Source organism: Miniopterus natalensis, chromosome 1 (genome assembly GCF_054644295.1).
Source record: "Miniopterus natalensis isolate mMinNat1 chromosome 1, mMinNat1.hap1, whole genome shotgun sequence".
Taxonomy (NCBI): domain Eukaryota; kingdom Metazoa; phylum Chordata; class Mammalia; order Chiroptera; family Miniopteridae; genus Miniopterus; species Miniopterus natalensis.
Genome location: NC_142081.1, coordinates 82,061,617 through 82,205,795, shown reverse-complemented (window position 1 = coordinate 82,205,795; position 144,179 = coordinate 82,061,617). Strand labels below are relative to the sequence as shown.

The window sequence follows — 144,179 nt, the reverse complement described above, 5'->3', positions numbered from 1 at the left end:
TTCAGTCTCAGCTGTAATTTTAAGGTGGAGGATAGGGATCCATTTCACTTCTCTGAGGCTCAAACAGGCAGTGAGAAGAGAGGGAAGATTCTGCTTGGGTTGTGCATGGGGTCCCGTGTTCCACTCTCCTGCTTCTGATACTTTTAAATGTTCTGGGCCCACTCATTCCAGTCAGTGTATTTAATTCACTTGGATTCTGGAAACTTCCTGCAACCCAGATCAATGTCCTGAAAGATGGCAAATCTCAAAAACCCTTTCTGCATTTTCTGAGGTCCCATTGAATGCTAATGGTAAAAGGAAAGAAGGAAGCAAAAGGTTACCATATTAAGGCATATGTCTTAGTCTCTTCAAGATGCTATAACAAACTACCATAGGCGTGGTGGCTTATCAACAACAGACATTTATTTCTCACAGTTCTGGAGGCTGGAAAATCCAAGATCAAGGCACCAGCAATTTCAGTGTCTGGTGAGGGCTTTCTTCATAGACAGCTGCCTTCTTGCTGTGTCCTCACAAGGCAGAAGGAGCAAGAGAGCTCTCTAGGGTCCCTTTTATAATGGCACCAAGCCTGTTGCTCCACCGTCTCATCTGCATGGTCAATAAGAGATCATGCAGCCAATTAGAAGAGGAGGCAAAGTGATGAGCAAGCAGCTCCCATGTCAGCGCCCAGCCAGAATTGCAGACATCACTTGCACTGATCCCAATGGACAGAACTTAGGCACGTGCTCCCACCTAGTTGCAAGGAAGGCTAGGAATTGTAGTCTTTAGATGAGGAGCTAAAATTTGAGGAGTTCTAGTAGTTAAAGGAAGAAGGAGAGAAGGATCTCTTGGGAATCAACTAACAGTCCTTTCCACAGGTCTTCAGCCAGGCCACCTGATGACAATATTCAAAGATCACTAAGGAAGTGACGACCTCCTGCCTCTATCTCTGATTTCACTTCCCCGTGTAAGTTTTCCTCTTCTCATCCTGTATCTGCTCTTACCTCCTTCTCAGGTTCTGCTACCCCTTTGGGCTAGCAGGCTTTGCGAAGTAGCTTAGTTCCCTTCTTTCAGACCCCAAAGCTCTGTACACACCAATGAAAACCTAAGGATCTTCTTGAGGTAGGTTTCACTCATTGTGTCTTGTAACCTTTTTCCTTTGGTTGCGTGGTGAGCAATCAGGACTTTTGTTTTCATTTTCCTGGTATTGGAATTTGGCTTAGGAATTTGAAGCTGCTTGGAGGAAGTTAAGAGAGGCAAGACAATGGGGCCAGCCCACCTCTGTGAGAAGGTGTAGAACATTGGTTGGTTCTCCACCAACATTACAATTACCCAGAGAGCCTCAAGATACCACCAAGGCAGAGAACTACTGGTGTAGATCATAAACACAACATATCCCACATTTTGCAAACTCGACTGCGCAAGCTATAGATAGGGGTGACAAGGTCACTGTGACCCGTCATAGTGACCCATCACTGTGTCTCAACTCTGGCAGCTCAGACATAAATTGCCTTGTCCTAGAAAGCCTTGTATGAATGTGTGCGCACTCTAAAGGACCAGTTAGGATACGAGATAGAAAGCACACTCCTGTGAGATAATCCAGCCACCTGAGAATGAAAAGCACGACAGTGAGTCTGGTTCCTATTTCAGCTGCCACATCTGTCACAGCTTCCACTCTGCTCCCCCTTCTGAACAGCCTCTCTTGTCCTCAAGGACATATTCAATACCCTAATATTGTTGCCAACAGGAAGGGACAAGAGGACAGATGGAGAATTAGGGGCTGGTTTACTGAAGGACTTGGGAGTGCCCTGGAGTGGTCCCCAGTTCTAAATCATCTCTCCTGGGTGCCTGCCTGGTTGCTTCAGGTGTCCCTCATTTTACAAAATCAACAGGCTAAAGGGCAGAAAGTGTTTTGAAGTCAGCTGGAACCAGAGCTGGTTGCTAGGATCCAGCAGCTGAGTCCCCATCAGGAGGAGGACAGGCTGATCGTGGGGCACACAGGGAGTTCAGAGGACGTCACCAGGCGTCCTGTCACCATCCCCTTCAGGCGACCTTCCACATATGCACAGTGTCCTCTTGGATGGACTCCTGGACACCATTTCCCCCTTGGTGTTTCATTCTCCTTTCTTCAACCCTTCTCTCCCCCTGCCCTGATCCCTGAGGCAGCCTTTCTCTGTTCCTCTGTCGGGGCCACCCCTGCCTGCCTCCGTCTTAGAAGGGCTGTGGCTAGACCTCTGTCAAGAGCACCCTCAAGACCCAGGCTTCCCCCCTACCCTGGTGGATTCCTTCACCGCTGGTGGTGTGCTGGAAGACCCCCAACCCCAGCGGGCAGGGATGACATCCACAGAGGAGGGACACACAGGACAGAGAGTACGTATAGGAGGCAGAGGCCCCATCCTGCCCCGCCTTCTTCCAGAGGAGGGGGCCTGGGTGCCCAGCGGGGGGTGCTTGAGCCACAGAGCTGACACCATCTGCAAGAGTGTTCCTGAGCCACCCTGGGCACCCGAAGTAAAGCAGAAGGTGAGAGTGATTCACGGGACATAGTCTTCCTTGGGAACTCTTAGAGAAATAGGTGCAAATTCATGGATTTTCACAGAATTTTCCAATTCTGAGAGTTTCGTGAGGGGAACATATGTCATTTTATTTCCATTAAATAACGTCTCTAGATGACTTAGAGGAATTCAAATTATACATGTGTTCCTAAATAGGATAAAACCACATTATAAAAATTGTACAGCGGTAGAACAAATCTTTAAGGGAATTATTTCATAAGGTAGTTAATCATGTGTGAGGGCATCTTTGGGGAGTGATAGCCGTGTGTAGATGAAGGGGCCTCCGTAGACCCAGCCTCCACCCAACACCCATTCTCCCAACAAGTAGCTTTTTCCCCTAGGCATTTTCAGTGTTTCCATTTGTTCCTTCCATGCCAACTCTATATCTTATTTGGCTGGTGTGACGACTAAAAATATTCTCCATGCTGGGCTTCTGTGCCTTTGTTCTTACCTCTCCTCCTTCCATTCTGAAAACAACGCCTGCCTCTTCACAGTAGCTCCCACCCCGGGGGCCCCGGGCTCAGCTTACCTCTTAGGCTCTTCTTCTAGCTATAACCTCCAAAGAGATTTTTGGCTCTCCTTTGCATAATAAGGACCCTCAAATTTACATGCATAGCTTTCAGTGCTACTTAAAGAGTGGTCTGTGATAAGAGAAAAATACAGAAAGTAATCACAAGCATCTAGAAAGGTCTTAGCCAGTTGTTGACATTGCTACAACATCCAAGTGTGGGATTTTGAACTTCACAATCACTTCCCAGTCGCCAGCCCTCCTCCAGGTGCTAATGTGGGCCCTGGAGTTGCTGAAGCAGCGTGGGGCAGAAGATGACCCACCAACATACGGATTATTACTTCACTATAGTTGCAACGCGTAAGCTGTAGGGTGACCTGTGTCTTGGCTGGCCCTGGACAGTTCTAGTTGACAACTATTGTCCCAGCATAAGTATGTCAGAGTGAGTGCCCCATCACCCTCACAAGTGTCTCCCAGTTTAGACAGTAAATTATATGGTCACCCTGCCTGATCCCCAAGCACATTGCATGGCCTTCTCTGCCTTCACCCTCCACTCATCACCCCAAATCTTGTAATAAGTAGCCGCAGCCATTTCAGAGGAGGCCGGAGACACTTTCCATCTAATTTAAGTAACTTTTTACCTCAGGGATCTAATCTATTGATTTTGTTTTCTTTCATAAGCTCTGGGTGCCCAGTAAGCTATGTGCTAGTTATCACTGAGGATCCCCCAGCAGGAGTAGAGAGCAACTTTTGCTTTGTGTAGTGGGACTTCACAGGAATAAGGAGCCACCTGCAAGGAGACAGAAAAGAGCTATGCGTTCTTTTCATTCTGAGTTGACTGCTGCTCTTTGTAAGTGACAAATGGGTTTGTCCCGACCTGTAGTTACTGCCTATGTGGTCTCACTGGGAAGGCATTTAAAGTCCAATTTTTCTACAGATATATCTGTCCCTTAGCCTCTTACTATGTCAAAAATTCTTACCTTCAGGGACATTCTTTCTGTTAAACTTGGGAGCAGACCTCTGTTAAAGTGCAGATGCCTTACCTTAGAGAGCTAAACCCCCAGAACATCTAGCGCCGGGTCTCAGAGCACTGAGTGGGACACAATATTTTAGGACAGATGCAAGTCAAAGCACAGGGCAATTGAAGGCTCTGAGGCAGAAGGACCTGGGTGCACCCTGACACAAGCAGTGGTGCAGTGGGAGGCTGCTAGACACCAAGAGAGAAAGTGAGAAGGCATCGCCCCTACTCCATAATTTAGCTTATCATTGGCCTGAGGTCACTGTGTGCAAAGATGGGGGTACCAACAAGATGGGGAGACTAGCATTTCAATTTTCCGTTTGGAATTCAGTTTGGGCAACTGCCGGTGTAGCTCATCTTTCCATGGCCCTAGTCACCTATGCAGAGAGTGGCAGAGCCCACTGTGATGCCTAACCACGGCTGGCTTGCTTTAGCATGAAGGGTACCTAGCATCACTTTTTGTTTTCCCCCCCTGATTTGTCCTTTAAGTGAAAAGTCTCCGTCAACATTTCCTGACACTGATCCTTTCCCCCCTTAAATTGCCACTGGTTCCAGTAACTGAACTGGGAATCAAGGCTTTCTGCTTGAGCAGCATGAGGGAAGCAGGGTCTGAAATGAATGGGGAGGTCATCCTGAGGGCTGGCACAAATAATGCCCTGGCTCTGGACACGGCAGCCAGGTGCAAGGTGGGCACAGGGCTTACAGCAGGGAAGACAGCTGAGTCAGCAAGCCCAGGTGCGTGCAGGAATGGCTGAGTGCCTGGTGCTTGGGAGAGTAGAGATATTTCATGGCCAGCGAGGACTGGGAACATGGAGAGGAACCCTAAGAACTTAATGTCTGTGGAACTTGGCCAGTGCTCAGTGCTGCTGGCAGGCCCAGATGGAAATCTGTTCACCAGAGGAGCGAGGCATGAGATAGATAAGCTTTGTGGTGGAAGAAAGCTATGATTCTCAGTCAAAATTTTGCAATTAGAGGGAGCTAGAAAGCTGACCCAATGGAATTTGAGGCTGGTGAAACTGGCAAATCAGAGGCAGAAATTTGGGTCTGAACCCTTGTTTAGTTTATACAGAAGTGATCCCGGGGAAAGCGATCTGTGGGCAGCATTTTAGAGAAATCAGGATTGACTCAGATTTAGGCCACAGACCTAAGAATTTGGTATTCTTTCCTTTTTTTCCCCCCCTGATTTTTTTCTTTTGGATTTTATTTAAATAAACTGTGTTTAGTAGAAGGAAACTTGCAAATAGGCAAATTCTTACTCTTTTAAACTTACTCTTTTAAACTATATTTAAACTCTTTTAAACATAGGTTTCACTAGATGAGGATGACTCAGAAGTGAGCATTGTTATGTTTATGAACCTGTTACTCACGGTTCTCCAGAGGAACAGAACCAGTAGGATGGCTGGCTGGTTGGCTGGCTGGCCAGAGAGCTATAGCTACATAAAGAGATTTATTATAAGGTATTGGCTCACTTGATTATGGAGGCAGGGAAGTCCCACAATCTGCCATCTGAAGGCTGGAGACCCAGGAGAGCTGGTGGTGTAGTTTGAAGGCCAGAGAGCAAGCTAATGGTGCAGATTCCAATCCAAGTCTGAAGGCCTGAGAAGCGGGAGTGCCTCGGGCAGGAGAATTTCAGTGTCCCAGCTCAATAGTTAGGCAGACAGCAGACCTTCCTCCACATTTTTTATCTATTCAGACCCTCAGTGGGTTGGATCATGTCCACTTGCATCGTGAGGGCCATCTGCTTTACTGAGTCCACAGTTCAAATGCTAATCTCCCGAAACACCCCGCAGACACACCTAGAATTGTTGTTTACCCAGCTATCTGGTCACTTACGTCTCAGTCAAGGTAACATGTAGCGGTAACCATCACACTGAATAATGTACCGGGAGATACTGTGTTCTGGTAAACCAGCTCTCTGTGGGGGAAAAACTAAGCCCTCATTTGTGTCATGTGCTGATTTCTGTGGTGTAACTATTCCTACTGTGACCAGTTTTAAACAACCAGCATGAAGTCACGGGGCTGAGAAAATGCACACAGTTGGCCCTCGCAGGCCAGTGCGATCTCGTTCCATCGCACTGGGAGCAAACATTGGCCACCAGACAGAAGGCTTCCAGGCTGATTATAGTCACTCCTCGCCTGGGAGTGGGGGGAAGACACTACTTCTGGGGCCTGTATTGTTGTGGTAGGTGTTTTGGAATGTTTTATAAAACTATACCACCCGCCTTGGTTCTAATACTAGTGTCTATGGATTTGGGAAATCCAATCCCACCTCTCACGTCAAAATTTACATCAAATCAAACACTCCACAAACTGGAGAAGATCCAACCCATTCATTTCGAGTTTAGGAAACTAAGACTCAAAATGATGAAGTAACTTGTCCGTGATCCCAGGGTGTGTTCTGTAGTTCTCCTGACTTTACAGCCAATCGTGTGTGTGTGTGTGTGTGTGTGTGTGTGTGTGTGTAAGGATACACAAGAAACTGATCATTTTGGTTGGTTCTGGAGAGGAAACCAGAATGGGTAGGGGATTCCAGTAGGACTTTTCATATACATGCTTTGCTACATTTTGGGATCATGTGAATGTATTACTAATTCAAAAATTAGAACAAAACTTCTCAGTTTTTGTTTACCATAGTTTGAGTTGGGTTGTCTATAATTTGCAACCAAGGAATCCTGACTGAGAATCTTTACTGCTATATACATGGGTGGGCAAAAGTAGGTTTACAGTTGTGAGTACCTGAAACAGTTTATTCTTGTGTTGTTATTTATTGTATTGTTTATTATTATTATTAACCTACTTTCCCCCACCCCTGCATATTTGGTTTGTCTCTGTTAATGAGGCAAGTATCTGTTTCTTACATATGAAATTCTAAATGTTATTTCTTTTCACTTCATTGGTAAGTTCTGTATGAATTTTTCTGTGTTTCCACCTGCTCCCTGGTGCCCTTTATTAAAGGGTTTGGGTAATTAAATGGAATTTCATTGTGGGGTTGGGTGGACCTTAGTTATATACTAAATATGACTTTCCTCACCTTCCAAGAGGAAGGTAATTAAGAAGTGAAGCCTTCCCAGGGGTTGCTCTCAATGGCATAGACCAGTTCCTGGCCATTTCCCAGTGTTTCATCCCAACAGTCTTCCAACAAGTGGGAATCTCCAGCTACCTTGCAGTACCTTAGCACCTGGTGAGGGCTCCCAAAATACAAGCACCCATTAGTGTTCCTCCTCTGCAATTAGCTTGATGGCTAAGAGAATCCCAGGGAGTCAGATAGCTCAAAGTCACAAGCCTAGTTCCATCACTTGCTGGCCCTGTTTCCTTCATCTGAAAAGTGGGGCTCCATATACTATTTGTAAAATCCTTGCTCCAGGATGGTTGTGGGGACTCCGTGAGATAACATAGGAAAAACACTTAATCCAGAGCCTGGTGCAGAGTGAATGACAGCCCAGCACCTCACATGGTTAGGCATCTCCAGGGGTCACGGGTCATCAGGCATAGTTCTGTATTCACGCAACAGTAGTCTGCCAAAGTACAGCTCTGCAGTGGTTCTGTGCTAGTCTAGCCTTCGCTTTCTCCATCTCACAGTGTCCTTTAAAGCAAAGAACTACTTGGCCAGCTGTTGTAAATTTAGATGTTCAACATTTAATTTAGTTTTACATTAAAAAGGACTAACTGTCTCCCAAGAGCTCTCTGATATCTGGAGCAGTATAGTTCTTTGGAAAGGGCACCAATTTGTTCTCTGAACACCCTGAGGTTGCCTATTCATGAAGAATTTCAGTTTTTGATTCAATAATTGAAATCTAGGTTCTATTTCAATGGTGGGGGGAAAAAAAAGGCTTTCTATATCTTCTCTATTTTTTGAGATACAATTAACACTGTATTAGTTTTAGGTGTACAACTTAATTATTTGATATATGTATATATTGTGAAATGTTAACTAAGCCATAATAAGTTTCAAACCACACAGAGGTACAATTTTTTTTTATATTGTGATAAGAATTTTTAAGCAGCTTTCAGATATGTATACAATACAGTATTGTTAAGTATAGTCACCATGCTGCACATTACATCCCAGGACCTGTTTATCCTATAACTGGAAGTCTGCACCTTTTAACCACCTTCACCCGTTTTGCCCACCCTCCGTCACCTGCCTTTGGTTACCGCCGATCTGTCCTAGGTACCTATAAGTTCAGGATGGTTTTTAGATTCCACATATGAGATCTTATAGTACAGTTGTGCATCACCTAATGACAGGGATATCTGAGAAATGTGTCATTAGACAATTTTTGTCATTGTGCAAACATCATAGAGCGCACCTACACAAACCTGGATGGTACAGCCTGCTCCACACCCAGGCTACATGGTACAGCCTATTGCTTCTCGGCTACAAATCTGCACAGCATATTACTATACATAGTTGTACTGTATCGCACTACTGTGTTAAACAGCTTCAACATCTCTAGGCCATAGGAACTTTTTAGCTCCATTATAATCTTATGAGACCACCATTATATGTGATGTCTGTGGTTGACTGAAACGTTATGTGGTGCATGACTGCATTTCTCTTTCTCTGACTTTTTTTACTTAGTATAATGCCCTCAAGTTCCACACATATTGATGCAAAATGGCAGAATTTTCTTCTTATTTATGGTTGAATAATATTCCTGTGTTTGTGTGTGCATCACATTTTATTTATCCATTTGTCAGTCAATGGACACTTAGGTTATTTCCATATCTTGACTGTTGTAAATAATGTTGCAATGAACATGGGGGTGCATATATTTTTTCAAGATAGTGATTTTATTTGCGTTTGGATAAATACTCAGAAGTGGACTTGCTGGATCATATGGTAGTTCTACTTTTAATTTTTTGAGGAACCTCCATACTGTTTTCCATAGTGTACCAATTTACATTCCCACCAACAATGCAGTTTCCCTTTTCTCCACATTCTCACCAACGCTTATCTCCTGCCTTTTTTATAATAGCTGTTTTAATAGGTGTGAGGTGATATCTCGTTGTAGTTTTTATTTGCATTTATTTGCATTGATTAGTTATGTTCAGCACCTCTTCATGTACCCATTGGCCATTTGTATGTCTTTTTCAGAAAAATGTCTATTCAGTTTCTCTGCTCATTTTAAAATCAGATTATTTTTAATCTATTGAGTTGTGTAGGTTCTTTATATAGTTTGGGTATTAAACCATTATCAGATATATAATTTGCAAACATTTTTCCCATTCAGTAGACTGCTTTTTTATTTTGTTGATAGTTTCCTTTCCTTAAGCATTTTAATTTGATGTAATCCCAGTTTTATATTTGCTTTTGGTATCAAAACCAAAAAAAAACATTGCTAAGACTGATAGCAAGGAGCTTATTCCCTCTGTTTTTATCTAGGAGTTTTGTGATTTCAGGTTTTATTTTCAAGTCTTTGATTTTATTTTAAGTTGATTTTTATGTACAATGCAAGATAGTGGTCCAGTTTCATTTTTTGTATTTGGCTGTTCAGTTTTCTCAGCACCATTTATTGAAGAGACTATCCTTTGACCATTGTATGTACTTGGCTCTTTTGTTGTAAATTAATTGACTGTGTATGTGTGGGTTTGTGTCTGAGATCTCTATTCTGTTCTGTTAATCTATGTGTCTGTTTTTATGCCAATACCAAACTGTTTTGATTACTATAGCTCTGTAATATAGTTTGAAATCAGGAAGTGTGATGCCTCCAACTTTGTTCTTTTCTTTTTTCTCCCTAGATTTCCAGGGCCAAGGTATTGTTTGAGCACTAGGAAGTGAAAACTGATTGAGGCATGGGAAACATCCAAGCCCTAACTTTTGGCTCTGTGCTTCCTCCAGAGGTGAAATTCCCCAAATCAAAAGCCCTAAGGGTTGTTTCTTTTTCTATGTTTGCTTTGTCTGCTGGTGCCTGTATAGCACCATCTATTCAATTCAACTTATTTTCTTTTTAATATATTTTTACTGATTTCAGAGAGAGGGAGAGGGAAAGGGAAAGAGAGATAGAAACATCAATGATAAGAGAGTCGTCATTGATTGGCTCCCTCCTGCATGCCCCCCAGTGGGGATCGAGCCCACAACCCGGGCGTGTACCCTGACCGGGAAATGAACCTGCAATCTCCTGGATCATAGGTGGATGCTTAACTGCTGAGCCACTCCAGCTGGGCTTATTTTATTTTTAAATTTCAATTAACTTTTATTTTTTCATACATTAACTTTTTTCTCTCTTTTTAAAAGTTTTTATTCCTATCCTCCACCCCTCCCATTTGGCAACAATTAGCTTTTGTCTATATCTATGTGTCTGTTTGCGTTTTGTTTTGTTTTAGATTCCACCTATAAGTGAAATCACATGGTATTTGTGGTATTCGTTTTGCTCTGACTTATTTCAGTTAGCATAATACTCTCTAGGTCCTTTTATATTATCACAAATGGCAAGATTTCTTCCTTTTTTATTGCTGAGTAATATTCCATTATGTGTGTGTATATCAATAGATAGATGATAGATAGATGATAGATAGATAGATAGATAGATAGATAGATAGATAGATAGATAGATAGATGATAGATAGATAGATAGATAGATAGATAGATAGATAGATAGATAGATAGATAGATGATAGAGGCATTAGGTTGCTTCCATATCTTGGTTATTACTAGTAGTGCTGCAGTGAATGTAAGGCTACATATATCTTTTCAAATTATTGTTTTTGTTTTCTTTGGATAAAAACCGAGAATTGGGATTGCTGGAGCATATGGTAGCTCTATTTTCAATTATTTTGAGAAGTCTCCATATTGTTTTCCATAGTGTCTACACTAATTTACAATCCCTCCAACAGTGCACGAGGGTTCCCTTTTCTCCACATCCCCACCAGCACTTGTTATTTTTGATTTATTGATGACAGCTATTCTGACAGGTGGTTTTTATTTTCATTTCTCTGATGATTAGTGATGTTGAGCATCTTTTCATGTCTGTTGAGCATCTGTATGTGCTTTTTGGAGAAATGCCTATTCAGGTTCTCTGCCCATTTTTTAATTGGATTGTTTGTTTGTTTTTTAGTGTTAAGTTGTATGAGTTCCTCATATATTTTGAATATTAACCCCTTATCGGATGTATCATTGGTAAATATCTTCTCCCATTCAGTAGGTTGTCTTTTCATTACCTTGATGTTTTCCTTCACTGCAAAAACTTTTTAGTTTGATGTAGTTTCATTTGTTTATATTTTTCTTTTGCTTTCCTTGTCTGAGGATGCATATCCAAAAATATATAGCTAAGAGTGATGTCAAAGAATTTACTACCTATGTTTCCTTCTAGGAGTTTTATGGTTTTAGATCTTGCATTTAAATCTTTAATCCATTTTTAGTTTATTTTTGTATACAGTATAAGAAAGTGGCCTAATTACATTTTTTACATATATTTGTCCAGTTTTGCCAACAGCACCTATTTGAAGAGACTATCTTTATCTCATTGTATATCCTTTGCCTCCTTTGTTGTAGGTTAATTGGCCATATAAGTGAGAATTTATTTCTGGGGTCTCCTTTCTATTCCACTGATCTATATATCTGTTTTTATACAAGTACCATACTGTTTTGATTATTGTAGCCTATAGTATAGTTTTACATCAGGGAGTATGTTACCTCCCACTTTGTTCTTCTCAAAATTTCTTTTGCACTTCAGGGTCTTTGTGGTTCCATTTAAATTTTAAAATTAGTTCTAATTCTGACAAGAATGGCATTGGTATTTTAATAGAGATTGCATTGAATCTGTATATTGCTTTAGATAGTAAGGATATTTTAACAATATTAATCCTTCCAATCCATGAGCAACGTATATCCTTCCATTATTTGTATCTTGTTCAGTTTCTTTCTGAACTTTGAACTTTGATGAAATTTATTTCTAGATATTTTATGTTTTTTAGTGTAATTGTAAATGGGACTGTTTTCTTAATTTCTCCTTCTGATTGTCTGTTATTGGTATATAGAAATGCAACAGGTTTCTGTATATTGATTCTGTATCCTGCAATTTTACTGAATTCATTTACTAATTCTAATAGTTTTGTAATGTCTTTGTCTGCTTTTGGTACAGTGTAATACTGGCTTCATAGATTGAGTTTGGAAGCATTCCTTTCTCTTCAATTTTTTGAAATAGTTTAAGAAGGATAGGTATTAATACTTCTTTAAATGTTTGGTAGAATTCACCTGTGAAGCCATCTGATTGCAGACTTTTATTTGTTGGGAGTTTTTTAAAATTACTGCTTCAATTTCATAGCTAGTAATTAGTCTATTTACATTTTGTATTTCTTCCTAACTCAGTCTTAAAAGATTACATATGTCTAGAAATGTATCCATTTCTTCTAGATTGTCAAATTTGTTGGCATATGATTGTTTATAGTATTCTTTAATGAATACTAAAATACCTTTGTGGTTTCAGTTGTAACTTCTCTTTCATTTATGATTTTATTTATTTTGGCTCTCTTTTTTTTCTTGATGAATTTGGCTAAAGGTTTGTCACATTTGTTTATTTTTTTCAAAGAATAAGCTCTTGGTTTCATTGATCTTTTCCATGTTTTTAAATTTCTATTTGGTTTATTTTTGCTCTGATCTTAACTATTTCCTTCCTTCTGTTTACTTTGGGTTTGTTTGTTCTTCTTTTTCTAGTTCTTCTAGATATCATGTTAGAGTGTTTATTTGGGATTTTTGTTTGTTGAGATAGACTTGTATAGCTAAGAACTTCCCTCTTAGAACTGTTTTAGCTGCATCCATAAATTTTGAAAAGTTGTGTTTTCATTTTCATTGGTTTCAAAATAGTTTTTGATTTTCTGTTTGATTTCCTGTTTAATTCATTGCTTGTTTAGTAGCATGTTGTTTAGTCTTCACATATTTGTGTGTTTTTCAATTTTCTTCCTATACTTGATTTCTAGTTTCATGCTATTGTGGTCATAAAAAATGCTTAATATGGTTTCAGTGTTCTTGAATTTATTGAGGCTTGTTTTCTGGCCTAATATGTGATCTATCCTAGAGAATGCTCCATGTGCACTTGGAAAAAAAGTATATTCTGCAGTTTCTGAATGAAATGTTCTAAAAATGTCTTATGTCAATCTGGTCTCATATGACATTTAAAGCCATTATTTCCTTATTAATTTTCTGTCTGGATTATCTATGCATTGATATGAGTGGGGTCTTAAAATTCCCTACTGTTATTGCATTACTGTGAAATTCTCCCTTTATGTCAATGAACTGTTTTTTATATATTTAGGTGCTCCTGTGTTTGGTGTATAGATATTTACAATTTTTATATCCTCTTCTTGGATTGACCCCTTTATAATTATGTAATGTCCTTCTTTGTCTTTTAAAATTTTTTTTGTTTTAAAGTCTATTTGTCTGATATAAGTATTTCTACCTCAGCTTTCTTTTTGTTTCTATTTGCATGGAATATATTTTTTCATCTCTTTACTTTCAGTCTGTATGTGTCTATTAGTTTGAAGTGAGTCTCTTGTAAGTAGCATATAGATGGTTTATGTTTTTTAATCAGCTCAGCCACTGTGTGTCTTTTTATTGGAGCATTTAATCATTTGCATTTAAAGTAGTTATTGAGAAGAATGTACTTATTGCCATTCGTTAATTGTTTTTTGGTTGTTTTTATAGTTCTCCTCTGTTTCTTCTTCTCTTGATCTCTTCCCTTGTAGTTTGCTGATTTTCTTTAGTGTTTTGTTTAGGTTCCTTTCTCTTTATTTTTTGTATATCTTTTGTAGGTTTTTTGTTTGTAGTTACCATGAGATTTATGTATATCATTTTATACTCATAGCAGTCTATTTTAAGTTGAAAAGATTTTTTAAAAATATATCTTTATTGATTTCAGAGAAAGGAAGGGAGAGGGAGAGAGAGAGTTGAAACATCAATGATGAGAGAGTTGTCATTGATCTGCTGCCTCCTGCACGTCCCTGACTGGGGACAAGCCCAGAACCCAGGCATGTGTCCTGACCAGGAATTGAACCGCGTTCTCTTGGATCCTAGGCCAATGCTCAACTGCTGAGCCACACCCAGCTGGGCTAAGTTGAAATTTTTAAGGTCAAATATAGTCTATACAGGATACAGTTTTACTCCCTGCTCCATGCTTTCTGTTATTGATGTCATGTTTTAGATATTTTTATGTTGTGTATATCCTAACTACTTATTGTACTTTGAGTTGAGTTTGATACTTTTTTATTTTTACCTTGTAGTATGTTTTTTAAGTGTCTGATTTGTTGTGTTCATTAAATACTTGACTTTACCTGTGACATTTTTTTTCCTTTCTCATATTTTCTTATTTTTGGTTATGGCCTTACCTTTTCTGCTTAAAGAAGATCCTTTAACATTTCTTGCAAAACTGGTTTAATGGTGATAAATTCCTTTAGTTTTTGCTTGTCTAGGAAACCATCTGTTCTTCAATTCTGAATGATACCCTTGCTGGGTAAATTAGTCTCTGTTGTAGGTTCCTTTATTTCAGCACTTTAAGTACCTTATGGCCTGTAAAGTTGCTGCTGAGATATCATGTTCTTTCTTAAAATTGCCTTTGTGTTTCAGGGTTTTTTTGTAATTCCATACAAATTTTGTGATTATTTTTTATTACTATGAAAAGTACCATTGAAATTTTGATAGGGATTGTATTGAGTCTATAGATCTCTGGGGTAGTAAGGCTATTGTTACAATACTAATTCTTCCAAGTCATAAGCATGAGATACCTCTCCGTCTGAGTTTTCTTCAGTTTCTTTAATCAGTGTCTTACAGTGTTCAGTGTACCTCCTTGGTTAAATTTATTCCTAAGTATTTTATGGTTTTTTTTTATGCTATGTTAAATGGGATTGTTTTTTAAAATTTCTTCTTCAGATAGTCTGTGTTCGTGTATAGAAATACAACTTTTATTTAATTTTTATTTAATTTTTATTTTTTATCTTGCAACTTTATTGAATTCATTAAGAGTTCTAACAGTTTTTGTGGAGTCTTTAGGATTTTCTATAGATGAGATTATGTCATCTGCAAACAGACTATTTTATTTCATCATTTCCAATTTGGGTGCCTTTTATATTTTCTACTTAATGCCTAGGACTTGCCATAATGCCTTTATTCCATGTTGAATATAGGTGGTAAGGATCAGCAGCTTTTTCTCATTTCTGAAATTAAAGGGAAAACGTTCAGCTTCTCACCATTGAGAGTAATGTTAGCTCTGGACTTGTCAAAAATGGCCCTTTTTATGTTGAGGTACATTCCCTCTATACCCACATTGTTGGGAGTTTTTATTGTGAATAAATGTTAAATTTAGTGAAGTGCTTTTTCCACATCTATTGAGATGATCGCATGATTTTTACCCTTCATTTTGTTCACGTGGTGTGTCACGTTGGTGAATTTGCAGAAGTTTCACCATCCTTGCATATCTGAAATAAATGCCACTTGATTGTGCTGTATGATTTTTTAAATGTATTATTGAATTAAAACCATGGGCTGAGCACCTACTAAAAAGCAGGCATATGGGAGATTCTTTACCCACATGACCCCATGAGCTCTTGATGCAGCGCTATGGGCAGCTATCATTATTTCTATTTTATATATTTCATTCCAGGGTGTATCTGACCCCAAAGTTTTGCCCGCTCCACTACTCTAGTAGCCTCCCCTCTGGAACTGAGATGTGACAGCTACCATGCAGGGATAGTAGGAAAGTCAGCACTTCTGCAAGGAAAGATCAGACATCTTCCCATTATCCCTAGTAACATTATTCCAATGGCTTTAGTGAAAAGAGAGGAAGGCTAGCATAATGGAATAAGAAAGCTCCGAGGGACCCACGGGCCAGTTCCCGGCTCTGAAATTGTCTAGTTGTATAGCTTCATGATAATAATAGCTGCTCTGGACTGAATTTTGTCCCCATGCCCAGATTCATATGTTGTAGCTCTAATCCCCAATGTCATGGTATTTGGAGATGGGGCCTTTGGGATGTAATTACAATGAAATGACACCAGTTCAATTCCCTAATCAGGGCCCTAATCTTGATGGGACTGGTGTCCTTATAAGAGGAGAAGGAGAGCTTGCTTCTTCCTTCTCTCTCTCCCCTCGCCCCTCTCCATGCAGAAGAATGGCCATGTGAGGACACAACATGAAGGTGCCTGTCTACCAGCCAGGGGGAGAGCTCTCACTGAAAAACAAATCTTCTGGCACCTTGATCTTGGACTTGTAATGTCCAGAACTGTGAGAAAATGAAATCTGCTATTAAGCCACCCAGTCTGTGATACTTTGTCATGATAGCCTAAGCAGACTAAAATGGATTTTGTTACTGAAAAGTGATGTGCTGCTGTAACAAATACCTAAAAATGTGGAAATGGCTTTTGAACTGGATAACTGGTCGAGACTGGATTGCTTTGAAGAGACCACTGATAGAAAAATGAACAATGAAGGTGATTCTGCTGAGCATGGCAATTAAAAACTGGAGGAGCCCTAGCCAGTGTGGTTCAGTTGGTTGAGTGTTGTCCTGTGCATAGAAAGGTTGCCAGGTCAATTCCTGGTTAGGGTACATGCCCAGGTTGCAGGTTCAATCCCCTGTCAGGGTGCATATAGGCAGCAACCAATCAACCAATCAGTGTTTCTCTCTCAATTGATTTCTCTCTCCCTCCCTCCCTCCCTCCCTCCCTCCCTCCCTCCCTCCCTCCCTCTCTCTCTCTCTCTCTCTCTCTCTCTCTCTCTCTCTCTCTCTCCTTTCCTCTCTTTTTAAAATCAATGAAACATATTTTTAAATACAAACTGGAGGAAAGGTGATTCTTGTGATAAGGTGGGAAAGAATTTGACTGAATTGTGTTCTAGTGTTTTGTGGAAGGTAGAACTTGAGAGTGATGAAATTGGATATTTAGCTTAGGGGTTTTCTTTTTAATTTCAGCTTTACTGAAGTATAACCAAAATAGGTGAAAAGATTCTTAAGCAAAGTGTTGAAGGAGTGGCTCAGTCTCTCCTTATCTGTTATCAGAAAATGTGAGAGAAGAGAGATAACTTGAAGGAATTGTTAGGTAATGAGGAACCAGAACTTGAAGATTTGGAAAACCCTCAGCCTATTCATGTTGCGAAAACAAGTAAGAAAGTGTGCTATGAAGACCACACCGAAGATGTGGGTGGAAAGCCATTTGATAAAGTGACTATGGATGTGAACCAGGGATTTATCAGCCATCTCAGCAGAAGCCAGGCATAGAGATGGGCTATACCAGCAGAGACACTGCCATTTTGGACCAAAGGGAACAGAATAGGACCAAAGAGCTATTCAGCTTATGAACACCTTTTATCTTTCAAGGAAAGGGAAGAACGACCCCAAAGATAATCCAGAGATCATCAAGGCCGCCGTTCCCACCACAGGCCCGGCGTGCAGGGCTGTTTCCTCCTTAGTGTCATAGGTTTCAGAGGGCAGGCCCCCTCAGTTTCAGCACGCCAGCTACCCTGCCCAACCCCTCCCAGGCAAGGCGACCACGCAGAGCTACGGGGGCGGGGCTGATGCCTAGGGCCACAGGCTGACCCCCCCCCCCCCCCCCCCCGTGAGCCTGGAGAGCAGAGCTCCCAGTAGTAGAGGATTATTCTAGAGCGGTAAGATTGACTGGAATTTGTCTTGCTAGATTCTGGACTTGCTTGGGACCTGTCACCCCTTCCTTCTTTCCAGTTTCTCCATTTTGGCATATAAATCACTATCCCATGCCTATCCGACCATTGCATTTGGGAAGCCCATGACTTGTCTGGCTTCACACGTTCATAACTGGAGAGGAATTTTGCCTCAGGATGAAACTTACCTCATATTTCTTCCATACCTGATTCAGATATTTAGATGAGACTTTGGACTTGGAATTGATGCTGGAATGAGTTAGACTTCGGGGCTTTTAGGATGGAATGAGTATATTTTGTGTGTGAGAAGGACATGAATTTTGGGGGCCCAAGGGAGGGAATGTTATAAACTGAATTGTGTTTCCCCCAAATCCATGTACTGCCGCCTGACCCCCAATGAGATTATATTTCCAGAAAGGGCCTTTGGGAGGCAATTAGGGTAAAATGAGTTGTAAGGATGGGGGCTTAATCCAATGGGATTGTGTCCTTACATGAGGAGAAGAGACATGAGAGAGCTCCCTCTCCCTCTCCCTGCGTGCACAGAGGAAAGCCCATGGGAGGACAAGCGAGAAGGCAGCCATCTACACCAGAAAAGGAGAAGCCCAAAGCTGGGGGAGGTCATATACCTTATTAGTGAAAAGTAGTTCAGGCACCTAAAAAATACTGGCGGAAGTGGAAAGAAGATCAGTATTTGCTTAAAGCCAGGATAATGGGAATTGATTGAAAAGGAGACTAGGGGAAACTTTAAGAGCCATGATAGAAATAAGTCTATATCTTGTTTTATATCATGGTTCCATGAGCATATATATTTGTCAAAACTTACTGAACTATATACTTAAAATGGGTACGTTTTATTATACATAATTTATAATTCAATAAAGATGATTAAAATTTTTAAAGAAAAATAAAACATTCTTAATGTTAAAAAGAAAAAACTGTAACTCAGGCCACTGGGTCTGAATCCCAGCTTTGTTACAGATTGTGTGATTTTGATCAAGTTACTTAATCTCTTAGGTCTCTCAACCTCCACTTCCTCATCTGTAAAGTGGGGATAAGAATGTTTTCATAATATTTACTTTAAGACTGTCATAAAAGTATTTTATACTAGATCTTGTTTTTATGCATTCATCCAATAAATACATAATGAACACCTACTGTGTGTCAAGCACCATCCTAGGTAGGAAGGATGGAGCCAGCATTCTGGGCAGTGTAGCAGTAAACAAGACAGACGGTTCTTGGAACTAATTTTCTAATGGGGGTGGGCGATACCACAGACTGGGAAAAAAAAAAGATAATTGCAGATAAAAATTATATGCTATGAATGAGATTAAGTGAAGTAATGCAGTTACCTAGAGAATATATTAGGCAACATGCTCAGAGAAAGACCTCCTGAGGGGATAACTGGACCCAATTTTAAAGGAGGAGAAGGAGACCATGCAAAGATGAAGGTGCTGGGCAGAAGTAATAATATGTGCAAAGGCCCTGGGGCTAGAATGAGTTTGAACAGTCAAGGAATAAAAAACTCAGTATGTCTAGAGAGTAGTGAGTACAATTGAGAGACAAGAGCAAGGAGAGTGGTCTGAGATAGGCTTAGGATGGGGTGTGCATGAATCAGTGGGTTTAGGGGGATTGTGAAGGCAAGGAAAGCCCATGGAAGATTTACAAAGGGGTTGAGAAGATTTTATTATACATTACAACAATCATTCTGGTGATGCTGTGGAAAATTAGTTGTAGAGGAGACAAGCCAGGAAGCTTGTAGGAGGCATTACAGACACTGGGGGCTTGGATCATGGTGGTGGCCTTGCAGAAGGAGAGAGGTAAGTGGATTCTGGATATATTTTGGCCATAAGAGTCAGCAGATCTTTCTGATGTCCTGCATGAATGGATGAGAAAAGGAAGAGAATGAGAGTCTGGAGCTCAGGGGCAAGATCAAGGCTAAAGATATAAGGAGATGCCCATAGCAATGTAAAGTGCGTTGTTATTAGGGTTCCCTGAGATTGCAGAGGCCCCACTTTTCCTGTCTTCCTCTAAGCCTTAGAGTCTAAGGTATAGTTCAGTCTCCTGAGATGCCTACAGGGAGCAGAAGTGTGGGGGAAGGAAGAGGAAACAAGGCCAAAGGTGGTTCTCAGTAGACGCTGAGAGCCAATCACCACGTTTCAAAAAATATTTCCCTTCCCTAAGGGATCCTGTATATTTGCAGACTTCGTCTAACTCCTCATTTTTCATGTCCCGTGTTAAATGTCACCTTCTCTAACCATCCTTTCTAAGCTAGGTCCCTCTTGATTTCCACCCCCACTGCAGCATTTCTTCATTCAACACACTGATGATTTCATGTGTTTTTGTTTCTTCTGTTGGAGAGAGAATTAGACTCCATGGTTGGAACCTGCCTGTCTTGGTCAGCCAGCATTAGTATAGCGCCTGGCACATAGTAGGTGCACAGTAAATATTTGTTGAAGTGAATGAGCTGCTCCTTCCGGAGATATCATTGGCGCTCTAAGCATTGGCTGGAATAGCCTTATTCCAGATCACCAAGCTCTCAGCTGAAGACAAGGAATGGGTTTGGTTTTGTTTGTTGAGGTGAAAACATTTAATGTGAGACCTGCCCTCTTAACAAAATAGTGAAAGTCACAGAAGCAGAGTAGAATGGTAGTTGCCAGGGATTGGGGTGAGGGGGAAATGGGGAGCTGCTATTCAAGGAGTATAAACTTTTAGTTATGCAAGATGAATAAGATCTAAGGAACTGGTTTTTAAAGACTGCACAGGGGATAATTATCGGGGAATATAAAGACGAACAGCGCAGCAGATTTCCACGCGCTGCGTGTGAGCCAGGCGCCATCTGCACCATTCGCTGAGCACCTCGGCGAAGGCACCCTTATGGGTGGGATCCCTGCCCGGAGATGGGTCCACTCCGCCTCCCTGCTCAGCTCCTGAGGCGAGTGATTTTTTGTAAGCTTTTTGATTCATTCTCATGAGATATTGGGGCCAGCAAACTGGAAAACCCTCTGGCTATTTGCCAACTGCCTGGTTGAAAATCTAGCCCCTTCCATGGAAAAAGAAATTGAGAAAGTATTTTAAGATTTATAATCAGGGTATGTCCCCTGCAGGGGAGAAGGCTATTTTTATGTTCCATCTCAACACACTGGAGAGTTCTGGGAATACAGCACATATCCAACTTCTCAGACTAGGATGAGAAGCCAAGTGCTAGCTCTGCTCCTGAGGCATAAGCTGGAACTATCCCCGGGGTCCGTGTTTCTCAGCAAGGACTGCCCTCCAGCTCTATTTAGAGATAGAAAGGGACACAGTAGGCCCAGTTAAAAAAGTAAACAATGAAGTAGCAGGAAAGTTATAAAGGGGGGTTGAAATGGCAAAGACTTGTTCATCTGAACTATGGATCTCATACTGTTCTGAAGAGTATTAATGTGTGCCTGTGAATCAGCCAGGAGGGAGGCATACGGGCCAAGGAAAACCTGGCAAATTTTCCATCATTCTAGAGGAGGGAGGTCAGAGTTCATGGGTTGAGATAAAGGGTGACATTTCCAGGGAAATGTTAGAACTTTTCTTTTGAAATATTGTTTATGCCTATCTCTTCCTCACTAAATAGTGTGGAAAAGTTCTGGAAACATCTGTATGTCAATCACAGTATTTCGGAAGGGAAAAGGGAGGGCTTAACTCTTTTTTTTTCTTTTTTTAACCCTCACCCGAGGATATTTTTTCCATTGCTTTTCAGAGAGAATAGAAGGGAGCGAGAGAGAGGAAAAAAACCCCAAAAACATTGGTGTGAGAGAGACGCAGCGATTGGTTGCCTTCGGCACACACCCCAACCAGGGCTGGGGATTGAGCCAGCAACTGAGGTACATGCCCTTGCCACAATCGAACCCAGGACCCTTCAGTCTACGGGCCGATGCTCTAACCATAGAGCCAACCAGCTAGAGCAGGAGGCTTAAATATCTACAGCCTGAGTTGCCAGGAAAGAGGTGCTGGTGAGCCTCTCAGCTAAAACCTTGCTAATGTTTCACTGAGAGCCAGAAAATGGGAAACATCCGATATATACAACCTATTGGCTTGTTGGCGCTTGGGGTCTGACACCAAAATGGTCAACATGAGTTGAGAATAGAGCCTTTTCCTCAGAGATGTAAGAATAGTTCTTTGTGAAATGCTGTGTAGTTGCTTTTTGTGTGTTCTGCTTTGTGGAATATAATGTTCATTTTTACCTCCTCCATCCTTCAAAACTTAAAGGACAAGAATCCAGTCGTTGAGAATCCCAGTGCAAAAGTAAAACGAACAAGTGACCAATGGCATGGATTGAAAATGTGTAACCGTGACCAACATCTGCTTTTTAAAGCAGAAATCGTTTCTGTGGGGTGGGAGTTAGACCATGGAACAATCCTCCCGTTCTTTCCTGCTCTTCCTGAGCTGAAAGCCAGCGGTAGCTCCCCCATCCTCAGTGCCTCCCACCCCCCATAGTGACCCTGCTGCGTGTGCTGTCCGTCACGGTGTGCAGATGAGGGAGGACAGCCTCATACTGCCTGCTGGAGTGAATGACGGATGGGATGAAAATTCTGTAACAAAGGCAGGGCAGATACTCTGCTCATCATCACTGATGCTCATGATCAAAACAAGAAAAAGTTATGGAAATTAAAAAAAAAATCTCTCTTCTCTAACTGATGTATTTCTTTCATCTCTGAAGTCCCCAGGGTGTGTAGTTCTTGGCAAGCAGACAAACTGGGTGGATCTGAAAAGCTTGTGCCTCTGGGACACTGACAGGGGTTACCTGGAGGAGAGTTGTGGAAGGGCTAGGCTGACCCCTCCTTCCAGTGGATGCTTAGAAAAACTTTCCACTTGGCCTTGGATTGGTTACCCCAGAGATCTGCAACAGCCTCCCTCTTCCAAGCTAAACACTTGGGTCTGAGTTATTAACTCTAAGTAAAGAGACTGCCTTGAGGAATCCAAAGCAAAATCTAACTGAACAAAAAAAGTGAGTTTTCAACACTGCCTGCAAATAACAAGTGGGGTGGAGGTGAAACTGCTCTTTGCCAAAGATCCAGCACTTGAACAACTGTAAAAAAAAAAAAAAAAAAATCAGTACTTTTGACTTTTAGGAAGATAGGAAAATCAATTCTGTTTTCAGGGCTATGTTGGAAAACAAATATATATATAAAGATGGTTGATAAATGGATTGGTTGACTTTAAATTTACTGCTGGAAACTAGTACAAAGAAGCTAAATCATCTCCACATCATAGAAAAAACATTTCTAAGGAACAAAAATAAAACTCAGCCATGTGTTTGCCTCTTGCAATGATGGCCTTCTGCTCAGAAACCATTCTCTTCATGATTGAAAGTCTCCCTATGGGTCCTGAGCCCCTACGAGTGCTGTAGATGAACGTTTGTGTCCCCGCAAAATTCATCGGTTAAAACTCTAATCCCAGTGTGATGGTATTTGGAGGTGGGGCATTTGGGAGGTGATTAGGCCATGAGGGTAGAGCCCTCATGAATGGGGTTAGTGCCCTTAGAAGAGACACAGAGCTGCTTCTGCTCTCTGCTCTCTGCTCTCCTTCCTGAGAGGATGCAGTAAGAAAATGGCCATATGTAAACCAGGAAAGGGCCCTCACAGGCACCAAATCTGCTGAGTCCATGTTCTTGGTCTTCCCAGCTTCCAGATCTGTGAAAAATAAATGTTTGTTTAAGCCACCCAGTCTATGACATTCTGCTGTAGCGACCAGAACTAAGAGGGCTGAAGAAGGGATTTGAGCATGGATCAAAGCTGGCCTACAGAATCCTTAGAGTCCCTTCACCCTGGATTTCTATATGCTTTTAATGGACTCTTCTAGATTCTTTGTTGGATGTTGAACTTCATCAAGGAGACAATAGGTAACGTATCAGTGCTGCTTTGATTTTCAGCTACCTCCAGGGTTGCCAGGTGTCTGTCCTTCATAAAAATACCCAACCATGGAAATGATAAAGACAGTGATAAAGATATGTCTATTTATTTTCTCACAGTTTCACTATTATTAGTAATTACACAGTTATTACTAATTTTGTGATAATTGGTTACATGGTAATAGATAGCTAATATTTTAGCCTAGTGTTTGCATTTGGATCAGTTTACTGATGTTCAGAACTACCTCAATTACCTTGACTTATAGTTTTTTATCAAGGGGGCTCCCCAAAATAATTTCTCCCAGAATAAATGTTTATTCTGAAGATAAATGACCTGTTTACCCTAAGAGCAGTGATTTCTCAGTCCTGGCTACTGATCAGCATCATATGAAAGGGGTTTTGTTTTGTTTTTAATGCTGCTGCAGGAACCCCGTTCAGGTAGAGGGAGAGACTGGCAGGCATCTTATTTACAGGCCCCCACTTGTTCCTGGGCAGCCAGGGTTGAGACCCACTGCTTTAGGGTCCCTTTCTGTAATTTTCCAGCACTTTTAGAATGGCAGTTTTGTCCTTGTTTCTGCCATTCAGAGGTTCAGACATGTTGAATTTCACTCTCAGAGAACTCAGCTACACAATTAAGAACAGTTTTTAATAAAAGAAAAGGACATTTCAGTGTCTGGTTTGAATTTTCTCATCTTATTGGACAGGAAGAAACAAAATGCCAAGCCACCCAGCTCATGCCAGCCATCTGGCACATGGAGCTTCATCTCACAGGGGGCACGAGGCACAGCCAACTCATGATCCTTTCATGGGGAACAGGATTAATTGCAAAAACATAGATAATCAAAAAGTTTCATTCTAGTCCCTTTTTGAGCCTCCTCCTGAGCCTTTAGCAAAAGTTGAAGAAAGCAGCAAACTCATTAGAGTTTTATCCTTTCACTATATTCACAGCCTCTAGTGCCAAAGCCAACAGTTCTGTAGACCCCAGTGGGTGGCCGTAGCGAGACGAGGGAGGAGAAAAGCAAGGGGCTTTATAATCACCTCCCTGGAGAAATAGAGTCTGGATAACCAAAGAGTGATCTTGCCACATTTTCCTGTGTGTTTGTTGTAACGGTGGCACACAGATGGTATTTTTCAAGGCTGTGGCCCTAGAGTCCAGGAAAGTTGGAAGCTAAAAGGAACCTCAATCTTTATTCACAGGACAGATAGCTTTAGATAATGGCAGCTCAGCTGCCGTAGGGCATTAGCCACGGAAGACACTGCTCTGGAGGTAGGATTTTCCTAGGGCGGTAGGATTTTCCCAGGGAGGTAGGATTTTCCCAGGGAGGTAGGATTTTCCCAGGGAGGTAGGATTTTCCTAGGGAGGTAGGATTTTCCCAGGGAGGTAGGATTTTCCTAGGGAGGTAGGATTTTCCGAGGGCGAGCGGCTGACAGGACCCTGGAACCAAGGAGTAATACTCCTGGCCCTCTTCTTGGCCAAGGATGAGGCAAGATGTTAGGCCAGGACGGCGAAGAGGAGGAAGCGTGGGTGGTGAAGAGCGTTGTTCTTTGCGTCTCTCCTTACACACCTCCAGTTCTTACATGATGCTGCCTTACCCCTTCCTTCCTTCCTCAGCAAGCACTTGGTATCACATTGTGCTGGGCAGAGAATTCCGAGAGGCCTTAGCCTCAAACTTTCCCCCTGGAGAGCTCACAAATTAGTGATGGGGACAGACACAAGAGCTGACCAGAAAGAAATGTGCTCAGTGCTAGAATGATCCCAAATACTCTAGGATCATGAAGGAAGGAGTAATTGATTCCAGTTAGGGAAGGCTTCACAAATCAGGGTGTAATTGATACTTAGTTGTTGCACACTGTGAATATACCTAAAACTGCTGAGATGTACACCTAAAATTGCTTTTGCTGTATCCTCTTAGTTTTGGTATGTTACATTTCTATTTTCATTTGTCTGAAGATATTTTTTTGATTTGTCTTAATCTTGTTTGACCCATTGGTTGTTCAGTAACATGTTGTTTAATCTCTACATAGTTGTGAATTTTTAAATTCTCTTCTTGTAAAATTGATTTCCAGTTTCATAACATTGTCTTCAAGAAAGATACTTGATATAATTTCAGACTTCTTAAATTTACCAAGACTTGTTTTGTGCCTAACACATGATGAATCCTGGAGAATGTTCCATTTGCATTTGAGAAGAGTGTGTGTTCTGCTGCTGTTGATGGAATGTTCTGTAAATGTGTGTTAAGTCTACCTGGTCTAATGCGTTATTTGACTTCAATGTTTCCTTATCGATTTTCTCTCTGGAGATGTATTCATTGATGAAAGTAGGGTATTAAAGTCCCCTACTATGATTGTATTGCTTTTTCTCCCTTTGTTTTATATAATTAGGTCCTCCTGAGCATGGTGCATAAATATTTACAAATGTTATATCCTCTTGTTGGATTGACCCCTTTAACATTATAAATGACATTCTTTGACTCTTATTAAAATCTTTGTCTTAATATCTATTTTGTCTGATATAAGTATTGCTGTCCTGTCCTCTTTTGGTTTCCATTTTTTAATGTAACCTCGTTTTCCATCCCTTCACTTTCGGTCTGTGTGGGTCCTTAAAGCTGAAGTGAGTTTCTTATAGGCAGCATATAAATGAATTCTGTTTTTTTTGGGGGGGGGGTGGGTATTTTTTTTTAATTTTTCTTTTTTAATCCACACCCGAGGATATTTTTTACATTGCTTTTCAGAGAGAGTAGAAGGAGGAGATAGAGAAACATCAATATTGAGAGAGATCTATGGATTGATTGCCTCCCGCACGTGCCTGGATGGAGCCTACAACCTAGGTATGCACCCTTGGCCAGAATTAAACCCGGGACCCTTCAGTCCACAGGCTGATGCTCTAACCACTGAGCCAAACCAGCTAGGGTGAATCCTGTTTTTTAATCTACTCAACCACTCTGTGTCTTTTGATTGGAGAATTTAGTCCACTTATAATTAAAGTAAATTGATAGGAAGGATCTTATTGCCATTTTATTTGTTGTTTTCTGGCTGTTTTGTAGTTTCTCTGTTCCTTTCTTCTTGTCTTGCTCTCTTCTTTTTTGTTTTTTTAGTTTTTTTAAATGAAATTTATTGGAGTAACATTGGTTAGTTAAAAATTTCAGGTGCACAAGATTATAATCTTGCATGTTCCCCACCCAAAGCCTAGTTTCCTTCCATTACCCTCTTTTTTATCCCCTTCACCTACTTTGCCCTCCCCCCACCCTCTTTCCCTTTTGGTAGCCTCCCTCCTGTTGTCTACAGTTATGAATTTGCTTTTGTTTATTTTGTTAGTTCCTTTGGTACTTTTTGTTTTATATTTTACGTATGAGTAAAATCATGTCGTTTTTGTCTCTTTCCATCTGACTTCGCTTAGCATAATACTCTCAAGGTTCCCCCATATTTCATCTTTTTTATGACTGAGTAGTATTCATACACACACTGTAGTATATGTGTATATACACATATTATATATCACATTTTCTTTATCCAGTCAGCCACAGTGGACACATAGCTTGTTCCCATGTCTTGGCTATTGTAAATAATGCTGCAATGAATATAGGGGCACATACATACTTACAAATACGTTTGTTTATATTTTGGGGGTAAATATCCAAGATGAATTGCTGGATAATATGGAAGATCTGTTCTTAATTTTTGAGAAACCTTCATACTGTTTTCCATAGTGGCTGCACTAATTTACATTCCCACCAACAGTGTAGGAAGTTCCCTTTTTTCCACCTTCTCTCCAACACTTGTTATTTCTTGTCTTTTTGTTAATAGCCATTCTAATGGGTGTGAGGTGGTATCTCACTGTGGTTTTGATTTTCATTTCCCTAATAACTAGTGATGTTGAGCATCTTTTCATAGGTCTGTTGGCCATCTCTGTATGTCTTCCTTGGAAAAGTATCTATTCAGGTTTTCTGCCCATTGTTAAATCAGATTGATTTTTCTGTTGTTGAGTAGTGTGAGTACTCAAAATGGATTAAAGGCTTGAATGTAAGACCTGAAACAATAAACTACTCAGAAGAAAACATAAGCACTAAAATTATGGACCTTGGTCCTAGAGGAACTTCTGTGAACTTGACCCCAAAGGCAAGTAAAGTAAAAGCAAAAATAAATGAATGGAACTATATCAAACTAAAAAGCTCTTGCACAGCAAAGCAAACCTTCAACAAAACAAAAAGGCAACAAACCAAATGGAAGAAGTTATTTGCTCTCTTCCTTTTCGATTTGATGACGTTCTTTAGTGGTATGCTTACAGTCCTTTCTCTTTACCTCTTGTGTATTCACTCTGGGGTTTTGCTTTGTGATTACCATAGTTTTACATAAAATGTCTTAGAGTTTTAACAGTCTGTTTTAAGCTGATAAGTTTGAACACATTCTAAAGCTCTACATACTTACTCTCCCCCCTACATTTTATGTTTTTGATGTCACAGTTTACATCTGTTTATCTTCTGGATCCATTAACAAATTATTGGAGTTAGTTATTTTTAATACTTGTGTCTTTTAACCTTCATACTACCTTTATGAGTGATTAACCCTCACCATTACAACCTTATTCTGATTTTATCTATATATTTACCTTTATAAGTGATATTTATACTATGATGTGTTTTCCTTTTATTAGCCACTTTTTATTTTTATTTTTAACAACTTAAAGAAGTCCCTTTAACATTTCTTATAAGGCCAGTGTAGTGGTGATGAAATTCATTTGCTTTTACTTGTCTGGAAAACTCTATCTCTTCTTTAGTACTGATGGACAACTTAAATGGAACTGATATTTGCATGTTGAGTTTGTATCTTGCAACTTTACTGAACTTTCATATTCTGGGTTTTATTGGTGATGTCTTCATGTTTTTCTATATATAATATCATGTTCTCCTTCAATTCTGAAGGGCATCTTTGCTGGGTATTCTTGATTGGTAGTTTTGCTCTTTCAGCTCGCTGAATACATCATCCCAGTCTCTTCTGGCGCACAAAGTTTCTGTTTAAAAATCTAGAAATCTGCTGATAATCTTGGGCGGGGGGGGGGGGGGGGGTGATCCCTGTATGTAACAAGTTATTTTTCTCTTGCTGCTTTTAAGATTCTCTTCTTGTCTTTAATTTTGACAATTTAATTATAATGTGCATCAGTGTGAGTCTTTTTACATTCATCTTTTTTGAGAATCTGAGCTTCCTGAATGTGGAAGTCTTTCCCCAGGTTAGAGAAGATTTCAACCATTATTTCTTTGATTTAGCTTTCTGCCCCCTTTTTTCTCTCTCTTCTCCTTCTGAACCCCTTTAAACATGTATTTTGGTATGTTTGATGGTGTCCCATAAGTCCCTTTAGCTGTCTTCAGTCTTTTGCTCCTATGGCCGGATGAATTCTACTATCCTATCGAGTTCACTGATCCTTTCCTTTGATCTAGTCTGATGCTGAACCTCTGTATTGAATTTTTCAGTTCAATTATTGCATTCTTCAGTGCTGTGCTTTGTTGGGCACTTTTTAATATTTTCTATCTCTAGTTGAAATTCTCAGTTTGTTCATGCATGCTCTTCATCTTCATGTCCATTATTTTGGGCTATCAGGTAGCTCCTATTTATTCCATTAAGATCTGTTTCTGGAGTTTCATTTTGTCCTTTGTTTTGAGCATGTTTCTTCATTTTCCTTGACTCTCTGTGCTGGTTTCCATGTATTAGGTAAAACAGCCACCTCTCCCAATCTTGACAGAATGGTGTTGTATAGAAGATAAACCTCATCTATCAGACCGGCCCATGCTCCCGGTTGTTTCTCTAACCTTTGTGATTGAACACCTACTTTGTTCCTAATGTCTCCAAACAGTTGAGTGTCCTAAGACCTGTCAGTGTCCCAAAGGGGAGGATCTCAGTCAGCAGCTATACACAGGCCCCTTGGAAGCTGCACCTTCAGGCACCAGCTGGGAAAGTATGTAGTTAGGCATCATCCAGGGAGAAAGTGGGAGGTGGGAATTTCCTGCCTGCTCCCTCTGCACTGGGCCCCAGTATAAAGTTGCAGATGGCGCTCCTGAGGCTGTTAAAAACTGTTTCTTCATTTGCTACAGTCCTGTGGGACTCATGAATGCAAGCCTCATTAACTATCAGAGCCAGGCAGTTCGGGGGCCTGTCCCTCAGGTGGCAGCCACAAAAGCTGGGGCACCAGACATGTGTATAGGCTCCTTTCCCAGAGAAACTGGTGAGGCTTGGAGTGGACTAGAGGGAGAAGGCAGAGGAGCTGTATGTGGCTTCCCTGGTCTTTGGGGAGGGTGCAGTCAGCTTCCAGATGCATGCTGAATCAGAAGGCAGCAGCGTTTAAACTATGCAAATAGACCTCTTTCAGGGAAAGACTAGAAGATGGGCGTTTCTGTCTGATCTCTGTACACTGAGCCCTGGGGAGATAGCCAGTTAAGATCTTTTTTGTTTTGTATGGTCCTGTGGACTCCTGAATGGAAGCCCCACTGGCGACCAGAGCCAGGTGATCTGAGGACCCATCTGAGTCAGATATGTGTATAAGTTCCTTCTAGGGAGATATGGTGACTTGGAGCGGTCTAGAGGGAAAGGGCAGGGAAGGTGTCCATTGGCTTCCCTGGTGTGTGGGAAAGACTTCAGCAAGCCCCTAGGTGTGTGCTAAGTTAGAAGCCTGGCCCTCACAGCAGCTGTTCAAGTGCGCTGATCGCCCCCACTGAGGAAAAGAAGGAAATGGGTGTGTTTTGCCTGCTCCCTTTGCACTGATCCTGGGGTAATAGCTGGAGTGAGTGCCAGTAATAATTGCTTCTCGGTTTGCTATAATCTTGTGGTCTTGTGGATACAAACCCCACTGGCTTTCAGAGCTAAGTGTTTTGGGGCCCATCTTTTGGGTGGGAGTTTTAAACGTTGGGGTGCTAGGTGCAGGGTCCAACTGCGGAGAGAAACTGGGATTTGTGGGTTCCCTCCTGATTTTATGGCGCTGTGCAGGGGTGGAGCTTATGGCCAGAGTGTAGCCAGTCTTTTCTACTCATTTTGATATGGGTATTTTTTTGTTCCCCCGACAAGTAAGAGTCACACAGCCAGTTTCTAAATTTCTTTCAAAGAAAACTGCTCCCTGTATAGCTGTTGCTTTGGTGTGTCTGAGGGAGGAGGGGAATTCAGGAGCCTTCTATGTCACCTTCTATAAAGACCACCTCGATACTTTATAAACCATGTTTGTTTTTCTCCTGGGATGAGTAGATCTGAACATGGCTGGAGGATAATGGCAGAAATCCCCAACAAAGAAAAGAGTCATGATAAAAGAGGGGAACATTGGTGAAGCCAGGTCTGGAGAAGGACCAGTATGAACTCAAGAAAAGAGAGAGCGGTTTGACCCTGGATGTGGCCAGGAGGGATAGCCTTCCTTTGAGGTGGGAGTGAGGAGAGAATTGTGAGTGGCATGCTAGGATGTTGAGGACACACATTTCTAATGGACTATATTTTCTCAGTAAGTTTGGAGGTACAGCTATCTACTGACTGCGAAAGAAAAGGAGGCTCAGAAATAAGGAAAATGGGAAAGAGGCAAGTTTAATGTAAAGATTGACAAGAAAATTATAGAGTCCCACCAAATATTTTTATTTCTTACATGCATTGGGCCTTTCTGGTGAGCATTTAAAATAAAAATGATTCTAAGTAATGCCTGTTGAGTGCTTGTGTAGAGTTAGGTGGCATGCTAAGCATTTACGTGAATAATTTCATTCAATCCTCTTAACAGCCTTTGAGGTAGGAGTGGTTGTTATCCCCGTTTTACAGATGAGCAAGTATAAAGAGAGAAACAAAGCTGCAGTTGGAACTCGATTGGCCACCTGTACCTGTTGTGTGCATTGGACAATCTACTTATAATCTCTTGAAGCCCCAGAAGGGGGACTGGGGATCAGGATCACTATTTTATAAAATTGTTAGGAATATTAAATGAGATAATATTTAATCTGATCCCGTCAGCCTAACATATGCTGCGTACTTGATTGTTTTTAAACCATTGTAGAATGTGGACTGTTGCTGAGCCAACAGTTGATGCAGTCATAGTGACCAGAGTTTGTGTTCTCTCTCTCCAGAAGATGGGGCCTTGCACCACAGGAGCAAGAATCCCTGTTAACTTCCGCTTCCACGTAGGTGCCATAAGTGTGTGACACAGCCTGAGTGCTAAAAAATAAAAAGAGGGAGCCATAGCAATAGAGACAGTGGCCTGAACTGGAGTTACCAAAGATATTCACATTCAAACACAATGTGGAGGCCCAAGAAGTCTCTTCTGCACACTAGGTATGACCCACATGCTACCAGCTTGTGACTCCTGGAGATTGTATTTAAAGATTCTAGATGTCTGCCTCTTGTTTATTATATGACTTTGGAAAAGACACTTGGCCTCCTCAGACCCAAAGTGGAACTAAACAATGACCTATATGTCAGAGGTAGTGCTAGGAGAGGGTAGCTGACATATGTCAAGTTCTGGTGAGTATTTATAATTGGAATATTCTTGAATAAAAAAATTCCTACTTGCCCTGTGTGGCTCAGTTGGTTGGGCATTGTCCCATACACCAAAAGGTTGCCAGTTCCATTCCTCATTAGGTCACATGCCCGGGTTATGGGCTCAATCCCCGGTAGGGGGCGTGTAGGAGGAAGCTGATCAATGTTTTGTTTTCACATGGATGTTTCTGTCTCTCCCTCTTCTTCCTTTCAAGAAAATCAATTTAAAAATCTTTTAAAAAAATTCCTACTAATACCATAAACAGGTGGCAAGGACTATGGTTAAGATGACAACACAGCGGATAACAGGGACCCGGGGAGTTCCCTTTGGTAACTGGTCTGAGGGTGCTTTTGATGACTTTGATTAATGAAGCTGCCGTCCCTTGTGAGGAGCAGGCCAGGATAGCTCTGCTTTTCTGCAGGTGTGCTGAGAGATGGAAACCCTGAGAGAGACAGGGTTAGGCCACATCCCAACAGGGGAAGCAGAGGAGGTTTCAGCTCAGTGTCCTAAATGCCCCAGGTGTTACTCACTCCCCCCCTCCCCCTCCCACGCCCCCAGAGGATCTAGTTGCCTTTTCAGGACAAATCTTGACATTTCCCTGGTCCAAAAAAAACCCATCACTTTACTGTTATGGCTGAAATATTGCTCATATTTATTGAAAAGGGAGAACATAGTGCAGATGTAGAGATCCAGCTTCCACAGTTCTGCAAACACCGACTGTGAATCACCCTTAGGCTTGTCATTCTCTTCAGTGAAAGCAAACCACCCTAAGGAAATATCCCCAGGAAGAAGAACCTAGAAGACGCACCTTCTGTTGTACCCCACTAGGAAGCATCCAGCTAATAAAGTGGTGGTAGAAGCTTGGAAATGAAGTGCCCATGAGCAAAAAGCTCCAATGCCATTCAGTCCAGGGCACAGAGTTGTACCTGAGGCAGGAGCCTGCCACCGAGATAAGTGGCACAAGACAAGTGGCACAAGGTCCACTCCCCACTGGTGAACAGTGGGATGGAAATCTCACAGTAACTGCAGTGGAGAAGACAGAATAATCAGGCCCTGTAGTGTCTTGGGTGCTCTGTGGGCAGCCAATCCCCCAGCGAAAGGCCAGAAGCTTCCATCTGGAAAAGCAGGGGAGGGAAACTTGGTTTGGAGGTCCAGCAATAGAGGGTAACCAAGAGAGGACGCTCAACTGACCTCTTACTAACACAACTGGGACTTGATCGAATGTGCCTAAGTCAAGAGCTCGAGTGTCAGGTACACTGAGCCCTCTACTTCTTAGTTGTAGGACTGTCTTTAAAGGTTTCTATCCCAAGGGGATGAAGCGTTTGATTGTGTACAGGTGCAGTCACGACAGGGGACTGCTGTACAAACACTGCTCCGGGGCGAGGTCAGTCCTGGTGGGTAGAAAGCGTCTGCATGAAGCCAGAGATTGAACACCTGGAACAAGCCCTTTGGGATCCTGGATGGGAATAAAGTAAGGTCACGTGATCCCAATAAGGAGGTGTCTTTTACAGAAGTCCACGGAGTATTGGGGCAGCTCACCTTAAATTTGGAAAAGTTGGAAGAAATTACTGAGCAAACAGTAAGTTAAAATTTAGAAGAGGCTGAGATACTACTGGGGGTTTTCCAACTTTGGAATGTGGCGTGATGAAACCTGACAGGCCCATAAAGGCCATGTCCCTCTTGATTAAAGCTGGTATTAGAAATTGGGTATACTTTCTCTTTCTAATGAACTGATGCCCAACCTAGTTCCCTTACCTTGCCAAGCTCATGAAGTCTAACGTGCCTCAGCTGTGAGAAAATGCTGGCTGGAGCAGGGACACCCTGCGCATGTTACTTATAGGCATCCTTGGGTGCTTGGCAAGGCCACCATCCTCCTTCCAAAGGTCTAGAAAATGAGACACCAGATGGTTCCATGATGTCACTCAGATCACACCTCAGAACTAGCAGTTGTTCTACAGCTTGGAGATGAGACCACACTGCCTTCTCTTCTGAAATAAAGGCCAAGCTCCTTGAAGTCTCATCTATCTAGAGAGTCTAAAATGTTCTTTCCCCAATATTTGCACTTTGCAGGCTGCTCCTGGAGGCTGAGGACAGGCCCTAGGCAAGCACACAGCTGCCAGGATCCTGCTACCTCTGGACTTCCAAGCCCCGTGTCTGGGACCAGGCCAGATAGGGACAGATTCCCCTTTAAACCAGCTAGACACTACCAAATGCATAGTAAAAATATCTTCTACAAGATCTGAAACATGTGCACGTCCACCACCGCCATCACTCCCCATTCCCTGGGGAGAGGCAAGCCCAGCAGTGCCGGCTGAGGCACCGTGGGGTTCCCGCTATCCCCGCAGGTAGGTGCTGCCTGCGGGCTCCCGGCCCAGGGCATTGATGTGCGGGAGGGCTCCCGCTGTGGCCGCCAGCTTCTCACTGAGCTTCTGGTTCACCAGTTCCAGGTGGCGGCCGTTCTTGCGCGCTTGTCGCAGAGACCTCTTGACCTTCTTCACCCGGTCCCGGAGCTGCCTGTTCCGCTTCTCCAGGGTGGCCACCTTCTGCTGCAGTTTCTTCACGTGGTCTTCCTCCTCAAACAGGGCCTTCTGCACCGAGGAGCACATGAGCTGCGGAGATAAATGCCGCGGAGGCAGAGACAGGTGAGTTTCAGGAAGCGGCCCTGGGTGCTGCCCAGTGCCCAGCGGCATGGACCCTGGTATCACCCAGAGCCCTTACTCTGCCCAGGACAAGGATGCCCCTCATGGCTCCTTCCTCAGTTTCACCCTGTGCATCCTGCCCTGAGCTCAAACACACACAGAGCCCCTCCTGTGCTTTCTATATTTGGGTTCCTTGGATAATCTTGTTTTACAAAGATACTCTAAACACTTGTCACTCCTATCAAACAGGAAAGAGCTTCAGTGAATCAAGAAATAGAAGATGAAAACCAGAGACAAAAATGCACGAAGAATATGGAAAGTTCACAAGAAAGGTGTTACAAATCTCTCTTAAACATAGGAAATGCATCTCAGCCACCCTCATAGTAAGATAAATGCAAATTAGAGCCACAATGAATTGCTACTTTTCAGACTGGTAAAATCAAACAGTCAGGATGTGGGAAATAGGCATCTCGTGTACTGTAGGTAGAGTAAACTGCTGTAAAAATCAATCTGGCTACATCTATCAAAATGAAAGCCTATATACCCTTTGATCTAGTAATTCCGGGCTTTATCTCATAGAAATACTCCCACATGTGCAAACTGCCACATGCTCAAATATATGACAGTATTATTTGTTATAAGATGATTGAGAAGTGATGTTAGCATCATGGTAGCTTAAGACATCCTTGTTTTTGTCCCACCCTCCAAAAACAACAGTTTGGCATCCATCCATGAACAAAAGGGCCTTCGTGGGAGCTGTGGGATTCAGCACCATACCAAGGGTCCCAGGAGGAGACTCACTCGCCCATGCATCAGACAGACCATGGTCCCTGCAGGTCCATGAACTTGCTCCAGCCCCTCTCAGGCAAAGGATCTCAGAGGAGATATACCAACGGCCAACAGGTACATGAAAAAGTATACATCATCACTAATCATCAAGGAAATGCAAATCAAAACCACAGAGAGGTATAGCCTCACTCCTTAGAATGGCTACCATCAAAAACACAAGCGATAGGTTATGGTGCAGAATGATGACACAGGAACATCCTGAACTCTCCTCCTTCCATGGACACACCAGATCTACAGCTACATACAGAACAGTTTCCTATGACAGAAACCCAATAGCTACATGAGTGATTCCTACATATCGGGTGAATGAGAAAAAATCCCACATTGAAATGGGAAAGAGAGGCTGAGACCCAAGGTTGTCATAAACCCCTGATGTGGTGACCCACAGCGGGAGGGACTCAACTCCCAGCTTTTCCCTGAGCACTGAAGGGTCTGAACCGCATGATGGGGGCTCCAACTTTTAAGACCTGCACCGGAGAGATGAATCTCCAAAGAAAGCCAGTGGGGCTGTGTCCATAGGCTACAGCAAGCTGAGAAGCAGTTCTTACAGGGCTCGCACATGGAATCACCCAGTACAGACTGAAAAGCATCCGGTCTTTCGGTGAAAGAGGCCTATTTGCTTATCTTAAAGCTTCAGCCTGAGACGCTTCTAATTAAGTGACACCTGAAGGCCTACCACAGTCTTCTCCAAGCACTGTGGACTCAGCCTTGCTCCAGGTCACAGGCACCACACATCTGGTGCCCCAGTGATTGTACCTAGGGGACACCCCCTTGATCACTTGGTTCTGGTGGCTATTGGGGCTCATGGTTGCAGATCCCATAGGACCGTAGAAAGTAGAGAAACAGTTCTTAACAGGCTGCCCCACTCAGGGCACAGTGGGGGCAATATTGTAGGCAACAGATTGAAACCATTTGTGATCTGGCACAGTGAGAACCCCAGGGCCTTCAAGCATATTAATAAGGTGCCCTCCTGAATTGTTACACCAGTGAAGTGGAGAAGTACTATGGGGAGGACATCTTTCGAGATTTTCTTTATTGTTGACAATGCTCCCAGACATCCTCCTTTTACTTACTGATCTTCATCCCAAGATCGAAGTGGTGTTTCTTCCTTCAAACGCAGAACCTCTTTGATGCAAACAATGGAGCAAGGAGTTATAGCAGCTTTTAAAGCCTATTCCCTGAGAAGGACCTTTGCCTAGGCCATTGCTGCCACTGAGGAAGACACTGATGCAATTCTCAAGGATCACCACCTCTATGACTGAATCAAGACCCTGGCTTGGGCTTGGAATGATCTGACCAAAGAGTGTATGAATGGTGTCTGGAAGAAGATACTCAAGGGATTCGTCCAAGATTTCAAAGCATCTGCCAAGGATGAGGAGCCTGCAAAAATCAGCAAGGCTATGGGTGAGGATGACACTGAGGAGCTCCTAGAGCTGGTTCCCAAGGAAGTGACTGATGGGGAGTTGTCGGAACTGGAACAGGAACACATAGCTGAAGAAGAGGCAGGAGCAAAGGAAACTGCAGGAGAAGCAAAGCAGAAGCCCCAAGAAAATGCACCGTGAAGGGCTTAGCAGAAGCTTGTGCAGCCCTCAAGAAGCTCCTTAAAATGTTTGAAAACATGGATCCCTCACACCGAAAGGTTTTCATTAATAGAGAGGAATGTTCATGTTGCGTCATCTATGATGAAAATCTATAATGAAAAAAAGAAACCAAGCAAACCACCCTGGACTTGTTTCTGAAAAGAGTGGCACCTCGCTCAAGCAGAGCCTCAGGCAGGCCCTCAGGAGGTGTTCCAGAAGGAGGCATTGTTGGTGCAGGAAAGGACAGCTCCCCAGTGTGATTGCCCCAGAAGACCTTCCAGTGGGACAAGGTGTGGAGGTGGGAGCCAGTGATATTGATGACCCTGACTCTGTGTAGGCCTAGGCTAATGTTTGGGTCTTCGTTTTTTAACAAAAAAGTTAAAAAGTTTTAAAAAAGTTTTAATAGAAAAATCTCATAAAGATATGAAGAAAATATTTTTGTTCATGCATGGAATAAATAATGAAAGAAATTGGTAAAAAAAGGAAAATATTTTTGTACAGCTATAAAATGTCTTTGTGCTTTAAGCTAAGTGTTATTACAAAAGAGCAAAGTTAAAAAGTTACAGTAAGCTAAGGTTTATTTAGAAAGAAAAATATGTTATAAGTTTAGTGCAGCCTAATGTTCAGTGTCTGTAACGTCTACAGGATGTACAGTGATGTCCTAGGCCTTCACATTCACTCACTGACACCCAGAGCAGCTTCCAGTCCTGCATGCTCCACACATGGTAAGTGCCCTACACAGGTGGACCGTTTCTTATCTTTTATACTGTATTTTTACTGTACCTTTTCTATGTTTAGATATGTATAGATACACAAATATTTACTACTGCATTGCATACTGTAGGGAATTGTAACACAATAACATGCTGTACAGGTTTGGAGCCTAGAAGTAATGGACATTTAGCCTGGGTGTGTAGTAGGCTATACCCTCTAGGTTTGTGTAAGTGCACTCTATGATGTTTGCACAATGACAGTATTGCTCATGACACATTTCTCAGAATGCATCCCTGTCCTTAAGTGATGCCTGACTGTAGTAAGGTGAAGACTTAATCACATACAAAGCCATTATGAAGGTTAAAAGATAAAAGTAGTAAAAATAACTATACCTACAATAATTTGTTAATAAATACATAAGATACAAAGATGTAAATTGTGACTTCAAAAACACAAAACAAAATGTAAGCCTCTTGGTAACCACAAAGCAAAAACCTATAGTAGATAAACAAAAGATAAAGAAGTCTTAATCATACACTAGGGAATAGCATCAAATCAGAAAGGAAGAACAGTTACAAAACAGCCAGAAAACAATTAACAGAAGGGCAATAAGTACCTACCTATCAGAAAGTACTTTGAATGTAAAGGGATTAAATTCTCCAATCAAAAGACACTGAATGGCTGAGATGATTAAAAAAAAACAGACCCAACTATATGCTGCCTATAAGAAACTCACTTCAGCCTTAAGTTTATACTCAGACTGAAAGTAAAGGGATAGAAAAAGACATTCCATGCACATGGAAACCAAAACAAACCTGGCGGAGCTACACTTACATCAGACAAATAGACTTTACAACAAAAACAAAGAAGGGCATTAAATAATGATGAAGGGATCAATCCAGCAAGAGGTTATAACATTTGTAAATATTCATGCACCCAATATAGCAGCACCTAAAGATACAGGCATGGGCAAAAGTAGGTTTACAGTTGTAATACAAGAATAAACTGTGTTTCGTGTACTCATAACTGTAAACCTACTTTTGAACACCCCTGTATAAAGCAAATATTAACACCCAAAGGGACCAATAGAAATATAGTAATAGTAGGGGGTTTAATAGCTTACAATGATCAATGTATAGATCATCCAGACAAAAGATCAATATGTAAACATTGATCTGAAGCCACACATTAGACTAGACGCACTTAAACAGACATATCTTGAATGTTCCATCCAAAAACTATAGTAGCCGTGGCTCAGTGGTTAGAGCATCAGGTCTTGGACTGAAGGGTCTCGAGTTTGATTCCAGTCAAGGGCACGTACCTTGGTTGCAGACTCGATCCTCAGCCCCCATCAGGGAGCATGAGGGAGGCAACCAGTCGATGTGTCTGTCACACACTGATGTTTCTCTCTCTCCCTCTCCCCCCCCCCCTTCTGTCTCTCTCAGTCCCTTCCACTTTCTCTAAAAAATCAATGGGGGGACAATGTCCTCAGGTGAGGATTAACAACAAAAAAGAAATGAAAGAGGAGATGTTAAACTGATACCACAGAAATGCAAAAGATCATAAGCGATTACTATGAACAATTACATGCCACAAATTGGACAACCGAAAAGAAATGGGTAAATTCCTAAATATACAACCTGCAAAGACTGAATCATGAAGAAACAAAGTCTGAACAGACCAATTACTAGCAAGGAGACTGAAACAGTAATCAAAAACCTCCCAAGCAACAAAGTCCACCAGACAGCTTCACTGGTGAACTCTACCAAACATTTAAAGAAGCATTAATACCAGTCATTCTTAAACTTCCAGAAAAATAGAAGAGGAAAAACACTTCCAAACTCATTTACAAGACCAGCATTACCCTGATACCAGGTGAAAATGGCACAAGGAAAGAAAATTAAGGCCAATATCCCTGATGAACATAGATGCCAAAATCCCCAACAAAATATTAGCAAACTGAATTTGGCAATACATGAAAAGTATCATACACCCTGACCAGTGGGGTTTATTCCAGGCATACAATGGTTCAACATCTGCAAATCAGTCAGTGAGATACACCACAAACAAATGAAGGACAAAAGTCATATGCTCCTCTCCATAGATGTAGAATGAGCATTCGACAAAATGGAACATCCATTTCAATAAAAACATCTGCCATCTTTAAAAGAATAAGGCAGTTTCATATGAAAGGCACAGTAGCAGTATCCAAGTTAGGTTGTTAACATGAAATCAAGGTACAGAACAGTGTGGATGGTGAGATATGAGAATGCAACATGTACACTCCATATGCATGTACTATCTTTGGAAAATATATTTAAAAACTGGGAAGGATAGCTCTGTCCAGAGAGCAGAGGGGACAGGGGTGAGAAGACTTATTTTTATTGCGTACCCTTTTGTAATTTCTGAATTTTGTACTATATGCTAGTATGTATTATTTTTTTAATTCTAGCCTCATCTCTCTCTCCTCCTACCCATTCTACATGCTACTATCAAGAATAAGGTTTCTAAAGTAAGGCTTGAGCTGCAGGTCACCTCTGCTTAGAAATATCCATCGATCCCCAACATCTCTGCAACACAGTGCACTGGAGAAGGGTCGCCTGCCTTGGTTCTGAGCACTGCCTCTTCCACCGAGGAGCAGTGTGACCTTGGCAAGCTTCTTGAACTCATGATGGTGGGGTCTCTGCTGCACCTGCCAGGCCCCCTTAGGGACTAAGGGAGCTGCTTCCCCGGCTTCCTGGAGTGCTGATGGCCCTCCGCTGCGTCTCTCTCCAGAAGCTGCCCCTGACTTGAGAGCTGCCTCGCTCCCGTCACACCTCCTTCCCCGCGGGGCCCACATCCAAGGACTGCATTGCAATCCAGCTTCTCCCTCTGCCCAATTCTAGCTCTTTCCTCTCCTTCCCTTCCCCTCCTCCTGTGTTGATCCCAGAAGCACTCAGTAAAGACAAAAACCTCCTGACACTACTCAGTTCGGTCTGCTTCCCAGAGAACCCAGCCTGCAGCTCTTGCTTTCCTCGTGTGTGCAGTGGGAGAATCATGGTCCCATCATATAGGGTTTTGCAAGGACTTAATAAGCGTTACTTCAAAGTACTCAGGAACCACACCCTGCAATGGTGTCTGAATGTATCACACCAAAATTCATGTTGAAATCCTAATGTCCAATGTGATGGTGTTCGGAAGTGGGGCCTTTGAGAGGTGATTAGGTCATCGGGGGAGAACCCCCATGAGTGAGATTAATGTCCTTACAAAAGACCCCACAGAGTTCCCTCATCCCTTCTTCTGCCACCTAAAGATAGGAAGTCTAAGACCTGGAAGAAAGCCCTTCCCTGACCGTGCTGGCACCCAGACCTTGGACTCTGGGCCTCTAGCACTGTGAAAAAATAAATTCTGTTTGTAAGCCACCCTGTCTGTGGAATTTTGTTACTGCAGCCTCAATGGACTAAGACATGTAAATGTTCGCCAAATGTTACTGCATCTTTTAAAATCCTTAACCTTTGCGATTAGACTTTGCCTGTCTTCAGTCTTATTTTTCATCCCTCTGCTCATCCACTTTATGCCAAAGCAGCCTGTCTCCTGGCTGTCCCCCAGTACATCCTGTTCTTTCCCTTCTCTGGGCCCCACCACTTTTCCTTCCTCCTGGAGACCGTCTCCCTCGCCTCTGTCTGGCAATGCTGTAACCATTCTGCGGGCACCTCCACTGCACTTTCCACAGGCCTCCACTTGTACATCACGTCTCCTGCTCCCGTGTGTCCACAGTGCCCCTACAGCATCCGTACAGTACACACCAAGCACCACGCAGCATCAGGTGTACACTCAGGGAAGGCAGCTCTGCCTGGTTCTTTGTAGCCTTGTCGCCCTGGCCGTTTTAGGCTTACAGTACAAAATCGGAATCAAGTTAAGTGTTCTCAAAATACCTGTCATTTAGTAAAGAGCTATGGCCTCTGGGGGCTGCCACTGTTCTGGGGGGAGACCACACACACAACACTGCACTCTTCTGGCCAAAACAAGCCCCCTCAAAAAGAAAGGAAGGGCACAGGAGGCTGGACAACTCATTACAGTTGACCCTCGCACAACACAGGGGTTAGGGGCACTGGCCCTGTGCAGTCAAAAATCTGAATATATCTTTTGATTCCCCCAAAACTTAGCTGTCTCTTGGTATCCACAGGGGATTGGTTCTAGGAGATGCCCAAATCCAGGGATGCTCAAGTCCCCTATATAAAATGTCATAGAACAATGCACACAGTGGGCCCTCCACATCCGCGGTTTCCCAAACACAGATCAAAAATAGTACAGATATTTATTTTTTTCATCTGCATATAAATGAGCCTGTGCAGTTCAAACCCATGTTCAAGGGTCACTGTATTTATCTATATAACTGAGGTTTAAAATGGCCAAATACCAGGCCAAACACTTTTTAGCCACTCTTTCACTAAGTCACTAAGAGTTATAGTTATTCTTCAATGAAGGACAGGGTGAAAGGCCAAGCAACGTCTTTTTTCATGGCTGTTCAAAGTTTGAAAGGCCAGAATCCAGTATGCTGGAACAGAGCATCAAAGAGAAGATTAAGTCATGTTTTATGAATCTCTTCAAAAGCTGCATTTTAAAATAATAAGTAGAAGCAAACAGTAGGATGCGACAAGATCTGTACTCTTGGGGGGACTTCAGTGATCACTTCCGAGACATCAGTGCTCTTCATACGCATCCCTTAGACCAAGGGGCCGGCTCTCCCCTAGTCTAGAGAAGCTACAGCAAGAGGACACCTTAGTGATGGCCCAAAGAAACCAAGACACAGCAAAAAGATGCCTGGAAGTGTGTATGTGTGGGGCTGGGGGCTGGCAGGGGGGAGTTGTTAACTTGGGTTGGATTGGATGACTGAAAATCTTAGTGAAATTTGTCATTCTCAATCCCCACAGCCACTCTTTGATAGGGGTAAGGTCTGAGTGGCAGCAGAAAGACACAGAAGGACTAGTAGTAACCTGTCCAGTGTCGCCAACAGTAAAGCTGTGCCCCACGGACCCTTAACCAAGCCTAAGGTCTTCATCTCCGCAGGGAAGTGGGCTGTGTCACAAGCAGGGAGACCCTAGGCCCTAGGAATAGAGGCTAACCCCATAATATGATGAAGTCTCTGTCAACAGTGTCTCAAGGAGGCCCCCTGAATCCTGACCACTTCAAAAGAAAATCCCTTTTCTTTTTCATCAAGAAAGCACTAATTTCTACACAAAAGCTTTTACTTTCAAATATGTGTGTTTCCTTAAGAAACTGTCCTTTCTCTGGAATACTTTCAATGGCATTAATCTCTTTAGAAAATTGCTTTTAAAATATATATGTATATAAAAGGTCAAGACATTACTTGCTCATTTAGCTTGTGGTATTTTTTAGTAAGCTGAGAAGAGGAAGAGAAAGGCCAGGCCAAGCTGAGACAGGTACTACCACATTTTCTTTGAAGAGGAACCCAAGAGAAACAAATGATCCCATCAGGTGGCCCAAAGCAATAGTTCCTAATGCCCAGCCCCTTCCTCAGGCCCCTCACACCAGTGCTGATGGGCTAAGGAGAAGCACACGCCTGTCAGATGTCTGAACACCCCCAGCAGTCGCCTGTAGCAGGTTTGTTTTTCCCAGCAAAGCTCCATGCCGCCCATGGGGTGCTCGCTGTAGGGTGGGTGAGAAGATTGTCTTAGGGAGCCTGCTCTTTTGTTCTCAGTAAGACAAAAGGTAGACTGGGATAACCATTCCTTATCTTTTTTAAAGAATACCTTTAAAAACTAATCAACAAATGTTTATTGTAGAGAAAAATTGTTTTAATTATGAAACAAAAAGAAGGAATTAAAGTCACCTAATTCTATTGCACAGAGGTACTGTTGACATTTTAATATCCTCTGCCTGGGATTGGCCTTAGGCATAGAGATAAGTATTTTAAACATAATTAGAATCATGCCATTATTGGATTTCCCATTTTACTGTGTCCCTTTGTCATTTTATCATGACTGTCTTCCAGACTTTAGCTTGTACACTTCCCTTGAGCATTGCACTGGAAGCTGGGGAGGCCGTCAGGTGGCTGTGCCTCGCCACCGTGAACTGCAAGACCGATCCCAGTTGATAATCCTCCTCCCATGGCCACGAGCCGACGGGGAAGGATGCTGAGACGGGCGTTTTTGCATCTGTGAGGCTGAGTGCTTTTAGTGTGGCCTTTTGGGGTGGGGGTGGGATTACCTGTCTCCAACAACAGGACACACCCGTGGAGAGTGTTTCACCTGTACCTTTACCTAAAACCCTGTGTGTTCTCTGGTCTCTCCAGGAAGCTTAGGTGCTGTGGGAAACATCCACAGTCAAGATCATGAAAGGTAAAGGAGCTGTATCTATGTTACCATATACAATCACCGCTAAATGATTTGTAAAGAAATCATTTCTAAACAGTTTCAGCTTCCGTATGTTCATTCATTCCAGCAAGAAGCATTTATTATTCCATGCCTGCACAGTGTGGTACAGAAAGTTTTCCTGAATTATTTGGTCATGTACCAGTAATCTCTGTACCTAGCTAAATAAAAAGTATATTACAAATTACTATTTCACAACAGAGCCTACCAAATGCTCACTGAGAGGATTCTTGCCTTCATGGCTGCTTTTGTCTTAAATAACCACCCATAAAGACAAGACAAAGTGTACTTTTTGAATTGTCAAAAATGAAGGGAGGAGAGTCCAACAGCAACAGCACAAACAGCTTGCCTTTTTAAACACTTTGTTCCTGTTCTTGGGATTTTAAAAAGGGAAGGAAAAAGGAGAGAACTAAAACCTAGAGCAGGGGTTAGCCAGCTATGGCCAAATGTAGCCCACCACCTGCTTTTGCAAATAAAGTTTTATTGGAACAAAGCCACGTTCATTTGTTTACATGCTGTCATGGCTACTCCATGCCACAGTGGCAGAGTTGAGTAGTTGCTACAAAGTCTGGTCCAAAAAGCTTAAAATATTTACTATCTGGCACTTTATAGGAAAAAAATCCCAAACCCTAACCTTGAGAGGGGCTCCAAGCAAATGGAGATGCCAAGGCAACAGCTGACAACTGGATGAGTTTGGAGGGAAAGAGCCGAAGAATGAAAGGAGGGTAAAGGGACAGGGAAAGCCCCTGGTGCCAGAGGCTCCCAGGCCCCTCGCCGACCCCGCCTCACCTCTTTCACACTACGTCCTGTGAAAACTTTGATTTGTGATTACTGCTTTTGGCTGCCAGGCCCTAGCTCAAGTTTTCAACAACCCCTGCCAGCAAGGATCCTTTCGACTCCATCTCAACCGACTGCTGCCAATTTCAACCCTCCAGATGGAAAGGAACAAAACAGCTCTTTCCAAAATGACAGGCAACAGTTTCAAAAATGCTTCCCCAGCGACACTGCAAACATAGGTTTCTAGAACCTACAAATGTGACCCATGAAGGTCAATGATCAGTGTGGACATAGGGGATCGGCTACTCTACACACGCACTTTGCCAGCTCTGCTAAGTTTACGTTGCACTGTTTTCTGACCCGGCCGAGGGCGAAGCCAAGATTCCTTCCCTTTGTGCGACTGGGGTGTTCAGGGGCGGGTGGAAAGCTCTCGGGCCTCAGGCCAAACGCTCCGCACCACCGTCTTCAGCCCCTCGGGACAGATGTGTGAGGAGGTGGGAGGCAGGGTCAAGTAGTGCAGAAGGGTTTCCTAATGGATTCAGCCCCACCAGGCTGGATGCCACCCAGAGCTACTGGAAAAGCTTCCCAACCACAGAAGCGACAGCAGGGCAGTTCTTCTGAGGACTCAGGAGAAAACCCTGAGATTCCTGTCACTGTATTTGACTTGGTAGCTGGTTCTCTGCTCCACCCAAAGTCCAAAGAGTTGTCTCCCTGTGCCAGGAGCCCAGCGGAAGGGAAGCAGGTGCCCAGGCAGGCTGTGGCTGGAGGGTAAGGGGAGTGAGAATGAGCTGGGAGCTGGGGTCAAGCAGGAAGTCCGGAGGCAGCTGGGCAGGAGTGCTCCTCCCGGCAGCACTGACCCCGCCGCGCCCCTCCCGCCACTTGGCCCCCGCAGGCAGGAGGCTATCCAGCATCTGGGGCAAGAGCAGGGGCAAAACTGTTGAGAATCAGGCAGTGCGATGCCATCCTGGCTCCCCCATCTGACATGGGGCCTTGCTTAAGTTAATGAAGCTGCCCTCGCTCAGTGTCCTCATTTATACGACAGGGATAATAATGCCTCTGCCATAGGTTTGCTTTGAAGATTAAATCAGATGATATATGTAATGATTTGACCTAGCACCTGGCATAGAGTGAACAATAAATGGAGTTTTTATTATTATTCATTCTGAGTTTGAGCTTTCCTGATCTAATTGCTACTCCCTGACTAAACTAGGCTGTCTCAGTGAGCTGCACCTTTGCATGTGTAGATAGGTCCTGCTTAGAAAATCTCTACTGACACACAGTCCTCACACTTTTATCCAACTCATGATATTCTATTTATTCTCCAAGTCTCAGTTCAAGAGTCACCTCCTCTTTGAAGCCTTCCCTGATTCCTCCAGGCAGAGCCACATGAACTCTTCCAATTCCATGTCAAATTTACTGCACTGTGCTCTGTTAACAAGTCCCACTCTCTCTTAGACCATAAGCCCATCTTTACAAGGATTCTATCTTTTTACCTTTGCATCCAGTACCTAGCACACAGTAAGCACTTAATAAATGAAGGGAGGGTTGCAGGTTGAAACAGAAATAAGTTCAATGACTTTAAAATGGGCAACAAATGGAAAAGCAGAAGCTACCTTTGGAAAGTGGGTGCTGGGTTCACCACGAACATTGTGAAGTCCTGTTTCCGAAGAAGAAAGTCAGTTTTGACTACCTGTTCTGGGAAGATCAGGAGCTGGCTTTCAATATTGCCGAAATTAGTGCATTTTTTTTCTGATACCCTCCCACAGCCCTGACTAAATTAGTTTGTATATCTCTGTACCAAATCCCACAAAAGTTGCAGGTCATGATGGAGATGAAAAGAGAGCACATTTTAGAGGGGTGATGCCAGATTACAGAAAACTTAGGTAAACTTAGGAGACAGGATCATGTCTCAGAGGTTGCAGCGAGGACGGAGGAAGGGGACAGATCTTCGACAGCAAAAGATGAATGGGGAATTGACCATCATTCAAACCAGGGAAGGCTGCACTGCCTTGGGCCAATTCCTGCTGTCACGGAAAGAAAGTTTTTTGGTTAAGTTCAGTTACAGAGAAATACATTTGTATCTTCAGATAAATCCACTACAAAGTGTTGCCCAAAGTGGGCTCTACATAGTACTCATCTCATGAGATGCTTGCACGGGGACAAAGGGGTTTTTCTAGTCAAAAAAAAGTTCAGAAATGCTGCATATTACGTCTCCCTCAGTTGTAATGTATTAACATGCCCACCACTGCACATTGGTCCTGACTTAAGCAAACCTCTGTGACTCTGTTTTACCCCAAATCTCATCTGACCATTGCAGAGCCCTCCAACAGACAACAGGAACTGATTACAAGCTGACAGATTTTTATTCTCTTGGCCTGGAGGCGGCCAGAGGCCCTGGCCAATCCGTTCAGCTATGGGCAGCCTGCTGCTTTTTCCCCAGAGAATTGTTTTCAATGTCCATAACAAAAATCTTACTGTTATAGTTGGAAATGACATAATGAGTCTAGGAGTTTAGTAACATTTAAAATAAGTTAATTTGAAGATATTTTAATCACCACTCGTCCAAAAACAATGAATGAATTTCTCACTGCGTCCCACTGCTCTCTCTCTATATTATTATTACCCAATTGTGTGCATGTAGGTCGCACTGACAGGAACTGAACTTGTCCCATTCTGTGGCATTTCCATCTAAGTTCTGAGCTCCTTGTGGGTGAATCTATCTCTCACCAGGGAGTTTTGCAAACATAATTTTCCGTTGTTTATAATGTAAAGAAGACGGGACGCACTATGCCATGGAATACTGATTCCAACTCACAACTTTTATAGACTGACTGAGGGGAGGAAATACTGAAACACAGATCCTTGGGGAAGCAGGCTGCTAGAGACCTCATTCAGAGCCCAGCATCTTCCGGGGTGCAGTAGAGAAAAGACTGCCAGGTAAAATGACAAGGAGGCTGTTTTCGTTTTCTAGGATTCCAGAAAATCAGCATCACGGCAGAGGGGCTCCTCCATCCAGTCCCAGTTCTGTCACTGATGAGCCAGTGAGCTTGCTGAGTCACAGTCCTCTCTGAACCTCAATCACAGCCTCTGAAAGACATCTCCCCACCTTGATACCTCTGAATGTTTGCCGAAAGCTGCTTTGGACATTTTAGTCCCTAGCTGGCAGTCACCGCCAGGGCTGGGATTCCCTCCCATGAAAACAGCAGGCAGGAAACAGGCCCGCTACAGACTTGCTGATGCGGAGATTCCCTTGGGAGGGACTGGTGCTGCTCAGGCTCACTGGAATCTCAGGGTTTTGTAAAGATCTGACTACTGGCCTTTTGATGTGTGTGCACTCAGCCTCCAGGGTATCTTGAGCTGAGAGAGAGGACGTATGAAAGGGCTGATGATGTAACCTCCTCTGCTAAACCCAGCAGTTGTCGGATGTGCTACCATTGGGGGTGGGGGCCAAGTTCATTCCTGCCCCAGACCTGGGTGTGCCACCCACTGCTGAGTGAGGTGCACTGAGCGACTGATTGGCTTTCTAAGCTCCATGCCTCGGGTCAGCGCTGTTGCCCCAGGAAACAGCAGTAGGTCATTAGCCAAGTCAAAGCTTCCACCTTGCCCTGTGGGCCTCTGAGCTTGATCCAGGGTGATCTCAAGGCAGTCCCCTCCGATCTCAGTTCATGCTAGTGAAGCGGCTGAGACTGGGAAGTCTGGACCATGGACCATGGGGGTCCACAAAGGAGGGGAAGCCTAGAGGAAAACTGACCCAGAGCCAACGCTGCTCTCTCTCCAACAGAACTGTTGGCCTGACCCCTCTCTGATCTGATATCCATTTCACTGGGGCCCTTCACAGTCATGGGTTCCACGTATTTGGGGTTCAGTCTCCAGCCCTTCTCCTGCAAGGGAAGCTAAGGCCCAGGCTCTATTTTACATCCTGATGTGTTTTTCTGGCATGGTCACCACTGGCTGAAAACTCCAAAGGGCTCCTGCCACCCGCCCTACTGGGGAATGTGATGGAGATTTACGAGCTGTGAGCGGGCTCCTGTTTACTTCGCAGGGACTGATGACTTGTCCACACAGCCACATCCAGGGCCTGACTCAGCTGAAAGTCTGTTTGGGAGAGTTTTTCAAACCCAGATACTGGCATTTCTGCTACTGAATTAAGAAGGGGGCCTACACATGCAAAAGAATGAGATGAGATTGCTATTTGACACCATACAAAAAAATTAACTCAAAGTGGACTAAAGGCTTAAATATAAGACCTGAAACAATAAAATACATAGAAGAAAATATAGGCACTAAACTTGTGGACCTTGGTCTCAGAGAGGCGTCTGTGAACTTGACCCCAAAAGCAAGTAAAAAGCAAAAATAAATGAATGGGACTATCTCAAACTAAAAAGCTGCACAGCAAAAGAAACATCAACAAAACAAAGGCAATCAGTAGGATGGGAGAAGATATTTGCAAACAACACCTCTGATAAAGGGCTAATTTCTAAAATATACAAATAACTCATACAACTCAACAACAACAAAATCCAATTAAAAAATGGGCAGAGGACCTGAACATATACTTCTCCTGAGAAGATATACAAATGGCCACGAGACATATGGAAAGATGCTCAACTTCCCTAGATACAAGAGAAATGCAAACCAAAGCCACAATGAAATACCGCCTCACATGGGTTAGAATGGCTATTAGCAATAAGAAAGAAATCAGTGTTGGCAAGGATGTGGAGAAAAAGAAACCTCCATTCACTGTTGGTAGGAATGTAAATTGGTGCAGCCACTATGGAAAACAGTATGGATGTCCCTCAAAAATTACCATATGACCCAGCAACCCCTCTTCTGGGTACCTACCTGAAAAATTTGAAAACACTTATTCGTAAAGATACATGTATCCCTATGTTTCTTGCAGCATTACTCACAGTAGCTAAGACATGGAAGCGACCTAAGTGTCCTTCGATGAATGAATGGGTAAAGAACATGCGGGGCATGCACACAATGGAATACTATGCAGCCAGAGGAAAGATGAAATACTGCCATTTACGGCGACGTGGACGGACCTTGAGAGTGTCATGCTGCGTGAAAAGCGTCAGATGGAAAAGCTCAAGAGCCATATGATTTCACTTGTCTGTGGGATATAAAACAGAAAGCAACAAAAGAGCAAACTCATAGACACCAGCGGGGAAAGTGATTGGAGACAGGCTTTGGGTAATGAGCACACAGCGCAATATACAGATGACGTGTTATAGAATTGTACACCTAGAACTTATATAGTGTTATTAACCAATGTTGCTGCAATAAATTTAATTTAAAAAGAAGAGAGCTGAGGGAGGGATTTAGTAGGAACTCGCTCTGAACCTAGTTCTGCCAGTGCTGGCTTGGCAGCTTTTTCCTTTTTTCACAAAAGAGAGACACTGATAATATTGTTCAGAATATGCATAGATTCACTTGGTAAATCTTAAAGCCACTAAATGTTAACTGTTATTCTTACATACTGCTGGGCTCTGTCGATAACCTCAAGTCCAGAATCAATTCTCAGTTAATATTTTATTAGGGAAAAATATTATTGAAAAACTTTTAAACAACAGATGACAAATGGATGCTAAAGCACTACAGTGACATGTTTCTGCCAACTTTCAGAGGCTGTCTTTTCTGGTTCGGTAACTGGCACAAGTCCTCACAAACTCGAAAGTTTCAATAACACGGCAAAATTTACACGTGAAGGCATTAGATTACAGAATCCCACACAGTGCAAGGTTATGACAAGACTCTGTGACAAATGAAAAATGGATATTAGCTGTGAATTATAAATAGGCCTTAATTCTTGTTCCATTTTACAAACAACCTAAGTTATTCCTAGCAACCTCTTCAACAATTTGCAGTTCCATCTTCCTGGGATGCTGTTCCATGATGCTGCATGGCAGGCTCATTCTCACCCTCTGTTGCCGATGTCACCTCCTCAAACATCTTTCCCTACCTCCCTCTGCATGGCCTTCCCTAATGACTATCTCAGCACTCTGCTTGGGCCCTAATAGCCTCAGGTTATCAGGTTTACTTATTAAAGGTTAATTGTCTTGCTTCTACTATACTATAAAACAATGTCTTTATCTCATTGTTACTGTTATGGCCCTACTGCCTAATAGAGTGCCTTACCCCAGTAAGTACTCAAAAGGGTGACTGTTAAATGAAATAATGAATTCTAAAAGTATCATATGCTAGTTACTTTAAAAATTGGACTACTGAAAAATAGGAAAAATAAAAAGTCACCTATCATTTCACCACTCAAAAACAATTTTCATTTCTTTTTTTACTGGCATGATTGTTTTAACCTGGTTATAAACACACTACTTTCAATTTTGCTTTTTTAATTTTTTGCTTTTTTCATTTACTTAGTCATACCTTTTGTCAGGCACACAGGCTGTTTCTGAATGTTGTACTCTTTTAAATAATGTAAGAGAAAATAAGACACCCTGCATTTTTCTTTATCAGAATTATTTCGTTAGGGTTGACACTTGGAAGTGAAATTATTAATTAGATTTAATAAACATTTCTAAGAATTTTGCTTTATGTTGCCAAATTGTTTTATAAAGCTATTATAATTTCATATTTATTTCTTTAATTTACTAGAATCTATTTGTGTATATGGTATGAGTATATAAATTTTTTCCAAATAGCAAATCAATGTACTCCCCACATTTTATTAAGTACCCCTTTTTTCCCCACAGATTATATAAACTCCTCCTCAGACTTCTGACTTATCCTTAAGTCTGATGGGACCTACTTCATCCTGTTTAGCTGTGGGTTAGTATACCAATCCCATGTTGCTTTTATTAAGTTAGTTTTAATATATGATAGGATATTCCTCTTTTTTAAAAATTTTTGGCCAAGTTTTTTAAATCTAGAAGGATTCTATAATAATCTTAAAATTATAGATGGAAACTATGCAGCTGTACACATATTTTGAATGGATCAAAAACTATAGACTAATAGTTGATGATGGCAATTTTAAAGATTAAGGTACATGCTTTTCTGATCTGTCTTCCTGCCCACCACTTTTTCTTATATACACTCTTGATTCTATCCTTGTCTTATTTCTAGTCAGGGAATAAAGCCATAAAATTTTATGTTTCATTCTGCATTTAACCTATAAAAGTTGTATTTTTCACTCTTCTCATTACCCATCTAGGAAAATATGCACAGATGTCCCTAGTGGGGACAAACAAGGATGGTCATTGCAGAATTGTTTATAAGATTAAAAAAGTAGAAACAATGTTCATGCCCTTCAAGAAGGGAACAGCTAATAAAAAAGCATGAAATCTTACCATTTGCGACAGCACAGGTATTATGCTAACTGAAATAAGACAGAAAAAGACAAGTACCATACGATTTCACTTATAAGTGGAATCTAAAGAACAAAATAAATGAACAAACAAACAGAAACGGACTCATACAGAAAACAGACTAATTTTTGCCAGAGGGAAGGAGGTTTAGGGGGCTGGATGAAAAAGGAAAAGGAATTAAGAAGTACAAATTGGTAGTTACAAAATAGTCATGGGGATGTACAGTACAGCATAGGAAATAAAGTTAATAATGTAGTAACAATATACAGTGTCAGGTGGATACTGGAAATATCAGGGGGACCACTTTGTAAAGTATATGATTATCTAACCACTATGCTGTACACCTGAAACTAATATAAAATAATATTGAATGTAAATTGTAATTGAAAAATAAATAATAAAATAAAAATTTTAACAAGGGTATGTTTAAATGACTACAGCCCATCCACCCTATGAAATACTAGGCAGAATTAAGAGATGAGGGGAAAGATCTCTTACATATAGACCAAATGGAGGGAAAAAAACCCACCAAGTTTTAGAACCATTCCTGTAGTATGATACCACTTATGAAAAAAAAGCCACAAAACTAGCATTAAAGATATGTATTTTATTGCCCAATTCAAATACTGTGAAGCTAATACTTTTGAGCTCTGTTTAGAATGAGTCATTGGATTTGAAAGTAAATGACAATCCTTTATTAATCTTCCTTTTCATGTCAGTTGTGTGTTTTTTCCCAATCACAGTTTACATTCAATACAAAACTATTTGATAAGGGTGCACATGCCCTGGTCAGAGTCTTGAAGCATCTTTACCGTCAGCATGCTCATCTCTGGGGCAGGTCTGAGACTGAGAGTACAAAGGAAGCTGTGTTTTTATTTGTAATGCTTACATTTTTGCACAGATAATATATTCACACCTGTTTTTCTCACACAATTAGAAATTAATAAATAGTTTAAAAGCCATTCTCTTTGAAGGGATTATTGGCTCAGGGATTCCATTCCTCTTGCGTGCGCCTTGGTGCCACAGGCCACTCAGTTCCTTCTGCAGGTGCTCAGCACAAACTCAGCCCCCACAGAGCACCTGGGTTATTAGTACAGGCACTTGGCCTCCAGGGAGATGTGCTATGACTAAGTCCTGGCCCTGCAGGAGTCACAAGGACTTGTAGATGCCATTTTAGGTAAGAAAAGCCAAGCTTAGGGATGGGACAAGCTCAGGGACTGGCACTGACTCAATCCAGGCACAAGCAGAATCTAGGCTTCCCAACCAGCCTCCCACAGGAGCAGCTGCTAAGCATGCTAACTGCCTGGGGACATCAAATGTAGACATGACCATCAGAGCTGTTCACGGTTGTGGGAGGGTGTAGTCATTCACCCAATGCATTAAGATCCTCAAACTTGGGACTTGATCTTCACTATATCCTGGCATTGGAGAAAGAATGACAACTACCATTAACTGAGCGTTTACTACATGCCAGGCACTGTACTAGGCATTTTGGACATATTCTATTATTAAATGCTGACAACACCCACGCTGTGGTTGTACTATGCTCCCTATTTTAGAGATTATGACAATGAAGCTCAGAGAGCTGAAGTAACTTGCCAAACACTCCATGGTACATGATGGAGCTTGAACTTGAAATCAGACCATCTATCTGAAAAGGTTGTGCCCCCCTGTTGTTAAACTCTGTGATGGAGAGATTAAAGATAGCAGTGGACTGAGTGGAAGCTACACTGACACTCTCCCGGGACCAAACTGGAATTATAACTAAAATATAGAAAAACCATTCTGAATAATCAACTGCAACTGAAGATGAGCTGGAGAACACCCCCATACCCAAGGAGGAAAAGTGGAGACCACACAGAGACTGGTAGGAAGTGTGGAGGCATGAGGGGGCTGGCTGGGTTCCCACAGGCAGCAGCTGAAGTTCCAGAGGGATCTCAGCTGTGGGGGGTTCCCACTGAGGACTCTGGGGCCTAAACCCCAGGCTGGGCTTCCTAGCCAAGAGCACCAGAACTGAGAAAGGTACCCACATAACATCTGGCTGTGACAAGCAGTGAGGTTTCTGTCTGCCAGGGAGAGACAGCTAGAAATGCAGGCACCCTCTTAAAGAGCCAATGCACAAAGTTTTGTGTGCAGCCACTCACCTGGGGCTCCAGCAGAGGGAGGAAAGAGTGGACTGGAGCTGTGGAGAATCTAGAGTTGTGGGCTCTGGAGACAGAGCTCAGAGGGTACCCCTCTAGATTCCTGTGCTGAATCACTCCCCCATACTGCAGAAGATATCTTTCACAGGCAGACATTTACCTTCCAAGCAGCTTTTCTCTGAGGGGGAAGCAATTGTCCCACCCTGCTGGAAAACCTCTCCCCTTACCCTTTGGAGTTTTTGCAGCATGAGGCTCATTAAGAAAACCAGATTAATCAGCCTACAGGCAGAGGCTGGTCTGAGTGACTTGAGTTTTTTCTTGATCTGCTTCTGGACCCGGGCCTTGGAAAAGCAGACGTTGATGTGCATACTGGTCCTGTCCAAACACACCCAGCCCCAACAGAGGGGACCTCAAGCCACGGGTTGTTGATAGCTCCAAACAGGGTACTCAAGGCCAGTCACAAACAGCATCTGACATTGGCCGGCATCAGAGACCTTCCAAAAAGACTGAGAGTCCTAGCAGATCTACCTACTACATAGAAACAAACGCAAACAGGCAGCCAAAATGGGGAGACTAAAAAACAAGCCCCAAATGAAAGAACAAGAGAAGTCTCCAGAAAAAGAGCTAAATGAAATGGAAATAAGCAATCTCTCAGATAAAGAGTTCAGAATACTGATTGTAAGGATGCTCAACAGCATGAAAAAGATATGGAAACTATGAAAAAAAAAAAAAGTCAGAAATGAAGAATGACATAGCAAAAGTAAAGAATACATTGGAGGGAATAAACAGCAGATTAGAGGAAGCTGAGGATCAGATCAGCAAATTAGAAGACAGGGTAGAAAAAGTCGCTCAATCAGAGATCCAAAAAGAAAAAACAATTAAAAAACAGGAGGACAGTCTAAGGGAGCTGTGGAACAACATGAAATGTAACAATATTTACATCATAGGAGTGCCAGAGGAGGTCAAAAGTAAGCAAGGGTTAGAGAATCTGTTTGAAGAAATAATGGCAGAAAACTTCCCTAGCCTGGTCAAGGAAAAAGTCACACAAGTTCAGGAGGCACAGAGAGTCCCAAGCAAGAAGAATCCAAATAGGCCCATGCCCAGATACATCATAATTAAAATGCCAAAAATTCAAGACAAAGAGAATCTTAAAGGCAGCAAGAGAAAAGCAATCTGTTACCTACAAAGGAGCCCCATAAGGCTGTCAACTGACTTCTCATCAGCAACTCTACAGGCCAGAAAGGAATGGCATGAAGTATTCAAGATAATGCAAAACAAGGATCTGAAACCAAGACTACTCAGCTATCATTCAAAATAGATGGTGAAATAAAGAGATTCCCAGACCAAAAAAAAAAAAAAGGCTAAAGGAGTTTATCACCACCACACCAGCATTGCAGGAATTGTTCCCACAGGCAACAGAGGGGACTGCTGTAATAATAAGAGGAAAGAGAGAGAGAAACATAGGCATAAAGAATTAAAATGGCAATAAATAAGGACCTATCAATAATAACCTTAAGGACTTTAAAGGAGAGATCAATAGCTATACAGTCATAGCTGTGGACTTGAACACCCCACTGACTTCACTGGACAGGTCTTCCAGACAAAAAGTCAACACAGAAACAGTGACTCTAAATGGCACACTAGATCAAATGGATTTAATTGATATTTACAGAACATTTCACCCAAAAGCTGCAGAATATACATTCCTCTCAAGGGCACAGGGGTCATTCTCAAAGACAGACTACAGTGTTAGGACACAAAACAAGTCTCTACAAGTTCAAGAAGACCGAAATCATATCATTCATTTCAGATCACAAGGGCATGAAATTAGAAATCAACTACAGTAAAAAACACTCAGAAACATTTAAACACAGGGAGGCTAAATAGCATGTTATTAACAATGAATGGCTTACCAATAAGATCAAGAAAGAAATAAAAAACTTCCCGGAAACAAATGAAAATGAACACATAACAACCCAAAATCTATGGGGCACAGTGAAAGCAGTCCTAAGAGGGTAGTTCATAGCACTCCAGGCCTACCCCAAAAAGCAAGAAAAATTTTTAGTAAACTATCTAACCCTACAATTTAAAGAATTAGAAAGCTCCCCTGTGAAGCTGTCCAGACCAGGGCTTTTGTTTGCTGGGAGTTTTCTTTATTTCTGCTTCGATTTCATCAGTTGTTATTGGCCTATTCAGGTTTCTGATTCCTCCTGATTCAGTTTTACATGATCTCACTCATATGTGGAATCTAATAAACAAAATAGACTGAGGAACAAAATAGATCCAGAGACATAGAAGCAGGGAACAGACATAAATCTCAGTGGGAAGGCGGGGTGGGGGAGTGGGTGGGGAGAGATTAATCAAAGAACTTCTATGCCTATATGCATAACCCATGGGTACAGACAATACAGTGGTAAAGGCCTGGGGGGGGATCAATGGGGGGAAAAGGGGTGATATCTGTAATACTTTCAACAATAAAGATAAATTTAAAAAACAAACAAATTTAAAAAAACCCTCTGTGATGGCCTCCTGCAAGTTTTAAATCAGGAGATTTCATTTGCAAACCAGAGCTCAGGTGGGGGTCTCCGGCCTCAGCTTTCCTCTCACGGCTCTCCCTGACCCCTCACAGCACAGTGGTCATGCTTCCTGCAGAACAACCGCCTTCCAACGGTCAGGAAAACCCCGGGTAAACCACACATGACACTATTTGTCTGGGTCACAGTGGTTTTATAACCAAAAAATAAAACTTAAAACCAACGTTCCAGATGACTGCCTTGTCATCCTCTTCCATGGTCCCACTTGGGAGCAATCTGGTTATTCAATTTAAAATGAATTAAAGAAGCAACTTAAGTGAGGAAGAACAGCAGCCCCAGTTTTATAAACTCAGTTAATGAACATCAAATTCCACTCTAGTCCCTGAGAAGGTGACCTTTAGACTCAAACTTCACACATCCTCTGGCCACAGCCACATCTGTGCTGTGACCCTGTCCCAAGGCTGTGCCCGTCTGGTATAAGGTGCGCCCAGAGCCGGCAGCTGGCTCCCCATTTCCCCCAACAGGGTCCTCTGATTGAACGAACTTATAGCCAGGGAGCCCTGCCCACTGATGGAACTTCACTGACCAGTGGAAAAGCCAGGCCTTATATTTTTTTTATTGTGATAAAACACACTGAACATAAAATTAGCCATTATAACTATTTTTATGTGAGCAATTTGGTGGCAACCAGGGCATTCGCACCACTATGCAGCCATCACCAGGCCTTACCTTTGGAACCCGAGCGCTTCCACCCCACCCTAACTCCGACCGTCTGTTCCAACTGACGTCCACTTCCCCGGATGCTGCTCTGCGTTGACCAGAGGTGCTGTGTTCGTGCATGAAGCCTGCAGCCTGACCACACTGCCTAGACTCCTGAGCGGCCCCCGCTCTGGTGGCTTCCGAGGCCTCCTTCCAGACCCAGCTGGACCTCCTGCCCCAAGGGTTCAGGATCTGCCACAGGCGCCAGCTCTGGAGCCTCCTCCGCTAGGCCCCACATCCAGCCTCCCTCCTCCTCCAGGCTCCTCCACGTCAGGAGACGCTTGGGAGCCACACGCCTGTTACAACCCAGCGCCTCTTTAGCAGCTATGTGGCCCTGAGCAGCTGACCAAACCTCGAGGGGCCTAGTCACCCCTCCACAAAATCAAGCCATGAATATCAAACCGCTGCAGTGGCTGTGAGGACTGGAAAGAGGCTTGTCACGGGCCTGGCGCCTGCAAGCCCGCATCACGCGCTGATGGTCACGCTCTGCCTGAAGACTGTCCTGGCCATTGCTGCCTCTCCAGTGTCCCCCCTCCATCACTTTCCTTCTCCCTCATTCCCTTCTTTCCACAATGTCTTCCTCCACCCCAACTCACTCTCTGCCTTCCACGGGAACCCAGAAGTGTATGTTATCCCAGGAAGTGGTAGAAACTAGGAGCCTGGCTCCCTGTTGCCTGAGCCCCCATGAGCTTCCATTTCTCCCTCTTCCCTTTGGCAGAGTCTGGCCGAAAATGCCCACTTGGATGTCACATCTCAATCTGGAGTGCGCGAAGGGTGACTGATCCCAAAGGCCAGTTTACAGCCTGGAAGGGGAGCCCTGCGTCTGGAAAACATGCTCTCACTCTGATATTTGCCAAATGTTCAACAGACAAATGTAGGATGTCCTTTCCCGGCCTCCCCTTGGTGAGTGAAATAAGAAAGACAATCCCTCGACAGGTTTGAAGAATAAATCACTTCTTTTTAAGTCAGTCATGGGAAGGAGGCCATCTGGAGGCTCTGAAAACCTCAGAACCCAGGAAGGAGAAGGAGTGGACGACACCAGATTGGAACGGCCTTCTCCAGACATCCCCTGGCCCCGTCTGTATCTTTAATTTTCTATCAGGGAAAGGAATCTCTGGGTGACGTTCCCCTCCTTGGGGAGCACAGGCCGGCACATTTGCATTATGTCATTTCTCTGCTCAGAAACCTCAACCAGAGCCCCAGGAGACAGTCCTCACTTCACTTCCTGATGTGACGTCATTGCTCTTTCATGAGTACTAAATTCCAGGCGCCCTTAACAAGTCTCATTGTTCCCTAAATGAGCCCTGAACATTATTTCTGAATCTTTGTCCCTGAGGCTTCCTGCATCTGGCATGTCTCCCACCGTCACCCCTTAAACAGCACCCTCCCCAAGGCCAATCTCTGATGTCACCTTCACCGAGCCTGTCCTGGATCCCTCAACTGCATGGGATACACCCCCTTTGGACTTTCACGGCACTTGGGACCTCTCTTTTTGTGTTTTATCTTGCAGAGGCAAGGATTAAGAACAATTATGTTACATTTTGTTATAAGGTACATAGAGGGGTTTGCCTTTGGGATATACATCACGGTCATGTACACACTTGTCTTCCCCTCTATGCTCGAAGATGAGCTCTTTGAAGGCCATGTGTGTGTCTGCCCTCTAGTCTCCATCACCCGCCACCCTCTCTCCATGCCTGGAACTTGTTGGGTACTCAATAAGCCTTTGTCTGTTAAGTTTTACGAGTCAATAACCCTATTCTGAGCACACAGTCTGTGGACACAACCTTCTCTGCCACGTGTATCTTTGCAAACATTGATAAGGGTGCCTGAACTGAGCAATGCAAACAACCCCCTGGAACAGCTGCCCTTTGCAGTGAAACCAGGGAGAGTGGAATGTCCTCCCTTTGATAGATTGAAGAAACACTAAGTCTGGTGTGGGATTCATTTGTGAGCTCAGTGTTGTACCTCAAAGGAGCCTGGTTTCAGATGCTATAGAATTGCCACGGCCTCACTTTCTGTTTTAAGCACCTGGTATTATTAGCTCTGGCTACGCATTCTTCAAGTGGAGCTCTGAGTTTTTAGAGCCCTTCGCAATTTCCCAAAAAGCTATCAAGAAGCCAAAGAGCTGGACAGTCCATATTTCCAATTCTGTCTTTAAACCACCTTGGCCCACAGAGTGGCTTAAGCCACAAAAAGTATTGCACCAAGAGGCTGCAATGACTTTCTTTCTAGCAGCAACAAGCTAATTACATTCTCACCCTCTTTTAGGAAATCCTACGCCTGTGGGTTGAAGTAGAAATCCTAGAACGCCTTCCGAAGTGAAAATCCGTTGCCAAAACAGAATTTATAACTGTGTTGCTATGACAGCCAATCTGTAACGTTTCACTCAGCCTAAGAATATCTAGACCCTGATGATTCTGAGAATAGGCTGATTTGGAACAGCCAGGTGGGATCTGCACAAGGGGCCTGGTGAACACCCAGTTTCCTGCTCCTAATGCACTGCTTTCTGTGGATCTCTAAAAACCCCTGATGCCTTCCTCTGAATGCCATTACAGCTTTCAAACTGGAGTGTCCTGGCTGCACTCCTACATTAGTGTCATGTCCTCTGTGTGTGTGTGTGTATATATATATCTGTGTGTGTGTGTGTGTGTGTGTGTGTGTGTGTGAGACACTCCCCAAAATATGTGGTCAACTTGGGTCTTAGGAGTGTGGGGCTGTGGAGAAGAGCAGAAGAGAATACAGTGAGAGTGGCTAGAGATTTTCAAGGAAGGCTTGCAGTTCTGGAAAGTGAGAGCCAGATGTGCTGGTGGTGAGCAGCCCTCAGGTAATACTGAGCGCAGGTGTAGAGCATGGAGTCAGCCTGAAGTTCTAGAGCTTCTGGGTGCTGAAGAGGAGGGAGCCACCCTTCCTGTTTAGGGAAGAAGGTAGGTTAGGGAGGCAGAGATGGTCTGAATAAAACACATGGCCCCAGGAGAGCCCAACTGGGGAGTAACAAATCTAGGTCAGACCAGTGGGTCTCCAGCAGGAAGCAGGTAGGTAGGAAAGTTACTCAGAGAGGGACTACAAAGCAAAGCTTGTAGAGATGTTTTGGGGTGCTGAAAAGTCCAGCCAGTGGGAAGGCTATTAAGGTCCCCAAACTGGGGTGTACTCTTTGCCTCTTTGGCTTATATTCAATAGGTAACTCAACTGATGCTAGTCAAAAAATCACAAGATCCCATTATCCCTCTTTAAAATCCTTTGTGGCCCACTATTAATCAAGAACAGTTTCAAAATTCGGCCCTGTTGAGACACTCGTTTCAAGGTAGCTGTGGACAACCTCTCACCCAGTGAAGGCAAACCCTCAGCAACTCCTGACAAGTGGCCTGTCAGCTTCCATGGCAAGATGCTCTGCCCATGCCTGGCATCCAACCCACTGTGTTGTTTTGTTTTTCCTATCACAACTACCTAATCCAAAGGTAAATATACCAATGTACCTTATAACAAAATATAACATAAATGGTTTTAACTCTTGCTTTCGGAATCACACAGAATAAAGCCATGCCAAGAGTTTGTGCACAGCATCATATCTTCTCTAAACCTTCTCTATCGCAGGGTAGACATTTCAGCTCCCCGGATCATTTCTCACATTACATACTTCAAGACCCCTCATGGTCTGACCTGTCTAATCTTCTTGGTCTAGAATCCTCTAAGCCATCCATCCTAATGTAGTTTCCAGAGCTGAGCACTGTGCTTTAGGGTTGGTCTGACCACCAGGACTGTTAAAGCTCAAATTTTATGTATGAGGCAAGAAGATGTAGGGAGGAGAAGAGCTGGGAGGTCCTATAAGGCCAGCTGTTACTAGGGTTGGACAGGCCTCAGGAGGCCTTTCTGGGCTGCAGAGGGAACATCTGCAGGTGTAGTAGGATATTTGAGGTGCTATGCCTAAGAGAAAAATTGGGCTTGGAGCACAGGACAGGTGGTCACCTGGTGACGTGCTTGGAGTGCAGGATAGTGCTCCAGTACTGTGTGGGGACTAGGATACCGGGTAGGGTGGATACAGGTGGACAGTGAGGAGGAGAAACCCAAACAAGAACATCAATCCATGCTATGGACTAGGGAGCACAGGTGGAGTGAAGAGAGCTGTGAATTAATAACAAGCTGGTCCCTACTCCATGCACAGGACTGTGTGTAATGGTAGTGAACATTAAATTGTGAGACTAAGAAACGGATATAACTCTGGGCTCCACCACTGGATCCATGTATTTAAAGCCATTGTATTTAAAGCCATTTAGCCCAGCTGGGCATGGCTCAGCGGTTGAGAATTGACCTAGGATCCAGGAGCTCAGGGTTCGATTCCCGGTCAAGGTACATGCCTGGGTTGCGGGCTGCATCCCCAGTGTGCGGAGTGCAGGAGGCAGCCAAACAATGGCTCTCTCATCATTGCTGTGTCTATCTCTCTCTCTCCCTCTCCCTTCCTCTCTCAGAAATCAATAAAGATATATTTTAAAAAATAAAATAAAGCCATTCATTTATTTCTCAAGTAGGCCAAGAACTATGGCTGAATGAAACCTAAGGATCACAGGGAATAGTGACATTCACTATTTGGTGCAGTGAAAAGCAGGCAGGCTGATATGATGCCCTACTCTAGGGAGCCTCATTCATGGTACACTGGAATTAATTCTCAAAGAATGTGATATGAATGATGCCTAATGGAATTCTGCATCTATCCATAAGGAAAGAGACTACTTTCTTCACCATGCATCCTGTCTTTCTATTAAGGTAGGAACAAAGGTTATATAACCGAAAGAGAAAACAACAAATAGCAAAATGGTAGACTTAAACCTAGCCCTTAAATATGAACAAACTAAACACTAATTTAAAAGACAGAGACGATCAAACTGGATATAAAACTAAGACCCAACTATATTCTATCTACAAGAAATGAACTTTAAAAACAGGCACAAACAGTTTGAAAGTAAAAGAATGGAAAAGACATATAGATATATCATGGAAACACTCAGCATAAGAAAGTGGGTGTGGCTATACTGACAGTAGAGAAAGCAGACTTGAGGACATGAGGTATTACTCAAGAAAACAGAGGACTTTTCACCAAAAGTCAGTTCATCTTTAAGACATTATAATCATAAATGTTTTTCCCCAAAAAACAAAAAATAAATGTAGTAAACTCAGGGAACATTTATTTAGCACTGATGGCATTAGAAAAATAAATAAAAGTTACTTCCCCCAAACATCTTCCATCTCATAAAGAACAAGTATTATACATGTAGAAAAGACATGCGACAAAATCCAGCACCAATTATGACAAAAACTCTCAGCAAAGTGGGAACAGAGGGAACATACCTCAACATAATAATGGCCATATATGACAAACCTGCAGCCAACATCATACTCAATGGGCAAAAACTAAAAGTATTTCTCTTAAGATCAAGAACAAGTCAGGGATGTCCACTTTTATCACTCTTACTCAACGTAGTACTGGAAGTCCTAGCCACAGCAATCAGCCAAGAGGAAGAAATAAAAGGTATCCAAATTGGAAAGGAGGAAGTAAAACTGTCATTATTCACAGATGACATCATGCTGTACATAGAAAATCCTGAAGACTCCACCAAAAAACTGCTAGATTAAATAAATAAATTCAGCAAAGTAGCAGGATACAAAATTAACACCCAGAAATTTATGGCATTTTTATGCACCAATAATGAACTCTCAAAAAGAGAAACTAAAAAAAATCCCACTTACCACTGTAACGAAAAAAATAAGATACCTTGGAATAAACTTAACCAAGAAGGTAAAAGACCTGTACTCGAAAAACTATAGGACATTGAAAAAGAAAATAGATGAAAAATACAAATAAGTGGAAGCATATACCATGTTCATGGACTGGAAGAATTAACATCATTAAAATGTCCATATTACCCAAAGCAATCTACAGATTCAACACAATACCTATTAAAATACCAGCAGCATTTTTCACAGAACTAGAACAAATATTCTAAAAATTCATATGGAACCAAAAAAGACACCAAATAGCCACAGCAACCTTGAAAAAGAAGAACAAAGTTGGGTGTATCATAATACAGGATATCAAACTATGCTACAAAGCCACTGTAATCAAAACAGTTTGGTACTGGCACAAGAACAGGCAAATAGATCAATGGAACAGAGCAGAGACCCCAGAAATCCACCCACACCAATATGGTCAATTAGATATTTGACAAAGGAGGTAAGAGAATACAATGGAGTAAAGATAGCCTCTTCAATAAATGGTGTTGGCAAAACTGCTCTGGTACATGCAAGAAAATGAAACTAGATCACCAACTTACACCATACACAAAAATAAACTCAAAATGGATAAAAGACTTAAATGTAAGTCACAAAACCATAAAAATCCTAGAAGAAAACATAGGCAATAAAATCTCAGACATCTCATGTAACAGTATTTTCAAAGGAAAAAGTTAACAAATGGGACTCCATCAAACCAAAAAGCTCTGCACAGGAAAAAAAACACACACCAAATAACAAAATGAAAACGAAGCCTACTATATGGGAAAACATATTTGCCCATGATACATCTGATAAGAAGTTAGTTTCCAAAATATACAGGGAGCTCATAAAACTCAACACCAGGAAGACAAACTCCGATTTTTAAAATGGGCAAAGGACCCGAATAGACACTTCTCCAAGGAGGACATACAGATGGCCAACAGACATATGAAAAACTGCTCAATGTCACTAATCATCAGAGAGATGCAAATTAAAATAACAATGAGGTATCTATCACCTCACATCTGCCAGAATGGCTACCATCAATAAATAAACAAGTGCTCACAACGATGTGGAGAAAAGGGAGCCCTAGTATACTGTTGGTGGGAATGCAGACTGGTGCAGCCACTATGGAAAACAGTATGGAGTTTCCTCAAAAAATTAAAAATGGAACTGCCATTTGACCCAGCAATCCCATTTCTGGAAATATATGCTCACAATCCCAAAACATCAATCAGAAAGGATATATGCACCTCTATGTTCATAGCAGCATTACTTACCACAGCAAAGATCTGGAAATAGCCCAAGTTCCCATCAGTAGATGGGTGGATAAAAAAGCTTCAGTGAATTTCACAATGGAATACTATGCAGCTGTAAAAAAGAAGGCACTCTTACCCTTTGAGACAGCATGGATGGACCTGGAGACTATTATGCTAAACAAAATAAGCCAGTTAGAGAAAGACAAATATCACATGATCTCACTTATATGTGGAATCTAATGAACAAAATAAATTGAGAAACAAAATAGGTCCTGAGATATGAATACATCGAACAGAATGAGAGATTTCAGTGAAGGTGGGGGGAGAGAGGAGCACACACAGAAAGAGATTAACCAGAGAACATATATGCATATATGCATAACCCATGGTCACAGACATGGGGAAGGCCTGGGGGGGTATCAAAAAGGAATAAGATGGGAAACATCTGTAATACTGTCAACAATAATAAAAAATCTTTACTAAGAAAAAAAAGAACAAGTATTTAAAGATTTTTCAGAGTAGGGTATTAGCAGCAAAGACAGACACCCCAACATCCAGGTCTTCTTCACATCAGAGGCAGGCATTGGTAAGCTACACACGGAGCACAGACGCTACGGGTAGTAACTATTAGGAGTTTGGCTGCTCAACCAACTAACAAGTCCTCACCGTTACTTCCAGCCAAATTGGATGGTACCTTTGGCTTAAACTTCTTTCAGTTCAGTCCCCATCCCTCCAAGGGGTGGATGGGGCAGTCAAGCCAGAGACGAGCGGTGCTGGGGGCACCACAGCGCCCCCTGCTGGCGGGGGGCCTCCAGAAGGAGCCAAGACGCTTTTTAAGGAAGAGGCCCCAGCTGAGGGCTGAAGGTGAGGGCTCAGGGCAGGTGAAGTTGGGTGACGTCTCTGCTTCGGGCGTTAGCACAAACCTTCCCGCTGGAGCTCTTCATAGAAAGTCCCCGTGTGCCCCGAGCCACCAGGGTCAAAGCTCCGGCAGGAAGAGGCGGCTCTGGAGCGCTGGGCAGGGAAGAGAAGAGCCTGGGGCACCCAGAAGGGAAGAGCCTGGGGCCGCAGGGCAGCCGCCTCTTTCCCCCTGGGCCACTGGGGCTCTTCCCCGATGCCTCCTTTTCCGAGGTAAGCTACCCTCTGTGACTCCAAGGTGACACCTGGCCCACACATTATTATGACGTGGTGGCAACATCTCTTGTTCTCAAAAAGAGGGAGAGAAAGCTCTTAGACTTCGTTACAGCAGAGCCAGGCTCCCCACCCCCCACCCCCAGAGTAAATGTGGGCAATCCTGTCTCCCCAGAGAAAAGGAACTGGGTTTTGCAAAGTTTCCTAAAGTGGTTGTGAATTAGTTTGTGATGCTCTTAAAAACATCCACCCACAGCTTCCCACTTAGAGCACATTTCTAGTGAATCATGTTAGGAGGCTACTGGGTTGATTCCCCCCCTTAGGAGGAGCTGCAGTGGCCTCTCCCTTCCCCTTCCCCAGCCCTGGCTCTTTGTTACAAGTGGAAATAGTAGAGGGTGGGATGAATGACAAGGGGACAAGCCCATTCCTACCTCAAACACTGGTCAGCACCAAATAGCTATTTGTTGGGTGACTTAATGAATCACCAAATTACTGGGTGAGTAAATGGAATGGCTGTGGTGGCTCCTAGCAGGTCAGCCTCTCTGCCTGGCTAAATACACGTGATGGCTTAATAAGCACTGCAGGTCTCCTGAGCCCGCACGTCCGGGCACTGCCGGCTCAGCTGTGGTGGTTCCTTTTCCCTTTGTCCAAGCTCTGCCCTCCCTCCTGCCATCCTTGAGTCTGCTAGATGTAGGGCCTCCTTAGGAACAGCCTGGGCCTTTGCTGTGCTTCCCTGCTTACAGGGGCAGGTAGGGGGAGCCTTGTCATGGAGCCCTCACTCAGTGTGATGTCACCAACCCCATTGTGTCTTCATTAACCTGCTGGTGGGGGCCATGGGAGGCGGGGTTTCCAGCAGATAGGGCTTTGCCACACTCATCTTGACACCCAGCTGGACTAGAGTTCAAAACCCCCCCTCTACTGCCTTATCCCCTTTGCTGTCTTTCCTCTTGTGTCCAGGTAGAGGGGCTCTTAAACTTGAAAAGGTACTGGTTCAACATAGTATTTTCCAGCCCCATCCATGCTTCCCAAAGGGTAAGAGATCCTTCTTTACAGCTGCGTAGTATTCCATGGTGTAAATGTCCCACAGCTTTTTTATCCACTCATCTACTGATCGGCACTTGGGCTGTTTCCAGATCTTAGCTATTGTAAACTGCGCTGCTATGAACATCGGGGTGCATATATTCTTTCTGATTAGTGTTTCAGGATTCTTAGGATATATCCCTAGAAGTGGGATCACTGGGTCAAAAGGCAGCTCCATTTTTAATTTTTTGAGGAATATCCACACTTTTCCGTAGTGACTGCACCAGTCTGCATTCCCACCAGCAGTGTGGCAGGGTTTCCATTTCTCTGCATCCTCGTCAGCACATGTCATTTGTTGATGGCAGCCATTCTGATAGGTGTGAAGTGATACCTCACTGTGGTTTTAATTTGCATCTCTCTGATGATTAGTGACGCCGAGCATTTTTTCATATGTCTCTTGGCCATCTGTATGTGCTCTTTGGAGAAGTGTCTATTCAGATCCTTGGCCCATTTTTTAATTGTATTGTTTGTCTTCCTCTTATTGAGTTGTATGAGCTCTTTGTATTTTTATAAAAGAACATAATAAACTGATGAACAAAATAGATTCAGTGACATAGAAGCATGGGACTGAGGAATCTCAGAGGGAAGGCGGGGGTGGGTGGGTGAGTGGGGAGACATTAACCAAAGGACATATATGCACTTACACAAAACCCATGGACACAGACAATAGTGTGGGGAAGGCCTGGGGGGTGGAGGTTGGGCAAAAAGGGATAAAATGGGAAACATCTGTAATACTGTCAACAATAATAAAAAAATCTTTACTAAGAAAAAAAAGAACACATATTTAAAGATTTTTCAGAGTAGGGTATTAGCAGCAAAGAAAGCTACCCCAACATCCTGGTCTTCTTCATATCAGCTGATGTGATGTTTACCACACCCTGTTTTCCATGCCCACCCAGAAAAGGAATCCTTTTTAAAAAGATCCTTTTTTTATTATGGAAATTTCCAAACACACATAAAAGTAGTGAGATTAGTATAGTGAACCTCCATATACTTATTACCATCTACCTTCAACAGTTCCCAGCATTTTGCCTCTCTTGTTTCATCTATCCACTGGCCCTTCCTCAACTATCTTTTCTTACCCTTTGGGACAGCATGGATGGAACTGGAGAGTATCATGCTAAGTGCAATAAAGCAGACAGAGAAAGACAAGTATCACATGATCTCACTCATATGGGGAATCTAACGAACAAAATAAACTGATTAACAAAATAGATCCAAGACATAGAAGCATGGAACAGACTGAGGAATCTCAGAGGGAAGGCAGGCATGGATGAGTGGGTGGGGAGAAATTAAAGAACTTATATGCATAACCCATGGACACAGACTATAGTATGAGGAAGGCCTGGGGGTAGGGCTGACGCAGGGTGGAGGGGATCAATGGGGGGAAATAGGGGACATCTGTAATACTTTCAACAATAAAGATAAATAAAATAATAATAATATTTTTTTAAATGAGAGTATTTTAGAGGGAAGTCCAGGTATAACATTGTCTAACATGTAAATACTTTCATAGGCATCTCTAGCTGAAAGGACACTTTTAGAAAGCATAACCACCATACCTTCAACTCACTCAACAAAATTTATCATAATTCCTTAATATTAGCTAATATCTAGTACGACTGCATCACAGATTTTTTAAAAAGCTGGTTTGTTCAAACCATGATCCAAATAAGGTTCATATTTTGCCATTTGGTTGTTATAACTCCCAAGTCTCTTTTATGGTATAATAATCTTCTTTCCTTATTTTTAGGCCATTGATTTCTTAAGAGAAATTGGATCATTTATGCTACAAAATGACCAGAAAAAGAGCCCTTTCTGATGTAAAAATCTCTTCCAGAGATGATTATTACCATCACATAAAGAATAGTATGGAAGTGTAGGAGTGATTTCTCTAATACACACTGTTCCAAAACACTCCAAGGAGGTCTCATTGCCCAACGAGGTCAATGAACCTATATAAACCAATTTAAATCCATTAGAATCCAGGGACCCCATTAGAACCATCAGGAGCAAAGACTTATTTCAGTTCAACTTCAAGTGAAATTCAATCTCCAGTTCAAAAGCACTAACAGTACACATAGGTTCTATCAATCTCAAATGACAGGTACAATCCAGAAAAGTAACTAAAATGGAGAAATGTGGGCCCCGAGGTCTGAAGGAGGACAGCGTTGTCAAGCCCTAAGTAACTGGTTTTTTCCTAACCTCAAGGCCTGCTGGGGCACATGGGAGCCATCGGGGAACGCAGGTGCGCACCCAGGGCCTCCGCGTGCTCAAACACAGCCAAGCAAATGAAACCACAATGCTGTTCAAATACAACTTAGTACAAACACAATCAGAGCTTGGAGGGGTTGCTCAAGAGGAGTGTGGCTCAAAGCACATGCGGTGAGTCCACCAGGGAACCATTTCCAATGCCTGCCTACAGCAAACCCAAACTTTGCTCTCTCTTAGAGGGCTTGGAAAGCCAAAATCTTAGGAAGAAAAAAGATGGAAAAACCCAGGCACAGAAGAGAAGAACACAACAAAAGAAAAAAAAAAGGGTGTGACATGACTGCTTTTCCTCAGCAGTTTTCTGCTGTTTCCCTCCGGTCCTTTTAGGAATGACCATACTTGACATCCTCAGTAGGACACATCAGTGAGTTAAAATGAACCAATACCAGTTTTTCATTAGCCATCTGCCTTCCTGCCCCTTTGTAAGACTGCACTTGGCCACCACATATAAAGTTGCCTCTTCAATAAGGGAAATTGAATAATCTCAGTAACCTCCCTCTGGAACTCCTTTTAGAGGTACATAATTTACACTGACATCTGAGTCTTAACATTCACCCAAGTCACCTGATCTGCCTCCCTGCAGGAGGGATTATGCACACGGGAGCCCTGGAGCGGTACACTGGGGAGTATCCAGGTGTTCTGTTCTCTGACCACCACTCCACTGCTGGAGCAGTCATTGTATTGTGCAGTCCTCCTTGGAGCCTCATAGTTGGCTCTGATGTAACAAAGAGCTCTTATTCCATTGAAGATATTCCAACATCCAAAGTGAGGGGACAGCCAGGGTTCTATCGCACGGAGCCTCTTTGACACATGCCCTAGAGGAAACAACAGCTTTGCAGGCACCTGGCTGACCTCAATTGGAGATGAGTGTGATGGGTAATTTTCTGTGTCAACTTAACTGGGCTAAGGGATGCCCACCCAGATTGCTAATAAAACATTTCTGGGTGTTTCTGTGAGGCTGCTTCTAGAAAAGATCAGCATTTGGACCAGCAAACTGAGTAAAGATCTACCCTCACCATTGTGGGTGAGCTTCATCCAATCCTTTGAGGGCCCAATAGAACAAAAAGATGAAGGAAGGGCAAGTTCTCACTCTCTGCTGGACCTGGGACATCATCTTCTCCTACCCTCAGACATCAGCTCTCCTGGCTCGTGGCCTTTGAACTCTTGGCAAGGACTTACACCATTGGTCCCCTTAATTCTCAGTCCTTCAGGCTCAGATCCAACTTACGCCATCAGCTCCTCTGGTTCTCAGGCCTTCAGGTTTGGAATGAACTACACCACCAGCTTTCTTCCAGCTCCCAGACTGCAGAGTGTGCAAGTCAATTCCTCATAAGTAGATTTTCTTTCAAAATATAGACATTTTTAGAAATACAGGATTTAGAACTATTTCTATTTCTGTTTCTCTGGAGACCCTATAAAGAGAACCCTGACAAATACAGCAAGGATCCAGGCCAACCGGGACCATCCAACTAAAGGATAGCTCTGAAGTTCAACAGGAGAATGTTGCCTAAACAGGGCCCCTGCCCAACTCTGAGTTTTTATTTTTGCACCCTGTCATGTTAGACAAAATAGTGAACCTGCCTCTGCCTATTCTTAAGGTCACTAATGAGTTGCAAGAGCTGTAACGGGCTCTGATGAATGACTTCCACAGAAACAGAGCCGTGAGAACGAGGTGAGACAGCTGCCTCGGCTTTAGTGGCTCTATCATTTTCTATCATTTTCCCTTGAGGCACGAGTCCTGGCACTGATGGATGACCCCTGCATGCCCAGTGCTGGTTAGCATCCATGGGATTCGAGCCCACTATGCCCCTCTCTGCCACAGATTTTCTGTCACTGTCAACCACGTGGCATTCAATACCACAGTGACCCACAATGACCCCCTCTCCCTTCCTGGAACCCCAGGACTGGTTTTTATCCCTTCTCCACTGGTCCATAAGACCAACACGCCTCAAGACTGACCCCATTCAGACAATCCAGCACCATTTGATCCTGAGCTGGTAACCTTTGCCTCTTGAGGTGGTTTCTTTATATTTACAGGGGAGTAATGATGCCAGTCTGGTAGACTTCGGGAGGAATATCAAATATGAAAAAGGTAACTATAAAATGCTATACAAAAGCAAGCTAGACAAAGTGGGAGGGAGTAAGGTTACATTCTGCAGACCACAATCAGGGAAAAGCTAGGCCGGGAAAGAATTTTCTTTTTCATTTGGCCACTGAAATTTCTTTTTGTAGTGAGTAGATGAAAGGGGAAGAGTATTAGAAAAGCAGTCTTCTAATATAAAAGGGGAAAAAAATAATGTTTAATAGTTATATTTCATTTTCAAATAAAACTTCTGTTCACACATCTGTGTTATAATGGGAGATGCTGATTAAGGAGCTAGTTGTGAGGATGACTTTCTTTGTTTTCTGTGACTGCAGGGTTGTAGAACAGAATCCGGATGTCATCAAGCTCCAGCTCCAGCTCCAGGCAGAACTTCAGCCAAATTGTTTGCATCAAATAGGTCTCTACTCCTTTATAAAAGGCTTTCCAGGAGAAGCATTTGTAAAGTTTCTCTACAAAGCAGTTTGACATGTTTCAGTTTCTTTCCTATTCAGCGATAACAGGTCACCTATTTGCCATGTGCACTCTGAAAACTTATGTCACATGAGCCATTTGCCAACATTTAACAGAGTAGTGTAATCAGATATTATTTTGAGGGAAAGCATCATGAGAGCTCCCCTTCATTTGTGAACATTTCTCTGCATTGCTGGTAAGAAGTTAATATGACATTAAGGGCTTGGGATGTTATTTTGATGTGGGCAGAATTGTATTTCTGTACAACCGACAACTGCCACGGCAGACAGTGGCTGCTGCTCCTGCATTAACAGCTGAAACCGCGTCCTAGTGCATTGGTTCTCAGGCGGAGGCAATCTTACCCCCAGGGCACAGTGTTTGGAAGCGTTGTTGTTTTACGTGACTTAGGGGAGATGCTACTGCCATCAGTGGGCAAAGGTCAGGGATGCTGCTATGCAGTCCACAATGCACAGGACAGCCCCCCACAAGGAATTTTCTATCCCCAAATGTCCATGGTGCCAATGTTGGGGAACCTCGTTCTAGGAGATGAGGAGCACAGAGCTGGGGAGCTTGTTAGGGTGAAGCCTCAGTGAGAACTCCAGTGAAACATGTCTGTCCCAGGCTCTGGGCCAAATCACACTCTATACAGTGAGGGGTACAAGTTGATACGAAGCCCTGAGAAGTATACTGTATTCATAAACCTTTATGGATGAGGCCCACCTAAAATGCAGCAATTAATAACTATTAGTTTCTAACATTATTTACAGTGCATAGTAGATATGGTGAAATAGGGAGAAGCTAAAAATTCTAAACCAACCATATATCAAGAATTATGTGCGTGTTTCCTCTTTGCAGGGGTTCTTCACCTGGGGTCCTCACCACCCAAAGGCCTGTGAGTAGAATTCAGAGACTATGTGGAATTGGGTGGAGAAAATATTACATATTTATTTTCACTAATCTCTAACTGAAAAACAGCATGTCCCTTTATTATATATGTGATCAACAAGCCATAGCAGTATTAGCAGTTCCTGACATTTGTCACCAATAGATATCACAGATATCTTCATCTCACATTATATCTTAATGTATTATTTATGCTTATCATTATTTTGAAATTATAACAGGTATTAGGTCCGCCACTAGTTCTAACTTTATATTGTAAAGTGTCAATAGAGTGTATTTCTATGTCACAAAATTTTTGTTTCTGATAACCTATCAAGTGTAATTGGTTTCCTTTGTAATCCTGAGCATTATATTTGTGCAATTAAAAATATTATTGTGAAAAGTAGTCCATAACCTTCACCAGACTGTCAAAAAGGTTTATAGCACAGAAAAGGTTAAAAATCCCTACTGGGTAGGGACAGTGTGTGACTCAGGATAAGCCCATCCACAGCTTGTTGTAGTGGCTAAGGGAATGTAGGCAGCCTTGTGGAAAGCACGTTCACTGGCCTGGCTCAGAAGGTCCAACTGGTCCCCTTGGACAATGGCCACTACCTGGGACCTTGGCCCACACCGACGCCCATATAGCTTTATATGAGGGCCTTATGTGGAAATTTGAAGGGAGTCTTCCCATGTCACAGTTATCATCCAAAATGTTGGCCCCTTCAATCTCTCATCCTTTGCCCTACCCTCTTTCCAATTTCCTGTGTTCTTATGCCTTTGATCCAGGCTCCCCAAATCCCTAGAACTCTGCAGTATAGAAAATAAATCCCCAAACATCTTCAACTCACATGGAGAATTCTCCTCCTAACCTGCCTACTTAGCTGAAGCTTGACTCTTTCCCAAGAACACAGCTTCCCATTCCCGTAGGCTTCAGGGTTGGGAAGAGGGATTAGCATTTTCCTACCCCAACAATAGGATTTCCACACTATTTCTCCTCCACTCACGTATAACCCAGGAGCTTTGGGACTCATGCCATCTGACTGCATCACCATCTCCACCTCTTCATGTTGCCATCTACTGGCCTCCTAATCACCAGCCTACACACATGAATGCTTTTTGTCCCTAGCCCACTCTCCCCGCAGTCCTACTGTCATTCCAGATGTGGCATCAGTGATCACATGGATAATGCACCACCAGTCTTGCCTCCAGTGACCCTTAACCCCACCTGGCTTTAGCTGCTTTCTCCTATGGCTATCTCCAATACTGTGTTAGCACTTGGAACCACTCCACCTTCAACGTTCTGCATCCCATTCTGACCACAGTGTCCTAAAGGCAGTATGGTACAGTATAGAAAGCTTAGGCTTTAATGCCACAATGCCCAGGTTCAAATCCTAGCTCTGCCCTGCACTAGCAGGAGACCTTGGACAAGGGGAGACCTTGGGCAAATTACTCAACCTTTCCATGCTTATAAAATGTGAATAAAAACAGTCCTTTCTCATAGGGTTACTCTAAGAATTAAATGAGTTAATGTGTGCAAAGAATCTAGCATAATGCATGGCGTACACACAGAACTATTTAAATACTGGCTTCCATTATAATCCTTCCAGTTTCTCATATCCTCATTTCCTTTGTTGGTCCTTGACCACCTGAAGCTTCTTATCTCCTGATCCTCTGTTTTCTCTGAAAGTATCCATTTACTTCTATATTCACCTCTTTCCTTATCCAGCCACTCTGCCTTCCATGGTTGCTTAATAAATGCTTGTTTAATGGATGAGAAAATCAATGATTCATAACTTCAACTATGTTCTCATTCATTCCCTTAATGCCCTTGCCCTCTTGTCCTTTCAATAAACACCAAATGATACACCAGCCCCAGATCTAAGCAAGAATCTATCTTCTCTCCTCCTACCCAAGACTGTTTCCACTACAAATTCAGCATCTCCAACTTCAACTCTGCTGGGTCATTTCTTTATGTGTCCCAAGTCAACTCTCCTTTGATTCCTTACAACAGCAACTGCTAGCCTTAAACACTCTCCTCAAATCCTCTCTTCTTTACACCTCTCTTTTTACTCTTGGCAGATGACTTTGTTTCCTACTATATAGAGAAATAAAGGCTTACACACACACACACACACACTCTCTCTCTCCTCAACTTTCTTCCCCATTCCTTAAATGTATCTGTGTTCTCTAATCTCTCCATTCCAATAGAAAAGATGCCCTGAGTAAGGTAAATTCCTACCCCAAGGCTCAACTTCTGTCCAGTTCACCCAACCAGTAGTATTTTTAAGCTGCGTGAGAAGGAAGCTTTATATTTTAGAATGAAGATTAGTTTGTGAAAAATGGTAGAAGTAGATCAATTCTGTCTAGATATCAGCGAGCCTCTAGGAATGAATTAGACACTCTGGGAAGGTCAGTCTCTCTCACATGGAAGCCATGTAGAAAAATTATTGCATCACATAGAGATTCTAACCAAATCCTAGTAATTACCTAAAAGGCTGAGGAAATCAAAGCCTGATCAATCCTATTAAGAGTGACCAAAAATAACTTTATACAGTCAATGATTTAATAAAAATGTTAACTAATTGGCTGATCCTAAGAATTTCCTTAACACAGAGATTGTTAGATACCAGCATAGTTCATCAAAGGAGGGTGGAAGCCTTTAAAAATAGGATAAACCTGGCCAGGATGAATTAAATGCCCAATCCAGGGCCTCCACCATCTCTAGTTTTTCTCCTGAATTAACACTACAGACCTAAATGTCTCAACACACATTGATTTTTCTGACAACATATAGGACCCTATTGGCAGATGTTTTACACGGAAAAGGAAATTGCTCAAAATACATCAGACTATTTCAGTTACACAAGCAACAATGCAAAAAGAAAAATAAGGCATCTGGAAAAAGAGAAATTGAAGTAGTTTTTTCCCCTAAACCAAGCCCCAGTTTAATGTTTCTCCTGGGAATGAGATTTTATAGTTGAGAACTGTGATGGGGAGATAATGGTTGCATTTCAGATACATGATTGGTACTCGGGAGACCACAATGAAATGGTCTGCAAGGACTTCAAAATCACATGACCCTTTGAGAGTTACACTAATAAAATCCACAAAATGGATGAGCTTAGATGTCTCCAGAAGTCACTTTAGTGTCAGGGCAGTTCCCTAGCCAAAGGGGGAAGAGCAATGTGAGGCTTTGGTATAGCAAAAATAACCGATGGCCTGGGGTCAGACTCATCTGAGTTTGAGTACTGCTCAACCACTAACTAGTTGCCTGACTGTCCAATCACTTAACCTCTTAGATCCTCAGTGTATAATCACACTTACTTCCTATGTTGGTGGTGAGGATTAAGCTAAGTAAGAATGTGAGTCGAGTGTACGTAAGAGGTGGACAATTTACTCCTCTCCCTTGTCTCCTGGCCCTAAATGGAAATATGGCAGAATTGAAGGGTAAAAAGCCAACAGTCAACCTTTGGTGTTACCAGTTCTGAAGAAAGATGTGATCCACAACAAGGAGCAGCTGATGGAGTTCTGCAAAGGGGAATCTGTGAACATGACAGGGTTTCTCTAGGGCTTTCCAGTGGGAAGACAGGGAGATGCTGCACTTAGGGAGCACTGGTCTCTGATCCCTGAGTAGGAATTATTCACCTCTTACCCCTGGTGTTCTGTGGGTGGGCTTCAAACAATGAATGAAAGTGTAGTGTGTATATAAATGTATTTTTCTGGGAGAGGGTTCACTGCTTGCACCAGATTCCCAAAGGAGTCTGTGAGCAAGCACTTAGTAAAAGCAGTGATCAAACAACTGCAAAGCTAGTTAAAAGGTCAAAAGGTTAAAAGGCGAAAGGAGGAAGATCATGTGTAGTTACATCAGTAAATTAAGGGATACAGAAAAACACACACAAAAGAAGTAAAAAATAATGACAACATAAACATGGCAGAGTTGAGTAAAAATCATAGGAATTTTAGAATGTGTTTGAACTTAAGCTACCATCAACTTAAAACAGTAGACTGCTATACACATAGCTTGGTATATATGAAGCACATGGTAACTGCAAACCAAAAATTTGCAAGAGATATACAAGAAATAAAGAGAAAGGACTCCAAACAACACTATAAAAAGTCATCAAAATAACAAATAATCCTGAAATCTATATGGAACCACAAAAGGCCCCAAATAGCCAAAGCAATCTTGAGGAAGAACAAAGTTGGAGGTGTCATGCTGCTTGATATCAAACTACACTACAAGGCCATAGTAATCAAAACAGCATGGTACTGGCATAAGAATAGACAAAGTTCAACTGAGAAGAATAGTGAGCCCAGAAATAAACCCACCCTATGTGATCAATTAATCTATGACAAAGAAGGCAAGGCTATACAATGGGGTAAGGACAGTCTCTTCAAAAATGGTGATGGGAAAGCTAGACAGACATATGAAAAAGAATGAAATTGAATCACTTCCCTACACCATATACAATAATAAACTCAAAATGTATTAAAGACTTAAATGTAAGACCCAGAACCATAAAACTCCTAAGAAAATAAATAGACAGTAAACTCTTTGACATCACTCTTAGTAATATTTTTTTGGCTATGTCTCCTTGGGCAAGAGAAACAAAAGAAAAAATAAATAAATGGGACTACATCAAACTAAAAAGTTTTTGCACAGCAAAATAAACCATCAATAAAACCAAAAGACAACCTACTGAATAGAAGAAGATATTTGCCAATAATACATCCAATAAGGGGTTAATATGCAAAATGTATAAAGAACTCATATATCTTAACACCAAAAAAATCCAAACAATCTGATTAAAAATTGGTCAGAGGACCTGAATAGACACTTCTCTAATGAGGACATATGATGGCCGATATACATATGAAAAGATGCTCAAAGTCACTAATGATCAGGGAAGTGCAAATTACAGCCACAATGAGGTATCACCTCACACCTGTCAGAAAGGCTACCATCAAAAATTCAACAAACAAGTATTGGCGAGGATGTAGAGAAAAGAGAACCCTCATGCACTGCCGGTGGGATTATAAATTAGTGCAACCACTATGGAAAACAGTATGGAGTTTTCTCAAAAATTTAAAAATAGAAATACCATATTACCTAGCAATCTCACTTCTGGGTATTTATCCAAAGATATCCAAAACACTAATTCAAAAAGATATATGCACCCCTATGTTAACAGCAGCATTATTTACAATAGCCAAGATACGGAAGCAACCTAAGTGTCCATTAATAGACAACTGAATAATGAAGATGTAGTACATATATGCAATGGAATATTACTCTGCCATAAAAAAGACTGAACTCTTACCATTTGCTACAACATAGATGGACCTAGAGGATATTATGCTAAGTGAAATAAGTCAAAGAAAGACAAATGCCATATGATTTCACTTATATATGGAATCTAAAAAAAGCCAAATAAATGAACAAACAAAGCAGAAACAAACTCACAGTCACAGAAAACAAAGTGATGGCTGCCAGATGGGAGTGGGGTTGGGGAGGTAGCTGAAAAGGGGAAGGGATTAAGAGGTACAAAATGCCGGTTATGAAAACCATCAAAGAGAATATAGTCAATAATACTGTAATAACTATGTATGGTGTTAGAAGGGCACTAGACATTTGGAGGTGATCACTTCATAAGTTATATATCTGATTACTATACACTTGAAACTAAAATAATATTGTATGACATCTGTAATTGAAAACTAAAATATTAAAAAAGAAAACTTGTAGTCTGGCCCAGAAAGCACTAATCCAGTTTCATATAGTACCAATCAAGTAAGACCTTTCTTACCCCCTTCACCTCTCTTTCCTCAATCCCTTGCACCCCAACTCTGAAAGACCATCACTTAGTGAAATAAGGAAGAAGAAAAACATACTTGTGGAATGAATAAACTAAATATGATCAAAAGGACCTCAGCCTCAGAGTTCAATCTAACAGAAGACTCTCTCCAAAGTACCCCAGGAAGCCGGAAGCAGTATATATTTAGGAGAAAGAGAGAACCAACCTGAGGAGTCACCAGGTTGTTTCAACTGAAAATAAAGAAGGGGCACTGCTCTGCTGAAATGCTAAGCCAAAATCTAAAGAAGGAATTCCCCCATCACCCTCTCAGTTTCTAGCCATTGTGCCTGAGATCAGCTCCAGGGCAACCAGCAGAATGAGACAAAGTGTTCTCTAGCAAAACAAACAATGTGAAATGCTCTAACATGTTGGAGGTGGTGAACCCCAGAAAAATGTGCATTTGATTGTCATTTTCCCCCTTATCCTGGATTTTCTGTACAATATTATAATAGAAAAGACAAACATTTCTAAACCTACCACCTCCTCGCCCATATCAGAAACCCTTAGAGGAGCGCATGCACCCCAACCAGAACCGGCTGCACAAGCTCAGACCTGCAGTTCTCTCTGGAGGAAGGTGTCATGTCATGATCATTTATTCAGAGCTGACAGCAAGACCCTGTGGAAGGAAGGGGAAGGGAGGGAGGATGGCTTCCCACCCACCACATCTGTCTCCACTTAATGCCCAACTGGAATGATGGTGACAGGGCAGCCTGGGTCACCTCATGGGCAGAGAGTACAGAGGGATGTATGACTGGTTTCCCTGTAATACAGACTCAGTGACCTGTGGCTCAGTTTGTAAAGAGTTGCTTGGGTTATAAAAGGCCAAGTAGAAGTTGAAACAATCCATCAACAAGTACTCATCGAGAAATGAAGTTTAAAACTCTGCTGGCATGGAATGTTCAACTTGAGACCGTTTTTCTTTTCTTTTCTTTTTAATATGTCTTTATTGATTTCAGAGAGAGGAAAGGAGAGGGGGAGAGAGAGATAGAAACATCAATGATGAGAGAGTTGTCATTGATCGGCCTCCTCCTGCACGCCCCCAACTGGGGATCGAGCCCTCAACCCGGGCATGTGCCCTGACCGGGAATCGAACCCCGATCGCCTGGATCCTAGGTCGACACTCAACTGCTGAGCCACGCCCGGCCGGGCCATTTTTCTTAGCCCTGTGGATCATCTGGTTTGTAACCAAGACCCAGACTCAATAACTTTGTCCTTGTTTCAGTGACTTGTAACCACTACACTGCTGTTCTGCCAAACCACCAAAATACAAGAAACTTCTCTTTATCCTCACCTGATATGTTTAGAGAAAGGAAGGGGGGAGGGGACAGAGAGAGACATGGATGTGAGAGCAAAACATTGATCTGTTGCCTCCCACTCGCACCTTGATGGAGGGTCAAGCCCGCAGCCCAGGCGTGTGCCCGGCTGGGACTCAAACTCACAGCCTTTTTGGTGCACAGGACAATGCTCCACCCAACAGCCACCCAGCCAGGGCGAGAAACTTTCTTACCCCATCATTCTATACCTTTCAAGGTAAACTGGGCTGTGGCGTCAGCACAGGAGCCCAGGGTAGACCCCAAACTACTCTTCATCCCCTTCTTCCTGCCCACGGAACCCTGATTCTGTCACCCTCCTCCTGGTCTTGGGCTCAGAGAAAAGGCCCTTCCCAGCTCCAGAAGATGGTTCTTGATGGGTCCAAGGTTAGACTCCACACTAATACTGGAAATTATAATTCTTTTGCCATAATATATGCCTGGAGCTTTTGGTGGCTTGGTTGATCAGGGGCTGATCGTGCAATTCTGGCCAAGGAGATGATACTCTTTCCTTGACCACACTTTAGTCAGCCACTCTGAGCCTTCCCAACGGGGCACGACGTTGGCCTATAAGAACTGCAGCTTTCAGCACAAACAGTTCCATCCACCCACCACAGTAAATAACCTGAGAAAACTCTAACATGGCTTCCAGCAACCTAAGGCCATGCCCCTGGGACGACCCACCCCCTTGAGTTCTTGTCTGAAAAAACTCAAGGCTGCCAACAGAATTTACAGTTTGTTCCAGTCAACAACCTGAGAGGCCCCTGTCATCCCTTTCCTTAAAGCATTTTTGTTAAAAACTTACAATTGTGAATCCTCCCTCTGTCCCTCTGAGATATACACGTATCTCCTACAACCCAGGAGTGTCTTTCTCAAGGACCTGAAAGCCATTCCCTTGAAATGTCATCATCAGGAAGGACAGGAGCCCTGTCTCCCAGTCTCTGTAGGAGGGTAGGAGCCTAACTTCAATAAGCACCAGTGAGGAAACCCAGATGGCCTAACACTGACCAACATATCTGCTTTTTGTCATTTTCCACTTCCTGTCTCTGTTCAAGACCCTATTCATTCCTCCAAATTCTCCCTTTAAAATTCCTAGTCACCTCTACATGGATCAGAGTTGAGCTCAGTTCTATAGATACTTAAGTCCCTTTCCCCTCCTGCAGTAGTACTGAACAAAATTAGTCTTTACCACCTTTAACTAGTGTCAGGCTTTGTTTTTCTTTAACAGAAACATAAAGGCAATTCTCCTAAAGGGCTACCAGAAGAATTTTTTCTATCAGATCTAAAATAAAATGAAACCAAAAGAGCAAAGAAACGCAACAATCCAACACTATGAGGGAATTTGGGGAGAAATTACTATTTGGGATAAAGCAGCCATGTGAGAAAGCGATTTCTAGAGCTGCAACTTTGTACCATGCAGGGGAAAACTTAAGGGCCAAGCCAGCAGGGGCCAGAACCCTGACAACCTGAGCCTCTGGTGACAGTAAATACCAGTCCTGGACCCATGCTGCCCTGGGCTTTTTTCAGGAGGCTGGTAAACACCCTACCATTTAAGCTGCTTTGGGTACAGTCTTGAAGTCAAATGCATCCTAACTGGTTAAAGGGCTGCCCAGAGAATGTGGCAGAAAGGCAGTAATACCTGAAGAGTAGTATTGATTGCGACTCAATTGTAGGTGACAGAAACTCAGTCTAAAACTTTGGTAGGGAAAAACAAATAGTATGCTGGCCTGCATAACTCACAAGCCCTGGCCCCATTTTAGACTCTGGCAGAGCTGGACTCAGGTATGCTGACAGTGCCATCAGAAGCCCCTCTCCTCTCTCTGCTCTGCTTCCCAGCAACAACCTCATCCTCAGTGGGTCCATCCCATGTCATGGTGAAGACGGCCACCAGCAGCATCAGGCACACATTTCCCCAGTTTGGGAACCCCAATGGGAACAGGGGCCTCTGTCCCTATAGTTCCAACAAAAGCCTAATTGGCCTGGCTTAGGTTTCTGCCCATTTCTTTAACCACTTACCATAGCCAGGGGCTATGAATTCTACTTGGCCGGCCTAGATCACAGGAATGTGATCAGCCCAATGGTAGTGGGCAGCCACAGGAAAGTTGGGGTGCCATTGCCAAAAGCAAGAGGCACACAGAAACAGTAGATGCACACATGGGGGAATGAAGAATTAAATCTTAGACTCTAACCATAGACTACTACAGCTACTCTCCTCCACTGTAAACTAGATATGGCCCCCACCACCATCTCATCCACCCTCATTACAAGCTACAAACAACAGAAATATACTTTATGATTTCCTAGCACAGTGCCTGGCTTATAATAGACACTCAAATACTAATTAGCCAAGTGTTCTACCATTGGAATATACAGAGTCAGGGTGAGCCAAGGATCATCCTTGTGGACACAGTACCTCCTCTGCTTAAACAACAGAATGTCAGAGCTAAAAGGTACCTTCCTTAGTATCATCTAGTCCAAAAGGCGACAGTCAAAAACCTAGAGCCCCAGAGAGGGTTAGTGCCATGGCCTGGATCTCAGGGCTGCAGTCTCTCCCTGGCTCAAGCATACTACTGTGTCACATGGCACTCAGAATGCTTACATGTGAGACCCAAGGAAAATTAAGTTTTTCTCTCCTTTCTTAAGCATTTTTTCAACCTAACTGCACTGTCCTTGAGGGGAAAGCAATGAAAAGAATAGACATATGTCTTTTGAATATCTGTTGTTTTTATCCTTCAGTTGTAGGGGCCTTTATATTATTGTATTGTTTTGTAGTGTTTCCTTTGTGTATGTGTGGGAAGAGGGGAGGAGGGGAGCCAGAATGGAGAAAGACCAGGACATTCTCGTGTCCTGGGAGCCAGAAAGATGTGCCTGGGTCCTGGTGCCTCAGAGGATGGCAATTCCCCATCTCTGGGTCCCAGGCTCTCTGCATATTGACCCAGAGAAGGCATTGCCAGGCACGGAGGTTTAGAATGTGACATTCCAGCCCTGATCAATGTGAAACCAACAGGCTGAAACCCATAGTACTGAACATATGCCCAGTGTTTTTGTAACAGGCTCAAGAAGCTTTCCCACCACAATGACAAACTAGGCAGAATTGAAACACAGGCTGGTGGCAGGGGGAACTCGGCCGTGGGGAGAGACGGGAAATGTGGGAAAAGGCAGGAGGCCCCTGAAGGGGTCAAGGCCGCACAACCCTTCCCTAGAGCCAAGGGTTTGGAAAGGTCAACACAGATTCAGAATAACTGCTGCCCAAGCTCTGCCCACAGCTTGAGACCTCTGACCTGACACCCAGAAAGAGCCCTATGGACCAAACCAAGGAGGGTAGTAAATGGGGAAGCATTCTATTCTGCAGGGTACAAAGTGCTCAACACCCACACAAAGGGAGTTTGGAGTAACCTTCCAACTTTCTTTTTTGTTAGAATATGGTATCTCAGTGGGAGCAGAGTAGGCAGAAGGGAGAACAGAAGTGCCTATCAGCAGGGGAAGAACCTAGAAATACAACCTCCACTTAGCAATATGGGTATCCCTCAAGGAGTTAGCAGACTGCACCACCCTCCAGAACAGCTCTGAGTGATGCTACGTACAAGCATGGGTTTGGAATCCCACAGACCCAAGCCCCAGCCCAGAGTCTGCCCTCACTAGCTCAGTGGCTTGGGCAAGTCGCTTAATCCCATCTCATCTCAGTTTCCATATCCATGACACATGAGTAGTAACAGTATACACATCACTGGGCTATTGTGTCACCACAGCCTGCCCAAGTGACTGCCACCCACTAAACCTGCTGTTCCCAAGCATGTGTGGGGAAAGGAAAGAGCAGGTGGGGCAACTCCTTCCTGAAGACCAGCGTTTCCTTGAAAGAAGAATAAAGTCAAGTAGCCTGAAAAGTGGAGAAAGGGAAAAAACTCCCACCAGTCTTAAATTATGCGGCTCCAGTCTATGGAACAAATCTATGAGTAGAAATGGTCATTGTGAGCCTTTGAAAAGATGTTGGCGTACATAATTTGGGTGTTTATTCTGCTGCTTTTTCCCAAAGGCTCTGTGGTCACTGTACAAATACATCCTTGCCCTGCTCAGTATTTGCTCTCAAGCCTGGAGCAACTCAAGACAGCTGGTGAAGTTCATTAGATTGATGTCCAACGGAGGGCTTTGCATTAGGAAGTTATGGAGCTTAAGCCCATAGCACCAGGGAAGCAGAAAGGACCTCCCATCCCAAGTAATCAGCCGAAATCAGTACCGTTTCCATTTCAATCCTCTCCTTGGGGATCCCGAGCTAGCTGCAGTCTCGACTTCAAAGACAGTGCCCCACAGTACTCCGCAATGTGGAGAAATGCCCTCTGGCCCCTCTATGAGGGGTATGAGTGGGAAGAATTGTAAACCTCTGATAAAGGAAGAAGTTATAATTTGGACTTGTAGATCCTCAATGCCAAACCAGAGAGAACTGGCAAGCATCAGCTTTACCAGGTTAATTATAAATAACGGAACGTTGCTTTCTGAGAAGGTTGGAAATAAAATTTGACAAAAGGCCAAGAAGGATGAAACCAGAAACTGCTGTTTTCATGCCAGAATGAAGAGCTCCAAGATTTCCCTGTGCCTTCTTTGGTTTCCCTGAAGGAAAAGGGTTTGATATGACAAGTCCTCCTGTCCAATGGACAATCTCTTTTTAAAGTAATTTGCTGTGTATTTAAGAAAAATACATAACAATCAGAAAACCCCCAAATCTCTTCAAGGTTATAAGAATAAAACTTGAAGCGTTAAGGTGAAAAGAGCTTTTACCTTTAAAACTGCGTCTTCCTTTTTTCTTTTAAAGACATGAACAAGTAGATTTACACTGTCACTCGCTACATGTAAAATGCCATACCAAGTGGCCAGAGCAAAAGCCTGTCTCAAATAGTATAAAATGTCATCAGATATAACAGGGACCTTCTTGAAGTTACACAGAATGACAATGAACTCTAAAATCATTCAGGATACACAGAGTAAATTTTTCTTGAGTAATGTTTCAAACATGGACCAGGAAGATTATTTTTAGTTATAGCTAAAAGCTTCAAGAAGCCAATTTTTTTCTGTTCCTTTTTCTTGGCTAGGATTGCTATAGCTTTGAGTTTCTTATAAGTGTTTTTTATAAACAGACATTTAAATTTACATATAAAGATACACAACACACGATTTTCCACCTCTATTTTCCCCTCATCAAAAGTAATAAAATCTAAACTTTTATTTGGTTAAGAGACCGCCAGCTGTTTTAAAAATACTTCAGCAGTTAAATACCACTTTCAACTAGTGAAAAAAAAGAGCTGTGGGAAAGAAGAGACTATTGGGGCTGGAATTCATTAACACGTTGGGCAATCGCTTTCCTTTATTTAGAAGGCTGCCCTAACCCCTCCCAGTATAAAGACTATGACCAAATATGGGGCAACTGCTCACTGTCTCCTCTTTGCCTCTGAGCATCAGCTAGATTTCCTCTCTTGTTTATCTTTGACATCCATCTGTTTCCTTTTACCTCTAATAAAACAACACCATCATAATACTATTTCATATTGATATGGAACTCTGAGTCTTACCAATGAGACATTTATTCATCATAATAAACTAATACATATATAGCACTTCCCATGCCTTAAGCACTGTTTGAAGAGTTTTGTATATGTTCACTCATTAACCATAAGTTATATCATCTATTTCTCACAATAATCCTACAGGGTTTATTTTTTTGGTTTTTTAAATTCTTCCATTCCTAATAAACCCCAATTTTGTTAAACTTTCACCCTTTTCCACATGGCCATTACTTCAGGAGGGGCTGTCTTAGGAGGCAGGTCCTTATTGGTTTAAGCTAATCAAGGAGGCCCACCAGGTGCAGGCATGTGGCACACTTCTAGCCAATGACATGTGGGAGAAAGTCAGCTGGTTGTGAGGAAGGGCAAGTTGTTCATGAGAATAGTGTCCTTGTTGTTCTGAATAAAAGCCACACAGGAAGAGAGAATGACTCTCTCTTTTGGTTCTTGATGGGTCTGGAGTTGATGCCTAGATCTGCTACAGCCTTCTTACAACCATGAGGGAATCTAGCCTGAGGACAGAGGCACCACTGAGAGAATGCCAAGCCCTGAGAGTCACCCAGAGGGGACCCCAGGGCCCTGATTCTGTGTCTGCAACTGTTGGAGCTTTTGTTTTCTTGCCGAATGTGATAATACATTTCTCATTAGGAAATGTATTAAATGTTTTAAATTAGCCGACTCCAGATTTTTCTCTTACTTGCAGCCAAAGGCATTCCTAATTAGCTCTACAGATGAAGAAAGAAAGAGATTAAGAAGGCAAGTAAGCCCGGCCAGGCGTGGCTCAGCGGTTGAGCGTCGACCTAAGATCCAGGCGATTGGGATTCAATTCCCAGTCAGAGGACATGCCCGGGTTGTGGGCTTGATCAATGGCTCTCTCATCATTGATGTTTCTGTCTCTCTCCCTCTCCTTTCCTCTCTCTGAAATCAATAAAGATATATTAAAAAAAAAAAAAAGGTTTAGTCTGAGTTTAAAAAAAAAAGAAGGCAAGTGACTGACTTACAATCACACTTAGTAAATGTACTAACAACACACAGGCACTAGGGTCTAAAGCTTTAACATAAAACTTAAAAGAAGTGCTAAGAGAAGGACTTCCAAACACCAATATTTATAGTACATTATATGTTCTTATGCTTTTATAATCACACACACTCTCACATCACAGCTAATCTTGAAATAATGGTTAGCAAGTTCATCAACTAGAGCTCAATATATATTTCTGATTCCTACTCCCAAAGATTGTTAGATTTTGATTTTGTTTGTGTGAGAGATTATAGGTACAAGTCACTGAAAGTATCGTAGGCACTTGGAAAGGCAAATACATTATCATTTTTTATTAAACTCTAATGGTTTTGGCATTAACAATTCATCTTAGTAAAATAAGTGATTAGCCATGATAGTCAATATATATACATATAGCAGTAATCTGTTGTTAACTGTTTATGTTTCTTTTCTCATGTGCTAACAAGTCATTAACCTGTGGACACTAGCAGCGTAGGGGTTGCAGCTATAAGGAGGCATCATGCAAAAAAAACCCAGGGATGTCTCAGCCCCCAAAGAGAAGGCTTCATTACTCTACACAAGCTGTAAAATGATATGTGGGGAAGGTACACCCCACCCAAGTGGGACTCGAAATATAATTTAATTTGGATGAAAAATTGTTGAGTTCTATGAAAGCAAACAAAGCGTTCATTTTTAGTTACCACACATTGTTAAGTCTCCAATATAGAAAGGAAATCTATCCAAGCATCTTATTTATATGTCCTCTTTGCCAACCTTTTCCCAGATGTTCCTAAGGGGATGTCTCAATATATCTGTCACGGTCTATGGACAGGAAACATCTGGGAATGAAGCAAATGGGTTTTATTGAATTCAGAGCCCACAGCATCAGCTCTTGGGGGCCGAGTTCCTGCTAAATGAAATCTCCTCGTCTGCCATCTAGTTCCTGTGTAGTGGATTCTTCACTAAAGGTATGTTTCTGGTCTCTCCAGGGTCCCTCACTCACACCCAGGAATGGGGAGTGAATCCAGATAGGTGGATTGGGAACAGGAGCTGCACATGCTTCGCCCAGTACCACCCTCTCTCCTCATCCTCTTGGGGGCTAGTTAACCACAGGGAGCTCCGGGACCAGTCTTCTCATCAAAGCTGAAAATATCACAGTGTCAGAGCCCAAGGACGTGGCTGTGGTTTCCCAGGGCCACCTGTGCCTGCTTCGATGGGCAAGTCCGTCGAGTCCTGAGTTTGGGTAACAGCCCTCTCACCTGCAGATAGGAACCACATTGTCCAATAACTCTGGATCAGTTTAAAAAAAAAAAAAAAAAGCAATCTTCAATTCAGTTAAATCAGAACATGGGAGAGGAAGCTGGTGGCTACTTCCTGAGCTTGCTGAAACCCCAACATTTTCTAAAAATGGAGAGACTTCACCGTACCTTTCTGTGAGTAGTGCTCGAAGGCACTGAAGCGCTGCCCTGTATCTTATCTCTTTGAGCCTTCTCAGCACACCTGGGGGAAAGGGAGGGTTTCTTATCCCAAATGGAGTCTGGGAACTGAAACTCAGAAATGCTGAGTGATCTGTCCATGATACACAGCCCCGTACAAGTTCCAGCCCTCTAGCTGCCATGCTTGTGTTCATTCTTTCCCTCCCAACTTCCTCCAGTGCTCTGAGTGCAGTGAGCTGAGTGACCTGCCCAAGATGGGGCAGGGTATGGACCCACCTCTCTCCACCTCCCCACAACACAGGAGCTCTGCCTTGGAAAGGCTGCTTTAGTACACTACACAATGTATTGACTTTGGTGCTGTTTAGTAAAGAGACTAATTGACTGGAGGCTCCAACTTTAATTGTTCTGAGCTTCGAGGCTTCGCCAGGCAAAGAAGATATTTATATTGATTCCTGGTTTATTTTAATGACCTATTTTTCATTCTTAAGCACCACGTCTCTTCCCAAATTTGAGACTCTTAAAAGTTCTTTAACAGTCACTCTATACACTAATAAACTAAGCAATTATAAAGCACTTTGCAAAGTCAGACAATTCATTAAACTCGTCTACTTCCCAACTTCTTGGTGTCTTCAGTTTAAGGATAGAATCTGCGGAGTTAGCAGTATCATGTCTGGCCAATTACTCCAGCACATAAATCTGCCAAGCTATCTTATTTTGAAGGGAAGATGAGTCCTTGACTGTCACCATGTGGAATCACACTCCAAACTGTCTGTTGCCTTCAGTTGCCTGCCGCCTTCCATGTCCCTGGGGCCTGACAGGCTATTTTTACATCATGGAGTAAAACTCTAAGTCACTGAAATGGGCAGGAAAGGGGCCACTGTGGTCAGCTGACCCAATGCCTGGGCAAAAAACACAGTGGCTGGTATCTTTTCTAAAACGAACCAGGACATTTTCTTGCCTTAACTGGTCACACACAGTGAACACAACTTTCCGAGGAACTAAGATCCCTTGCTCAGAGCACAACTTCTCACTGTGGACTATTGTAGGTGGAGATGTGGAAAAGTAGGACCAAACTCCCTGGGTCCTCAATGACGTCTTCCTTCCCAAATCCAGTGTCCTTTCCGCACCCTGAATTTCAGCTCTTGGCAATGCTGCTCTCTCCCTCCTGGCTGTCTCTGCACGTGGGTCCTGCTGCCCTGCAGTCGCCTGCTCTCCCACGGTTTCCCATGGCTCCCTCTCTGGCTGCTGAGTCTTATCACTCCTTCCACCCACAACTGCAGCCAAACCCCTAAGGCTGGTCCTCAGTTCTCTCCTGTCTCCTCCAAGAAGGACTCATCCGGCTCACGGCTGCAACCATCACCTCCCAGGCTGTGAGTGTTATCTTCTACCCACCTCTCACCCCCACTGCCTGCAGGACAGTAACCCTCACTGTCAAACTGTCACCTCACACCACCTACAAACCCAGAGCACACACGGTTCCTCTCCAAGCCCTCAAATGCAACCCCTCTCCCCAATTCACTTGTGATGTTTTGCTTTTGTGGCTTTATTTTTGTCATAGTGCTCACAGCCAAGCAGCTTAGACTTGAAGAATGCATAGTGTACTTGGGCTTCATTTATACCTCACCCCCACTTCTAAAGCTGGCCAGAGGCAAGTCCCCCTAATCTCTGCCACAGGTACAGGCCACCGGGCAGTCTGGGTTTCCTGCGGGACCTGACTCCCTACCCTAACCCACATCCCCATTCTGAGGTGCAGCTCTGACACCTTCCTAGTTCTTGCCAAGTCCCTTCCACCAGGGTGGATGAGAAAGCTGTCCCATAGCCACTTAGACCCCAAGTCACATTCCAGATTCTTTTAAAATGAGGAATCCCAGAAATCAGCTTGGCTTGGAGTGACAGGACAGCAGGGGAATTAGGCTGGTATAGCAGAAAGAACATCAACTGTGGATGTAGACAGGCCTGGGTTTAAATCCCACCATACCAACTCCCTGACTGTGGGGCCAAGCAGGTCCTCAAAGCCTGGTTCCTCATCTGTAAAATGGAGATGTCACCACCTTTCTTTTGGAGTTTCAAGGAATAAAGGAGATCATAAGAACGATGGGCTGTGATTTATTGAGCTACTATTTATTGAGCCCTTTCTATGTGCCAGGTGCTTGGCTAGGGGCCAGGAGGTAACAGACAGAACAAAGCCCTCTCTTAATGACATAAGGTCTCTTTTACTAATAAATGGTCTGAGAGATCATCAGGGAAAGGAGAACAGATGAGACCTGCCCTTAGGGAAGCAAGAGACAGAATATCATAACACAGTGCAAGCCCCTGCCCCTGCCCTGAGTCCTGGTACAGAGCCCACTACAGCCACCCAACCCACAGGGTAAGTCACACGGGTGAAGGGAAGAGGGTCCATAGAGAGACCAACCAAGGACTCTCCCAAGACCATTCCTGAGCAATTTCTGAGCAACAGAAAAGGGCAGGGAATCGCAGCAGCCCACCACCTGTCCTCTTTCCCAAGCCCTAAAGGAGCTCCTTTGGGGAATGCCACCAACTCTTCCCTGTCTGGACCAGCTCCGTCTGTTCAGGAAAAGGCAAGGGGAGCCAACTATGCTCTTGCAATATGGAAGTCTCCCAAAAGGTCAAAGGCAGCAATTATTTTGGTGGTTTCTAGTGCCACCAGAAAGCTGTTGCTGCCTCCGTGTCAATGAGAAGGTGTAAGTTCCCCTCTCTCACTGCGTTACCCAGCTTCCACTGTGCAGGCGTACCTCGGAGATATGTGGGTTCAGTTCCAGACCACTGCGATAAAGCAAATATTGCAATAAAGCGAGTTGTAATCTTTTTGCTGGTGGAGGGTCTTGCCTTCAATCTGTAAAAATACAGTATCTGCAAAGCACAGTAAACCGAGGTGTCTGGTGTTCAGGCTTCCGGGTAAACCCGACTCAGATTTCATGTCCCCAAGGCCTCTTGCACATGACCCCAGCTTTCCCCCAAGTAGCATGATGGCACCAGGCCAGACATTAGGGGACCTGAATTATTATTCTTTAGTTGCTAACAACCTCTGTGACCTTGAGTGGGTCACACCTCCACATTCTCATCTATCATGACATCTGAGGTTATGAAGGTCAAATAAGGAATGAAAGCCCGAGAACTCGGCAGCATTCCAGAAAGGTCAAAGATGGTCAAAGGCATGGTCAATAGCCCTCTGATAGTGGGAAATTAGGGGCGGTGGACAGAGCATCCCAAATCTGAGCCACCAAAATGAATTATGTTGATAGGAAAGGCCTGCTGGGTACAGAGAGAAAAATCTTGTCCCATGCAGAAATCAGGACAAGGTTTCCAAACTTCCTGTCTGGAGTTTCCATTTGTGAGACGGGCTGCTTTCTGGACCTGGCCAAGCTGGTTGGTGGTTGGCATGTTCCACGAGAGGCGTCATCGACAGAGCACAAGGATAGGACAGTGGAGCACAGGCCAGAGGTTTATTTCCACTGTTGCCAAAATGACTGTCCCACTGGCAGAGACTGGCCACATTCCTCTCCTCCTATTTTTCTCTCAAAATGTGTTTTTACAGTTGTTATCTGCATTGGCTGAGGGGATGGAGCTGAGTGCTGGTAGATTGTTATACAGTGATTTCAACTCTACAGAACTGGGAAATCTTGTGTGTGGCCATTTTATTCACCTAAGCCCGTCCTCCTAATATCCTTCAGATGGCACAGGGGAGGGAGGAGGAGAGTGAACATTATGGCCCGGCCGGAACAAGTGCTACTGGAAGCAGAGGGCATGGAGCAGGACAGTGAGCTCCAGGTATGAGTCACAGAGGAGCCTCGAGCTGAGCTCAGAGTCAGGAATACCCCAGCTGCGCTGTGCCTGCCAGCCAACAGGACACCCCCATCTTTCTCAGAGAAGGGGAGGGTGGATGAGAGGGTCAAGGGGTCTAGTTTTTCCTAGTGGTAGGATCTCCACTCTGAATCCCATAAAAGGAATCAGCAGAGTGTTTTATGAGAGTGCTCCTGCTGCCCAGAGAAACCCCACGCACACCCGAGCCAAGGCTCTGCTCACTTCCTTCTTCGAGGCCCATCCCTCAAGGTCAGATGAGGACACTCTCTTGCTAGCTCTTGTAATGGTAGGAACCAAATTCACAGCCTGATTGCTGCCAAGCGAATAGGAAGAAAATTAGGCTGACTCACTGGGCCAGAACAGAGGTGGGCAGGAGGGAGATGGGGACAGGATGAACATAGCTTCCACATGACAGTCCCAACAAAACCCTGCTCCTCCTGGAAACTTCCTGGAACCCAAATCGAAGATAGGGGATGAAAAGAGTAGGTGGAGTTGTAGGGGGAGAAGATGGTAGAAGATAGAATAACCATAGTGATAACAATACAGCCAGTATTTATTGAGCCTTTACTATAAGTATATGAAGTAATTAACAAGTTAATACATTCAACCCTTCTAACAACCTTATGAAGTAGGTTCTATTATTAACTCATTTTTTTAGATGAGGAAACTGATACCTCAGCCAGTATTGTGATTCACATTCGAGTGTTTGAAAAATGTCCCCAAGGCCTCCAAGACACACTGTCACTCTGAGTGGCCAATTAGAAAATGCCAACATGTCTGGGAAATGCCATGACATGTGACAAAATGGTAGCCTGCCATCCTGCTGTTGAGAGTTTTTGTCAGAGCGTCAAGAAGAGAAGATGATGTAGCCCTAAGGGCATGTGCACCCTGTGGTGCTGGCCCACTGGCAGAGGCACCCACCTTTCTGAGCAGCATGGTAGGTGTCCATCATCCTAGATCACTGTCAAACTAGAGGGCTTTCTGTGAGCCTCTGGTCCTTCAGTCCCTTGAATGGATCTTACTACTAGCACATGGCACACCAGATCCTTGAATCCCATCGAGCAATGAAGGTTTGATGATCAGATTTGGATCTCCTTAGCACTTCATTACAGCTACAGCACAATCCCCCCCAACAACATGTTCCCCCAATTTGATAATTGATAGTTACCATTTTTTGAACACTTACTATGTGTCAGAGACTTGTAGTATCTGGTGTTTTATATACATTGTCTAGTGAAACCCTCACCCCTGCAGGTAAGTATTGTCATGCCTACCTTGTATGTCCCATGACAAATGAAGAATCTGGGACTCCCATGTTAAGGGATTCACAATGGTCAAACAGCTGGCAAGGTCAGGAGTCAAGTCCATGCCTGATTCTGCCCTAGTCATTTTTGGGCTTCTCTGGTCAGTCCCAATTATAAGGTTTAAATTGTTTTAGGTGCTGTGGGCTTCGATCCCACCATTCACACCCTCTTCCCAAGCCCCTGACCCAGCAGGAAGCAGAGGCCAATCCCCCTTGTAAAAGTCTTCCACCCAGGGTCTTCTAGTCCTCTGCCCATATCATCTCAGAGGGCTCAGTGAGGAAAGTGTTTGCTGGCCCTCTCCCATACCCCCAACAAGCATGCTCATTCCAGGCCTCCCCACACCCACCAATGAAAACAACCAACATTTACTTTGCACCTAGTTCCAGCCCAAGTTCTGAACAGACAAGAACCTTCCCATGTTCTGCTCAGCCCCAATTCTACCTACTGGGCATTAGCTGAGCCATATAACAGAATAAGAACATAATGGGTTTCAGTAGCCTTTGAAGAGAAAGGCTTAAAGAGAAAACAAACCCACCAAATCAGTTCACCCCTAGTTGTTTTTCAACTAGAGGAAAGATGGGCAAATCAATACTGAACCACTCCTCCTGTGGTCCTGGGACTCACAAGTTTCCCTTTGTGCTCAGAACAGGAGGTGCCCACCAGCCAGGCATCATGTGGGCAAGTCCTATTAACAGCCCTCTTACCAAGCACACACTGCCACACATAGGGGTGGCCCCTAGCAGTTGACAGAAGACATAGACATTGTGCATTTAACCAGCAATCCTTACAGATAAACCTCAAAGCATTTCATTCGTATCATCTTTTAATCATGCTACCAAGGGTGATACAGTTAACCCAATCCCAAGTTTCAGGTGCAAAATTTAATTTCCCCAGGTTTCAAGGAGTTGAAATGAAACCACCTAGAAATTCAGGACACAGAACAGTCATGGACCCCTGGGCCCCAAGACACACTGTTCCATACTGCATCCTACTGTCTGAAAGAAAAGAGATGAGAACCCCCTCATGGGTAAAATTTCCCTTACTCACATCTCAGTCCCTATGTCTCCCCCCTCTGATAGGGTCCACACCATGGAGCAATGCCATCTTAAATGGCTTATACCCTTTCTCTCTGCTCAAAGCCTCAAGCCCAGGCTTGGCTCATAAGCAACCTGTACATGACTCTGGAGACCTGGGCTGCTTCTCTATTTCCCTCAGATCAATGGGTAAAAAGGCGGGGAGGGGAGGTTCAGCAGAAATGAAGGAAGGTTGGCCCATGGTCAGTTGATGATCACAGAACAACATGGATGAAAGGAAGTAGTATTTTAGGAACTAATAGCTGAGCATTCATTCACTCATTCACTGGGCTTTTGCTGAGCAATTGCTGTGTGTTAAGCTCCAGGATACAAAGATGAAGAAGACATGGTTCCTACCGTCAAAGTATATAGTATAAGAGAGAAGCGTTGGATGAGGAGTGGCAGGGATGGGGAGCAGGAGTGGCCAAGAATTATAAGACAGAATTCACCACACAAGTTAAGTTGTCAAAGCAAGACTCCACAGCCACAAATAAATGAATTTACTTTTCTACATCTGATCTGTGAACCTACTTTTTCATGGTCTTATGAAGCAAAGAGACAAAAAAATAGACATGTGGACCTCTAAATATGCCCTGTTCAATATGCAAAATAATTTAATTCTTGCTTAAAACCAGTAAGACTAAAGGGGAGAGAGGGATGAATCAGCAGAGCATAAGGGAAGCTTAGGGCAGTGAAACTACTCTGCATGATATTATAGTAGTGGACACACATTATTACAAATTTGTCCAAGCCCACAGAGTGTACAATACCAAGAATGAACCACAACGTAAATTATAGACTCTTTGTAATGATGTGTTAATGTAGGTTTATCAATTGTAATGAATGTCCCATGTTGGTGGGGAATATAATAATGGGGGAAAACTATGGATGTGTGGGGGCAGGAAGTATATGGGAAATCTCTGTACCTTCTACACAATTTTGCTGTAAACCTAAAATTGCTCTACAAAATGAAGTCTTTTTATAAAGAAAAAATCCTATCAGACCACTGAAGCATAATATTTACAGGTGTCTTAGTCCATTCTGGCTACTATAACAAAGTACTATAGATAGAGTGACATAAACAACAGAAATTTACTTCTCACAGTTCTAGAATCTAAGAATTCTAAGATCAAGACACTGGCAGATTTGGTGTCCGGTGAGGACTTGCTTCCTGGTTCAGATAGGCATCTTCTCACTGTGTCCTCATATAGCTGAAGGGGTGAGGGAGCTCTCTGGGGTCTCTTTTATAAGGGTATGAATCCCATTCATGAGGGCTCCACCCTCATGACCCAATCGCCTCCCAACCATTACATTGGGAATTAAGGTTTCAACACTTCAACACATTGATCTTTCACAGACCATTCAGGCTATAGCAACAGAAGGCCTTGGCATCCTGCCAGCCTACCTGCCCTGAGCACTCTCTCTGCTCAGAGCTCTCTTCATGGCAACAATCAAATTCATGCTCTTGCCTAGAGGAAAACTCCCACACACCAAGATGGGGCATTTCACAGCATGCCAGGCATTTGACCCTCAATGCCCACCCTCTGGGATTCAAGATTTAAGGAGATGTCCAGGCGAGTCAGGTGGGCGAGGTGGTGGAGAGATGTGACCCAACAGCGAGATTTGGGCCTTGCTCTAGTGACTCGGACTGGTCCACTGAAATGAACCTCTCTGTGGTACTCAGGCAGTGAGCACCACAAAGCTCAGTGGCTGGAAAGAAGAAGTCAGAAGTGACATCACAATCAAAACAAACTGGGGTTGAGGGTCTATAGTGAGTCTGTGGCACAGACTGAAAGGCCCCCCTCGCTGTTGGCTTTCTAAGGTGGTTGCAAGGCCCTGTGATCCTATGGGTAGGCCTCTAGCACTGTCCCCAGATCCACCCACCGTGGATTTTTAAAAATATCCAAATTCCAAGAATACACTGGATACCACTCTTACAAAACCAAGGAGAAATTATGAAGCAATGTTTTAATTATTGAAACTGCAGCTGAAATCATGACTACATCAGCAAATCTGGATATTGGAGCCCAGCTGATAGTGGAAGAGAGTCCCAACAGTTATAGCCCAACTAGCACGATGGACATTAAAATAGAACATCAGCTGGAGTCAAATGCAGAAGGATCAGCTGAGAGTGTTGCCATGGGAATGAAATTCATATTGCCTAACCGATTTGATATGAACGTGTGTTCTCAATTTGTGAAGTCCTTAAATGAAAAGGATAGTAAAAAGATTCAAGATCAGGTTAACTCTGCCCTGGAGGTGGCATCTGTCCTACTTAAAGCTGAATGCAATATCCATACATCTCTGGGGATTCCACGTAAGGCATGTCTACACTCCCTCTACAACAAAGCATTTCTCACCCATAAAGCAGTCAACTACGCTAACCAACAGACACAATGGAAATGATGTCTCAACCACACCTCAGTTAGCGAATTTTTATCTGTTCACCAGTTGGCTGCCCAGTGAGAGATGCTCTATGTGGCTAATCGTACAGAACAAGAAAATGTCAATCACACGGATGAAGAAGGATTTACTCCTCTGATGTGGGCTGCAGCACACGGCAAATAACTGTGGCAAAGTTTCTACTTCAGAAGGGTGCTGGTCCCCAGCTTTCAGGAAGAGGTCAAGAGACTACACTGTCTCTGGCCTGTACTAAACACTACAGATACTGTGCAAATGCTGCCTGGCTGCGGCGTTGATGTAAATGAATGCGATGGGAATGGAGGCACACATTGGCTTTATGCTTTTCGCGGAAATCATGTGAAATGTATAAAAATGCTGTTCGAAAACAGAGCTGACCCGAGAATTGAAACCAACTCTGGATATAATTTTATGGGTTTAGCGATAGCCCTGGGCTAGAGAAATGTTCAACAGGTTACCGAGTCACATTTACGGAAGGTGTCCATATTTATGGAAACACCAAGGAGTAGACAGTCTTCAGAAAGTGTTGTCTGTCCTTTCATTTACTTTTTAGCCCTTATAAATGATAGTTTTTTTACTTATAAGTTTTTAGCTCAGTTGTAATATTTACTGATTTTTAATAAGTTTTAATAAATATTTCTCTGAGTAATTCACTGGTTTATAATAAAATTAATGTTGATGCTTTTCTATAAATGTGTTTTATGGCATATTTAAAATGGTAAGTTAATGTTTTGTGGCATATATATATATACATATATATATGTACACATATATATATTGTTGTTGTTAATCCTCACCCGTGGATATTTTTTCCATTGATGTTTTAGAGAGAGTGGAAGAGATGAAGAAGGGAAGGAGAGAGAGAGAGAAAGAAAGAGAGACACATCAACTGGTTGCCTTCTGCACACACACTGACCAGAGCTGGGAATTGAGCTTGCAAACCTGCAGGCTGGGGCTGACACTCTAACCGGTAATCCATGCCAGCCAGAGCTGTAGCATGTAAATTTTTATGGTACAGATAGTTATCTGTCTTTCTATCTAGTGCTACAACTTAACATTTACAGAAACTACTCTACCCTATTCATCTTCACTCTTGTATTAACTCATTGAATTTATTTAGGGTTTTGCTACAAATCCATAGAAAAAAGTTGTTGTTATTGAATTTAAAATGCACAGCGTGATTGTTTACAAAATGTTATAATAAAATACATTTTCTGTTAAAAAAAAAAAAAAAAGAGATGTCCACTTGGAAGCCCAAATTTCTTGATCTAAAGGACTACCCCACACACACCATTCAGAGATAGCAATTTAATCGGCCAAAATGCAAAATGCACTTGGGACTTTACCAAATTATAGAGCTCCCATTCACCAGCTGGCCACTCCTTACTCTGTGCCAAGCTCTTTGCATGAATATCTCTTTATACCTCAAAATAACCCTGTGAAATATCCCAGTTTTATAGAAAAACTGGAGGCTCAAAGGAGTTGAATGACTTGCCTACTGTCACAGAATTCATTTGGAGCAGTTAGGATTCAACTGCAGGGTCTGCTCCGATTCAATGGTATCCACCACTTTTAAGTGTCCACAAGAAGGTAAGCAGTGCCTTGTACGTTTTTCCTTGGCATCCCTAAACGCCTGTCAATACCAGGGCTGATAAAGCTTTTCAAGGGAAGAAAGCAAATCCACTGCCCCACAGAATTAGTAGCTGACTGCAGTGCTGACAATGAGAGCACCTGACGCTAATTTCCTGGGACAGGTCTCTCCAGTAAGCATAAAATTCCAGCCATGAGAGAAACATATGTGCAACATGAATTGGCTAGAGGGAGAAGAAATAACCTTCACTGGAGAGCTTCAACTAATTAGTGTTTCTTCTAACACAAAATCCAAGCCTTCACAAGGCCTTTGCAATAAGGTTTTATAAGCAATTTTCAAACATCAGGAAAGACTTATTGCTGATTCCTTCAGCCACAGTAATATTTCATCTTTGACAAACATATTAAGTTCCTATTGTTTGTGAAAAGAATTAGATTTAGGAGATACGATGCCTTTTCATTAGTAGCTTATGACCTAATTAGAGAGAGAGAAATGCTCGTGAAAGACACGCCTGGAGTAAATGCAGGTATAATCTTCCTTAGGACAATAGGACACAGAAAAGGACTCAACCTGGCTTGCGCGTGGGTGGCGTATGGATGGTGTCAACTATATAGCTTGAGTGACTCAATGCATCCATCATCCAGAAAAGACAAGCTATTTTCTGTCTCTTGCTCGAGTGGTCTGTTGCACTCACATTTTTTTTTCCATTTTTTTTTTTTTTTTAGAATTAAGGGATCAAAAGCTTTAATAAATAATGCCACTACCTCTCTTTACCACTTTAACTTGAATTAGTTCCTGGTATTAGCTTCAACTGTCTAGTAGAGCCTTGGAGTTGGTTACATGACACAGGTCAGCAAAAGAAATCTGTGCAGCCTGGAGAATGGGACACTGAGAAAGAGACAGGCTGGAGGCATCAGGCAGGTGGACAACCTGGGGTATGCTGGGAGGACCCAGAGAGGAAAGCAAGACAGAAAGATAAGACAGACAGAGAGACCACCCTTGTCTCCAGACACAATTACATCCACTTCCCAGAAAACAAAAATCAATACTTCTCTCCAGACACAGAAGAAGGAAATAGACAAAGGATCCTCTTCTCAGATCAATTAAACAGAAACAACAAAGAACGCACCTACAGCCCGGCGGGCGTTGAGCGTCGGCCTAGGATCCCGACGATCGGAGTTCGATTCCGGGTCAGGGCACATGCCCGGGTTGTGGGCTCGATCCCCAGTCCGGGGTGTGCAGGAGGCAGCCGATCAATGACTCTCTCATCATTGATGTTTCTATCTCTCTCTCTCCCTCTCCTTTCCTCTCTCTGAAATCAATAAAGATATATTAAAAAAAAAAAAGCACCTACATAGTTACCATCTGATACTGGGCAAGAATGCCCTGCCCTTACTTTTGATGTATGCATGCACATATATATGTATGTATGTGTCAGTCCACTTCCTCTGACTTTCAGTATGACAGTTTTGCTTTACTACAAAGCTATCTCAAAGGTTTATACACTTTTTTGCTAGTTTCTACTAACATTTTTAAATAGTCGTATCATTAAAATTATGATTCTTTTATTTAAAGTCAAAACAGCATCACTAGGCACATGCTAGGCACAGCTGTAGCTGTGGAGCTGTGGAGTTTTTGTTTTCCTATAAAACCATTTTGTGATGTGGCCTTAAGGGGTTGAACTAGATGATTTCTTAGCTCCCTCCTAGGCTGCCATTCTTCATCCTGTGTCTGTATGAAGTAAATGGAATGGTATTGTATGCACTCTAAAGACAATGACCCTGGAACATGCTGGCAGCATCTGGGGTTGCTTAGGCCCTCGGGGGAAGCGTGGGTTTGCCAGGAGTCACAGCTGATTTAAATAAAAGAAAGAGGACCAGCCAGGGGAACCGAAGCTTGACAGCATCCCTGAGGGTCTGTCCAGAGAGAGCCAGAGCAGTGTAGGGGAAACAGGGGGCGACCTCTGCCCAAGATACATGGGCCGTGCTTGCTGTAACCACCGCGACCAATGCCCAGATATGTGCCTGCTTATCTGCAAAACGACAGTGCAGGCTGAGAAAGGTGAGAGCTGAAAGTGTTGGGCAAAGGGACAGAATGATGCAGAGGCAAAGGGACTACGAGGAGTGTGGGGAAGAAGAAAACATAAAGGCAAAGACCCACTTCCCCTTCCCAAGAGAAGTTTGTATGAGCTAAGATGTCCACAGGGAGAGCTCAGGTAGTGGCAGATTTTCTGCTTCCAAGACAGGAAGAAGATAAATGATCAGCTTATTTAAAACCACAGCTTGATGGCCAGAGATCTTACACACCTTTCATGTCCCTTTGCAAAGCCTCTGTAAGGACAGTCAACGCATTCAGCCTCCACCTCCACACAGGGACAATGAAACATTGAGAAGGAACTTAGGGAAGAAAGCAACCACAGACTTCGGGAACAAAAGTCAGACCTGCTATTCTCTAGCCTGCAAGACTCCTAGAATGTTTCCTTTAATTTCCTTTTAGTACTGGAGCACGTTTCCATAGTAACTCCAGGAATTGGGGAGCCTCATGAGGCCAGGTGGAGGCTGGAGGACTCTCTTCTTTGGGGACATAGAAGACCCTTGATGGAGGACCAGACTTCATTTTGATTTCCCCCCTCACCATCTCAGTGCACATGAACTGAAATATTCCGGAAAGGCTTCAGGATTGAACATTGACATGCAAGGAAAGAAACAAAATTAAGGAAGAAATGACGACACTCACTGAAGTATCTTCAACAAATGAGATGCATTCCCCTGCTGACTGCTGACTTTGGGCACAGGTGCTATACCTGATGGAACATAGGAGGCTATCTGCGGAGCTCAAGTCCTAATTACTTACAAAGCTCTGAGTTTGATTACTCCCAAATTCCATACCATAAGGACCTACTGTTACCCATTTTGCTGATGGAGAAACTGAGTCATGGTGGGATCATGTGATTATCAAAATAAGATGATTAAAATGAGATTTGATTAGCATGGATCAAATCTACAGCTATGGTCGCATATTATACCGTGAGTGAATCTTGAGGACTTCATGCTAAGTGAAATAAGGCAGTCACAGAAGGACAAACGCTACATCATTCAACTTATATGAGGTATCTAAAGCACTCAAATTCATAGAAGCAAAAAACAGAACGGTGGTACCAGGGACTGGGAAGGGCAGTGGGATGGGGAGTTGCTGCTCAATGGGTACAGAGTTTCAGTCATGCAAAATGAAAAAGTTCTGGAGATCTGCTGTATAACAGCATGCATATAGTTAACAACACTGTACTGTACACTTAAAAATTTGTTAAGAAGGTAGATTTCATGTTACATGTTTTTTACCACAATAAGAAAATATCTATAGCTATGAGTAGCTTAATAGTTGTGTCTCTGATCCATCCTAGTGCTGCTGCAAAGAAGAGTTTGAATACTTTTCACTTATACTATAAAGGAAAATGTCTACAGCCATAGCTCAAGGTGACAAACATGGGCCAAGACATGAAGAGACATTTCACTGAAAAGGCCATACAGATGGTAACCATGCTCCAGAGAATGGGAGGAAATGATTGCCAATCATATATCTGATAAGGGTCTAGTGTCCAAAATATTTAAGGAACCATTACAACTCAACAATAAAAAGACAGCCCAATCAGCCCTGGCCTATGTGGTTCAGTTGGCTGGATGTCATCCAGTTCTGTGCATGGAAAGGATGCCGGTTTGATTCCTGGTCAGGGCACAGGACTGAGTTGTGGGCTTGGTCCCTTGTAGGAAGTGTGCAGGAGGCAGCTGATCAATGTCTCACTCTGACATTGATGTCTCTCTCACTCTCTCCCTCTCCCTTCCTCTCTCTCTAAAAATCAATTTAAAAATCTTAAAAAAAAAAAAGAAAACTAGGCAAAAGACTTGAAGAGGCTATTTCTCCCAAGAATATATACAAAAGAACAGTAAGCACATGAGAAGGTACTCGAAATTATTAGTCATTAGGTAAATGCAAATCAAAACCACAATGAGACACTACTTCATCCCCACTGGGATAGCTAAATTCAGTAAGACAGAAAATAAACAGTGGCCGAGATGTGAAGAAACAAACCCTCATACATCACTGGTGGGAAAGGGAAATGGTGCAGCTGCTCTGAAAAACAGTTTGGCAGTTTCTCAAAAGGCTAAATGTATAGTTACCATATGACCCAACCATTCCACTCCAGAGTATACACCAAAAAGAGATGAAAATATACATCCACATAAAAACTTATACATGAATATTCATAGCAGCATTATTCCTAACAAGCAAACGTGGTAACAACCTAAGAGTCCATCAACTAATGAGTGGATAAGCAGACGGCGGTGTACCTGTACAGTGGAATATTAGTCAGCCGTACTGATTCCTGTTACAGCAGGGATGAGCCTTGAAAACATTATGCTACATGAAAGTAGCCAGACACAAATGGCCACATGTTATAAGATTTCATGTATGTGAAATGTCCAAAATAGGCAAATGCCTAGAGACAGAAGATGAGTGGTTGCCAGGGGCTGGGAAGAGGGCAGAATCGGGAGTGACTGGTAATGGGTTCTGGGTTTCTTTTTAGAGGGATGGAAAGGCTTTAAAAATGAATGATGATGGTTGCACATATCTGTGAATAAAGTGTACTGAGTTATACACTTTGAAAGGGTGAGTCATGCAGTCTGTGAATTGTATCTCAATGAAAAAAAGAAATTTAAAATCACAATGAGAGAGTACTACACACCTATCAGAATGGCTGAAAAAAAATTAGTGATAATACCAAATGCTGGCAACAATGCAAAAAACAGGATCACACATATGTTGTTGGTGGGAATGTAAATGATTCAGCCACTTTGGAAAACAGTCTGGAAGTTTCTTTTAAAATGAAAAACTGACTTACTATATGGCCCAGTATTGACACTCTTGGGCATTTTACTACAGAGAAATGAAAACTTATGTCCACACAAAAACCTATACATTTATGAAGAGTAGCTTATTCATAATAGCTAGTAACTAGAAACTACCCAGTGCTCTTCAGTGACTCGTTTAACAAAAGATGGTACACCCACAATGGGAAATACTCCTCAGCGATTAAGAGAAATATGACGACTTGGGTTACCTCAGGGAAACTGGCTGAGTGAAGAAGACAATCTCAAAAAGTTACATACTGTAAGGTTCTACTTATAAAACCACTGAAATAACAAAACTCTAGAGAGAGAGCTGATTAGTGGCCACCAAGGTTTAAGAATGGGTTGGGAAGAAGGTGTTGCTGTAAAAGGGCAGTGCTAGAGACCCTGGCTGATAGGACAGTCCTATATCTTCATTGCGGTGGTAGTGACAGGAAGCTACACGTGACAAATTTGTCTAGTTTTACACACACACACACACGCAAGTGCACATATAACTGGTGACACCTGAATTAGCTCTGTAGACTTGACCAATGTCATCGCTTGGTTTGCTATTGTACTATCGTTACATAAGACGTTCACCACAGGGGAGAATGGGGGGAGGGTACCAAAAACCTCTCTCCATTTCTTTGCAGCTGCCTGTGAATCTATATTTATTCCAAAATAAGAAGTCTTTTTTTACAGTAACTATATAGTGATAGCATTAATGTTGAAGAATAATGACTGTGTTTCAATAAAACTCATAGTTGATGGCAAAAGTAGAGAAGTGACAGCCAGCACAGTCAGCCACAAACCATCCCCTCTGCGTGCAGGAGGGGTTCTCCTCTGTGAATGCCCATAATAAAAACAAGTCGAGAATGGCCAGTGCAGACAGACTCATGGACACTCATTTGTCTCTGTTTCCCTGCATGCAGCACGACTATCCTCGAACACACCCTCATTCTCATCTCTCAGTCTTCAGTCTCGCTCTTCTCTGTCTGAATTCATCTTCTTCTCTCCCCTCTATCTTTCCTAATCCTTTCCATCTCATGAGGCCCAGCAGCAGTAGCCATCTTCCCAGGTGGGTTCATTGTATCCCTCCAACTAGATACTGGAGTTTAGGCACCAGGTCCCCTTCTCCTATATTCTCCATAATACATGACACAGTGCTAAGAATGCAGGAGGTACTCAAAAATCCTTGCTGATGGGATAAAAGCCTATCTTCCGTGAGATCTTTTATTCTTACTCTGGTGAGATATGTGATGAAGGAGAATGGGTACGTGTGGAGGCATAAGAGCCATGGCATAATGTTACACAAACCACTACTTTGTACTTTTAAATGTCATTTCAGCTGTTTTTCACGGCAGTGCTGTGAATGAGGCATAGTAGATATAATTAGACCCATTTTACAAGTAATGAAACTGAGTTCAGAGTGGTTCAGTGATATCCAAAGTAACAGTTGGTACTGAGTCAGGCTTAGAACTCATGACTCATTCTAAAGCCCTACCAAGATGCATATCACCACCTTAGAACTTTATTTTTAAGAAGGTTCATTATTAAGATTCAAATCTTCACAAAGGAAGTATAACATTTTGCAGTATAAGATGTGGTATTGGGCCAACACCATAGGGGTAGCCGAAGGCCTGTAGGAAGAGGGCATTTGATCAAGGACAAATTGGAAGAACACAGGAAAAGCTCTATTTCCAAAATATATCCTGAATCCAGTCATTTCTCCCCAAGCCACTGCTATCCATCCCCTAGTTCAAGCCTCCATCACTCAGATCACATTACTCCATCCAATGGCTTCCCAAAGCACAAAGATCTAAACTTCTCATCCTTGCTCAGAAAGTTCTAAATGGTCTGGCTCCTGCTCACCTCTCCGAACTCATCTTGTTCCATTCTTCCCCCACCAACAATGCTCCACACATACTTTTCCATCCCTCAAGTGTGCCAGGCAGTCTGTCTTGGCCAGTGGCATTGGCTTTCTCTTCTCCCTGGAATGCTTTTCTGCCTGATCTTCATTTAGCTGGCCACATTTCATTCAGATTTCAATGTGTCATCCCCTCAACCTAAAGTAGCTACCAGTTCCTCTCTATCATATTACCTTCTTTTAATTCTTTGCCAATAATCTGACATTTGGCTCAGTGACTGATGTACTGACTGTCTCTCCCACATCCCACAGCAAGATAAGCTCTAGGAGGAAAGGGAGTGCTTTTCTTTTGTTCTCCTTTCTATTCCCAGTACCTAACACATAGTAGGTGTTCAATAACTGTGCTTAGAGGAAGGCAGGAAAGAAGACCAGCCCCCAACCTACTTCACAGTTCTGGCTCTATCTGGACAAGTGAATGGCCTAGTAGTGACAACCGGAGAGTAGGGTAATAGCCTTCACCTAAGAAATAAGTGAACTAACTGCCTGATCTCAGAAACCTCAAAAGCACTGTGAAAACTGTACTGACAGGTCATCTTACAAGGTCTAGATGAAGCGCCCGGTCCTCTCTGAGATCTTCTTGGAATGCTCGAGGCCTCCCCAGTCCCTCCCTTTTCTGACTTCCGAAAGCTGTATTGCCCACACCACTCATGTGATATTTAATGATCTCCTTATTTTTATTGCTGTAAGAACCAACTACGTGAGGGCACTGCTAGGTCCTGGGAATACAACAATGAAGGAGTTTGTATAGAATTTAGCCCTGGTTGGGGGACAGAGATATTAAAATATTTGCATAATTCATTACTTAACTGTATTTATGAAAAGCGCCCCAAGAAAAAACAAGTCTGTGCGAGCAGCATAACTGGAGAACAAAACCAGACCAGCCGGGGAAAGGAAGGAAAGCAGGTAGGAAGTGGGTGAGGGAAGTAACAGTTACTCTGTAAGCAGAAAGCCTCTCAGGTATGGGAGGCAGTCCAGTGAGCAGGCAAAAGTAGAAGGACTCGAAGGTCTTGAAGTAGAATGGACTGGAATGGTCTCATTTCCAGTTCTGTCACTGTCTACCCACATTCCATTTCACTTATCAGGCCTCAGTTGACTCAACTGTGATATTAATAACAGAAATAATTTTAGTGTTTATAGAACTCTCAGAAAAATAAAATATAGCCACTTAATTTTCCAGAGATAAAATAATTTAATTTCAAAGAACAAAATATTTATTGAGCATGTATTATGTGCTGAACACGAAGACCATAAAGGTAAATGGATTTGCCCGAGATTAATATTAGTTAGTGGGGACAGTCCAGATTAGAATCTAGACCTCCTGAATCCCAGCACTGGATTCCTTCCAACGGTACCCACAGCCCTCTATAATCTGGTCCAACCCTAACTGTGCAACTTCCCACTATTCTCAGCGCTAGAAGCCCAAAGGCTGAAATCATTCCTGTCAATGTTTACTCCAGGTCTTCTGAAATTCCGGGCCCTATTATGAGGTCACACATCCCCCTTTCATAGCTCAGACCGTGAAAGGATCCCCATCCTTGAGTGTTCATCTCAAGTAACACCTCCTCTTGTACCATTCTCCCATCACTGAGTTGGTCTACAACAGTAGTTCTTGAAGTCTGCAGATTTCTGGAGGACCCTGAGATCCTTTCAGGGGGTTCATGAGATCAAAACTATTTTTGGAATATTACTAAGATGTCTTTTTTACTGTGATGACATCTGCACTATTGGTGCAAAAGCAAAGGTGAGTAAAACTGCTGGCACATAGAGCAAGGCTAGGCAGTGGCACCAAATTATACTAATAGTCATTGTATTCTTCAGTGCCTTGTGTGGGAAGAAAAGAAAAAGCCAATTTAATTTTAGAATAGTCTTAATGAAATCATTCATTAAATACTGATCTTTGGATATACATGTTTTTAACACTTTGCAAAGAAATCAGAGCACACATAAAACACCTCAGCTGTTTATCAAAGTTCAATGGTTGTCAAGGAAAAGCACAATGTGATTGAATTCTGAGCTGAACTGGTGGCTCTCTCCATGCAACACTGTTTTTACTGGAAAAAATAAATGACAAACTACAGTTATTCAGATTTGAGTACTGGATAGACATTTTCTTGAAAATGGATAAAGCAAGCCTGTCACTTCAAAGAAAACAACTACCAGTATTTGTTACCAGGGATAAAATTCAAGCTTTCAAGCAACAATTAGAATTTTAGAAAATTTGCCACTGTGTGTTTGACATTTTCCCAATACTAAAAGAATTTGTTGTTGAGATCGATGGAATAGTAATGAATAGGATTTTAAAACATTTTTTTAATTTTAATTTTAAAGACCACTTTAGAGCAGTTTTAGGTTCACAGCAAAACTGAGCAGAAGGTGCAGATTAATACGGTATTAGTTAAAAGTCTTAACATGCAAGATCTGTATAACTGAATGTTCTAAATAGTCAATTCATCATATTAAAATCATGCATGGGGGAAAATCCATTCAAAGTGCAAGACAGACTAATGGATTTTCAGGTAGGAATACAAAGAATTCACTGATAAAATTTCAGATCTGCATTTCAACTAGGTTTTAAGAAAATACCACTTTTTGAAATTTTGATGTGTAAAAGAAGAATATAGGTGCTTAAATATCTGTTAAACTGAAGTTATACCCCTCCATCCGTAAGGGGCCTCTGTTCTTGAACAAATAACCTGGTGAACTAGACTGTCTCAGCAACCTTCCAGGGACATTTTTAATCAAATACTTCTAGGGTGTGTGGAAGATCTGGATGAACCGAGTTCTGATTATCTTCATCCATTTGGGGTTCAAACCTCACTTTAAAAACTACAGATCATCTTTCCCATTTTTATTTGCTCTTAATAATCAGAAATCGATACTCTCCTTTCCATCCCTGCAGTATGTTCTACCCAAGTTTGACCAAATGTTCTTAATGGGCCTAGACAAAAGGAAACATCAACTTCCAGTGCCCGTCAAAATGAAGGAAGCTGGATGCCTATGACTCCCACTGATTACAGTTCAAATTCTCTGCACATAATACAAAAAGCAACTACCTGTGGGCTCTGAAAACTAAACAATTAGAGGCAGTGAGACCTGAACCAACAAGGGATGAATCGTAGAATTATGCAGGAAAATCTCCAGGAGAAATCCCCTATCTATCAAGAAGACCCAGCAAGAGGGCCCCATGTCCTGGAGAGTACAGAGAAAGCCCCTGGTTTTTTCTCATCCAGTCTTGCCCTAAGGCCAACCCCAGATCTGCACTGACACAGTGGCACAAGCCAGAAGAAATAGATAACTTGAATAGTCCTGTCTATTAAAGAAATGGAATTGTTTGCAAATGACATGATCCTATATGTATAAAACACTAAAGGCTCCACAAACAACTGTTAAAACTAATAAACAAATCCAGTTAAGTTGCAGGATACAAAATCAATATGCAAAAATCAGTTACATTTCTTTACACCCACAATGACCTATCTGAAAGGATATCAAGAAAACAATCCCACATGTGATAGCATCAAAATGAAGAAAATACTTAGGAATAAATTTAACCAAGAAGGTAAAAAGATCCTTTACACTAAAAACTTTAAAACATTGACGAGAGAAATTTTAGAAGACAAAAATAAATGAAAATATATCTCAAGTTCATGGGATAGAAAAATTAATGTTAAAATATTAACAATATTAATTTTGGATTCTAGATTGCTAGAATCCAAAGCAATCTAGAGTGTCAATGCAATCCCTGTCAAAATTCCAATGGCATTTTTCACAGAAATTTAAAAAAACTGTTCCAAATTTCACATGGAACCACACAAAAAACCCTGAATAGTCAAAGCAATCTTGAGAAAGAACAACAAAGTTGAAGACATCATGCTCCCTAATTTCAAACTATATTACAAAGCTACAGTAACCAAAACAGTATAATATTGGCATAAAAACAGACACACAGATCAATGGAACAGAATTGAATGTCCAGAATTAAGCCTACCCATAAGTAGCTAGTTAAATAGCAACAAAGAAGGCAAGAATATACAATGGGGAAGAAACAGTCTTTTCAGTGAATGGAAAACTGAACACCCACATACAAAAGAATAAAGTGGGACGACTATTTACACCATACACAAAAAATCAACTCAAAATGGACTAAAGACTTGAATGTGAGAACTGAAACCATAAAACTCCTAGAAGAAAACATAAGCAGTGAGCTCCCTCACACAGGTCTTGGCAATGATTTTTTTGGATTGGACACCAAATGCAAGGGTAATAAGAGCACAAATAAGCAAAGTGGCTACAACAAATGAAAAAGCCTCTGTGCAGCAAAAAAACAACAACACATCAACAAAATGAAAAGGCAACTGCCCTAGCCGGTTTTGCTCAATGGTTAGAGCATCGACCCATGGAATGAAGTGTCCCGGGTTCGATTCTGGCCAAGGGCACGTGTCAGCTGCAGGCTCGTCCCCGGCCCTGGTAAGGCTACGTGCAGGAGGCAACCAATCAATGTGTCTCACATCAGTGTTTCTCTCTCTCCTTTCCACTCTCTGAAAAGCAATGGAAAAAAAAAATCTTCAGGTGTGGATTTTAAAAAAAAAAAAGTGAAAAGGCAACCTACAGAATGGGAAAAAATATTTGCATATCTGGTAATGGGTTAGTAACCAAAATATATAAGAAATTCATACAACTCAACAGCAAAAAACCAAATAACCCAATTTAAAAATGGGCAGATGATCTGAGGACATACAGATAGCCAACTAATCATCAGGGAAATGGAAGCCAAAAACCACAATGAGATATCACCTCACACCTGTTAGGGTGACTATCACCCAAGAAATAAAAGACAACATGTGTTGGCAAGGATGTAGATAGGAGGGAACTCTTATGCACTGTTGGTGAAAATGTAAATTGGTACATCCACTATGGAAAACAGTATGAAGGTTCCTCAAAAGAATTTAAAAAGAATTACCATAATAGCCAGCAATCCCTCTTCTGGGTATATACCCCTAAAAAATGAAATCAGTAGGTGAAGGTACATCTTCTCTTCCATGTTACTGCATTATTCACAACAGCCAAAATACGGAAACAACCTGTTTCTGTTGACAGGTGAATGGATAAAGAAACTGTGAAACAAACACAATGAAATATTATTCAGCCTTTAAAAAGGAGATTTTTGCCATATGGACAACATGGATGGACCTTGAGAGCATTATGCTAAGTGAAATAAGTTAGACAAAGACAAATACCATATGATCTCACTGATATGTGGAATCCTTAAAAAAAAGAGAGAGCGAGAAAGAGATACCATGACACATCCATTAGAAAGTCCACTTTTTTTTACCTAACACCAAATATTGATTAGGATGCAGAAGTGGAGCTCTAACACATTGCTAATGTGAATGCAAAATGGTAGAGTTACTCTCAAAACCAGTTTTTCAGTTTCTTATAAAGTCAAACATACACTTACCTATGATTCAGCAAACTAAAATATACAACATACTAACATACTGTATGATTCCATTCATATGCCATTCTGGAAAATGCAAAACTAGTGGCGGGAACCAGTCAGTGGTTCCCAGGAGCGGAGTTGGGCGAGGGCCTGACTGTAAAGGGCTGACACACAGGAGGTTTTCTGTGATGATGGAACTTCTCTGTATGGTTGTTATAATTGTGATTATACAACAACCATGTGCATTTGTCAAAATTCATAATTGTCCATGAAAAAGAGTAAATTTTATGGCATGTGGATTTTAAATATTAATTTGGAGAATGAGAGAAGGTAAGAGTAGGGGGGAGGGGTTGAGGGAGGTTGAAAAGGGGAGAAACCTACTGATTTTATTTCCTAAATCCCTCTGATTTGTTTACTTTGCTCCATCCCCACTGCTTCCACCATAGTCCAGCATGAGAGAGAGGGGGCAGGGGAAGGAGGAGGGAGGGTCAGAGAAGGCCCCTGCTTAGGCCCCAGAGCTCCTTGGATGACAGACATTCTTCATTTAACAAACGTGTGAGAGAGCATAAAAATGCACCTGATATGCAACAGTAAACAAAACAGATATCCCTGCCTTTGGGTCGTCTGCTTGGGTAGACAGTGTCTGAAGCGTGAGAATACAGAGGCCACGGTGGCTTGAACAGGGTGGCTGCCATCCTTAAATATAACAAAACCCCTCCCTCACCAGTTCTGCCGCTTCACCTGCAGCCTTATAGCTATTAATCCACCCACAGCCAAGCTTCGTGGCAGAGCTGCCCACCTCATATTTCCATACCCTCTTGTCCACCACGCTCCTCATACCCTCACAATCTACAGTCTTCTCCCTTCCTCAGTGGAAACTGTCCTCAATTAGGCCACCAAAGTTGAGTGGTCTTCAATCCTCACCTTATTTGACCTCAATAGCTTTTGGCTCTGTTGATCAGTCATCCTCTGGAAACATGCTGTGCCCAGGACTCTCCTAGTTTTCTTCCACCTCTGACTCCTCCTTCTCAACCAATGATAGCATTCCGCAAGGCTCGGTCCAACCCCAGGTCTCCACTCCTCTTTATGCCCTCTCCCTTGGGAATCTCATTCGGATTCAGTTTCAACTGACATCAAATTACTGTTCAGTCCCAAAGGTATATCTTCCACTCGGTGCACTTCTCAAAGCTCCAAACTTATAGATCCAACCACCTCAACTCAATATGTCCAACACTAGACTCATGAATTCCCCTACCAAACATATTCCCACTTCTCAGTGTTGGCCCTGCCATACAGTTTACATGCCAGAAACACAGGAATTGTCATTGCCCCCCAACCTCCTTTGCCACCCAAATCCAAACCATCATTAACACCTACTTATTTTGTTTCCTAATCTCTCAAATTTGCCTACTTTACTCCATCCCCACTGCCTTCACCGTAGTCCAGCATCTGTCTGGTAGCTTTATAACAACCTACCTGTTCTCACCACATCACTTGGATCCCCTCCAATCTAGCTGGTGTTTTCAAAATGTGAATTTGATTCTATCACTCTTTGCTTTCAAAACATAAAAGGTTTCCTATTATTGTTAGGCCAAAGCCCAAATTCTCACCAGGATCTATCAGTCCCTGCATGGTCTGGTCCTACCTAATGCTCTTTCCTCATTGATCTCGTTCATTCCCCTTGCTCCAGCCACAGGGGCTTGCTTTCATTTCCTCAAAGGCACCATGTATCCTGCTACCACAGGGCCTTTGTACGTACTGTCCTTCTCTGGATTGCTCTCATCTCCCCCAGTGCGTCTTTACCCAGCATATCTTAGCTCCAGTATCAGTGCAACATAGAAGGCTTTATGTATCCCTGAGCCTAGGTCGGACTCCTTGATTATTCCTTTTCTTTCCTTTGGAGCATTTATTTCCATTTGAAATTATAAGGTCATTAATGTGGTCTTTTGATTGTGTCAATCACCAACACTAGGACTATAAGTTTTATGGATCGGGGACTTTGTATTTTGTTCTGCATTACTGGTTGGATGAAAATACTCACTGAAAATGTTTACAAGAAACTAATAACAGCAGCTACCTGTTTGGAGGGTGGGTGAGAACTGGGTGCATGGGTGTCAGAGGTGGGAGAGAAATGAAGGGCCCTTCCTGCGGTCATTCCTCTGAAAGTGGCACAGCCAGTCTAGGTGTTCAGATTACAAGCTTATATTCCTTCTAACACAGCTGGCGAATAACTCCCCCACCCTTCTCAACTGCGAAAAAGAGAAAACTGAGATGGCAGAGCACTCTCATAAATTTTATTTCAGTCCCATGACATTTTGTGACAGACCTAGACAACTATGAGCCAGTCTGGGTCTGGGTCCCAGGGGACAGGACTTGCAGAGAAGGGAAAATATCCAACTTTTGTTTTGACAGTTATACTCACCCAGCAGGATAGAAAAGAAGAAAGAAAAATGTCCTTGGCTGGTGTGGCAAGAATCCTGCCAGTAAATCTGGTGGATGCTCCAACTTGCCAAAGACATCCCCAAGGTCCCATTAACACCATGACACTGAACGAGGGCGGCACTGAACACTCAGTAACACTGCTGACTTCCTCGCGACCCTTGAAAGATGTGTTTCTACTTACTGAGGCGCCGGTGGGACACTTGAAGATGGAACTAGAGAGTGGCAGGACTTTGCTGCTGAGGGTGAGGTGAATGTGGCCCTGGGTGTACATCACAAAAGCTTCCTTATGTACGATTTTCCTCCTCTTCACTTAACATCTGCACTGAGTATAGAGTTCCAGACTCACTGATCCCCCAAGCTAGGGAAAGTGAGAAGTATCAGTGAAGCGAATAAAAGTTGCCTTCACCACCACGGTCTAGATCACTGCCCGAGCTGACTGGAAGCTGAGAGCAACAGCACAGACACTAGAAAGCCCAAGAACTCGCTGTGATCTAAGACATGGCACGTCATACATGAAAGGCGTGCGATGGGCAATGTCCAGGCCATTTCCCACCGTCTCGGAACACGGGAAGCATTCATGTGCCCTGATTTTCAAAACTATCCTCGGATCTATTCCTTCTGGAATAAAAATGTGACTGAACAGCTCTTCTGACCCCCCCTAGATTGAGGGCCACCATGGGAAAAACACAGACTGCTGCTGACCAGATATATTCATCCCGGGTGGAACGACAATGTGATGCTCACCTTCAGAAAGAAAAGGCAGAAACGCGTGAGCATTCTTTTGAAGAAAGGAACTAGGAGTGCCTATAATTCCTCATCCAACTCTGAGGTCATCAATTCACAGCCACTTTAATCACTCCAGAGTACATAAAAATTCCTCAAGGAGCATCATAAGATGTAAATCATAATACTGACCCAAAAAAGACATTTAATTTTAGTTTAAAATTAAATTCTAAACTAGCTCACTAATTTAACTTTGTTCTGATGTGCTACCTTTCAAAGTGGGCAGGAGAAAAAATGCAAGGGGTTCAAGAGGTGTTGAAAAGTGCACAGTACCTCAGATCTAACTTCCAAATGCAGCTACGCAGGAGCTGGAACAACTATCTTCCTCCCCCAAAGCTTCTGACTCCCCCTCAGAGCCACCTCGCACACCCTCCCTTTGTTATCTAGGAGCCCAGGGTGACTAGAGGGAAAATGGAAAGGACTTCTCCCCAAGATCAACATCTGAGCACCAGAAACAGGGCTGCCTTCACATTGAAGCAATTCTCAACAGTCCTATTGTTCTGTTTTTTCAAACGATGGAAAATCTAATTCCAGAAAATGTTAATAGCTTCATTATGTGACCATCGGACTAATAAGTTATGTAGCCAAAGAGTTTGGGGCTAAGCTACTAAGATATTTTTGGAATAACATCTGATCTCTTCATTTAAACCTATTGTTATCAGGAATCTAGGAGTATAAGCAAAACTCCTACAAAATGGAGACTCAAACACCAGCGCCTCAATTTGGAATGTGCTAAGACATGACTCGGGCTGGGGACACTCAGGCTTATACTTGGCAGGCCCAGGTGAGTATGGAGTAGCTGCCAGTGAGTATGGAGAAGGGGAAGAGACAGGTGCTTGGGGCCATGTTGGGAGCAAACTATAGGATGAGTGTTCAGAAATTTATGACAAACCGTAGAGGAGGGGTTAGAGGATTCTAGACTGCTGTTAACGAAGTAGATCTAAGGGAATAATCTCTTGATAATATTCAGGAAGCAAAAATAGAGTTTTCCTTAGTTGGATGTACCTGCCCATCATGCTAATGGTTTCTGTGCAAGAGCATGAAGAAGGCCTCCAGGTGCCCGGGAGCCCTGGACAGAAGATAATGATGTTCGGAAGAACAAGGCAGCTACCCTAGGCCGACACGCAAGAGAAAAGCACTTCACCCAAACCCATCACATAAGGGTGGAGGGAAGGAAGCCCCCAAACATGTGCAATGGCTCATTAACCCATAAGACAGTCCTTGTCCTGAGGGGTACCCACATCCCCACAGCAAAAGTCTCTCCAGCAGTCTGTCACATTGCCTTAAAAAGTCCCATACAGAGGAATGGCTTGGTTCCACAATCATCCCACTTCCACTGTGGTAATGACATTGCTTTGGGAAAGTAGCAATCCTCACAATTTCCCCACAACTCTGGCATCTGCCCCAGATTGGAAGACCCCTTTGATATACTCACCCCCCAAATCATCCTGACCCTTACATTCCACAACCACCTTGACCACCCTGTACCTCTATGTCTTAACAACTATAATGAAAAATCACAGAAGTGTTAGCCATGATAATTATTCCATTTAATTTCCTTAAGGACATTTTCTTTCCTCTTAGAAAATTTCTTAGAGGCCTATGCTATCAATAACACCAAAACAACAATAATGATGGTAGTCACAGCAGCTCACATGTGTAGAGTGCTTACCCTGTCACGCACTTTGCTAAGGGGTTTACATATTTACACATTTTACACAGTGAAATCATATTGCATCAGCCTTATGATATAGATGCTACTACTGTCTCCATTTTACAGAAAAGGAAACTGAGGTACAGTGTACCAACCTTCCTCCCATCTTGTTCCCTCACTTTGTGAGGGACCCCATGCTGGTGGTAAAGCCTTAGGAATCTGAAGTTTCTGAGCAGTGTTTTTTAACTGCTGGCAGGGAGGGAGAAGGAAGGATAACACTCTTTAGTCTGGGTTTTGGAAAGAGCATTCTTGACTCCTTTGGTCACAAAACTCATACAAGATGTGGCTACTATTTTGCTGCTGCACCGGGTACAGCCAGTTCTTACCCTATTATCTTCCTGGATCTCCCAGTCACTGGAGAAAATTGTCAGTTGCTGCCCTTGGGAGCAGTTTGAAAACTGGAAAAGACTGGAAAACATCCTTCTGTTCTCTTGAGTGTCTGGAAAGATGGCATCTTGGAAATTGACTCCATGAGGCAAGAGGTTATAATTTTCATCCATCCTAGTGGGGAAGAGGAAAAAAGAAGATGTAGAAGAGACATCTATGGGGTGTACCAGCTTTAATCAAGAGTCAGAGAAGACTGACAGTCTTGCCAATTACACAACCATGTCTCACATGGCTCTCATCAGAGGAGTTACTGTTTCTAATTATTCTCTGCCTCAGGTACATGCCTCTATTCTTAAGGTTTTCAAAAAGATGACTTTGGGTGAAGCAGGGGGGAAAGTGTGTGCTTGCATATATATATATATGTTTGTCTATTTGTATATCTCCCAAGAGGCCTTCCTTCTAGAGAGTGTTCCTTGTTTCTTGGTGAATGTAAGGTCAGCTGGGATGGCCAGTTGGAATGATCCTGCCCTTACTCCTTATCTTCTGTCTGACATGAAGCAAATTTTTAAAATTCTCTAAGCTTTAGTATTCCAATCTGGAGAAACAGGGTAATAACAGCACCTTACTCCTTGGTGGCAGTGCAAGGACTGCATTAGAAAATAAGAGTAAATAAAGTACTTGGCAGGAAATGAGTACAGCACAAATTAGTTAACATTTCTATAGAGCCTAGAATAAATAGCCTGTTGGAAAGACAAAGTCACAAAAAGGAAAAGGAGAGATGGAAGTCACACTCCAGCTCACCAGTGAGTCTCCACTGCCACTTCCCACTGTGACACTGACCAGAGTCTATCTCAGTGGGTCCCGGATAACAGAGCAGGAATGATTTGTATGCAGCTGTTGACACAGGAAAACACAGCCCTGCGAAATGGAGCTTTATCAGACTACTATTTGACTATTTATTTCTGTCCTAACTCTTTGTAAATGTCAGAGCAAAAGATGAAAGAGCTGGCTGACCACCACAGAGCCAGTGGACAAAACTCTATTTCGTGACAAAGTTGGGGGGGGGGGAGCCAGAACAATGTCTACTCAAGTACTCCGGCTCTTTTTTCTTTGGAAAATAAAGTTTTGTTGTTGTATAGTTTTATAGCTGGGTTCTCAATGTTTTTCCTAAATAGAAATATGAAAAATCTGAGTTAAGTTTCCCTGTATAAGTAAGGTATAGTCTTAGTCCTTGCTGGCTTTATTTAGAAACAACACTTCTTCAGCAATGAAAAAAAATTCAACTGAATCTGACTAAACCACTCAAGCCAACACAAAGCACGCCATGTATTCTAAACTTAGATATTTTGGCTCCAATATGGAAAACATGTGTTGCCATGGGCTTATGGAAGTCCTCTGTGGAACTTAACTGTTTTCCATCTCAGAGAAATGGGAAATCTCAAAAGCTCAAAGTGAATCTGCAGACCCAGGTCACAGTCATTCAAATATCCTTACCGCTCCTTCACACGCTGGGCAGACTGGAACCAAGACAAATCACAACTTTGGTTAATTCACTCTCTGGGTATAGATGTTAGATCCCATTTTGATGTTTCTCTCAGTTGCCCTGTATCACTCTCCTATTTCAATCGGAAACAACCAATGCATTTGGGGTTCCACCTGTTGCTCTCTGTTTCAGACTTCAGTGGAACCCATTGACTGAATTCTTATGCACATGCACTCCATCCTGACCACAGGCCAACTTTCAGGGAATGGCACAAGATCCCAGGAGTCTCCAAGCAGGGAGGCCTCCTGTCCTCACCTCTATCCCCTTCGAAGCACTGTGACTCAGGGCCTTACCCCCAGAAGCCCGCTCCTCTAAACCTTGGCTATTTTGAATGGCTTGGCATTGAGGTCTGTTGGCAGCTGATGTGAGACTGATACCAACAAATATGAGTGAAACAGGAGCACAGCTGGTCTGTATTCCACACCATGCATATCCTGACATTCAAGCAGGTGGGGAGAAGAAAGTGTGACTATTCCTGCATCTAACCTGCATCAGGTGTTTCCATGAGTTACCGTGTTTTAGTCTCAATCAGCCTTGCTTTTCACATTACTGAGGTGAAGATATTGAGGTTCTTGAGGTCAGTAACTTGCGCAAAATCAGAAGGAGCAGAACCAGAATCCCAACAACAGTCTGATTTCAAAGGTTTTTCTTTTTCTTTCTCACCAACCCAAACTGCTCCCACTGAATCCAGTTTAAAAAAAAAAAAAAAAAAAAAAAAGTTGACTCAAATGAAGCATTGAAAACCACCTTGGTCATTTGCCTGAAACAATCTTCTTTGCATGAAGCACAGAAATCATTCCTACTTTTTCACCACCCTTAGCCAGAGACACCTGGTGTCTTTGTAGAGGCGTCGGATAGAGTGAGGGGAGGACCCCAAGGCATACTCTCATATGGCACGGACAGGATTCTGTGGGAGTCCTGACCTGGCTGCAGATAACGGCGACCTCGGGCGGTCAGGCAGAAGGGCAGAGAAGGTGGTGGGTGCGAGGGGCCGGGCTCACCTGAGGAAGAAGAAATAGGAGTAGTCCTGGACCACGGTGTGAGAATGACACGAGAAGTAGCCCAGGCCGGTGAGGTTGAGCCTGGAGCCGGCGGGGACCTCGAGCATGCTGCCCCACGCCTGGTCGCACAGCATCTCGATCTCGGCGGAGTAGAAGAGCCCCGCGTCGCCCGCCTCGTGCTGCCAGGGCAGGTAGTTGTAGAGGCCGTGCACCTCCTGGTGCAGCGCCAGCACCCTCGCGTACACGATGATCTCCGCCAGCTCGGCGCGGCAGCCCTCGCTCAGGGGCCGCCACTCGGACGGCAGCTGGCAGCCGCGGGCGGGCCCGAGGCGCGCGGCCAGGCAGAGCGCGGCGAGCAGCAGCGGGCGCAGCATGCCGGCGGCGGGGGCGGGCGGCGCGGGGCGGCGCGGGGCGGCGCGGCGCCCGGGGCGCACTAGCCCAGGCGCATGGCCGGGCCACCGGGGGCCCGCGGGGCGCGGGGGCCGTCGGGGAACTGGGAGCGCCCGCCGGGGCCGGGCAGGGCCGTCCTGAGCGCTGCGCCCCGTGCGCCGCTCCGGGAGCTCGGCACGCCGCTCTCCCCGCCGCCGGGCTCACCGTGCCCGGCCCTCCCCGGGGCGCTTTAAAAGGGTCGTGGGGCGGGCCGACCACCGGCTCCTGCCCTGCCCCTCGCGACGGGGGCGTGGGCGGCGGCGGGAGAGGGCGGGGAGGCGGCCTGGCGGGGGTGGGACGCGGGCCAGGGACGCGCGGGAAGCTCGGGAGCAGCCGGGGCTGCGGTTCCCGGCCGCTCGGCGTTTAGAGGGCGGAGCGCCCCCCAAAAGGTCACTGCTAGGAGCGCCCGTCCAGCCCTCTTCCTGCACCCCACTAAGGCACCAGGGCAAAGCTTTCCAGGAGTAAAGCGTATTCCAATCGCGTGGGATCCTTGAAATAGCTGCTGCTCCTTGGCATGAGTACTCTGCGTTCATTTTTACATTTTCTATGTGGTTTATTTAGAGTCAAAATACACAGAAATCAAATCTGAGTCGACCTGCACAGGTGAGGGGTTAACTAGGAAAGTCGGTGTGAGCTACTCTTTGGATCTCTCCCTCCCTCCCTTACCTCCCGCCCCCCTGCTTATTATTTAATCATGATCTTAGAAAAAAGCCTCAAATATTTGAAAAGCCATTTTGCCCTGATGTTTCTAAAGGTGCATGGTTTACATAATTCCTACTTCCAGATTCTAAACACCCTACACCTGAGAAATAAATTCTGCCGCCAACGCCAAACAGCTTTTCACAAGACAATGGGTGAATCTTGAGGAGACCCAGACTCTAATTATCCCTAAACTCAGCAGGCCCTTTTATCCCTAAATTGCCTTAATTATTCCTAATATAGTCAAAAGAAGAAAAACCAGGTGTTTGTTATTTATAAATATATTTATAATGTTTACGTATATTATGTCATACATATAATATGCAATATAAGATGCATGTCATTGTACATATATCATGCATATTCTATATAACATATATTTATAATAAATTTATAAGCAAAATTGCCTTACAATGGAAGGTTCTTTGTTCTGCAAAGAACAAAGCATTTTATGAACTAGGGTTTCCGTAAATTTGAGCCTTGGAACCCAATTGAATTCTATGCACTGAAGGAAAAAGAATTCTTGGGGAATTCTGGAAGGAAAGGTAAGCAGAAAAGAGGCTACTGAAGTGGGAGAGAAGATTCCAAACTGAGCCTCACCGCCCATGACTCCCAAATCTCCTTCCTGAGATCTCTCAATCTTCAGTTAAGAAGACTAAATTTATGCATGCTTGGTACAACCTAAGTTTTTGAAAGGCAACTCTGGGGTACAATCCAGCCCATCAGGACAGGGAAGGGGACTTGAAAGATGTGGGGGAGGGCTCTGGGCTCCAGGAAGTGGAATGAGCAGGGCTCCAGCTGATAGCATTGTAATTAACCCAGTTATTAATAACAGGAAAGGAGCAAAGGGAAGCTGCAATTCTGACGCATGCCCAGTGAAGTTTGGGTGACGTAGGGGAGGGTGCTTGTCTGTCAGTCACACCTGGGAAGGGGTCACTGGCCAGGATAGGCATGTGCCACTGCAAGCAAGGGAAGATTTGATATTTAAGCTCCTGAACAAAAGAGTTCCCTCTCTTGCTTTCTGGGCTCTTGGCTCTCTCATTGAAGGGGGGGTGCTCCCCTGCATTTGCCCACATGGCCATGTGGACCCCACACAATGGACTGATGGACTCTGACTAGCCTGATGCTGCACCAGACCCAGCTCCACCATGGAACAAAAACTTTGGACACTGGCCTTTCTTCTAGCTCTGCTGAATCCCCAGCTGCAGCTCTTCCAGGACTGGTTTAAAGGAAATTCCCTCACTCTGTCCACTGAGAGGGCCCAGGCAGTAACACTCCTGTAGCAATGACAGCACCTGTAGCAATGACACTCCTGTAGCAATGACAGCACTCATTCTAAATACTGTTCTCCACTAAAAGGAACCAGGGCTCTCGGGAGAAATAACTGATACCACAGATTAGTTTGGAGGGTGGACATGAAAATTCTCAGATGAACCAGCAATATTGCTGTGCCAGAAACTAAGGGAGTGCTCAAAGAACAACTGAGAGATACACACACACACACACACACACACACAATCCTGAAGGGGATCTCATGATCAATTAAAATTAATAATGATAGTAGTTGCTTATAAGCCATAGAATAAAATAGGAAATCATGAATCCACACTAGTAATACATGAATGGAGAGGAGACTTTAGAGATATTTACATAGTTACAAATAGCTCACAACAAAATATTTGTATATTACAAAGGGAAAAAGAAAACTATAGCTGGAGAAGCTTGGAAGATACTACCTCAATCAAAGTAAACATTCTGAATAATGGGACAAATTGAAATTATGTGCCACCTGATAAAATGCAGTGAGAGCACAGTGTCACTTCTATTCCTGCTGAAGATGGATAACATAAATATCATCATGAAGACATACACGATAAACACAAATTGAGGAACATTCTATAAATAACTGGCCTATACTCCTTGTGTAAAGTTCACAAAAATCAATAAAAGACCCAATAACTTTTCCAGATTAAAGGAAATTTTTTTAAAAACCTACAAAAGACTAAGTTCAATACATGACTCTGAACTGGGTCCTTTTGCTGTAAAGGATATTATTGGGACAAGTGGCAAAATTCGAATGGGGTCTGAGCTTCTGGTGAGGGTAATACATCAACACTAACTTTCAATTCCTGTGCCCTTGCTTGTAAAAACATACTAACGTGTTTGCAGGTGATAGGGCATCATAGAGTAACTTATTCTCAAGTGGTTCTGGAAGAAAATTCATTGGAACTGGATCTGCAACTTTTCTGTAAGTTTGAGAATGTTTCAAAAGAAAAAAGAAAATAATCAGTGGAATAGCTAGGAAGTTTTCAAAAGAGGATTGGCGGGAATAATTTTCCCTTCTGGATATTAAAGTATATTTTATAGCTATAATTCTTGAAACAGTGTGGTGATTGTACAAGAAGCAATGGGCATATCAGAAGGACAAAACAGATCTGTGTTTATAAGAACTTAAAATAGTGTGTAGGAACAACTCTAATTGCCAACCATCACAGAGTGGTTTATAAATTGTAGCACATTCATATATTTGAATAATTTATCACAGTTAAACATATTTTTAAACATTCTAAATGACATGTACATGATATAATGTTAAGTGACAGAAGAGTATAAATGATCTGTGGGCACATGGTGCACTCTTGGGGTGCTGGCAATAATAGTCCATGTCTTGACCTCGGTTGTAGCTGTATAGTCATTCACTTTGTTTTATAATGTTTTGTGTATTTTCCTTATGTACGTTACAATAAACAATCTTTAAAGGACATCCTGGGCCCTTTACCATCCTGGACTATATTCTAGACCTTGAGCTGCTCAGTAGATCAGATTTTGTCTTCCTTTCATTCAGATGAGGAACCAAGTTCCAAAAAGGTTAAACCATTGCTCACTAGCTTATAAGTACCAAGGCCAGAATGTGTACCTATCCATGCTTTGGCTACTGCACTGTCCTGTGTCCCCAGCATTAGTGGTAGAGGGTTCACGGTCATCACGACAGGTACTGTGGTTGTGTGCACAAAACTATGTCAGACAGTGTGCTGGGCACTTTACACATGTCTCTCTAACAGCCCTGCAAAGATGATGTTATTACTCCCAATTTACTTAGGAAAAGGAGCATGTAGCTGGTAAAGAATGAAGCTGCATTCAGATCCTAGTCAATTCATTCATTAGATCAGCAATTTTCAAGCTTTTCATCTGTTACTAAAATTCTGTGGCACACCAAAAAATATATTTTTTGCCAATCTGACAAAAAAAATAGGTATAATTTTGATTCATTCACACTGGATGGCTATTGTTGTGTTGGCTGTTGTCATTTTTTATTTGACAATCTCAGGGAAAAGAGGTCAGTGCCCCTGACTAAATAGTCAGTTATTGCATGTTTTAAAAACTCTTGCGGCACACTGGTTGAAAACTGCTGCATTTGATAAACACAAACTAAGTAGTAACTATATGTCAGGCACTGGAAAGGTACTGGAGATATAGGACACATAAGACACAATTCCTGCCCTCTAGGAGCTGACCACCCTGATGAACTCCAAACGTTGGCCACTCCACCCATGCCTCCTACTGTTCTCCAAGAGGAGTGCCTGTCTGCTGTCGTCCAAATACAGGCCAAAGTCAGATACTTCTCCCAGTAGCAATCAGGGCATCTCCCCCACATATCTCCTTCCTGCAAAGTTAATGAACAAACAAGCGAACAAACAAAAAGGCCCAGCAGCTATGATTCAGTTATCCTGCCTGAATTCAGCTTAGAACTTTCTTTTATGCTTGTCTGCTATTTTAATACTGCACAGATATAAGGAATAGGTCCAGAAATCCTGACCAGAGGCCAAAAAATTAAAAATTACAGACACTTTCCTATTCTATCATATGTCCTACTCATGCGGTGCTATGTAAATGTTAACTTGTCCTTCCTTCTGGCATCCTTGGGAGGCAGGAAGCCAATGTTATTTCATAGATAAAGAAGCTAGAGTCCCAGGAGGTTAAATGCCTTGTCCAGGGTCACATAACTGCAGGCAGTTGGGGGTGCTGGGAATGGGGCTTGGGGTTAGGAATCCCTGCCTGGGATCCTCTGGCTCCCAAATGGGGCCTCCTCCTGAGATAATTTTGTATGTTAGAACTCCATTGGAGTCTTGTTCTATAAAAGGAATGTCCTGGGACCACTGAGAGACAACTGCATTTTTCTTGCCCTGCACGTTCATACACGCTACATTTTCAGAAGTCAGGTTTAGGACATGTAGTCATTGTCTATAATAGTTCCAAATTCATCCAATTTGGAGACTAATGTTTAGTTTAAATGACCCTTCCAATGATCATGAGTCCATGACAATTCTGTCCTATCAGATGAAACCAGAAATCAGGGGCCTGAATTCTTGATAGACATTGTAATCTATGGCATTTTAAGCATCTTCATTCAGACAAAGCATGAGCTAAGAGTTTGGGATGGAAAGCACCCCATTAAATGTGCTCGTCTTTGGTAGGTGTTATGAGCACTTACTTTGGTTAAGCACTGTGCTTACTTCTGCACTCTCCTGTCATGATGAAGACACTGCCGATAGCCCCTTGTACAGTTGGCAAAATGGAAACAGGGAGTCTGGTTGATTTTTTCAAGTAACCAAGATGAGGCTCTAAGAATTGCTGCTGTAACTTTAAATCTATCAAACCAAATTCCTAACCACCTCTTGTATAATTTTTTAGATACTAAATGTAAAAACTAGGCACGAGTTGAGCATTTTGAGCCTCTATGGTCATCATTCACGTTTCAACAAATTACTCTCAACATTTAACCTTCAACTACTATGTGTTGGACCCTGTTCTAGCCCCTGAATGAATAAAACAGACCCCGCCTTCTTGGAGTACACATCCATCGAGTTGCTTTAATTAATAAATTGGGAAGAGAAAAACTTGCCTTTGGAGATGAAACCCATATCTGGGAAAGAAGGGCTTGAAAATCTTATTGTTCAACATCCTCTGAACACCTTCATTTAAATGTCTGTGTAACTGAGAAAGTTAAGATTAAGCACATGGTCTCAGGTCTCTAAGAAGCCAAGCTTCCCTTTACATGTTAGAACGTAACCGACCCTCAGGCTGAGAGCAAGGTGGGTTTCATTGACCTTCTTTTCACATCCATTTCCTGGAGTGAAATGAAAGAACAAAGAAATAAGCCACATTTGGGGAGGAGTGGAAGGAGGAAATATGTGTGATTATCATGAAGCTGCTCCAAGTGTCCCTGACATGTTGTCAGTAAGTGGCTCTTTCTCATAGGAAATGAAGTCTCCTGGGGAGGTAATAGAAGCCATAGCAAGTGGAGTGGAGCATAGTTCTTAGAAGGCAAGACCCCTCCAGCTGAAGGGGAGACCCACAGCTGGGCCCATTCAGTAGACTGGAAATTCACAAACTGTACACACCAAACCAATTTTCACCTCTGAACACTTGCCTGATAGCTCAGCTCCTCAGAATCTGCTCAGGGAATGTGCGAAGCTGATAGAACAGCACGCATGGGAAAGTTTATGAACACTCCAAACATACATACCACTGTGTGTTTTCCATTTGCTGGCTTGATGTTCCTGCCAGCTGTATAAAAGAGTTAAAATCCTGTTGAAAAGTGTGCTGGAGGAGTGGCCTCCTATTCCTGAGGAAGGATCTCACAGGATTTTCAGCTGGGTGATGACTGTTGAGAAATGAGCAGAAAGTGTGGAAGAAGTTTGGATATTCTCATATTTATAATGAAAGCATTGCATTAACAGTGTTCATAAAGACTGCTCTGAAAATGTAAATAAAACTAGTGCTGATTGCAACCTTTTTTTTGGGGGGGGGCATTAAAAAAAAGTCCAACTGGTTTGTTTATAGCAAAACCCCAAAGGCATCATAATTAGAGTATTTTTTCTCTAAGTGATTTTCACTCACTCTCTGCATTTATTAATCTTTCTATTTGTGCTGTCATTGCAAAGGCTTAATGTTGTCAGTATTTCAGCAACTTCTATGCCTTAGGTAAAGTACTTTGTAGAATAATTTCTGCTTTTCTCAAATTTTCTATACTGACCTTGTTCCATTTAAAACTATTATGAGTTAGTGCCAGTGACCCCACTTCTTACATGTTTTAAACATAGGTTGTCCAAACCTGCATTAATAATATGAACACTAGATATAATGACTGGCGTTGAGCAGGCACTCAATATTTGTTGAATGAGTGAATACATTAATTTATATATCTCATGCCTAAACATGTACAACTTTAGCTCCCAGGGTATTTTGTTTTTTTAGTTTTTTCAGCACTAAAATTGCTTATTCAACTTAAATCTTCCCTTATATATTTAATTCATGTGTCCAAACTCAAAAGTGTGGTCTTTGAGAAGTAGAGTATAGCTTTAACATAATACAGCTATAAAGGTTCTATTTTTGGAAATAACTAAGAATAACACTTGCCAATAAAAGTAGATAACTCTTCTGGAGTAACTTTTTTTAAATAAACCAATTTGAGGTACCATCGCTTCTCCTCCTTTCTGCTCTTCTCCATCACAACTTTGTCTTGTATTGATCTCCAGATTGTCACTCAAGAACTTCTTGCTCCACTTTGACCTTCTCTTGGAGGCAGCTCCATCCTAGTTCAGACTTTAGGAAAACTTGGCTTTAAAAAATCTTGCAGCTTTTTTCCAGCAATAAGTTCTAAGAACTTCAACTTGGACAAGAGCTCATCCTGTGACCAGCTTCTCTTGGAGTGTTGCTAAAGCAATTCTGCCTAAAAGTGTGGTTCCTTTGCCCAGTTCTCTCTTCTCCTTTCCACTGGGCAGAATGAAGAAAGAAATACTGCCTGGCTGGCGTGGCTTAGAGGTTGAGCATTGACCTATGATCCAGGAGATCACAGTTTGATTCCTGGTCAGGGCATATGCCCGGGTTGTGGGCTGGATCCCCAGTGTGGGGCATGCTGGAGGCAGCTCATCAATGACTCTCTCATCATTGGTGTTTCTATCTCTCTCTCTCCTCCTTTCCTCTCTCTGAAATCAATAAAAGATATATTTAGAAAGAAAGAGGGAAGGAAGGAAGGAAGGAAGGAAGGAAGGAAGGAAGGAAGGAAGGAAGGAAGGAAGGAAGGAAGGAAGGAAGGAAGGGAGGGAGGGAGGGAGGGAGGGAGGGAGGGAGGGAGGAAGGAAGGGAGGGAGAAAGAGTGACTTGTTTTCATAGTATAACACCTACCTCCTTTCTCTGCTTTGTGACTTCCCAACCTCCCATCACTCAGTGGGTAGATTCTCCCTAGTAAGATGGGTATCGTACACAAATGGGATTCTTCAGTCCTCTTTTCCTACTCTTTGATTTTTCTACCTTCTTCTTCCTCCATCATCCCTCCCATAAAGAGATAAAAATTTACTAACCTTATTAATGAGAGCCCAGGACATTCACTAGGTCACACCGACCAGTGAGCAGACTCATGGTGCCTTTAAGGACAACACAGGTGGACAGACTTCTCCCTTCAGCCTCCTCTTGAAGACTATGAAGAAACTGAATTATCAGAGCATTTGTCTCTATTTTCTACTTCTTCCACACTTATACTGGCATGTTAGAACAGGCCTGAGGTCCAGACTTCTCCCTGGATCTTTCCCACCAAGTCATACCTGAGTGTGTTGTACCAAGATTTAGATTCAGGGTGAAGAGTAGGAAGCTCCTCTTAGACCATAAGCTTAAATCACGAGCTTCAACTCAGCTTTAACCAGAAAGCCCAGCATTGTCTGTTACTGGGGCCTGCTCAGCTATAAGTAAAGTATTATGGGGGGGTGGGCTCACTATCTTCTGAGTTGTTTAAGAGAAGCAAAATCATCATAAAGCAAAACTATTTATGAATAAACGAACCACTTATGAAATTAATCCCCAAATACCCTTCCTTTCAAGATATTATTTATCCCACCAATATTATAGCAGATAATAAATTCAAATAGTAGAGATCTACTGTGAAAAGGAATTGTAAATATTTCAAAAATGCAAGATTTCATGAAGTTGAAAAAAAATATTTCAGAATTGCTTGAAATTGATGCCAAGCGTGGCCCTGGCAGGGTAGCTCAGTTGGTTAGAGCATCATCCCGATATGCCAAGGTTGCAGGTTCAATCCCCAGTCAGGGCACTTGCAAGAATCAACCAATGAATTCATAAACAAGTGGAACAAGAAACCATTGTTTTTCTCTATCTGCCTATCTCTCTCTCTGCCTATCTATCTCTCTCTTTCCCTTCCTCTCTCTCTCTCTCCAAAATCAATAAATTTTTAAAAAGAAAGAAATGCCAAGCCAATGATAAATGTAACTATAGCACAATTTGACCAGTTAATAATTTAAGAGAAAATATACAAGAATGATGACATAAAAGATATTTTAAAATGAAGAGATTCAAATATCAAAGAATTAACAAAGCACTTGGGAAAAATTAAATAAACCCTTGAATCTTTTTGCAAAAACAGCTCTTTTGTGACTGTATGTGAAGTTAAATGTGAAGTAAAAGACAATATGTCCTGTCATCAAGTAATTTTATCTAAAAAGTATTATTCTCCTGTCTGTCTTACCTATTACTTTACAACAAACCACCCATACATTTAATGATTTTAAACAATAACATTTTGCACAATTCTATTGATTGAACTGGTAGTTCTTCTGCTCCACGTATTATTGGCTAGGGTGCTGGAATGACAAGAAAGTCCAACATGGCCTCATTCACTTGACTGAGAGTTGGTGCTGGCCATTGGCTGGAGGCTTAGCTTGAACTGTTTTCTTGGGCCTCAGCTTTTCTCCACATGGCGCTTGGGCTTTCACATAGCTTCGTGTCTAGGTTTCAAGGAATACTGATCCAAGAAAACAAGCCCCAATGTGCACATTCTTATCAAGTTTCCAGTTGTGGCTAAAGTCCCACTGTCCAAAGCTAGTCACATGGCCAAGCCCAGAGTCAATGGGGGAGGGAAACCTACAAAGGTCTGGATACCAGAAGATGAGGTTCACTGAAGGTCCACCAAAGTACTATCTACCACAGAGTACCCTCTGGCCCTCTCTAAAACTCCCAAGGTCTTATCATATTATGGCATCAGGTATATAATCTCATCAGGTCCAAGTGCAACCAAGGTCTCTTGGGTGCAGCTGCTCTTAATCTGAAGCAGTGTGAACAAAAGAGATAAGTTTTCTAGCTCTCATACATCCCACACACAATAAGAGGCAAGAACAGGAAAACTGCAATACAAATTCTCACTAGAAAAGGTTGAGAATGGAAGGCACGCAGCAATTTCTGGTCCATAGCAATTTTGAAATACAGCCAGGCACATGGAGCCAGGTTCTTGACTATGGCCCAGTTCTATTCCTTAGAGATTCTCTGTGGCTCTTACCTCTACCCTTTGTGCTCTAGGCTCTGTTCTCTGTAATATCCTTTTTTCATAAAAGAAATGACCCAGGTTTGTAACTGAGCTTATTTCTCAACTTGCTTCCTCTCCATAAAAGTTTGGGGGTCTTGAGGCACCTTTTCATTTGGAATTGTCTCTATCTTTTAAATCTAGGTTAGTATAATTTCATTACAAATTTTGTAGTTTTCTATGTATCAAATTATTATCCATTCACCCCTGGTCAGTGTGGCTCAGTTGGTTGGAGTGGTGTCCAATACACTGAAAGGTCACAGGTTCAATTTCCAGTCAGGGCACATACCCAGGTTTCGAGTTCAAGCCTGGTTGGGGTTCCATCTGGGAGGCAATTGATCAATGTTTCTCTCTCCCTCTCTCTGTCCCTTCCTCTCTCTCTAAAATCAATAATATATATATATATATATCTCCTCGGGTGAGGATTAAAAAAATAAATAAGTAAATTATTATCTACTTTGTTTGACAAAAATGACACTCACAAATATCTTCAAGACAATCTTCTCTCTGTTTGGAGCTACAAATCAGAGTACTATGAAAAAAATAACCTTAAGATTCTTAGAGATCTTCTTGTCTAGCTGAGAGGATCTTTGAGATACCCCTTAATATTTCTGATGCCTTAACAGAGACCTTCACCCTGAGGCCATATTTTACTGCCAGCACCCTGGCTTTTATCTTCAAACCAAAGCTTTGAGAAATTTTTTACTTGGAGAATTATTTTCTTGAAGAGACTGGACATGAAGAACAATTTTATTATCAGCACACAAGTTATAGCTAATTTTTAGTTCTCCTGAATTCTGCTTTAAATCTGAATAGTTTCTTTTTCTTTTTTAAATCTTTATTATTGAAAATATTACAGGTGTCCCATTTTTCCCCCCAATTGACCCCCTCCACCTCACTCCTAGCCCCTCCCCAGGCCTTCACCCTGTTGTTGACTGTGTCCATGGGTTATGCTTATATGCATATAACTTCTTTGGTTAATCTCTTCCCACCCTCCACCCCCTTCCCTCTTTCCTCTGGAATATGATCGTCTGTTGCATGCGTCAATGTCTCTGGATCTATTTAGTTTATCAGATTCTTTTGTTCATTAGCTTCTTCTTAAAGAAGACCCTTCAACATTTCCTGTAGTGCTGGTTTGGTGGTGATGAACTCCTTTAGCTTTTTCTCATCTGTGAAGCTCTTTATCTGACCTTCAGTTCTAAATGATAGCTTTGCTGGGTAGAGCAGTCTTGGTTGTAGTTCCATGTTTTTCATTACTTTGAATATTTCTTGCCACTCCCTTCTGGCCTGCAAAGTTTCTGTTGAGAAATCAGCTGATAGTCATATGGGTGCTCCCTTGTAGGTAACTAATTGCTTTTCTCTTGCTGCTTTTAAGATTCTCTCTTTGTCTTTAACCTTTGGCACTTTAGTTATGATGTGTCTTGTAGTGGGCCTCTTTGGGTTCCTCTTGTTTGGGACTCTCTGTGCTTCCTGGACTTGTAAGTCTCTTTCTTTCCTCGGGTAGGGGAAGTTTTCTGTAATTATTTTTTCAAACAGGTTTTGAATTTCTTGCTCTCTTTCTTCTCCTTCTGGCACTCTAATAATATAAATGTTGGGCTGCTTGAAGTTGTCCCAGAGGCTCCTTACACTATCTTCATATTTCTGGATCCTTTTTTCTTTTTGCTCTTCTGATTGGGTGTTTTTTGTTTCCTCATGTTCCAAATTGCTGATTTGATTCTCAGTGTCCTCTACTCTACTATTGATTCCCTGTAAATTATTCTTCATTTCAATTTGTGTAGCCTTCATTTCAAATTGGTACTTTATTATGTCATTGATTTTCTCAGTTGTTTTCATAATACTCTTACTAATATACTTGAGCATCCTTATAAACAAAATTCTGAACTCTGTAACTGTTAGCTTGCTTGGATCTATTTCATTTAGTTCCTCTTCTAGAGATTTCTTCTGTTCTTTCCTTTGTGACATGTTTCTTTGCCTCCACATTTTGGCTGCTTCCAGGTGTTTGTTTCTATGTATTAGGTAGAGCTGCTATGGCTCCTGGAATTTGCAGAGTGGCTTTGTGTAGTAGGTGTCCTGTAGGGTCCAGTGGCTCAGCCTCCCCAGTCACCTGAGCTGGGCCTTCTAGGTGTTCCTCTGTGTGGGCTGTGTGCACTGTCCTGCTGTAGTTGAGCCTTGGTTGCAGTTGGTTTCACTGGGAGGAATTGACCTCCAGGCCAATCAGCTGTGAGGACCAGCTGCAACTACAGTCAAAGAGGTGCTATGCTAGAGACACCCCAATGGAGCAGGATTTACTTCAGTGGAGCTTTGGTGTTTACCAAGTGCACCCCTTGAGTGTGTCACTCGTGGATGTGGTAGGGTTGTTTCCAGTGTGGTCAATTCTGACCACCTGGTGCACTGTTACTGGGGCCGCCCAGGAGGTGCAAAGTCAGCCTCTGCCAGTGCCTTGCCCAGGGCCACCCAGCATGAGCTACACAGCAAACGGTAGTTGGCTGCTACTTGTGCTGGGCTTGGAGGTGTCCAGGAGAGGCCAAGCTATGAGCCAATGCAGGCTTCCAGTAGTGCCAGGCCTGGTGCTACTTATCAAGCTGTATGGGGCACGCTACTACTTCTTTGAGAGATTTTAGGAAAGTCCTAAGCATAAGGCTCAAGAGGCCACTTACACAGAAAATCTACTGGAAATGGCTTGGATGAGCTTGCAGGCAGGGAGGGGCGGGGCCTCCAGGAATCACCAGGGTGGGGCCAAAGGTGTGAGTCAGGTGCTGGCGATTCAAATATGGTGCCTGCTTGCCGGCTGTGTGTGGGGAGGACTCTCCAAAGGAGCAATGCCCTCTGCCAGCTCTTCTGCCTGGGAGAAAGCAGCCCCTCCACCTCTTGCCCCAATTTCAGGCAGGTTAGTTCCTCTGCAAGTGTCCCAGGTTCCTTTCAATCTACTGGGGCTCAAAGGGAGAGCGTCTGAGTGAGTAAGTGAGCAGGCCCTTTAAGAGGAAAGCCTGGGACTCCCACAGCCTCCGAGACCCTCAGCAACAGTCCCTGCTGGTTTTCACAGCCAGAAGTTGTGGGGATTTCTCTTCCTGGTGCTGGAGCCCTGGGCTGGGGGCCTGATGTAAGGCTGGGACCCCTAACTCCTATGGGTAACCTCCACCACCGAGATGTCCCTCCAGGGTTTAACCTGTGGCACCGGGTGTGGGCCCCTGGCCGTGTCTCCATGATTCAGCCCCGATCCGCCCACATCTCCACCCCTCCTACCGGTCTCAATGCTTTTTCAGTTCCCTGGTTGTAGGGCTTCTGTTCAGCCAGATTTCAGGAAGTTCTGAGTGATGGTTTTTCTGTATTTTAGTTGTAATTTTGATGTGGTTGCAGGAGGCGGTGGGTACAGATGTTACCTACACTGCCATCTTGTTTCCTCTCTCTGAATACTCTTCTTTTTTTTTCAAAGTATATCTTTATTGATTTCAGAGAGAGGAAAAGAGAGGGAGAGAGAGAGACAGAAACATCAATGATGAGAGAGTCATTGATCGGCTGCCTCCTGCATGCCCCTGACTGGGGACTGAGCCCGTAACCCAGGCATGTGCCCTGACAGGGGATCGAACCCCGATCACTTGGATCCTAGGTCGATGCTCAACCACTGAGCCACACCCAGCTGGGCTGAGTAGTCTCTTCTTTAGCTCAATTCAATTCTCCTTCATGTGGACTTCTCCACATTGTTGTTTATGTTTTCTCATAATATGGTGATGGGTGTGTTGCAAAACAACACCTTTTAAGAAGACAAGGCCTGATTTACAAGGAATTATCAGACCTTGACTTCTATCACCCTTGCTAATGTTCCACTGGCCACAGCTTGTCACATGACCAAGCCCAGAATCAATGTGTAAGTGGGCTTAAGGGAACAAATAAAAAGAAACATAGTTCACTGAGCCACCAAAGTAATAGTCTATCACATCTTTCAAATCAATACCTGATTTATTTTTGGTTGAGCAGAAGACTTAGTGTACAATTGTCATTATAAAATTATTTTGCTAATTATAAGACAAATTAAATTTATTTTTATAATGTTTTTTCCTCAAAAATTATACTAATCAAGCCTGGTTTACATTGTCTACTATGACATTTGCTAAATAGATTCCATTTGAGTGACCCTTTTCTATTATCAGTTATCCTCAGATATAAAGAGGTCTTATATTTTGTTTTCCTTTTAGCTTTTGCACCTGAAGTGTCACTCCCAGGTCAAGAACTCTTTGCAGAGGAGGGGTGAGCACGAAACAGAATTTGGGCATTGTTGGTCCCGAAAATAGCACCATCTTAATAACACCAAAACATCATCCCTCATCCTGATGTATCTTTTTTTACTTTACTCATAAAGAAGTGTTAAATGGCCACTCTTCCACCAGCATTCTAACTGGACAGGGATAATTAGGTGTGGCATGAAATTATATGCAATATGACTTTCCTTGCAAAGACTTAATAACCTACAGCTTTTTCAAACTGCTTCCGTATAAGAGTTCTACAGAAATTAGTTCTGAAAGAACATTTTAAAACAAAGGTACACTTTTTAGTTTTTTATTTTTTAAAAATTTATCTTTATTGTTGAAAGTATTACAGATGTCCTTTTTTTTTCCCCATTGACCCCCTCCACCCCTCACACACCTCTGCCCCCCAGGCCCTCACCGCACTATTGTCTGTGTCCATGGGTTATGCATATATGCATATAAATTCTTTGGTTAATCTCTTTCCACCCCCAATCCCCACCCACCCTAACTCCTTTCCTCTGAGACTCATCAGTCTGTTCCATGCTTCTGTGTCTCTGGATCTATTTTGTTCATCAGTTTATTTTGTTCATTAGATTCCACATATGAGTGAGATCATGTGATACTTGGCACTTTTTAAATAGAGGTTTAATTTTGTTCTCTGCTACGTGTTTAAATTTTAAATGAAACTTTAAAGAATGAGAAGACCTCATGTTTTATAACACTGTGTAGCCTGCCCTTAGAATACCTGGGACATATCTTCTCTACATAGTGACAGAAAAAATTTTGAAATGACTGAATTCACTGAAGTTTAGGAAACACTTTACATTTTTATTTAATCTTTGATGAAACTACAGGTAATTTTTTTAACAGGATTTAAAATCTAGCCAAGAAGCATATATGCTAACCACTTTGTTTTTCTCCTCAGAGATTCTATTTAATCACATAATAGTCAATGTAACATAACTTTTTTTGGTTGTTACCCCAGCATAAATCTGAGAGGTAGTGTAACTAAAACTCTATAATCAAGACAATTCCACAGAGCCAATGATTTTAGCAGTGCTGGCTGGGGCCTCCCCAAGGGTGTTGTTACCTATTCTTTCATTTCCTCCTCTTGAACAGATCTATCATTCTACCAGGCCTGACTTTCTGTTCCTTTTACATATCTTCATAAGCAATTAAGCAAAGGATGCCCCCCTCCCATTTTGCCTTTAGTCTCCATGGCAATCTTGGTCATTTTTTAAAAGACCTATAAATGCTGCTTCAGTATTAGTTCTGCTTCTGTCAAACTTGAAAACAAAAGTGTCAACAGCCAGAGAGCTTGTCCGTCAGCAAGCTGGAAAGCAGGGCCATTATTAGGGATGAGCTTACAAAACGGTTGCAAAGCCGTTCCTTAAGCTTTGAACACTCTGGCAGCTAAGGCTTCCAAAGGAGCATCCTTGGATCTTGGGGGCAGTCTATGTTGCCAAATTTAGTGAAACTGGCGGACATATAACCTGAGTGTCTATACTACCCTATTTCTCCCCTGGATCCAGTTGCAGGAATGAAACTAATAATTTAGAGCCCCAAGAAACAGCTTTTCTGCAGGGGAGGTCCCTAATAGATTTGAGACAAAGCTGGGGGAGAGAATAGTGTTACCACAACTCAGGAAAAACAGCCTGGGGCTGTGCAGGAGCTCTGCTGGGGAGGAACAAAAGGTGATTGTTTCATAAAAAAAATATAGCATTTATGTTCCAGAAGAGGAAGCTCCTCTCAGACAAATATATAGGACTTGCTAAGGCTTAGAAGCAGGAGCTTAGTGTCTCTTGATGGAAAGGCACAGAGCGAACAGCAGCCTGGGGTGCTTGGATACATTTGCTTCTGTCTACCCAGCCCCATTCCTTTCTTTGTATTTCCAGACACAGAGCCCAGGATCTGCAGATTAGAAACAATAATAAGGCTATTTGTTCCGCACCTTGTTCCAGGCAGCTCGAAGCACTTGGCAGGCAGCATCTTGCCCATGTTGGTGGAGCTTCTGGGAGAAAGGGATTTATGAGATGGCAAGCAGGCCTGTTCTATGCACCCCACCCAGCAGCACCAATGGCATGTTTGGGCCACATCCTACACATTCAATCTGGGCTACTTTTGAGGGGCCAGTTTCCTCACCACAATCCAGGGAGGCCTGAACAGGAACCCCTGCAGTAATTAGAAATGAAACTCCAAGGGGTCCCTTTTGACAAACTTTCTGGAAGAGCAGCTCAAATGCAAACAGGCATGTGCTTCCATTTAGATGAACAAACACTGGTCGGCTGTCAGCTTCGTGCCAGGCCCGGCGCTCAGCACTAGCGGGTTGAGAGAATATTTCAGACCTGCCCTCCAGGACTGTCAGTCTGGGCACAGTTGCGTTCTCCTCTCTATCCCTGACCTATCTTTTTACAAAAAGTACTTCCAGAATGAATTACAATTCAAATTATTATTTTGTAATTTATACTCCTTCTGATAGTGCCTTGAGCTATAAATAGATAATAATTCCGGGTAGTTATTTAGTATCTTTCGCCTAGGACTTCAACACATTTCACAAATACTGACCATGAATAGTAAATTAATTGGTAATTCCTAAATTATTAATTAGCAATTCCTAAATTATTTAGTAATTAATAAAGTAATTCCTACTTCATAGGTGGATAATAACAGGAGAGTGATTGAAGAAATGAGTAAAACTCTTTAGTTTTTAGTTTTTAACATTAAAATTTTTTTCAATAAGTTTACATTCAATATTATTTTGTATTAGTTTCAGGTGTACAGCATATTGGTTAGACAATCACATACTTTATAGTGGTCCCCTGATATTTCCAGTACCAAACAGGCACCATACATAGTCATTAAATATCATTGAGAATATTCCCCATGTTGTACTTTACATCCCCATGACTATTTTGTAACTACCAATCTGTACTTCTATAGCCTTCACCTTTTTCACCCAGTCCCCCCAACCCCCTCCACTCTGGCAACCAGCAGTCTGTTCTTCCTAAAATTCTGACTTCATTACTAGTTTGCATTATGACCTCAGGCAAGCCACGCCCCCCCAGGGGCCCAGGTGTCCTCCCTGTAAACAGCAGTGTCAGCTGAAAGTAGTCTGATTGTTTTTCTTCTCTCCCCCAGTATATGAGCCTCGGGAGAGATGATTTCCAGTTGTCACAGTAACTGGCGGATGCAGTATTGACATGTAGGAGCCAGGATGCTGTTCACTCTGCACAGGAAGTTTTCACAGAAAAAGATTTTCCTGCCCTAAGTGCCAGTAGCACCTTGGGCGATCATTTACACTGGTAAGTGACCTCTAACTTCCCTCTCAGCGTGACATTCTATGCTTACTGGTCTCTGAAAGTTCAGTCACAAAAACATGAGGTTCTTCGTTCAGAGGCATGATGAGGGCAGTTGAGAACCAGGAACCGACCGAGACTGGCGTGGAAACCATCATTCGCAGGTTTTGAAGAATACCCAGGTTTTGCTTGAGAAAGGCCCCACTGTTTCACCGAGATTTGCTTTTAAGTTCAACACAAAAATTTAATATTTGTAACACTGTCAACTGGGTTAACGTGTCCATCAGTCCAAGAATCACTCTGACAAAAGCAGGTCTCAGTGGAGCCTGACTAACCAGCAAGATGATTGTACTCAGAAGTAAACAGCTGGAGCCAACCAACGAGGACAGGTATAAGTCCCAGGTCGCTCAAGTCCTGGCCACCTGCACGCTTGAACTTCCAGGTGGTCTTTAAAGGTGAACTTGAGCTGTTTATGGTGCTGTTGTCCTTCTTTCAGTAAATTATTTCCTTGTGCACTAAGCGGCCTAAAATGATTTACTGTTTTAAAGATTTACTCCTTTAAGACCTAGAGAATCAATCACTTTTAGAAATTCCTATTAACTTTATAATGTTCTTAAGGGCTCAGCCTCAATGAAATACCTCATTTAAAAATTTTTAAAAATGCCCCCAAAATGGAGTAATTTTTTTCAATATGCATGTCTAGCAACCTGAATGCACTGAAACACACACACACACACGACACTCTCAAATGTTTTCAAAATTAACACACAAAACAGAAAGGTGACTTATTCAGCCAGAAATACCTATTAATTTGGATCCTTTGAGGTAAGTTGAAACAGATTTAATGCTTCTCCTGGTTTCAGAAGGCCTTGTCTTTAATTAAAAATCAAAACTAGAGGGAGATAACTGGCATCTGACCAAGTCTTATTTCTGGTACCACTACAATACAGACCAAAACACCAGTCATGGCCAATCTTGCACATTTTTATGTGAATGTTTGTTTATACTCATCTCATCTTGGCTCCACACCATAATATCTTGTTCCAAGTTAAGTATCCGAATGTGTTGATTTCTGTTTTGCTGTCCGTTAATCTACTCCAAGAGTCTGGTGGACAATCTTGAAGGAAACCCCAGAAGAGACCCCAGAGCTGAGAAGTGGGCCACCCCAGACTCAGGAGATCCCAATTGGTTTGCTTTGGCCTTCAACCAAAACAGACTCCCCAGGAGCAGTGAGATGTCATGGATAAAGCAGAGAGTTTGAGGACAGATGATCTAGATCCAAATATTAACTCTGCCGTTTCTTGCTGTATAATCACAGGCAAATCCTCTGAGCCCCAGTTTTTTCATCTGTCACAGCAGATGTGGTGAGACCTAAATTAGATAATATAGAGAGGAAGCACTTTGAAAACTGCAGACTTACAAATTAATGCTAATTAATGAGATGAGGGTAAATAGACAAGGCCTCAGAGACCAGGACCAACTTTGGCTTCCTACTATCTGAGGGTTTGTGGGATTTGGGGCAAGAATAAGGTGGGGAGTGTAGGGCGACGCCTCCTGGGACAAGTCCCATGAGGTGGTCTCAGGGCCAAGCCCACACAGTTGATTATCAAGCACGAAGGGAATGAGTACTACGTATGGGGGGAGATTAGCAGTCATGCGGGACATTAAGTTGGAAGTTGAGGGGACCCAAACCTGGATAGATAACGATGCCAGGCTAAAGGGACAGCAGAGGCAGGAAGTGTGAGGTGAATGCAGGGCAGAGCAGCCCAAAGCCTGACTTAAGCCGGATAGCGCCATCTCTGAATCCCTACCTTTTGGGTTTTCTTACATGCTGTTGGACAAGAGGCAATTTCTTCCTTTTTTTTTTTTCTTTTTAAATCAATTTTTAAAAAATATATCTTTATTGATTTCAGAGAGAGGAAAGGAGAGGGAGAGAGAGAGATAGAAACATCAATGATGAGAGAGTCATTGATCAAGCCCACAACCCGGGCATGTACCCCGACCAGGAATCGAACCCCGATCGCCTGGATCCTCGGTCGACACTCAACCGCTGAGCCACGCCCGGCCGGGCACAATTTCTTTCTTGATTACTCTTTCAATTTCTTTCTTGATTACCGTTTAAAATAATATTTTTAAGCTGCATGTCTTTTCACACTCTTTTAAGTTAACATCTAAAACATGTCTTTAAAAGTTCAAATAGTTGCAAAAGATAAAACTTCTGGCACACTTGAAATATTGAACATTTCAAAATGAAACTCCTGTGGCTTTGAAAAATGTTTCCAGGATGATCTAATACTGTAGCACTTTGGTACCCACCATAACCCACTCTACATACTCACCAACGAGCGTGTCTTTAATAGGTAAAAGGTTATCTCATTTACTCCTTGAAGCTGTATTTCCATTCCAGTCTCCCCAAGTAATTTTATGATAATGTGATATATTTTAGGCCTGAAATCCTGTTATGATCACCCAGCAAAAATACCTATATAATATGAAATTAATCTTGCACACTTTAATTTGAAATTAGTTTAAATTTTTTCCTGTGACCAAATTGCCATTGTAGACACTATTCATTTGTAATTTATCAAAACAACATTTTTATAAATGATTATTAAACGTAAAAAGTAAAATTTTATTGAAAAAACTACTGTAGATTGGGTTCCTCAATATCATTCCCATTTCACAATTATTGTTGTTATGGCTATTATATGAAACCTTCTTCATAAAAATAAGTAGATGCGAATGAAAGGAATTTTGTCATAGCAATGTCAATTACAGAGCTCCTTCTGATTCAGTGATCTATCATCAAAATTATTTTAATGATCTAATTCTCTAACAACTCAATTAGGTGTTCCCTCAATTTTCATGAAAGCAAAAAATTAGAAATTATCTGAGTTACAAAAAGATTTATTACTCAGTCAATAGACTCATTCATGTTCTCAAAAAACAGCAGTTTGTCTGGCATCCCAGAGATTTGCCACCCCTGGGCAATGCACCATAGAAGAAGACAGGGAATAAGAAGGAACCTCTTGCTTTATGAAATGGATGTTGTGAAAGAGGGACCAGTAGGAGACCCTCCATCCCATGCTATTTCAGGAAAGTATGCACATGGAAGTGGTAGGCCTAGATTTTTTTAAAAAATCAATGTACTATGTACCCTTAGTGAGCCTTCATGTGCCCCCAAGGATGTGGGTCCCCAAATGTGATGTCCACTCCCTTGGAATGTCTCCACTGGATTGGGAGCTGAGTCTCCATGGAGTTGGTAACCTTGGACAGCTGGGGCTTCCCTCATTTCTCCAAATCATGTTCTCCAAACTGGGTTATGTGGGACATTAGTGTCCTTCAACATGTTAGAGGTTCCTAGTGAAGGCTCCCAGGTCAAAAAAAGTCGGGGAAAAGTTTCCTATTATATTTCCACCTCTTAAAGATTTGCAATAAAACCTGAATATTAAAGGCTAAAGAACCCTGTTTAATGCAGAATTTCCCAAACTACCTTGATTCTCACCCCCCTCTCCCACAAGAATACATAGCTATATATAAAGGGACATTGGTAGTATGCTCTGGTCCTGAAGCCCCAACCTCAGTCTCCGGGGTCCTGCCTCCACAGCCTGACCTATGTGGACCACCCTAAAACACTCCAGACCAAGACCTGAGCCTGGTTTGTTTCCATGGACTCTGTTACCTACTCAGTTTCCTATTGATGCCACCCATTTTTAGGTGGGGCTTTTGTGTAACAGGGGCTTTTGTGCTATTGATTTTGGGCAGCACCCACTGCAGCCATGAACTTGGAGGTGCCTCCGAAGAATTATGATCAACTCTCAAACAGCCCCAAGTGAATGGTTAGCTAGGAGTTATTCCAGCTGTCTTTCTGTGCCCTCTGGTCATTGATAATATGCATCAAGCCAAGATACAATATAATCAGATGCAGAGTAAAGTAAAACCCCAAACATATATAAGGGTGTGTGTGTGTGTGTGTGTGTGTGTGTGTGTGTGTGTGTGTGTGTGTGTAAGATTATGTGACTACGTAACTGTCTTTCATTACATCCAGAGCCACATGGATTTCAACCATCAGGTTTGAATTTTGCATCTTTTCATTGCAAAACATGTGGAGTTAGCTATATAACAACCACAGGATGGGCATATAAATGCCCAGTGTCACAGCTGGGGAGAGAAGCTTCCTGAGCCCTTTATTGCATGGGAATGAGGGTCAGGTGACCTGACTGAGGTTACGGTTTGGGACATTTTATCTCTCTAATCCACTGAAGACACACAAAATGAAGCCCCTGCTATCCTTTCCCTTTGTTCACCAAGAAGACAAATTAGAAATGAGTCTATTCTATGCACGAGTCCTGAACATTTCCATTAGAGTGGAGATCCACTTAGTCTCTCCATTCTTGACTGGAGTTCAAAATTCAAACAAATCAGTCAGTACCTGCTAGGAAAAAAAGGTTGGAGGGTGAGCCTTCAAGCAGTTCTATTCTTGAAACAGAGGAACAAGCCACAGAGTATTCTGCTAGTCATTCGCTTTACGCACCCACGCAGAACAAGCATGTTGGATGGAGCCGGCGACACGGATTACTGGCCCCCTCTCAGCTAGAATCCACTTTTCCCTCTGAAAACCTCTGCTCTCACCTGTGAAGCTGGAAAGTAACTAATGCATTTTTTTAAAGTATATTTTTATTGATTTCAGAGAGAGGAAGGGAGAGGGAAAGAGAGAAACATCAATGATGAGAGTCACTGATCGGCTGCCTCCTGCACACACACACACACACGCTGGGGATCGAGTCCAAAATCAGGGCATGTGCCCTGACTGGGAAGCAAACCGTGCTCTCTTGGATTCTAGGCTGATACTCAACCGCTGAGCCTCACCAGCCAGGCATAACTAATGCTTTTTTATGAGCTTCCACAAACGCAGGAGAACGAAACTGAATAGCTGGAAGAAATGAGATAAAGAATCAAAACAAGCTTTTGATCTTAAAAACTCCTTGATGTTGCTTGAAGAATTATCCCCCAAAACCCCTTTTATGGGGAGACGAAGGCAGCAGAAACGGAATGGTTTGCTGCAGTGTGAGGGGGGTGCACAGCCAAAATGTGATACAGGCAAGAGCTCTCAGCACCGCGGGGCTCGGGTCGTAGGGGTTACAAATCAGAGAAAGCCACCCCTGGAGAGCCCAGGAATAAATGGCACGCAGCCAGACCACAATCTGAGTGTTCATTTCCAGGGGAAAGAGTTTTCTACAGCTGCGATCACTGGTCTGTCCCCGTTCTGTGCGGGGGAGCTGTGCCATCGAGGGCTCCCAGCCCGGTCCTGGAAGTCGATGCATTACCTTCTGATTAAATGTACCCAGGCGCGGAGAACAGCTGTTGTGGGTTTGAAAAAGAAACAATGTTTTCTCCATCAGCTCTTCCAGGTAGCCCTAAGGGTGAGGCGAAGCCGAGAATAAGCGTGTCTCTCCAGGGAACTCTCACCCGCACCCCCTCCTTGTATGAATCCATCACTTGGATTCGGCTGCCCAGGCAACCGCAAACCTAAAGGTGGAAAGTGAGTGGGGCCCAGGGGTCACCCTGGCTTCAGGCAGGGTGGAGGGAAACATTCTTGGTCGCGGTCCTGGCTGTGATGTGCCTTGGGGCGGGGGGGTCCATTTTCAGCCGGGAATGTGGCTGGGAGCTGGAAGTCTTCTTTATACAGGACACATGGGCCGGCACCCGCAGGCCGGGGCAGCCCTGCACCCACATTGCCTCCCTGGTCGGCCTGAGAGAGAGGAACAGGTTTGTTGTTCCCCTTACTCTCGCATTCACTGGCTGCTCCTTGCGTGCCCTGACCAGGGATCAAACCCGCAACCTTGGTGTATTGGATAAGGCTCCAACCAACTGCGCTACCCGGCCAGGGCTGGTGTTGGTATTGAAGTGCTTCAATAAGCGATATCTGTGGGAGGGTGGAACCCATGGGTCAGCCCTGGGCTTTGAGAAAAGTGTTATTAGTAATATGGGGTTAGACAAAGCTCTAGACATTGGAGTTCCTTTAAATTATTATTCTGACTCTTCCCCAAATGAACCTTAAGTATTTATCTATTTTTCTATCTATCTACAAATAGACTGCAAATTAAATTGTGGGGTTTTTTTTTGTTAATCCTCACCCGAGGATATTTTTTCCAATGATTTTTATAAAGATGGGAAGGGAGGGAGGGGGAGAGAGAGAGAAAGAGAGGTACCTCAATTAGTTGCCCCAGTTGGGGCCGGGGATAGAACCTCAACCCGGGTATGTGCCCTCGGCTGGAACCGAACCTGCGACGCTTCAGTGTACTAGTCGACGCTCCAACCACTCGGCCACTCCAGTGCTGATGTGGCATTAATACAAACAAATCCCCACCACCTGGGCTGTGGGAAGAAAATCCATGGGGCGGGTGCGGCAGAGCGATTCAGGCTTTGCTGGCATATGTGTGCAGATTCCAGCTCAAATATTCGCCTTAAATTCTCAGCCTCAATGATCAGATCCCTGAAGTAGGGACGATGGCATCACCTTATACACCTGTTGTGAGCACCAGGGATTACCGTGCAAAACGCGGGCACCCAGCAGCCGCCCAAATGGCAGCTGTCACTACTGGTATTGCTGTATTGTCACTGTTCCTCCAAAACCAGGGAGACACTGTCACCAAGGGGGACACTAGTCTATTAAGGATGAATTGTAGATATTTGCAAGGCCAGGCTGGGGTGGAAGGGGGAGGCTGACTGCTAGGGGAGGTGGTGTACCTGGACAGGTGAGCATCAGTACCCCAAACCCAGCGGGAAAGGGAGGGGTGGGGAGGGCAGTGGAAGGGAAATGATGACATCATCAGACTGGACAGGAAGTTCCCAACTGGGGAGGAGCAGACTTCAGGACTAAAAAGTTCTGCCTAGACAAGACAAAACAGAAATAGACTGAGCCAAGGAATGTGCTGGAGGATGGGACAGAATGGGCTCATTTCCCAGGTTCCCTCCTGAGGAAGGTGTGAAGCTGCTCATCTGAGGGTAAGGCTAGGAGAGCCCCAATTATGGGACTTTCGGAGTAGCCTGGAAGGCGCAAACTACTAAGACAGTATACTCTTTAAACTTCGTTGACTGCTACCTGATTTGGTCAGGTGCCTTCCATATATTTATTTTTATTTATAAGTTATTCATCTGCATTGATAATATATGAAGTATGGCTTAGATAAAAAAACACAAAGCGATTTGCTGTACAACATTATGCCTAAAGTTAACAATACTGCATTATGCACTTAAAAACTTGTCAAGCCCGCCCGGGTGTGGCTCAGCGGTTGAGCGTCCACCTAGGATCCAGGCGATCAGGGTTCGATTCCCGGTCAGGGCACATGCCCGGGTTGTGGGCTCGATCAATGACTCTCTTGTCATTGCTGTTTCTATCTCTCTCTCTCCCTCTCCTTTCCTCTCTCTGAAATCAATATATATATATATATATTTATTTATTTATTAATTTTTTTAATTTTCTTTAAAAACAAAACAAAACAAAAAAAACGTGTCAAGAGCCCTGGTCAGTGAGGCTCAGTTAGTTGAGCATCATACCATGCACCAAACGGTCGACAGTTCGATTTCCTCCACGCCCCCTTGTGGGCTCCATCCCCAGTAAGGGGCGTGCAGGAGGCAGCCAATTGATGTTCCACTCTCTCCCTTCCCCTCTCTCTAAAATCAATAAAAATATATTTTAAAAAACTTATCAAGAGGGTAGATCTCATGTTAACTGTTCTTACCACAATAAAAATAAAAAGAAGGAGTTTAAATGTTTACTTCCCTGGTCATCGATGGATTCACTTATGCACCCAATTTTGACACTTCTGGTCCCCAAAACACAAGATGAGTCAGGGAACAGAGCTTTCCCCCTCCATCCTCAGAAAGATAACTCATTCTTCTTTTTCAAATACCAGGAGCCTGAAAAGAGTGCAAGTAGAATTACTTTAGTTTCGCTTTGTAGGTCAGAGGGTCAAAATTAGAGAGATAAAAACATCTGATGAGCCCTGGCCGAGGTGGCTCAGTTAATTGGAGCATTGTCCCGTACACCAAAGGTTGT

General features: G+C 42.9%; 1 protein-coding gene and 1 pseudogene across 1 annotated transcript; one reads left to right on the top strand and one right to left on the bottom strand.

Annotated features, from left to right (window-relative positions):
• Positions 1-32,627: 32,627 nt before the first annotated feature.
• Positions 32,628-118,453, bottom strand: CCDC3 (coiled-coil domain containing 3). Its single transcript, XM_016203906.2, has 3 exons — positions 118,080-118,453; positions 115,535-115,709; positions 32,628-34,629 (listed from the first exon to the last, which is right to left on the bottom strand). The coding sequence occupies exons 1-3, from the start codon at positions 118,451-118,453 to the stop codon at positions 34,354-34,356; spliced, it is 825 nt and encodes a 274-aa protein (XP_016059392.2). The 3' UTR covers positions 32,628-34,353.
• LOC107530242 (ankyrin repeat family A protein 2 pseudogene) lies at positions 96,000-97,028 on the top strand (annotated as a pseudogene).
• Positions 118,454-144,179: the final 25,726 nt, after the last annotated feature.

What these genes read in the sequence shown, in the direction of transcription:
- CCDC3 (XM_016203906.2), bottom strand. Translation starts at nt 118,453, where the DNA reads ATGCTGCGCCCGCTGCTGCTCGCCGCGCTCTGCCTGGCCGCGCGCCTC. An exon ending in TCCTATTTCTTCTTCCTCAG is followed by an intron (nt 115,710 to 118,079) that starts GTGAGCCCGGCC and finishes CTTCCCCACTAG; the next exon opens with GATGGATGAAAATTATAACC. An exon ending in AGATCCAGGAAGATAATAGG is followed by an intron (nt 34,630 to 115,534) that starts GTAAGAACTGGC and finishes TTATCTCCGCAG; the next exon opens with CTCATGTGCTCCTCGGTGCA.